At 43.6% G+C, this 144,179-nt stretch overlaps 1 protein-coding gene across 2 annotated transcripts; it reads left to right on the forward strand.

Annotated features, from left to right (window-relative positions):
- Positions 1-10,176: 10,176 nt before the first annotated feature.
- TECRL (trans-2,3-enoyl-CoA reductase like) lies at positions 10,177-77,461 on the forward strand. 2 transcript variants are annotated; one of them, XM_075929237.2, is made up of 12 exons: positions 10,177-10,661; positions 23,172-23,223; positions 41,835-41,879; positions 43,334-43,422; positions 56,232-56,347; positions 58,687-58,792; positions 62,105-62,177; positions 64,889-64,932; positions 69,938-69,995; positions 71,642-71,727; positions 73,138-73,183; positions 75,153-77,461. In XM_075929237.2, exons 1-12 carry the CDS (start codon positions 10,428-10,430, stop codon positions 75,278-75,280), a joined length of 1,077 nt encoding a protein of 358 aa, XP_075785352.1. In that variant the 5' UTR covers positions 10,177-10,427; the 3' UTR covers positions 75,281-77,461. The 2 variants fall into 2 exon arrangements, with proteins under 2 accessions (XP_075785352.1, XP_006128023.2); XM_006127961.5 differs by having other exon boundaries at positions 10,182-10,661; positions 43,334-43,437.
- The last annotated feature ends 66,718 nt before the right edge of the window (positions 77,462-144,179 follow it).

The raw sequence follows: 144,179 nt of genomic DNA on the forward strand, positions 1-144,179 counted from the left end.
CTGTATCATTCAGATGTAATTTAATGTCTAGCCATCTTCCAGCTGTCTCTCATGTATTAAATTATACATTTATCTGGGGGGAGAGAGGTGGAGGAGAAGCTGTGTAGAATGTCTGTCTGTCTATGGGTTCTCATTCCAAGACTTTTTTTTTGAAGTTGTTCACAACATTCACCCTCTGAAATTTGTCTTGCTCAGTCTCTGCCTGAAGATGACTAAATCTTGAAAAATGTTGTGTCATTTGAGGTACAACATATGTAAGATCCTGCAGTCTTGCAACAGGAGAGAAGGTTCCCAAGAGGCCCAAAATGAACAAAACCAAACTCTTACCACTCTTTCTGGTTGATATACATGATTCTGGTTGAACCATGAAGTGATATACCTACAAAATCCCTTGCTCCTCCCCTTCATGCAAATTAATACTCAGTGAACTCCCAGAAAAAAAATGCTCAATCAAATGGGTGTTTTACATCTAAATTCCATTAGGATAAGTGCTGGTTGATTGTCTCAGTTCACTATGGTGCTCCCAGTTTAACATCTGAAATCCCCTGCTACGTTTGCCCCTCAACATGCCCCGCATCAATTATGGAACGACAGGCCTCCTCTTAGGACCACCAGTGAAGGCAGCTGAGACAGTAGGGTGGCACCATCTCCAACAAGCTCCATATTATGAAATGCCTAGTCACTCTGCCCTACTGCTGATACATGTGGCGCCTGATCCTCGGCTTCTCCAGAGAAGCAAAGAGATGGCTGTACCCCAATTTTATATTGTCCTCATGCCCCCAAACTGTGGGGTGCTGGTTCAGCCCCCACTATAACTTGTACCAGCCTTGGGGTTGCTCTATGTTACGTGGCCAACATGTTCCAGTTGTGTGCCTTCCTCACTAGGCCAGATACCGATTTTTTGGCACCTTTATCCTTTAGTTTCGATGGAGCCAATTTAAGCCAGTAGAGAATGCTTTAGAACTATCTGTCCCAGAAGGGGTATGTTAGATAGATATGTACAATGTAGATATTTCATATAAAAAACTATAGTGTAAATTCCATGACTTAGCCCTTGAAAGTTAGAAGACCCCAAAGTCTTTGGTAACTATTATAATTCAGTCTTTATTTACTTAATCAAATATTCATTTTTTCATTTTGATATTACACTGGTTACTATTATATACCATTTTCTATAACTTTAAAATATATATCTAGCATCTTGTAATAGTGTATATGGTTCTGTGTAGAGAAGATTCTAGCAGTCTACTGTACATGTCCAAATTCCTACTGTGATTGTTCCATAAGTGGATTCTAGTTGTAAAGAATCAACCCACGTAGCAGAATCAACAGAGTTTTTAAAGTCATTAACCCACAAGGCATTCTCCAAGAGGCACGCTGTTAAACTCCTGGCCAGATCAGGTAAAAGGGCACACAAGCAATTTGTGGCCGGCATTTTCAAATATAACAAGGAGTCCGGTGGCACTTTAAAGAGCAACACATGTATTAGGGCATCAGGGTGCAAGCTTTTGTGAGCTACAACTCACTTCCTGAGATGCTTGAAGAGCAAAGAAAAAGATAAAAAAGGAGAGGCTACAGAGATGGGAGTGTGACATCAGTGCTAATTAAATCAGAGTGGATGTGACTTATCTCCAACAGTGATAAGAAGATGAAAGTACCTGAATGGGAAATTACTTATTATCGTGAGAACCACTGCATCTTTCTATTTAAGCCTTTTTTCAGGGTGTCAAATTTGCATATGACTTCTAGCTCAGCAGTTTCTTGTTGTGGTCTGTTTGTGAAGGCTTTTTTGGCCTGAGAATGACAACTTGAAAGTCAGAAACCGTGTGCCAAGGGAGGTGCTCCCCTGCTGGCTTTCATATGTTTTCCGTGCCACCAGACTCGCTGTTGGTTTTGCTGAAACAGACTAAATAAATGTCTATACTGCAAGGCTATTTCAGGATAACAGAGGTATTCTGAAATAGCTACCCTGCGTCTTTTGAATGCATCTGCCATTGCGAAATATAGCTGATGCACTATTTCGGCATCCCTGTAAATCTCATTCCATGAGGGATAAGGGGATGTCTCGAAATAGTGTGTTGCTTTGAAATTTGGCACTGTGTAGACGTGTCAAATTTTGGAATAGCCTATTTCGAAATAGAATTGAAATTAGATACGCAACTTGCATAGCGCAAACCTTGTATCTTATTTTGAGCTAAGGGTGCAGTGTAGACACCCTAACAGGGCTCCCCTACTGAAATCTGCTTTCAAATATGTGTGTGTAAAGTGAAGCATTGAAATTACATACAGAGGCCCCTAATAAAGCTTGAGCACCCACAATTTACTCCAAAGTTAATGGCACGGTCTCCCAAATTAGGCCCTTATTTAATTGCTGAGCTATCAGCTTGATCACCTGCCTAGCTTTAGGCTGGCGTGGGAACAATCATGACTCGGACAATGGAATCTCTGTTGTTGGAACACAGAGCACTCGCTCTCATCAAGGTTCCTGTGGGAAAGGAAGAATTCTTCTTCCACAAAGCCGACAGGAATGTAGGTGATAAAACGGTGATGGGTGAACTACTGTCGACAGGAGCTGGAAGTGACAGAGATGCTGCCTTAACAGCCGAAAATGCTGTAGACTGAAAGGAAATTTCCTTCCCTCCAGAAGGAGGGAAGGATGAGTACAAAATATTAGCACACGTTATTAAGGTGGCAGCAACAACCCAAGGCTATAGAAGGGGCTACAGATCATTGCGAGGCACTGTTTAAAGACACACTAGGGGTGTGTCTAGACTACAGGGTTTTGTCGACAAAAGTGGACTTTTGTCTACAAAACTAAACCTGCATCTACACTACCACTGAGTTCTGTCGACATAACGTCAACAGAACTCAGCAGTTTTGTCGATGCTGGTAAACCTCATTTTATGAGGAATAACACCTTCTGTTGACAATTCTGTCTACAGAAAGCATTATTGCATCTAAACTGTCCTTTGCGTCTACACTACCATGTCGACAAAGCAGCTTGCTTTGTCGACAGAACTGAATGTAGTCTAGACGCTCTTTGTCGATAGAAGCTTTGTCGACAGTATCTGTCGACAAAACTTCTGTCGACAAAAGCCTGAAGTCTAGACGTACCCTAAGAATCAGTCTTCCTCCTTCTGTAATGGACAACCTGTGGCCCATCAGGATCATCCACTGGTGGGCTGAGAGAGAGTTTGCTAATGTGACCACTAGAAGCTGTGGACACTTAACATAAACAAACCATCTCATGGCCCACTAGTGAATTGGCCTTATCCACCGGTGGCCCACCACCGATCTGCACCGACTAGACCTTGGATGGGAGAGGAAACAAGTGGGAAGTGAATTGCAGAAGGTCACCAGGCAAATCAGTGGCAAAGCCAGGACAGGGCAAGTCTCCAAAGTCCCATTGTATAGCCCTAGCCATGACTCAGTCCTGCTGCCTTTCTCCAAATGCTTCTTCCCAGCTACGGGTTCATTTATTGCTGCAAAAGGGCAGCGTGCCAGCATCCCTTCTGTGTGTAAAATCTCCCCTTGCTCAACCACCACAAACCTGTAGTCTGTCTGCCGCCTCTCCACCTGGGGAAGAGGGGAGCAGCCCCACCTGGAAAGCTGCATAAAAACTTGTGTTGCCTGCGTGTGGAAAGCAAGCTGGGCCCAGGTCCTTCCGAACACAGGACTCGGTGGCAGGAAGAGATGTGGAGACAGCTCCTAGAGTTCCACAATGTCAGGGAACCCACAACAACTGGCTCTGCCAACCGTCCTGCCAGACCATGGTAATATTGGCTAATGTTGGCCCAAGCTCGCCACGTGCCTAGTTGGGTTCCACGGAGACATTCCTGGTGAGGCTTTTGGTCTTTCTCCAGTCGACACCCCCCCAGTCTTCGGCTGGGGAACACAGGCATGCACTGTCCTTCTGACAGAGATGGAGAACTTGGCTGTTCCTTCCCCACCCACATGTGCATGTCTGGACAGAGGGAAGCATATTTGGGCCTAAGAATTTTACATTGAAGTATTAAAAAAAAAAAAAAGGCAACCTAATAGCTGCTTACTGTACATCACCTCCCTTTTAAATCTTGGGTTGTCATTCACGCGCCCTGTTTTTGATCATTTTTGGAAGAGTATCTCTCACCTACCTTGCATAAGTGGTTTATTTTCCACCTTTCACACCTCACTCTCTGCTGTCAAGGGTGCTATATTCCACGTCTTACACTCTTGAGTTAATATGAAAAGGAAGTAATTTGATCCTCAATTCCTCAATTTGTATAACTCCTAGTGTTACAAGGGAGGGAGAAAAATTGTTCTCCTTGGCCTCTGAGGACAGGGTAAGCAGCAATGTGCTTAAACTGCAGCAAGGGAGGTTTAGGTTGGACATTAGGAAAAACTTCCTACCTGTCAGGGTTGTGATACACTGGAATAAATTGCCTGGGGAGGGTGTTGAGTCTCCATCACTGGAGATATTTAAGAGCAGGTTGGATAGACATCTATCTGGGATGGTCTAGATGGTGCTTGGTCCTGCTAATAGTGAAGGGGACTGGACTCAATGACCTATCAAGGTCCCTTCCAGTTCTAGTTTTCTATGATAAATCATCACAATTGCCTTCAAAGAGGATTTGTACACCAGATCAACCCTGATTTAATTTACCACCAAAAAATTGATCTCCTATAGCTTTTACTTACCTTTTCACAGAGTGTTGAAGCAATATCAGTAAAAAACATCTGTAAATGTTTCATTGCGTGGAAATTGGTTCTGATCTATTACTGTCCATTTGCCAATATCAGATAATAAATTCATGCCATTCAAATGTATCCAGGAAGTGAAAGATTTTTTTTTTCAGTATCAACAGCAAAGTTTTTATGGTTATAGTTTTAAATCTTTGTATTTCATTTTTAAATGTAGATGCCTACGTCATTACAGAGCGTTTTCTATTCCTGTATTTGCATCTCATCTAATCATCATTGTAATTACTCTTTCATGGGTCTGTCATTTTCAGTGTAATCAATCAGCAGGGAGAAGTTTAAGATACATTTTGTATTTCATAGATCGGGGGTGTTTAAGGCCAGAAAGGATGAGTAACTCATTTAGTGTGACCTTTCTGAAAAATGCATAGAATTTCATCCAATTATCCCAACACTGCGCTTCATAACTTCTGTTTGACTAACACTTATCTTCCAGAAAGCCAACCAGTCTTGACTGTGTGTTCTTCTCTGATGTTTGCTCTCCTGCATTTTCATTTAGTCCACTACAGTTAACACCAATCTATCGGCTTCCCAGTGATCTAAAGAGTTAGACTAAATTGTATCAGATTTGTCTGTATTTGTTCTACTTGGCATATTGGCTCCTCTGTGGCTGTCGCTCATGTCAAAACTATTATCTAGTTTCTGAGTTGAAGGGTGGACCACTTCATCCGTCACAATGTAATTTTCCATTTGGCTAAGAACAGAGAAATATCATTTTTGTAGATTTTTTTTTTTTATTTGTGAAGCTACCCAGATGCTACTGTGCTGAGTGCTAATATAAGAACTATATTAAATATAAGGTAGACAGATCTAAGGAGAGATCCTTTTTCCAGATTAACTCTTTCTGCAAGCTTTAGGCTCTGTCTAGATTTGGAGCTAAGGGTACAAATCCCAGTTTACATGGACATATTTACTAAAAGTTGCACCTCTCTAAATGGGGACACTCTTGTCCGGCAACATTTGTGGTCCAGCAGATCAATGGATGTTCGTAGACCAGATGCCCCAGGGTTGGGAGCCCAGTGCCAAGAGGACTGGGACTGGAGCCGCAATAGTCGACTGCCATGGGGCTCATGTTGGGCCTGTGGCATCCCCTGGCAGTGGGGTCAGGGCCTGGGCATTACCACCTTTCTTCCGCTTTGATATGGGTTAATCTCCATAGTCATTTCTTCTAGGGTTGGCAGGCTAGAGGACCGGTGGCGGGGGACCTCCCCGGTCTGGTTTAGGTTGGACATCAGGAAAAACTTCCTGCTTGTCAGGGTGGTTAAACACTGGAATAAATTGCCCTGGGAGGTTGTGGAATCTCCATCCCTGGAGATATTTAAGAGCAGGTTAAATAGACATCTATCAGGGATGGTCTAGATGGTGCTTGATCCTGCCATGAGAGCAGGGGACTGGACTCAATGACCTATCAAGATCCCTTCCAGTTCTAGTGTTCTATGCTTCTATAGTTTTCCATTACAGTGTCCTCCTCCTCCTGTTTCCATTGGCGTCAAAATATTAATATCCATTGGATTAGGTGTAGGCCTTTTTATTCCCTGTTGTCATCCCATTTCTCTTTGGTCGTAACTGATAAGGTGAGATCAACATTATAACAGGAAAATAACATATACAGGCCTAATCCTGGGCCGATTTATGCTTGTGCTTAGCTTCATGTACTGTGGTTTGTTGTGGTGAAACCAGTTGGATTACTCACCCAGAGGAAGTTAAGTGTCTGAAAGGCCAGGGCCTTAGAATAGAAATTTTATTTTCAGTCTGAGACTGTCATATTAATTTCAATGCATTCTCCTTTCCATTCCGGTGATTTCCCAGATATTGCATAGTGCCTCTTTGTGTTCAGCAATATCATAGGTAGACTGCTTATTTATGTTTAAGGAATGGTTGCTTTAAAGCTAACAGTCCTTATTTTCAGTGCACTGGTTGTAAACTTTTATCTTGCTGATGTTCAACGGATACACAGGCTGGATTATCGTACGATGGCACCCTTTGTCCTTAAAACCGGGTGGGATGACTTTTTCTGTGCCTACCCTTCAGGACCCATAACTGCAAGGCTGATCTTGATATGGGGGATGGAGTCAGTCTTCATTTGGTGCTATGCCCAAAATGCCCCGGAGATTGAGCAGGAAAAGGAGTGTAGTTCCATGTATATGGGAGAGAGGTGTTCCTGCTAACTAAGTGCCATTTAATGGCAACGCTCTGTGTAGCTCATTAGTTCAGTGAGACATTTGAGATGGAAAACATCAATATGGTGCCACTGCTTGGCTCACCCTGAATGTCTTTTCATCTCATCTATGCCTAGACTGCATCTCTCTGTTGGCAGAGGGATGCAGATTAGGCAGGTCGACATTGCAAATGAAGCAGGGATTTAAATATCCCATGCTTAATTTGCATAAAAATGGCTGCCATTTTTGCCGCCTCAGCACTTTGTTGGCAAAAAGCAGCAGTCTAGAGGGGGATCTGTCGAGAAAGAAAGACTTTTTCAACAGATCCTGTAAACCTCCTTGCAGGAGGCATAAGGGATCTGTCGAAAAAGGCTTACTTTCTCAACAGATCCCCCTCTAGACTGCCACTTTTTGCTGACAAAGTGCTGAGTCGGCAAAAAAGGCAGCCATTTTAATGCAAATTAAGTGTGGGATATTTAAATCCCTGCTTCATATGCAATGTCGACCTGCCTAATCTGCATCCCTCTGCCAACAGAGAGATGCAGTCTAGACATACCCTCAGTGAGAAATGCAACCGTAGTAAGGGCATGATGAAAACGTGTTTTGTTTTAGCCAGACCTTTATTTAAAATTCTACCAGACTGACCCAGCACTGCTCAGGTCCTCAACTCATTTTTTTTAAATAAAAGGAAATTGTACGTGCTTTGTTGAAATGATGGCATTTTCCAGAAATACAGTGTTATTTTTATTAAGATAATTTTAGTCTACTTTTCAAATGGGAATTCCATCATCCCTATAAGCTCTTATAATTTACAATGTTTTAACTAAAAAGAGTTCGGGTCAGTTTGGTTTCCAGTAACATTGTCTCCTCATTTTCAGACCTTAATGCTTGATTTAGCTGGGCCAAAACAGATCATGGCTCCAAATTTCTCTGGCCATGTCTGCACAAGGAGATTATTTCAAAATGACTAAATTCGACTTAAGAACTCCCGATTTAATACATTCAAACTTGCATGTCCTCGTTATTGGGAAGCGTGGAATGTCCTCGCTATGGGGAACCATGGAATGTCGTTTGAGGCGGGCTCTGTTAATGTGGACATGCTACCTTGGACTCAGAGCACCAGGAAGCACTCTGGGAAGCTGCAGGAGGCCTCCTGGGGGCCATTTAGCACAATTTAGCAGCACCAGAGTGTCCACACTATCGTTATTTCGAACGTACAAGTTCAGAATTGGCATTATTCCTCATAAAAAGCAGGACTAAAGAGTTCAAATTCCACTGCCCGTTATTTTGGAATAAATGGCATGGTAGTGTGAATGGCACTGCTTACTAATTCAGACTTGAAGGGGGGTGTTACTTTGTACTAAGGTCCTAGTGTAGACCAGGACTCTGTGTTATCTCTTTTCTCTAAGGTTTATTGAGAAGCAATCCTGTTCCAGGGTCATCTCGGTTTTCTGGCTCATCTGGGTTCAGTCTCTTTCAACATTTACTCCGTTATGTCAATTTTGAGGATTATACTTGATTTGGTGATTCTGTCACTTTTCTGTTTGATTTTATGAGAAGCAATCCCATTCCAGACACATCCTGTTTTCCTGGCACAACCAAACCCTTACATTACTTTAAGTTATGATCAGAGGAAACTTTATACTAAATTTGGTGGTCCTAGCTCTTACCATTTGGAAGGAGTTCTTGATCAGACACACAGACAAACTTTTTAAAATTCCTAATCCAGGTTCATCCTATTTTTCTGCTTCATCTTGGTTCAATCTCTTTCAACATTTGCTCCGTTATGTCAATTTTGAGGCCTTTACTTGATTTGCTAATTCTGTCTCTTTTCTGTTTGCTTTTATGAGAAGCAATCCCATTTGCAGGCACGTCCCATTTTCCTGGCATATGTCTTCAGTTTATCTCATTTCTGGAAAGCATATTGGAGAAGCAATTCCATTCCAGGCACATCCCATTTTCCTTGTACAACCAAACCCTTATTTGGCTTTAAGTTATGGTAAGAGGAAGCTGCCTGCCAAATTTGGTGGTCCTAGCTCATACTGTTTAGGCAGAAATCTTCAGAGAGGTAGCTGAGTTAGGCTATGTCTAGACTGCAAGCTTCTTTTGGAAGAAGCTTTTCTGGAAGAGATCATCCGGAAAAACATTTCTGAAAGAGAGTGTCTACACAGCAAGAGCAGAACGAAAAAGCAATCTGCTTTTTTGAAAGATAGCGTTCACATTGATTGGACTCTATCTCACATTTCAGTTGAGATTACTGCAGACGGAGTGGCCATCAGGATACCTGTGCTTTTTCCTAAAGGCCTCTGCTTTCAAAAAAACACTCTCTTCCACATCCACACACACCTTTTTCCGAACAAGCTTTTTCGGAAAAGGCTTCTTCCTCGTAGAAAGAGGTTTACTGCTGTCAGAAAAACACCTCCGTTCTTTTGACTTTCCTTTGAAAGAACACAATAGCAGTGTGGCTGTAAGTGTATTTTTTCTGGAAAAACTCTGCAATGTAGACATACCCTTTGTCTATAATGGGAAAAACTTAAAAAACAACAAATAGTCTTGCAACATCTTAAAGACTAACAAAACATGTAGATGGTATCATGAACTTTCATGGACACAAACCATTTCTTCAGTACCCATTGTTTGGTTTGTTTAGGAGGAGTTCTTGGCCAAACAAACAGACAAACTCTCTAAAACATGTATTAGATTAAGGCCTCTTAGTTTAGTGTGGAACACCAGAAAAAGGGCTAACACCATCTTGAATTTTGGCTTGGAGTGGGGGAGAGGAGCGTTCAAATTACCCAGTAAGTTTCTTAAGCAGGTACATAACTTTAAGTACACGAAGAGTCCCACGGATTTCATTCTTTTTGAGCATGAACACTTTCCTGAAATGGAGACTTGCAATGGTATAATTTCTTTGGCTCCAGTGGTATTGGTGTAGCTGAGGAGAGAATTCTGCTTTGACTATGTAACATACCACGCATTGCATTCAGTGTAGCCAAATGCCAAACCTTTTCTGCCACCGGGGTATGTCAGCGACTCTCAAGTTCTGCTGATGAACTCTTGGCATTTTGTTGTTTTAACTTCCCCATGTGCATCAGCAGGCATCTCGGGGGGAGATGACATTTCACATATTTGTTTTCACATATGGACATGTTCAAACATCTAACCCAGATAGATAACTGTGGAATCCATTGCATTTCATTCCTAATCTCTTTCTGGCCCTGGAGTTTCAGGGACTGGCTTGTCATATTACAGAATCAAGATAAAGCGCGAAAGTAGGATGTGTCGTTTCAAATGCTGTTTAAAAAAAAAGCAGCAACGCAGCACATCACAATAGCAAGTTAAATATAGAAATGGATTAGAGAGTCATTGTTTTCAGTGCTGCTAAATAAGACTGGACTCTCAAAATGGAATGCCACTTGACCTTTCATGTCTCATCAGTCCATACTTGTATTTAACTGATGCAGGGAGGACACATTTCCCCCTTGGAAGTGTCCTGTGTCGACATGACAGTTGCTACTGCTGGGTCACACAATGTTTAGGAGGCATAAACCCAGCACGCCGGAACACAAGAAGGACTTTCCTGTGCATGGAGCCACACTGCCGAGCCTCCAGAATGACACAAGGTCTTTTTTCAACTTGTCTCAGCTTGTTCTCTCTGCTGGCCATCTCAGACCATCGCCTGTGTTGCGACATTCAAAGATCACGTACTTCGAAGTGGAAATCCTGGATGCCCAAAGTAAGAGGCAGATCTGCGTGGTGGATAAGGTGAGCCGTGTGGCACAGGGTGGGAGGCAAAAGATGCCGTTTGGGGGTTGCGTTTCCCTGCAGTGTCATATTATCCCAATGTGGATTTCATCTTATTCATCTTGCTGGGACAGGTGCAAAATGTCTCCTTATTCACAGGCCTTCAGTTGTTTTTCCCTCATATTCTAAACCCTTGGCAAATAAATCAGGCTATTTATACCTGCTGGCTGGTCAGCAGAATCAAGCAGACAGTTTGCCTTTGTCTTAAAGTTTGCAAAGATTGCAATGCTTATTTCAGGGCCTAATATATAAACAGTCACTTTAGGAAAGTGAATTCAGATTTATACGATATTTGCAAAGGTTTGTGTCACTGCGGTACCAGAGGGACTGTCTAGTGTCCAAATGCATTTGGCCGAAGCCCGTTTATCCAAACGGGACATGGACTGCAAAGTAGATTTTCACTTAGGGCAGTCTGGCTAGGAGAGATTTTTGTGTTACTGATGTGCAAACAGGGGATTATGTTGCACTTAGTGATGAGGGGTTTGGATAAGACTGGATTCTACCTCCTAAGTAAAGGAGGCTCGAGAAAATATCTCAAGTGGCTTTATCGGAAAAATAAACATTTTCGCCACAGATTTCTATTGCCGATTGCACGGAAGGCCCTTGACGTTGGGAGAAGAGAGGGTGCTTCATTTGGGCGTAGAGAATATGTGACTAGGTGGACTCAAAGTGGCCGACTCAATGGTTTGCCTGAGATGTGTTCTTTGCAAATATGGGACAGACGTACAGGAGCACAGGGGGTTGTAGCAGAGCTACATACACTGGTATAGGTTGGACCTCTCTGGTCCACCACCTGTGGGACTTGACTGATCCCAGATGAGGGATTTTGCTGGACCAGCGGAGGTCACATCTGACCCCTCTGCCACTGTTCCTCCCCCCTTCCGTATGGCCCATGCCGACCTACTGGGCTTCCAGTCAACCCCCCTCTGGCGGTGCAGCAGCTTCTCAGCTCCCGGGCCCCCCAGGCAGCCCATCTGGGCCACGCACCAGCTCTCACCTTCCTATCTGCAACCCAGATGGGCCATGCACCAGGCTAACGGCACCTCCTCCCCCCGCTGCATTGTGTCAGTCTCCCCTCTCCTCTGTGCAGCGCACCAGGCTCCCGACCCACCCTTCCTGTGCTTGGACTCTCTGACCCTGGAACATCCATGGTCCAGCAGGACCAGACCAGAGTCTGATCTGGACCAGAGTCCTGGTTTAAAGAGGTGTTGCCTGTATTTAGTCATGATGGATAACTGTAAATATAGGGTCTGATCATGAGCTGGCAAAACCCAGCATCGTGTCAATGGATCAGTGCCCCGTGCGTACCAGCACGTGATCTGACCTCTTGTACTTTGCTGTGCACATTTGTGCCAGGCACATTTCTTTAGCCTGAGTGTACAACAGTCGCATGGTGCAGCGGAATACAGAGACTTCTCCTTTGGCGAAGCAGTGACGGTTTATCATCTTCCCCACTGAGAATTCTTGTTCCTGCCACTGAAACAAATAGCTGAGATGTATAAAGATACTTATTTGAACATCTTTTATATGTGCTCACTGGGATACACCCAAGGATTTCCAGTGCACACGGTTTTTTCAAGTAGCATTCTGAAGTAGGGATATACAGTTAATATTAAATAAATACATTAGCCTGTTGATATTAATTATCGCAAAATATGTTATGATCAATGCAAATATAATACACGATGAATAAATAAATAAATGCCTATACTGTAGAACTCACCGAGGGCATGTCTACACTAGGAAATTATTTTGAAATAACTACATTTGAAAGAATAACTCCTAAAATAACGAAATTGAAATAGCACGTCCCCACAACAGGGGAGCCTTGAAATTAGTCGAAGGCAGGCTCTGTTATCGCAGACTTAGAGCCCCAGGAAGTACTGGGAATAGTTCTTTCGAAACAGCAGCACCAGAGCATCCATACTACCGCTATTTCGAAATAACTATTTCCTACTAAGCATTATTCCCTGAGGAAAGCAGGAGTACAGATTTCAAAATAACCGTCTTGTTATTTTGAAATAACGGGCTTGATAGCATGGACGATCCTCTTATTCTTTCACAATAAAGGGAGTGAATTTGAAATAACTCTCTAGTGTAGACCAGGGCTAAATTAAGACTAATACTAATATGTTTTGAAAACCTTACACTGAATAAAGGCTCCAGATAAAAAAGCATGTAAGCATTTACCTAGCTTCAGGTTCACCAGCTGTCCTGTTGACTTGATGGAATTCACGGTAAGAGGAGCAGAATTAGTTCAGTGCTGAGTCTCTATGAAAAATCCCACTCTACATGATTTGTTTAAATACACTTGCTGTCCTGCAATATCGACCAGCCGGGGAGACCAGAGGGCTTGGTTTAGTCCTGATGCAGTAGAACCCCATTCGTCTGATCTAATGGGAACCAGGGCCAGACTGGATCATCCAGAGAATGGGAAAGTCTGAGGCTGCGGCAAGGTCTACCCCTGCCGCCAGCCTCCAGTCATCGTACAGAGAGATCATGGGGAAAAATAACAGCGGATTCAGATTTCCAAAGCTGCCTCAGGAGTTTGGATTTTCTATATCTGTTCCTCCAAGACTTCAAACCCCATAGAATACTACAAAAACCCAATGTGACTCTCATGCTACAGATTAGCACGTTAAATAATACACACCACAGATGAATACATGGATTCTCAATGCCAACTAGCACTCACAGGTATCGGTACACCCCATTTCTGTGGCTTATCACAGCAACAAAGAGAACATTGTGCTGCATTTCACACAGCCTGCTGCTTAATTACATGTAGCATAGACACAGCCCTAACATGACACTCGTAATGTCTGCTTTCTGTTTCTAATGTAATTGCTGTTAGTTTCACTTCTCAGCACTGCGCATAATTATTTCTTGTCAAGATTAGTAACAGGCAGGCACATTTATGTATATGAATATATAGTTATTCATATATAGAGATAATTTTTATTTCATATAAATGTGCGCATATATATATAAATTCACACACACACATATATAATACACTTATGCAGTCCTTGCAAATTTTTAGCAATTCAGAGCAAGCTGCTGCTAAGCAAATGCACGCGTAATATTCCCAGTTTAATTAATGTGACTAGAAATCTAAATCAGTAACAGCAGAACAAGGGCCTCTTTGTCTCTCCCTCTTACGGACGTGCCAGTGGCCTAAAAGAAGTACCACGCACTGCTACCCCATGGGTTAGTTGTCATTTCACATGCACGGAAATCCTATTGGCGTTGATAGAAGATTTGTGTTTTCTAAAGGCAACTATCAACCTCCAGCTGTGGGCTGTGTAGCAAGGAAGATTGTCTTGTGGCTAAGGCAGTGAAGTCGGGTTTAGGAGATTTAGGTTCAACTGATCATAGACTTTTTGTGTGATCTAGGGTAAGTCACTTATTACTCTGGGCCTTAATTTGCCTCCTATAAAATGAGAGAAACAACATTTCCTTTCTCTTATCTCTGAAGACTGTAACTCTTTGGGGCTGCCTCTTAGTATGTCTATGTAGAGTGCCTAGCACTAAAAGGGCCTAATCTGGTTTAAGCCTGCTTTGTTTATTAACTAATCATGAAAGTGAGATACTTAAATAGAGAGAAATTGACTCATTATTTCTTTCTTTTATAATCTTTATGGGTAGGTCTACACTGCATTCCTCTTTCGAGAGAGGAATGCAAATGCACACAAACGAAATTGCAAATGACGTGCGGATTTGAATTTCCCATGCTTCATTTGCATAATCGCGGCCAGCTGCTTTTTCGAAATACCGTATTTTGAGGTAAAAAAATGCTGTTTAGCATATTTTGAGGTAAAAAAGTGGTTATTTTGAGAAAAAAACCTTCTTTTGAAATAACCCTTAAACCTCATTTTATAAGGAGTTAGGATTATTTCAAAAGAAGGATTTTTTCTCTGAATAACCGCATCTTAACAGCGTTTTTTACCTCAAAATAGGGCATTATGAAAAAAGCGGCTGGCCGCGACTATGCAAATGAACCGTGGGAAATTCAAATCCGCACTTCAGTTGCAATATCGTTTGTCTGCATTTGCATTCCTCTCTCGAAAGAGGAATGCAATGTAGACATACTCTATGGGGGAAAGATGTCACTAGTTGCAAACAGAGTAAAGTTTCTGCAGGGCGAGGTAGAGGAAAGAAGTAAGTGTAATTCTGCAGTGCCAAACCCCAAAATGGAAAAAAATAATCGTCAGGACACCTCCCCCACCTTCTCACCTTGTGAGATTATCTTAAAAATCATGGCACGTAAATACTAATCAATAGGAGTTTCTTTTTACTGTTTTATGTTTTCTAAGCTTGTAGGTTTTTTCTTCAAAATGTCAGGCTTTTCTCTGAAATCACAAAGGCTAGAAATATTTTTTTTAAAAAGCCAAAATTCTCACATAATCCTCTGCCTCCAAGAGCGGGGGCTTAAAAAAAAAACCTACAAGTGCAAGATTTATGCTAAAATCACAAGAGTTGGTGGCACTGATCCTACATTTGGCGTAGGTGCGTGTATGCCGTAGATGTGCTGTGTACAATTAATACTAAAAATACCTAGCTCTTGGGATTCTGCTAGGAATGTGGTTATACCAGTGAAGCAAGGAGCAGATGAAAATAGCAGCATTCAACTATCAGAGCCCCTCATATTATCCGCTCATATATGCATAGTATACATATATTGTGACTATAAAATCTGTGCCCCAAAGAGCTTTCAGCCTTCCAGGTGATGAGCGTTCTAGCTCAATCCAGCAAAACCCTCAAGCATATGTGCCATGGGAAGCATATAACTAACCCCATGGTCTTTAGTGAGACTGCTCGTGTGCTAAATTTTAAGCCCAGGTTCAATATTTTGTTGGCTGAGGCTATAGCATGGTGCACTAGCAAGACTAAATCCTTAAAACTCAATCCAGGAAAGTGTCTCTAGTCCCTTTGAACACTTACCACATGCTCCCCTAGAAGCAATTGGTCAACATGGGCCTAGCACAAGATGGTGAAAGAAGGTCGGTTTTATCAGCATGTAGATATAATGTGTGCGTTATTCATGTATAGTGAAGCATGAGTGTAGACTACCAATATGTGTCAGTAAAAATGTAGCCATGTATTTAAATGAAATATCAAAACAGTTCAAAAGAAGAGGGGTATGTTTGGGGGTGGGGGGATGAGCAGAGGGAATTAGTGTCAGTGACATCTAAGTGAGGTGGTGGTTGGTATTTTATTTAGTGTGTCGACTTTTCAATTGGGACAACCTCAGAAATTATATGTTACTGAAAAAAAATAGTCTGGAGATTTTCTGAGACATTCCAAAAGCTCATATATCTTTAATATTTTTTTGATTGAGTGGTTCTTCAAAATTTCCCCAAAGCTCTCTTCGAGCCATTTTAGACAAAAAAGATTTGTTTTGACAATGTTAGAAAGTTGAAGGAAGAATCAGAAAGTTGAAGGTATTTTAATTACATAGCTGGAGTTGACATACCTTGATTCATGTTTCCCCGCCATCCCAACAGCGAGAGGTCAATGGGAGCAAACGCTCCCGTCGGCTTCCCTTACTCTTAGCACAAACAGAAGTAGCAGCAGCTGTCTGGGGCACCCTCTGAGTTGGATTTAGCGAGTCTTAACTAGACCTGCTAAATCAAACTCCGGAAGATCAATTGAGGCAGCAACAATCTTCTGTTTCGTGAAGACATGGCTTTAGAATGGTAAGTGTTTTGCAGACTTAGCCCACATCCTTCAAACTCTTGGGTACTACTTAAATGTGCTTATCTGAGGACTGTTAGTGACTGCAGTGAAGCTACTCACACGAGTAAAGTTACTCGCTTGCAGTTTTGGAGTGGAAGGCCCTAATCCTTCAAGGAGAATTGTGTGGGTTGAACCCTGTGCCCACATGACACCCCAGTGGAATCAAAGTGGGCTCAGGCAAGCAGAAAGGGTGCAGCTGCCCAGATCCCTTTGCACTATAGTGTTATAGCTCCTCCCCTTCCCACCACGCCCGTAAGAAGTTACTTCAGCACGTGTCATGCAGTCGCTTTGCGTATGACACACAAAAAGGTAAAATCCAAGTGACGGTTGGGGACACCTCAGTGATACAGGCCGACCTGGGTTGTGTGGTAACACTAATTCGTTTACATGAAATCTATTTTAGAGCACACAAACATAAGCCTATGTCCCCACTCATAGAGAATGTGCCTCGCACTTATACAGGGGGGCCAACAGCTTTTGAGAGCCCCAAGGCAAAGTGAGGTGAGGCCCGACTCTGGGCCATGGGAAGGGGCGGAGCCTCAGGCAGAAGGGCTAGGGCTTGGGCAGCCAGCTCTCCTTGCCACCCAAATGGCGGTGCTGCCCCTCGCCCCCAGTCCTCAAGCTGCACAGAACTTGCAGACCAGTGCTTGGGCGGTGATTTAAAGGTCCAGGGGCGCTTGATGCTACTAGGCCCTGGGGCAACTGCCCTCTTTACTCGGCCTGTTGGTGGGCCTCCACTTATGAAGTGGCGCACTGTACCCTGGAAAGCAAAGACCATGAAAAGTACAAGAGAGGTCATGGTAGAAAACTAGATGAACATGAGATCCTGATCTGATGCTGGATCTAAGAAGCTGTCCGGGATCTTTTGATGTATAGATGGAGGAGTATCAAGGCGGCGTAGGGAGGAGGCATTACCTCTCTCTATGGCATTCGTGAGACTCTTACTGGAATCCTGTCTCCAGTCCAGGTGTCCAAAAAGGATATTGACAAATTGGAAAGGGCTCACAAAAGAGCTACACCAGTGGTGTGAGGTCTGGCAAGCTACAGCTGGCTGAAACATCGTGCATACAAAAAAATCAAAACAATTGAAATGTTTTAATGAACACTCCTTACGATGTTTCAGCCAGCTTTATTGGTACCTCATTCCAAAATCCTGACATCCTTTACTTGTAAGGTTCTATATGCTGTTAAATCAACTCCGCCATTTTTGTTTCTGGCTCTGTGTTTGCCCCGTGGCATTTTGTCTTCGGATCAGCTTGTGGGAACATGCATTCTCCAACGAAGCTTGCGCAGCATACATAATTCGGCATGGGTTGCTTGTAAGGCAGAATGTGTTGGACAATTTTGTTTTGCAAGACAGCTCACCTCTGGGAAAGCAACAGAGAAAGCTTTCCTCATCACCAGTGTTTCAGCTGGTCAGGGATGCAATTCGGCATTTTGTTGGCCGAGCCCAGGACTTGCGCCTCTTGTAGGGAAGGAATATCTTTCCTGTGAGCTTTCTGAGGTCTGCACAAGAGGACAGGAGATCCTCTTGTCCACGTTCTAACACACAGAGGAGAGGAGATCCTCTCCTGGCCCTCTGAAGACTTTGGGAACTCCACTTTCCCTCTGCTCTGCAAACTAGCCCCTGCCGAACCACGGCCCTTTCCCATTGCAATTCCACTCTCCCATGCCATTTTCTACATGCCCACAATAAGCACAGGAATGCTAGAGGCATCATTACCAACTCTTGGGACTGTGTTGAAAGTCTCATGATTTTAGGAGTGTTCTTAAAGCTCCAGCTCCTAGTCTACATCTACACTATGAGGTTTCTCATCAAAAAACATGCTAATGAGGGACTCACTTACATGAATTATGATCTCATTTGCATATTTTCTGCCTATCCGTTTTTGCACAAGACTGGTATACCTTCTTTTTGGGGACATAAGGATCTTGCAGAAAAAGGGGGGTTTGCACAAAAAGACAACATCCACATGGCTTGTTTTTGCACAAAGCTCCCCCAGTGCAAAAATGGAGCGACAGAAAATATGCAAATGAGATTTACTCATGCAAACAAGTCCCTTATTAGCATATTTTTCTGAGTAAATTCAAAGTGTAGATGTAGCCCTAGAGTCTTGTGATTGTGAGCCTTTTAATTTTTGGTGGTTTTTTTTAATTGTTCTTCAGTTTCTCGCAATCCCAGAGAAAATGTCTACCCGCAGTCCTCCGAAATCGGCAGGCAAATAAACCATCCAGCTTTATCTTGCTTGCTATTTTCTAGTTCATTATTTTTACATCCTCACAATTTGGGGGGGGGAGGGTCCTGCCTCCTGATTTCTGAACGCTTGAAAAGCACGACATCAGAGTGGCGCATTATTGTTCTGCACTTAGGTATATGTAAATTATGTAAACGATGGACTGACCACTGACATTTCTCACTGTGCTTTGATTGGATGTTCTTTTGATCTATGTTTGCACAGCACCTAACTCCATGGGATCTTGCTCCGTGACTGGGGGTTCTCCCATCTTACTAATTAGCATCATTATTAATCCGTGTAATTCTAGGCCCCCTGTTGCTCTATGATATTGTGTAATCAGCGAAAGCCACAGCGCAGCATTAAGCCTGATTTGGATTTCGCTCACACCAGTTTTACGCTGGTGCCACTCTGTTGGCGAACTGAGCCTTCAAACTGGGCAAGGGACCATCTGTTGGTTCTTCATTTGTGTAGCACCTCACACAAGGTGGTGTTGCTCCATGGCGGGGCCTTCTAGAGCTACCATCCACCGTAATTTCAGTGGATTTGCTCTTGTTTTATACTCGTATGGAAGCACAATCCTGGTTTTACAGAAACGAGTCCCCGGTAACATAGCTCACCCAGAAGGCCCTTCACTGAGCTGGGATAATAAAGTTGCTGTTTTCCTCCAAAGCTCACATGCTGCTAAATAAAGCAGGCATGAGTCACACATGTATAATCATCTCTAGCAAGTAAAAATAACTGCCCACACCCTGACCTGTGTGCTGTATTTATAAATGTCACATTCATTAGTAACTGAGCAAATTGCAGCGGGGGAGGTCTAGGTTGGATATTAGGAGAAACTATTTCCCTAGGAGGGGGGTGAAGCACTGGAATGGGTTCTCTAGGGAGGGGGTGGAATCTCCATCCCTAGAGGTTTTTAAGTCTCATCTTGACAAAGCCCTGGCTGGGTTGATTTAGTTGGGATTGGTCCTGTCTTGGGCAAGGGGCTGGACTTGATGACCCCCTGAGCTCTCTTCCAACCCTGGGATTCTATGATTCTATGAAATGTCACCTTTAAAATAGGGCATTGACTGTTCTTGGAGCTGTTCTCTGCAATAGCAGACTATTTCATTTTACATCAGTCTCTCCACTTTGGCTCTGCAATGCATCAGCGAGGGGCGAGGAGAAGTAGCCTGAACTGCTCCTTTCTGCTCGGAAATATACTCAGGTTGTCTCTGAAGATGAGGACAGGTTTTATAACCCTGTCCAGCTGCCAGTACTCACGATCCAGCAGTGATATCAATGGCAACAGCAGAAACCTACATTTTCAGCACCACTACAATCCATATACGATAGGGACACACCACTTCTGCAAGATTCCTTAGACATTCTGAGCACATTCAATTGTGGCTTTTCTCCGGCTGGTGCACATATGAATTGTACAGCTGTTTTCTGATATAATTCAGTTGCCTAACAGCTATAGCCTTGTATACACCTCACAGATGAAGAAATGCAAATCATCTGAATGTAACATGAACTCCAACAGGTCTTTTTAAAGGGTTACATGCTGTATTAAACAGTGGAATTATTAGGAACCGTTCCTCCTAGTAGTTAAACTACATTGAAGACCTTGATTACCCCTTCTTGAATTGTCCTGAATATTTTTCAGGTAGCTTTTCCATCTAGCCACTGATTATGTGCGAACTATTTTGTCTGTTACTAGAGCTAGACCAATAGGTTGAGATGAAATAAGAAACTGTCTGGATGTTCAAAACAAAATGCCCTTGGGTCTGATCCAAAGATCACTGGAGTTAGGAAATGGATCTGTTTGGACTGAGCTATGGTTTTAGTTTACTGCCAGTCACTGAAGAAATTTTCATGTAAGTAATCTCCCATAAGCATGGAATTCTTGTTAATAAAATAACATCTACCTTTGAATGTTGAACATAAAAATGGTCAGACTGGCTCAGACCAAAGTCCATTTAGCCCAGTGTCCTGTCTTCTGACAGTGGCCAGTACCAAGTGCCCCAGAAGGAACGAAGAGAACAGGTAGTTATCACGTGATCCCTCTCCTGTCACCCATTCCCATACTCTGACAGAGGCTAGGAAAACCATTCCTAGCATTATTGGATTATTGGACCTCTCCTCCATGAATTTATCTAGTTCTTTTTTGAACCCTGCTCAAGTCCTGGTCTTCACAACATCCTGTGGTGAGGAGTTCCACAGGTTGACTTTGTGGAATGTTTGGAATGTAATTGTCACAAGCCTTATTCCTGGCTCAAGCTCAAGCTGGAGAGCATGTAGGGAGGAAATACTCTGAAAATGCGTACAAAGAAGAACACATCAGTGAAAGCCCAGTCCGGAGCATAAAAAATGAAGACAGTTTAGAATGGCTCTTTGGTCACACTGAGTTTTCATCAGTTGCTGCCTATTATTGATAGTGCTGTATGCCCTAAGCAATGGCTGTATACAAGTAGTAATTGAGAGATACTTGTTGCATGCTTAATTTGAACAAATAAATAGCATTCCCACTAGTTTGTCTACTTTTTAGGCTGGATCTTCAAGTGGTATAAAATGACATAACTCTACTTGAGCAAATTAATGGCCACTGAAGAGCCGACTGTCTGATGTTAATAAACAGCATGGTGTATTGACAAGGGTGTACAAATTACAAGAGATCACTTTAAATGGGAAGGGGTTTCCTAGTCCTTCTTGTGGGGCGTGAGCAGAGTCAGTCTGCACACAGACAGCCTAAAGCAAGGCGGGATGAGGTGTGGGGCTCTGCTGCGTGAAGCAGCCTGTTTTGATGCTTTCTGTTTGTGGCTTTTGTGTGCACAGGTTCTGGATTCTACAAAATAAAGTTCTGTTACATTTCCACCTTTCATTAAGAGTAGTTTCCTTATTGTACCCAACTTCTCTGTTTGTGCACCATGAATATAATAAACAGTTTCAATGGCAGAGTTTCAGAATTTCAACAGTCCCTGAAAATACATACAGACGGGGAGTGCATAATTCAACAGTGTTGGCCTTCCACAAACTTCAAAAACGAATTAAAATTCACCTACATTGATGAATAGGAAGATCATTTATTTGTTCAAATTCTATAATTAAAAATCCTTATTGACATTCATTTAACCTCAGTCACTAAACAATCATCCTTCAGCATTAGACAGATGCAACACACTTAAGTATTGTTGATGGACTTTCTTAGACCTATTAATGTGAAAGAAGATATAAAAAAAGGATAGGTCACTGATGAGCTTTACTCATAGTCCCCAGGACACACTCTCCTTATATAGAGTTGTTGCATTTGTTGATCTCTTGTTTAAGGTACTCCTATATTAACACCTACCATTGTCCATAGACCTCAAAGCATGTGACAAAGAGGCTTGCTACAGATTGAAAGTCTCTAGTCTGGCACTCTCTGGTTCAGCAACATCCGTGGTCTGGCATGATTTTTGTCAGCCAGATGTCCACTTAGCATGGGTGTAGCCAAGTTTCCCACAGTCCCATAAAGTTTGTCTACAGCCACCACGCCTGGCTCTCAGTGTTCTGTGCTGTTATTTAGCTTTAATTTATCCCTAAATATCTTCTTAGAGACCAGAACATGACCTATGAAGGAAGGCTAAAAGAATTGGGCTTCCTTAGTTTAGAAAAGAGAAGATTGAGGGGGGACATGATAGCCGTTTTCAGGTAGCTAAAAGGGTGTCATAAGGAGGAGGGAGAAAACGTGTTCATCTTGGCCTCTGAGGATAGAACAAGAAGCAATGGGCTTAAACTGCAGCAAGGGAGGTTTAGGTTGGACATTAGGAAAAAGTTCCTAACTGTCAGAGTGGTTAAACACTGGAATAAATTGCCCAGGGAGGTAGTGGAATCCCCATCCCTGGAGATATTTAAGAGTAGGTTAGATAGACATTTATCAGGGATGGTCTAGACAGTATTTGGTCCTGCCATGAGGGCAGGGGACTAGACTTGATGACCTCTCGAGGTCCCTTCCAGTTCTTAGTGTTCTATGGTTCTGTGATTCTAGCATTTGATTTAGCAGGTCTAGTATAGACCCGCTAAATCAAATCCTGAATGCAGCTCCCACTGGTGGTACCCCTTTTGCTTAGAGGTTCAACCTGTAGCTTGACAGGTGTTTATGAGAATACACATGTGCAGTGATTACTCCTAAGTAGCCCCACTGGAAACCAGCCCAACTCCGACATGTTCCCATCTCTAAGGCCAGACTCAGATACCTTCACTGATAGTGTGTAGTTCCTTCTCCACACATAGTCCCATTGGTTTGATCTTTGGGGAAGGGACTTTCCCTTCAGATATCTCAGATTAAAGAGCATTTATGTACAAATCAGCACGGTGAGGTCACTGGGGTATACCTGGGCAGGAGCTGACACCGCTGGCGGCAAACTACAATGACCGCCTTGTGACATGAATGTGCTTTATTTCTCCCCTCCCCCACCTTCCTGAATGGGAAGAGGAGTAAAAACTAATCTGCTCCTGTCTGTTTCTTTTTCAGGTCCCTCCATCATCCACCCTCCTTGATGTGAAACACAAATTTCACAAAGCATGTAAGTACTCTGTATGGCTGGCTAGGGGCATGTTGGGGGCCTCAATGCTTGGAAAAGTTTGTCAAATGAACTGTTTCATGACACTTCACACAAGGGATCAGATTTGGAGTAACAGTGACACTTTGGGAGTGCTGTTGACTCCCAGAGCTGTTAGCTGGGTGGTATAAAGGACATATGACTCCCCTAAAAAAGGGGAAGATCTTTCTGGTCTTGATATTATAGTCACAGCTACAAAAGAGATGAGGCCATGCAATGTTTTGGGAGTTGTACAACAGATAGGGACTGACTGTGTTGCCAATCTAGACCATGATCTTCAAGGAGAAGGAGGTATTATTGAGAACTCCTTATAAAATGCCGACTTGTCACAATCGGAACTGTTTGCAGACAAATATCAGACTCCGTTTTGATGAACCCTTTGTCGGGAAGGCTTCGATTCCAATTTCCCATCCCATCCCATGCGTCCGCATGACTTCACCTGTCTGGGATCTGAGAGGTCATGTTGGGCAAAGGAGGCCATCCCGTTCTCCAAAGTGTGGCCACTTTAGGAATCACTGGTCAGGTGCACCCATTTTGTTAAACATTGATAGGAGGTGTGGCTAATGAAAACCAGGGTCTTGAAGAGCAGGCTAAGCTTTTGTGGCAGATGTCCTTGGCGGTCTCTCCTTAATTTGAGTTTTTTGCAATGTTTGTTAGATTTGGAAGAGATTCCTGAGGACTGTAGAGTGGGAAATGTAATAACTATTCAAGGACCCAGCTTCTGGAATAGGTAATCAAATGGAGAAGCCATCCAGCATACTGATTGAGGGAAGGTTTTCAAGGTTATGGGCAAAAATTGCTGAGGAAAAATGGTTGTGTCCACCAGAGAGTAGAATACAGGAGCCTGTTGGATCATAATGCAAATTTGCACCCCCAAGAGCCAGCTAGAAGAGGGCTCCATAAACTCTGACAATCAGGAAAGGGGAGAAAAATATGAAATCACAGAGGACATGCTCCCAGGCTGCAAGTGAGCTGCAGATCTGGCTAGAGGCAGCCCTCTGGGAGCTGCAGACGAGGGAGGGCTGGTCAGCAGGCAGCTGGAGAGCTGGATAAAGCTGGTCCATGTAGCTGGCAGGAGACCAGAGCTGCAGCAGGAGTCAAGGAGTCACTTCACATCCCTGGACTGGACTTCCCCGCCAGTCTGGGTTGCAGAGACTCCCGGGTTTATCCGTTAGCTGTAACGGTTAAAGCATTCAAGTTAGGGTGTCTGCACCGTCAATTCCTGGCAGCCTGGTAAAGAAATCTGCTCGATTGACGTGTTCTTGGATACCTACCCAGGCCTGGCGCCCATACAGCCCAATCTTGGTGCATGCACAGCACTTCCCTCTGAGCCCCTGGTGCACAGGTCCCCCTGCTAGGCAGGTAGAGGGAAGTGGAGTCAGCTACCATACAAAGCAGGGGGTAAAGAGAGACGCTGGCAGATGCATGTGTAACCCATGTCTCTCACCGGAGGGGACTGACCCTGCTAGAGAAGGGGGCCTGCTACAACCTGGGTTAAGAGAGATGCATCCTTTATGCATTAAGCCAATGGTGGGCAGCCTGAGGGCCTCATGGGGCCCATCAGGGTTCCATGGGAGGGCCACCAGACTTTTTGTTTGGCCGTGCCCACGTGCAAGGCTGCTGGTTTCCGACTGTTGTTTTTTCCCCCACTGGGATTACTCAAGTGACCCGTACATGGAGTCAGGGCAGACGAAGCGAGGCGCGTGCTCTTGGCACACAACAGCGACTGTGAGAGCCGCACGCTCCCAGTGCATCCAATTGAAGTGCTGCTCCGGGTCAATCGATGCATCCTGGGTACGCAAGCGCAGTGAGCAACACTGTCCTGTCCCGGGAGACTGCCTCTGTTGCAATAGTCTTGCATGCTGCTGAGATGAAGGAGGGCCCCTCGTGTGGCCCACTTGCTAGCCTAAGTCGCCCAACATGTCTGTATCCTTCTTGGTCTAATGAGTGTTACTAGCGTGAGTTCAGCAGAGTGAAAAACAAATGAGTGGAGTAAAATCCTCACCCTCTGGCTCCAAACCCTCCAGCCGCATCATTGGATGGTACAAGAGAGCTCTTCAAGTGAGGTGTCTGTGGAGGTAAACACTTAGTAGATGCCGCACCAGTAGATAGAATCAGCCGCAGGCTTTGCAGGACCAATAAAATGTGTTTCAATGTATTGCAAATGACTTCCTCCCTGCAGATGGTTGTGTGGGGTGCTTAACGAAGGAGATCTCCTGGCCTAAAGCCCTTGGGTGCCAGTAAAAAGATTCCTATTGACTTCACTTCCGGGGCTTTGGTAGTGTTAGATGCTCTATGCGCTCTGTGGTTTGGCAAGCAAAAGCTGGCAAGAAGACACATGCACAGACGATGGAGATCACACAGGCCTTTCCTAGCAGCCCCGTGGGCCCGTCCCCCGCTCCCTTCTTTCTGAACATCCAGGGCTGTCGGCCAGCTCTGCTCCCACTGGGGTGTCTCTCAGCAGTGCTCAGCTCCGCAAGAAGCCTGCTTGTTTAAACCCTGCTGCTTCCTGCTTGCAGGCAATCCTGGGCTGGATTTACAAAAGGGGAGGTTGTATGGACCACGCTGGGGAGGGGGGTGAATGAAGATCAAGCTTTCCCTTCCAGAAGCTGCAATTATGCCGGCCCCCACATGCTCAGGATCCAAGTCAGCCAAAAGGAGGAGGATCTTTTCATGGCCTGGCTGGGATTCAGCCCCTTTCTGTGCAACCCCCAAGGAGAGGAACTTTTTAAAATGAGATCTCACCTGTTGCCAGCAGCTTGATCTTTAAGGAAAGACACCAAAATATGACACAAATCACAATAAAATCATGGGAGCTGGAAAAACGGCAGCTATCCGAGAGGAGGGATATTCTTTGTACCTCACTAATTCCATGGGGAGAACGGGCATGGCGCTAGGCCGTGCGGATCAGAGGGGTAAGCTGGTGTGCTCTGGGCTTTAGCCATGAAGAGCATCATGAAGGAAGCTAGAGCGCACTCGGCAACGCCTGGCCTACCAGGTCTGGGGAAGTTGGGAAGTCTGACGACCATCTTGCTAAAGGCCTGCAGTTCCTCTAATTTCTCCACGCTGTCTCTTTAGGCTGGAGTCTAAGAGGGGAGAAAGTTCATGAACTCTGTCAGTTTGGAGGCCCGGAAAGGCAGTAGTGTCCTCTGACTCCACCTTGTGGGGATTCGGAAGTGAAATCGTATTATTTGTGGCTATCCAAAACCAGTTGTGTAGACGAGGCCTGTCACTCAGCCAGGGGGACCATCCAGTGCCACATGAGCTGATGAGACCCAAATAAGCTATGTCTAAGACAGGAAGGCTCACATGGATGTTGCCCACCCTCTCTACTGAGGAGAACGGGTTTTTAATTTACCAAAGATACTAGAAGATTGACCCGGCGTTGGTCAGATCCTTAACTCCATTGGTGTTTTTAGGAAAATAAAATGACAATGTCCATACTTCGTTTGAAGCATTGCTCTGGGGTGGGGCTGGGGATGCGGGTTCAGGATGCGGCTGCCCTGGGAAGAGAGGACAACCCCAGCCCTTTCTCACCACAGCAGCTTGGGGCCAGGTGAGAAGCACCTCTCCATGGCCTCTATAGCCGCAGGGGTCACAGACGGGGGAGAGGGGTATGTCTCCCGGTCAGGGCAAGTCCAAGTTTATCTGACCCCTGCTTTCCCCAGCCAGAGTGAAGAATGCAATGGCAAATGCTTAAAGGCTTTGTTGAACTGGAGGGATCTAGAGGAACGGAGAGTTCTGAAGTTCACATCCGACATTACTGATGAAATGTTTGTGAAAACACTGGGACATTTCCTGTTGAGATTTCAGCACTAAAACCCTTGATAGAAGAGCCACGATCCTCTTCAAAACATGAATGAAAATGAATTCCTTTTCTGGCAGCAGCTGCTTTGATTTTATTACGCTGCTTTAGCTGGACTACAGATATTTCTGATGAATAAGGTAGCAATAATAATCATCATAATAAAAAGGCAATGAATCTACTGGGGCACCTTTGGGAACATAACTGGTCCTTTTTTCTCCCTGGGATATTTTTTTTTCCTGTTGAGATTTAGAGAGCTCTGACAGTACCTTATAATGACATCCTATGTCAACTCTCGCTGAACAAATGTAAGATGTCATTTAAATGCCTCATTAGGATATGGACATTTTGTAGCCCAGATCATTTGATATTTTTCTGACTTTATTTTATTGATTTATGTTTGGATTTTCAGGGGATTTAATTGACCGATATGCAAGAGAAAGGACATAATCTTTCTCCGTTTTGATGCTTCACGCCTACTAAATGCTACTGATGTGCGTTTGATTTTTTTAAAAAGATAATACTAATTTAGCCTCAGACACCAAATTTTTTCCCAGAGACAGGTATTTTGAGCATTGAGGCTGTGATCCCAGTGGGTGTGTTGGGAAAAATGTTGAATGCAGGGTACAAACCATTCAAAGGAATCATGGAATATTAGAACTGGAAGGGACCTCGAGAAGTCATCAAGTCCAGTCCCCTGCCCTCCCAGCAGGACCAAGCACCATCTAGATCATCCCTGATAAATGTCTATCCAACCTGCTCTTAAATATCTCCAGTGATGGAGATTCTGCAACCCCCCTAAGCAATTTATTCCAGTGTTTAACCACTCAGGCAGTTGGGAAATTTTTCTTAATGTCCAACCTACACGAGAGGAATCTTTGCTTCACTGTCAATGGAAAAGCGCAGTGAGGTCAGATTTCTAACTGTGCTCAGCACCTACAAAGGGGACACATTTGCTCAAGATCTTCACTCCCATTGAGGTACCCGAATGAGATGAAGGAATTTTGCAGGAGAGCTCGACGCTCAGTCAGTTCCCTGTGGGAGCTACAAGATCTTGTACTAACATGGCCAAAAGTGGTGTGTCTAGTGAGCCATTGGAAAACATGGTCCTGAGCATGCTGGAGGGAGTCATAGAATCATAGAGCTGGAAGAGACCTCAGGAGGTCATCAAGTCCAGCCTCCTGCCCAAGGCAGGACCAATCCCAGCTAAATCAACCCAGCCAGGGCTTTGTCAAGCCGAGACTTAAAAACCTCTAGGTATGGAGATTCCACCCCCTCCCTAGGGAACCCATCTCAGTGCTTCACCCCCCTCCTAGTGAAATAGTTTCTCCTAATATCCAACCTAGACCTCCCCCACTGTAACTTGAGACCATTGCTCCTTGTTCTGCCATCTGTCACTACTGAGAACAGCCTCTCTCCATCCTCTTTGGAACCCCCTTCAGGAAGTTGAAGGCTGCTATGGAATCTTCTCCCCTCACCTGCCACTTTTCCCTTCTGCAGACTAAAGAAACCCAGGAGGAGAGGCAAGGATCTCCCTTAAGTTCAAACAAAGGAACGATCCTTCTCTTCTGAGTTCTCACCAGGGCGTAGGAGAGGAGGAAGAAATTCCTAATGGTCTATAAGGACCCTACTGCAACCTCTGATGTGAACCAGAGCCCAGTCACGGGCCTCTCTCGACTGGCAGGTAGGCCCAGATCCACAAAGGTTCACTGCATTGTTTAAATCAAGGGGCGTATGCCAGATCTGGGCCATTGTATCTAACCTCCTGATGTGCTGGCCAGTCCCAGCTCCATCCCGCCTCGCTCAATGCCAGTTCTAGTCCTCTGGAAGCCCCCTGCTTCCAACCGGCCAAGTGACATTGTGTCTGCTAGGTCCGGGGTGGGCTGCACAATGGAAAATGGCGTGAGGAAGGTGATGGCATGGAATCAGGGAGAGGGGGCTTGTTAGGGTGCTGGGAAGGGTCTCTCAGAAAGATGTGCTACAAAGGGTGACGCTTCTGGTGAACTCTGACATGAGTCCAATCCTGTATCTCACCAGAGAAGAAGGATGGATTAGAGGTTGAGAAATCAGCCTGGGACTTAGGAGACCTCAGCCCATTTCTCGGTCTGACTACTGACTTTCTCGGTGGTCGTGAGCAAGTCCCTCAGGGCCTGGGATGTAAAGGTATTTAGATGCTTTGCATTGCGGTGAGGTACCTAGTGGAGGTCTCAGTAACGTGTAGGCACCCAACTCCCATTGCTTTCAAAAGAACCTTCCATTTGACTGTGTTTCGGTGGCTTTCGTCAGCGTAGCTACTCTGAAATGGAGGGGGAATGAATCCGTACCAGGGTAGAGCTGGTACAGATGACTTGCCCCTGGAACAAAGGGGAGCCGGGTGCCTGATTATGATTCCACATCACAATCTGAACCCAGATGTGCTGCTTTTTACTTCAGGCTTGTCGCAAAATGACAATTTTGCCTTATGCTAGTAGCTGGAATTAATTTTTCAATGTAGTGAATTAAACAATGAATTAAAATAATTTAATTTACCGTATGCAAGAAATAAGGTCAATTAAAATGTACTCGGTTAACTGTAACAGATGTTGGCGGAGCTGTGTGATATTTGAACACTTTGCCATTATGAAAAGTGAATGAATGCATCCTAATTAGATTAGAGATTAGTTTTTATGCTGGAATCAGTCAAGCAAGCATGGAAATATAACTATAATGTTACCTCTATTAATAACTGCTAATTGCCTGAGAGGTGGTGTTTTAATGAAATGGGGCCAAGTCTTTGGCTTTACTTTTTCCGTGCAGGCCAGGGGATGGACTGTAAAGACATCTTTTGTATAGCGGGGCAGGAAATGGCATTTCCATTCCTCAGATATTTTTTAGTTCATTTTTTTCCCCATCTCAAATTGTGTTGAGCAGTTCAAATATGTTTTTGCAAAGCAAATATACAATGTGTCTAGTCTGAGGCCTTGTTTTCACTTACTGGGAGATCGATGCTGCAGAGATCAATCTCCCAGGGTTTGATTTAGTGGGTCTAGTAAGGACACACTAAATTGACCGCTGATCGTGCTCCCCTTGACTCCAGTACACCACCGGGTTGCGACGATTAAGGGAAGTTGATGTGAGAGTTACTGTCGTCAACCTCCTTCAGGATGGACTCTGCGTTAAGTCAAACTAAGATATGTCTTCTCCTGCTATGCTATTCCCGTAGCAGGGGTTGCGTACCTTAGTTGGACATTGGCCCCTCGTGGAGACCTGGCCTAAGAAATCCTTTCACCTTTTTAAATTTGCATCTGGAGATTCTTCAAAACAAACCTAGATTCCTGAATTTTCAGGTTTGATAAATCCACATTTTTTATTAGAGTGGGGGGCCAGCTTTAATCTTTCTGACCTTTATTCCACCCCCATGGATTTTCTAATCCTGGGGAGCAAGTGGCAACAGAGCAGACTTACGGCTTACATTCCAGCAGCTGAAAAAACTTTAAAACCAATGTCCTGCAGCACCTTAGAGACTAACAAAAATGTAGATAGTCTCATGAGCTTTTGTGGGCACAACCCAGTTCTTCAGATGAATGGAATTAAGGGGTCCAGGGTAAAAATAAATAGCAGAGAAAGAGAGGGGATGGGGAGGGAAAGAGAAGGACAAAGTGGGGAAAAATATTGTCATTTAGAGTGTCCATGCTAAATGAAGCTAAAAGAGTGGGTTCTAAGTACTCTTAAGTACCCGGTGCTTGGCTATTTGTCATTAGGGTATGGAATGTAGCAGACCATCTGTTCCAGCAGCTGGCAATTCATGAGTGCAGACAATAGCCACACCCCTTTTTGGTCAATCCCCCATCTTATACTAGTGGTCACTACTGTCTCTATCCCATCCAGGGATTTGCCCACACTTAGGGAATCCTCAAGCTACCGGCCTTGTGCCTGTTTTGAGTTGAGGGACCGGTCAAATGTCTGTGAGAGAAAGATTGCAAATACCACCATCCCAAAATATCCTGTGGTAGTCAGAAAAGACTCTACATTTTTTAGACAAGGCACCATTTCCGGTAAAAATTCTACTGCAATAAGTCAGTTGGAGCATGTTTCATTAGCTCTAACCTTCAGTGAGTACGAAGATCATTCAGCATCTCCTCCAAGGTGGTCAGCCCTGGGAACATGCCGCGTCTCAAAGAAGACAGAGAATTCAAAGCTGAATTCTGGTTCAGTTCCCTTGACCGTCCTGCGTGTAAACTTCCCCACAGACCTAGTCTTTCTGGGGAAGACAAGCAGAGGGGAAAGGATTCTGCCCAGGTCAATTAAACTCTCATCAGCTGTGTGCTCTCTGCCAATAGCTCTGTGCCACAGCACTTAGGCAAAATAATAATAATAATATTTTGCAGCCTTAAAAACAAACTGCAGTGTCCAAAACAAAGCTTTCTGGAGCTCTGCTAGAGGGACGAGGCCACATGTTATCGGTGTGCTGGGAGCTAAGCATCATCGGAACGACACTTCTTCATTGCAAGCCACGGCCTCTCTCTTCTGTCAGGAACTAGCACCGGTTGAAACTGATTTAAAAATACATTAAAAATGAGCCTTTATTTCACATTGGGTTTTTCGAGTCCAGGTGGGATGGTCCAACGATTGCTGTATTAGCCTAGGGTTTGAGAAACAGGCCTTCGATCCCCTAGTCTTCTGTCAAATGCCTGTGTATGGGCTAGAGCTAGACTTTCAAAACTATTAAGTCAGAGCCAATGGGAGTTAGGCACCTGCCCTGCTTAGGCACTTTTTAAATCCCGTAAATCCGTATCTGAATCTTTAGTGCCTAAAACAAGGCACTTATTCTCATTGTGCCTCAGGTCTCCATCTGTACGATGGGGGTAATAGACTCGTTCATCTTCTCACAAGTATTGGGAGGGTAAATGGATTAGAGTATGAAGTGGTCAGTCCAATAACCATAGTTTCTATATAAGTATTTTTGTTCCATAGTGTGAGATCCCTGGAATTTTTGTCACTGAGGTTCCATTTATAAGGGGTATAAAAGCAGGGCCGGCCCACAACATTTTGGCACCTGAGGCGGGGAGCTCAAACGACGCCCCCATGGCCCCTTGTTTGGGCCAAAACTTTGAAAAGTCTCAATTTTGCGTTCTTCCTGTTCTACTCCTCTCATGGCACTCCCATCTCTGTGCATCTAGAGCAGACAGAGTACATATGCACCAGCAGCAGACACAATTTTCTACGCTCTGGGCCCTAGTGGAAACCCCCCCCCCCCCCCCCCCACAGTCTGGCATCTGAGGCTGCCTCATGGTAAGGCCAGCCCTGGTTAATAACTGAGTAATGTCTATTATACACCTGTTACCAGCACAAACAATGTGTTTTGCCAATGGCTATAAATGCATCAGAAGAAAACAGTGTCAGATGGTCATGAACAACCTGCTGAACTCCAGGACAACTGAGTCAGCATTTGTTCAAATGTTGATTTGTCATGCCTTGATTGTCCCACTTAGCCATGGAAATTCATCTGTAGGTCCCTGCCGGAGGCTTGTGGAAAAGCCACAATGGAACCCATTGGGGGTTTTCTAGCCCATGTGATCTGGAATCAACCATAGAAGGAGGTCATCATCCTGATATCTCTGAACTGGCTAGCTTGCCCTTCACTTGCCCAACAAGTTCATGGTAAATCCACATTCAGTTCATTCCCTACGGGGGTATCTCAGCCCCGATGTGATAGTTTTCAAAGTCCTTCCTCAGATTGGTAATAGGGAATCCCAATACAACCATAATTACCATGGGACAGATAAATTTAAGTCTCCAGCATGAGCCAACGCTGCTGTTTTTATTGTTGCTGCCATTTCAGCGTGAGCAAAGGCAGGTCTCCAATGGACCAGTTAGATCCGTCACATATGCAAAAGACATGCAGCATTTGCACTGCTGAATAATGACGTGTAGCATTTTCATCAATTGTGAGCACTGGTGTTAGGTGTTGATTTCGCTCAAGTCACGACTCGAGAGGCAGCGGCAGCGTTAAATGGATTGATTTATAGCTCTCACCACACTTCAAATGCCAGTCCCGTCAGAATATCTATTTGCCTGTTTTGCCACATTCTACTTTGTTTGTTATTAATGCAGTAAAAATAATTTAAATGCAAATGTGTGCCTAAAATTCAAAATTAATTATAGCTTCTGCAGGCTACATGGAAAATTAATAATGCATGGACTTGGCTTTTTCTTTAGACTTTACAATCTAAAAGACTAAAATAATTTAATGACACTAAAATACACAGTTAAACGTTTGATTTTTTTTTGTAGTGTGCTGCTGAAAATGTGGCTATCAAAAACTTCTTTTAGGATACAGTTGCTTTAAGTCTAAAACAGAACACAAAACCCAGAAGAGACAAATATTAGGAGCTGCTATATGAAAACAAGAATGTTATTTTTGATACTTATAACAGTTGACCTTCATTAGGTCAATTATAGTAAATGTTTCCAATATATTCATTATTCTTTAGTGGTTAATGGGCAATTTTCAATTTAATTATAATTCTTGAATTCTAAGTATTATTTTCTTCCACCTGTCTAATGAAGAATCATTTGAACTTTTTTGCAACTAAATCAGTAGGGTTTAGAGCTAAACAAACTTCCTGATTTTTTTTCTAACTTTGTGGGTCCTGGGTGAATAACAGTTTGAAGATTCAGAGATTCCAAGGATAACAGGGATTAGTGTAATCATCTCATCTGACCTTGTGGGCAACATAGGCCAGGGATGCTCCCCAAAATAATTCCTACACCATAACATTTGGGGAGAAAAAAATCCAATCTTGACTGAAAAATTGTGAACCAGGAGATTCCACCATGACCCTGGTACAATTTTCCAATGGCTAAGTAGGGTCACTGTTAAAAATCTACACCTTGTTTCCAGTCTGACTTTGTCTAGATTTTACTGTCAGCCTTTGGATTGTGTTAGGCCTTTATTTGCCTATTGAAGAGCCCATTCTCAAGTATTTGTTCCTCTTCCAGCTCTGTGTACATACAGTTGTCACCCCGTCCTTCTCTTTGTTAAGCTACATAGTTAGACTCAAGAAGCTCCATCACTATGGATATGTCTACAGTTCTGGTACTCCAAAATAGCTATTCCACATCTTTTGAGCAAGCCCATTATTTCAAAATATAATGGGCTTGCTATTCTGATGTCCTTGTAAACCTCGTTCTGCTCGAAAATTACAGAAAGAAAAAAGAGATTTGGTTATAATCATGCAACTCTTGGAATTGGGACTTTAAGAAAAAAAAACCATTATGGGCATGTCTACAGTAGGAAACTATTTCAAAATTACTAACTTCGATTTAATAACTCCCGATTCTACAAAATCGAACTAACGTGTCCTCACTAAGGGGAAGCCTCAAAATTAGTCTGAGGCAGACTCCATTGATGTGGACGCGCTACCTTGACTTAGAGCCCCAGGAAGCACTCAATTGTTTTGAATTTCTCTGGGGAGTAGTTATTTTGAAATAGCGGTACTGGCGCATCCACTCTACCGCTATTTCAAAATAACTATTTTGAAATTAGCATTATTCCTCGAGGAAAGCAGGAGTACAGATTTCAAATTAAGCAGCCCACTATTTTGAAATAATGGACCTGATAGTGTGGATGCTCCGCTTATTAATTCAACCTAAGGGGGATTATTTCGAAACAAGACCCTAGTGTAGACCAGGGCTAAGTGCTGTAGGATGCCAAATGTCGACTGGACTGGACTGCTAAAGCTGTTTCCAAAGGTGTGTGGCCTTTGGTTGGAAGGCTGAAAATAACAAGGGGAAAAAGCAGAGGACCATTTCCCAGCCCTGTTGTGTCTCTGGCTATGTCTATACCACAGGCTTCTTGGGCAAGAAGCTTTTTGTGGAAGAGATTTTCTGCACAAACTTCTTGCGCAAGTGTGTGTCCACGTTGCAAAAGCGCATTGGAAAAGTGATGCGCTTTTGCAAAAGAGAGCGTCCAGACTGCATGGATGTTCTCTCGCAAAAAAGCTCTGATTACCATTCACAGAATGGCCACCAGTGTATCCATGCGTCTTTCAATAGTCTGTTTTTGCACAAAAAACCCTGTTTCCCGTCCCCACACACCTTTATGTGCATGAGCTCTTGCAAAAAGGAGTTGTTCCTCTTTTTGCGCGGAATACCTATACCGCAAAAAACCCTCTGTTTTGTCAATTTCACTGACAGTTCTGTGGTCACTGGGTTGGTACAGGCAGAAATAGTCCCATGGCTTTTTCTCAGAATGAAAGTTGGAAAGAAGAAACCTCCAGTCATTTCAACTGCTTTCTGTGAGCGTGCTCAGATGCAGGAAGTAGTGACCCGAGGGCTCCGCTATCAGGATGATAGTATCTTTATCTACTCCTGGTTACTCTGACGTGTTCTTGAGACTTCTCAGATGCTCCATTCCTACCAACAGAAATGGCATTCCTGACCCCGGCGGTTTAAGGGTTGAGGATGTAAATAAAGACAGTTGCTCTGCATGCACTTGTCATGGAAAGACTTTTGACAAGCTCAGTTGTCAGATAATCTGGGTGTCGCCACCATTTATGTACCACTACATTCCAGTCACGGGTGTCTCATAGCAGCATAATGGCAATGATTTATAGGCATTAGATCTATAAAAGGGGTGAGCAAATACTGGCCAATGGGCTAGATCCGGGAAGGCAGAGTTAGCCCCTGGTGGGCTGCCGCCACTATATTTATCTGCACCGCCACAGGTACAGGCTCCCATTGGCTGTAGATTGCCATTCCCGGCCAATGGGAGCTGTGGGAAGTGATGTGGACTGGGACATCACTTCCCACAGCTCCCATTGGCTGGAAACGGCAATCCATGACCAATAGGAGCTGCAATCACCTCTACCTGCAAAGGCACTGGTAAATATTTTGGTGGTGGCCTACCAAGGGATAACCCTGGTGAATGGCCACCATTGTATTGTCCACCCCAATCTACATCCTAGACAGGTTACACCATGTCTTAGTCAGGGATAAGCTATAGAATATTTTGTTGGAAATTCCTGTTCCGTTTCTCAACTGGCACATCGCAATCTGTGACCATGTGATGGGATGTTTATGAATTGCTTCTACAGCAGCCTACTCCAGAACATCCTATATTTCCAAGGTTTTTAAAAACACGCGGCAGTTGATTGATTATAGTAATTTTGCTGTTCATATTGTCCTATTCATATCCCAGCAGGTGTTGCACGTAATTATTAAGCCTCATTGTTATTAGAGATGCATGGGTAGTAAAATACAATCAGAAGCAAACAATTTAACTGATAATAAAATTAGCAGTTCATGGAAGGCAGTCTGCTAATTATCGCCAAACAATGTCCATCAAATCCATTATCTGGTTTTTAGATGGCTTATTGCATGATGGAGTAACTGTCAAAGGGCGCAATTTGAGGGAAAATGTTTAATTTTGCAGCGTGAGAGGCACAGATTTTATTTTGTCTGTGTCTTGCATTGTTTCTTCCTTAATACTTTCTAATGAGTGTCCAGTCTTATAATTTACGGCTTGAGGAAGTAAAGCACAGAAAGAACTTTTCTTACTTCTTAATGAAATGGTCCAAAATGATCATGTTCTTACAGGGAACCCCTCCATTACATAGCGACTGGAAAATTCACAACACCGACCTTTGGTCTTTCAATGGACTCTGTGGGGTTTTTGCCAGGAAGTGCCCATTAAAATCAATTTGAGTCATGCAGCTATAATACCACTGAGAGCCTTTACAATTTTATGTGAACCTTTAAAAAAATGTCACTAGTTCCTATGATGCTGACTCATTTCTTGGCATTTTTAATCCAAAAGCACACAAAAACAAGAGTCAATAACTTTGTACTGCCAGGAAGGTATGGTACCTTTTGATATAAGGCCTGGTCTACACTAGGACTTTAGTCCAAAATTAGCCCCACCCAGGTCAATTTTGTAAGCAATGCATCCACACTAGCATGCCTGTTGTTCTGGAATAAGGGGCCGTGGAGCCATTAATGTGGATGTGCTACCATGGATGACGTTTGATTCTTTCCCATAGTGAGGACAGGGGACTTCGAATTTATAAAATCTGGTGCCCAGAAGTCGAACTTCATGAATTTTAAATAATTGTCTTGTCTTGTGTAGACATGGCCTAACAGACTCCTTCTGGATACATCTTAGCCTTCTTGCTATTTTCTATCTGCTCGGAAATTAGATCTGTCCAGACTTTGATGAACGAGGTGTGTGTTTGCCTGTCATCACCACAGCCCCATTAAATGTTTGTTGCTGTTAGAGACTAGGTAGGTGAGGTAATATCGTTTATTGGAACAACTGGGGGTGCAATGGACAAACTCTCCAGCTCCACGGAGCAGGAAAAGGTATCTCCCGCATCTAAGCTAAGTACATTTTGGTGCATATTAGTAAGTGCAGAGTGTTGACACAACCGTAGTCGCAATTACAGGGTAGGCAGTCAGTTGTGTGACAAATCATTATAATAAACAGAGAATCTCTGTGTTTTTTTAGTGGCCATCGGAGCTCTGAATCTGAATTCCCAAGGTCATCCTTTGAAGGGATTCTGGAGGCTTGTTGTGAGCACGGGAGGTCAGATATGCAGCGATTATTTTGTGAAATTAGGGAGTGATATGGTGTGTTCACATTTCACCATTGATCGGTGAGCATCATGATTGTCTGATTTCACCTCCATAATTGTTGTGGATCATTGGAAGTGGCTGGATGAGGGGCACCCTGATTGCTGATAGGCATGTGCAGGACCCAGGGTTCTTGATGTTGTCAGTTGGGAGTGATTTTTCTTATGCATGGGTGTCTGCTCCGTTAGGCAGAGACTAGGTAGATGAGGTAATATCGTTTATTGGAACAACTGGTGGTGGAATGGACAAACTCTTCAGCTCCACAGAGCGGGGAAAAAGTATCTACCACATCGAAGCTAAGTACATTTTGCGGCATATTAATAAGTGCAGTGTTGACACAGCCGGAGACAGCCCCAGGCAGGCAAAGTAGAGAAGGACAAAGCAAGCAAACCTGCAAATGGGAATGTTTACGTGATGATTAGCAACATGTCGGTGGGTGGCAGGAGCTCAACACGCACAGCAGCAATGGCAGTCACTCTGAGATACCTCCAAAAGTCAGGGAGGTGGGAGTAAAAATCATTATCCCAAAAGCCATGTGGCTGAGAGTCAAAATAAAGCTACTTATTTGGCTGGAGTGTACTCATAAGTTTGGGAAAATCTCGCTGTGTTCGCTACCTCCTTGACAAAACATGCATTCCTCCATGTCTGTCATATCTGGGAACATTTCAGTAACCAAATAAGACCAATATTCCTACTATTCAGGAAATGTATTCCTCATCTTGCAATTAATGAATCTTTGTGAAGGCTTCTGCATTGTTATGTTTTGTGCTAGTCAGGATTTTTCAGCTCGACATTCTGTGTGCATGTGTGTGTGTGTGTGTGTGTGTGCATGTGCATCTGTGCGTGCACAGGAAGAAAGGCCAATAAGGTAAGTTGGGGGTGACTAGCCAGGCCCCAGGATAAGTTGGGGGCACCAGTTCCGTTCTCCTGGAAGGGGCAAGGCCTCAGGTAGAAGGGGAAGGGTCTCAGATGGAAAGGGCAGCGTTGGAGCAACCAGGTGTCAGCACCTCCCAGAGCATGATGTGCTATAATTCTTCCCCCTGCAGACCTCAGTGCTGTTGGAACATGCTACGTGAGGCTCTGGAGGTGATTTAAAGGGCTGGGAGCAGTGGTCCTCTTTGCTCCCCCTGTGAGTGGGTTTGTGGGTTTATTTGGGAAAAGACTTTTTGATAGAACAGAAATTGTGACTGAAATGTTTTGGAGGGTAAAAAATCCTTTTCCTCATGGAAACCTGAAGAATGTAAAAAACAAAATGTTGAAGGTTCATGCCAAATTTTCCTTGGCAAAGAACTAACTCATGAGCAGCTCGAATAACTTGGCTCCTTTTGTCATTCTGTTCGACCAGTGTGGTGTTTTGATTCATGTGCTGGTGCTTTCCAGAGCCCCGTGCAATGAGGTTTTGCTCCGTGACGGTGGCTCTGAGGCTTTGCTGCAGTACAAATAAATATGAGGCTGATTGGAGGCTTGCTGAGTATGCAGGGTAGTGATAGACTGACGGCGCTCAATCTATTTAGCTTAACAAAGAGAAGATTCAGGAGCGCCTTGATTCACTGAGAAGCACCTACGTCTGGAACACAAATGTGATAAATATAGAACACTTCAAACAAGCACAGAGATTTATAACAAGATTCAATGGCTGGAAAATGAAGTTAGACACATTTAGTCTGAGATTGGATTAAAGTTGTAAATGTTGAACGCTGGGAGAAATTTAAAAATCAAGCAATAGTCTAGGAGCACCTTAAAGATTAACAAAACATGTAGATGGGATCATAAGCTTTCGTGGGCACAACCCACTTCTTCACAAAGAGATCTGGACAAATTGGAGAAATGGTCTGAGGTAAACAGGTGAAGTTTAATAAGGACAAATGCAAAGTGCTTCACTTAGGAAGATACAATCAGTCTCACACATACAGAATGGGAAGCGACTGTCTAGGAAGGAGTTCTGCAGACACGGTTCTAGGGGTCATAGTAGACCACAAGCTAAATAGGAGTCAACAGTGTGACGCTGTTGCAAAAAAAACAAACATGATTTTGGGATGCATTAACAGGTATATTGTGAGCAAGACACGAGAAGTCACCCTTCTGCTCTACTCTGCGCTGATTAGGCCTGAGTTGGAGTATTGTGTCCAGTTCTGGGCACCACATTTCAAGAAAGATGTGGAGAAATTGGAGAGGGTCCAGAGAAGAGCAACAAGAATGATTAAAGGTCTAGAGAACATGAGCTATGAAGGAAGACCGAAAGAACTGGGCTTGTTTAGTTTGGAAAAGTGAAGACTGAGAGGGGACATGATAGCAGTTTTCAGGTATCTAAAAGGGTATCCCGAGGAGGGAGAAAATTTGTTGTTCTTGGCCTCTGAAGATAGAACAAGAAGTAATGGACTTAAACTGCAGCAAGGGAGGTTGGACATTAGGGAAACACTTCCTAATTGTCAGGGTGGTTAAACACTGGAATAAGTTGCTTGGAGGGGTAGTGGAATCTTCATCTTTGGAGATATTTAACAGTAGGTTAGATAAATGTCTATTAGGGATGGCCCAGACAGTACTGGGTCCTGCCATGAGGGCAAGAGACTGGACTTGATGACCTCTCAAGGTCCCTTCCAGTCCTAGTGTTCTATGCCTCAGATGACACCGTCAGTCTTACTGGATTTCTCCATCATTGGCATTTTCACAATAAAGATTGGCTGCTTCCAAGAAGATCTGTTTTAGTTCAATGCTGTTTGTCCTCCGCAACCAGTTCTTCTCAGAGGTCCTCACCGATCCCAATTTGAAATGGTATTGCCTTATGTTGGTTTGCTGACTAATGAGCAATATATATCTCTCTATATATCCAGCTCAGGAATCCCTGCAATATGACAGCACTTGCAAGCTAACTATGGAGCCTGGGCCCGAGATGGCGCACTGCCCCAAACACCCAGTGAAAACCTAAGCAATGACAAGTCTAGTTTGTCACATCTCAAGCCCAGCAATATTCTACAGCTTGTGAATTTTACACAGAGGCCACACACAGCTCTTCCTTGTGGAACCCGGGAGACACAGAGCAGCACCGTCAACAGAGATTGGCTTAACTTGGATATGAAGCCAACAATCTTTCTACATGGAGAAGACGGAGTTAAAACCATGTTGTGTTAAATAATAATGTGCTGCTTTTAGCACAGCCTTAACACCAGACGATCACATTTCAGGCCCCAAATCACAACCTCAATCCTTCTTGCAGCTGCTGTTTCTTCATGTACCTTTTTTATTTAACGTATATCTCTAGTAGCTGTGCTCTGTTCTGCTACCTTGAAAAAATGAGTTGGTACTTATTTAATAGGTTTTTTTTCTTGTGCTTCTAGCAACAGTTTGTGGATAATTCTTTGGTTTGCAGAGATCAAAGCTGACGTGGATCTGGGTCATCAGTATGCCTTGTCTAATCAATGTCCCTACTCTGTACTGAACGGTCTCCCAAAAGTTAGTCTCACCATAAAAAAAATATATAAAAGAATTCTGGGCTTTGTTCTTATATTTCAGAGACTGTGTGCTAATGCCTGCAGCTCTGCAGTCCAAAGCTTGGCAGGAGCAGGGTGAATAACACAGAGTTTGATTTCTTGGCTGTTTTGAAAGATTAAAAAAAATGTGGAGGGTGATATGGAAAATGACAAATTTTTAGAATGTTCAGTGAAGCAAACAGTTGAAGAACAATTCAGTTCAGGTCAGATGAAATGTTTCATTTGACCCAAGAGATGGCTCTGGTTGAAAGCTCAACTTTTTACTTGTAGGTTGGGCAAGATCGATATGGAAATCAAGCAAAAGGCTAAAAAAATCCCATGGTTTGGCCTTCTTCCACTCCATACAGATATGCATCTTGGTGCAATTGTGATCTTAGACTTGGGCATTCCCTCACACCTCGCTCTGCATCACTCATGTGTCGATTGCACACTTAGCATTCAAACCAAGTCAACCAGACCGTTTGGGGGTGAGCAGTTTCCTCATAACTATAAGTACTGTATGTTGATTGCATGTTTCTACTATATTTGACTTTTGGAGTTAAAACCCGTAGACGGTTTTATAGTATCATGGTTCTAGCTAGGATCTGAACAAGATACTGTTGCTACAAGTAGGAAATGATGCTTAAAAGCTACTCCATGAAATTAAATGTAGTTCTTTCTGAATTAAATAGATCCCCAGTGGTGCCCTTCCCGTATTGGCCTGCGACTAGAACGCAGTAAGTATTTATTTGGATGAGTAATGTAGTATGAGTCTGTTAGCTGGTGTTTCTTCATAACACTATCATACCATATGGGCTAAGCCATAAGCGCTGTTGCTAATTAATATGTATGACTAACTAATTAGCTTTCCCCTCAGTTAAGAAATCTGTCTGAGGATTTTTATATTACCCTAGCTCAGTTGGCACTATTATGGCTAATATTAATATTAGGAAAGGATGGCCGTTTTCGGTGGAAAATTGCCATGCAAAACCGCTGCCACTATCATTGTTGACACCAGTCATCCCCCTTCTTGGGAGCCTCAAGAGAAAAGACAAGGACTGAATAGGCCATAGAGACCACCCTATAGTTTATCTCCTTTAGATAAAACAAAAAACAGGGCTATGTAGCACTTTAAAGACTAACAAGATGGTTTATTACGTGATGAGCTTTCATGGGCCAGACCCACTTCCTCCGATCAAATAGTGGAAGAAAATTGTCACAACTATATATACCAAAGGATACAATTCATTTTTTTTTTTTAAATGAACACACATGAAAAAGATATACATTTTTTAATTGTATCCTTTGGTATATATGGTTGTGACAATTTTCTTCCACTATTTGATCTGAGGAAGTAGGTCTGGCCCAGGAAACCTCATCACCTAATAAACCATCTTGTTAGTCTTTAAAGTGCTACATAGTCCTGTTTTTTGTTTCAGCTACACCAGACTAACACGGCTACATTTCTATCACTATTCTCCTTGAGATAGTTTTTGAAGGACATGGGGAACATGCACTTCCATTGTCCTAGCTGCCCCTGTGTGGATAAATACGGGATTTGTACAGCAGGCATGCCAACCTATTTGAATGCACCCAAATTCACCCAAGACAGGTTGGATTTTCTGATCTTATCTAGGTACAAGACTAGACAAAGACCCAAGAGAAGTTGGGTTATGGAAAATTGTCCAAACAAAAACTCACTTCCCAGTCACCGCTGTTCCACCCCATCACCTATTATCACTGAGCATGAAAAAAGGAAACAGTTGACCCGAAAGAGTTCAGGTATTCACAGACTACGACATCATCTCACATGGTTCCTCTCTGTTAACTGTCCAAGATGTGGTCTTAACCGGCTTTGGAAACGGCTTTGTGCAACTTTGTCCCATAAGGCTCTTATAGATCAATGAGCATGAGTCATCAGCATCACAACCCTTGTGTGTTGCATCCCAATGCAGTGTCATTGTCACTCTTGAATCTAACTCAAAGCCTATGTGCTCTAAGGGCGAGAAAGGAAGCACCAAAGATGCCAAATCACTCAGAAAAACAAGTGCCATCTTTTCCACATCCTGGTCAATCCATGGGGTGGAACATGAATTGTAACTTCACTTTGCACCTGTATGGCTTGCATTTTATGCTGAGTCACTGCAAGGGGTGTATCCTTCAAACCTTTTCTTTTTGCTTGTCATTCTAGATGGGCCCTATTTGAAGGATTCTGTTAGCATTCAAAGCTTGGCAGTTTCTTCCATTATTACTCTGTATTTTACCGATCTAGGCCAGCAGGTCAGTTGGACCACAGTAAGTACGTCTTTGTAACAACTCGCACGGCAGATAGTCATGTAAGACGCATTTCAGTTTGATTCCTCCCACTTCCCTGATCTGTCCCTCTCTATGTCAAACTGCATAATTATTTGATTATCCCTCAAACTTGAATTAAATGATAGCCAGCCAAAGTATCAACCTCATAACTAGGACACCTGGTTAAAGATTGTCAGATAGACATAACAAAAGGGCCTCCGGGGGAAAAAAAATCCATTTTTAAAAACCATTTTATCTTATCTTTGGCTAATATACCAATGAAAGACCTTTTAAACAAGGATGTTAATTTGCTGCACAGGCTCTTTGGGTTTCAGAATGAAAGGCTAGAGATAGAAAACTTTACCGGAACAGAAAGATAATGTGGGTGTAGTGTCTCAGCATGTTACCCATCAGTTTGCCTGAATGGGGAATAAGAAGGAAAAGGTTACTGATTACATTGATGAAGCTGACTAATGAGGCTCAGGATTGTGAAGTGTTTTAACTTGTTTGAGATGGGGTGATGCAAAGGCAGAATTAATTTGCAATAGATACAGAAATGTACTTTATGACATAGCAACATAGTTGTATTACAGTAGCTCCTGGGTGTGTGTGTGTGTGCGTCCGTCCAATACATAGTACATGGCCGTCTATGCCTCAAAGATCTTACTGTCTAAATAGACAACTACAGGGTAGGAGAGGACTTGGTGATATAGATCACACATCAGGGTGGTGGGGGAAGTTTGATTGGAATCCAGGCCAAGTTCTGTCTGCTTGACCATGCTGCTGTAGCCAGTGACTTGTCTGTAAGATATGAAATGTGTTTTTTGGGGGAGGCCCAGACCCATCAGCACACTGAGCTTCTGGGAGATGGGAGAGAGAATTCCCGTTTTCTGCATGCAGAAAGATATGTGTCTTCGAGTCGCTTGGTTTCCGAAAGTGATAGGAGGAAGTATGTAGTCACTCCGAGCAATTAACGCTCACTGTAAATGACTTACACTGGCGTTAATGTGGCAATTAGTTTTTAATTGCCATCAGTGAGGAAGACCTAGCTTCTCACAGCCTTCCCCACACTAAGTCTTCCACTACTTAGCAGTAGGGAGCCGTCTCTGAATAAGGCTGTGCTCAATGGACTTGATGGAGCCAAACTGCACTGCGGGAGTGAATCCCCCCCCCCCCCCCCCCCGAAGGATGGAATTGTGACTCAGGGAGTGGCAGGACAGGAGACAGTGAATAGCTGCAAATCGGAGCAGTGTGCAGGAAAAGAGCCAGGCCTGTGTTCTGCAGTAGGTCCAAGTAGGCTGAGCAAAGGATTGGGAAGGTAGGTGAGCCTGCTTGGCCAGGCCCAGTCTAGCCTTCTGTGAGGAAGGCTGGTGGAATTTGGCTCTTCGTTGGTCAGAATCAATAGGGGAAGCTAATTTGTAGCACGTAGCCACAGCCCTGCAGAAGCGCAGGGAGCACTGGGCAGGTTCCCACCTTAAAGAAGCAAAAAGTGTCTCAAAACAGCTCCTTTGCCCTGTGGGAAATGAATCCGGGACGTCCCCTCCAGGGACGCCAGGCACTTCCCCTTTCCTCTCTCTGGCTCCACAAGCTAGATTACAGGACGATGGAGTCCATCCACTTCTACCCCCTTTGTAGGGATTTGCGCCCAATCAGCTACGAACCCTACGCTCCCTGAAATAGAGGGGAAGCAGTTCCAGCTTGGCCTTACAGGGTGAGTCTAATCTGCCCAGCCTGGGCTAGCTTAGGCCACGTGGCAACCCCGCTGCAAAGGGCTACCTGTGCCCGACCTTTGTATGTGCATCCATGCACTGGGGTGGATTTCCGGTGGTATATCCCATGGTTCTTTGCGGCGCATGGGCTACTCAGTGAATTTTTTCGCAGGGCACTCTCCCCTCGCATGGGGCTGCTAGCTGTGGCAGCGACAGGGAGCAATACTTTTTATTTGTTATGTAGGCAGGTAGTTCTGAAAGTGAAAGCAAACACCATTTGGCAGCAAGAGCATTGAATGAGCATGTCTTTAAGGGATTGCTTTTGCAAACCCTACAGAACACCGTAGCATGCTCAACCTAATTCCCTACCTCTCCACGTCATTCCTGTCTGCCAAAGTTAGAAGAGGGTCTTTACACCACCGGTGGGAGCTTCTGAACAGCAGATAACAGGCTGGCAGGAGGATTTCTTAGACGGTATCTCCATACGCTGCCTTTGAGCAGGCAGAGGTTGGGTTCGAATGCACTGCAGAAATGGGGAGGAGTCAGACACTAATATACAACCCTGGTGGAATTGTGGGATAGCTCTGGAGGGCTGAGACTCTTAAGTGCTCATCACGTGAAGGACTCAACAACTCCCCTTCCCATTGAGAACAGCTCTTCCCCAGAATGTAGTCTCAACATGTACTGAAAATCTGGCCTCTTGATGGGCCCTGAGCTCTTTCACAAATCAGCCCTGTGTCTTCAAAGCAACTGACTTCCTTCTGATCACTCTTAAGAGGTTTCTTTAGTTCGATTGGAGACAACCAAATCCAAAGAAATTCCCCCTTACAGGAAAAAGGGAAAATTATTAGACCAGTAGAATTTTGTATCCCTGAAAGAACTTTTAAAGCATAAAAGTGTACATAAACAACAACAACAACAATTAATAATAAACAATTAATAATTTATTGTCCCAGTTTATACAGTAGTTTTTTAAGGGAAATATTTTGAGGGGAAATTGTTCTCTTCTGTCTTGTCAGCACTAGACGAGACAAAGAGATGTGGTTCTATTTATCAGACCAACTTCTGCTGGTCAGAGAGGGTTTTAGAGCTCTCCTTTAAGTTAGCTTCTAGAGTGGGTCAGGAAAGGGATTATTGAACCTACAAAAGAATTTGAGATTTGCTCTCATTTATGTTGAGTTTGTACAAAAGTTTCTGGAAAAAAATTGGTGGTTCAGGTCAATTAGTGGATACATTTTTTCTCCCCTAAAAGATCTGCTGTAGGACAGTGAGGGGCAGACTAGGCTAGTGAGTCAGGAGCATGAGTGGCCCTCCTTCATCTGAGTGGGTCGCAAGATTGTTGTACCAAGATGGCCGCCCGGGAAAGGGTGGTTTGCCATCTGCTCTTGCGTACCTAGAATTTGCAGGTGTGCCGACAGAACTGTAGCAGCGCTTTCATTGGTTCAGAGAAAGCACATGGTTCTCAGAGTCCATGTTGTGTGCAATCAGCATGCACTGCACTTCATGTGCCCTGGCTTTAAGTGTGTGGCACGTTTGTAGGGGGGGAAAACAATGTGGATGAAAACCAGTGGAAGCTGCAGCCCTGTGCATGGGCAACCATGAACAAAATGTCGTGTGGGCCACACATAGCACCTCCACGGGCCACATGAGGCTCTTTGGATGCAGGTTGCCCACTACTATTCCAGGACCTCTTTGTGAGACGTTCTTTGCCTTGTGCTAAGTAGGACAGACGAGAGGGTCACAGTGGTCCTTTCTGGCCTTGGAATCCATGCATTAAACGTTTCATTTCTGGTTTCAGCCTTTTTTAATTTTTAATTTTGCATAAATACAATACAAGAAGTTTTGAAACCATCAAAACTTTTCCCGCTAAAAATGTCAAACCAGAATGATTTGAGTTTTTCCCCCAAAACTTATTTCAAAGCTTTTCTGAAATAAAATGTCTTCACAATCGATACCATTTTGTAAAACATTTCCATTTACTCACAATGGCTTTTTCTGACAGGGCATTCCATCTCTAGTTTCTCCCTCTCCCTGTTTCTCCTGGAACTAAAATTAGCACAAACTTGTAATTTACTTCTATACAAGCACTGCTGGTTGCTTTAGCCTCACACTGGTGGTAGGAAAGGTTTTAGACTGCTCCTTCAGAGATGCTAGGGGAGTTTGAGTTCACATATCATTTTGATATGGCCCTGCAAAAATGATATCTTGGTGGGTATGAATTCCCCCTAATTGGAGAGTTTACTCTGTGTTCAATTTTGGGCCTAAACTAGTAGTCAGAAACCCTTTTTAGATGTTTCCATGTTATCTGGCTGGCAGATAACAATACACATGGCTCTTATTGTAAGTCAGCTTCAAGCCGCTCCTCTGTCTACCTAATTCAGGCTTTTGTTAAAACTCTCCTAAAAGTGTCAGACGCCATCACTATCGTAGTCAGAGCTAAGGAAAATATGATTTAAAAAAATCAGCTCAATCAGATGAGAGAGAAGCTTTATTAATTTGAGGTTTAAGTCCGCCAATTAAATGGTGTTGCTAGGACCTGAATTTAGGCTTCCATTGTATTTAGGCAAATGCCAGTGATTTATGCATATGTTTCAAGTTAGGCAATTTCTTAATTACCTTAATTTGGGGGGGGGGGTTAAAATGTTTGATTTAACAAAAGAACTGGAATCCTAATTTCAGGTTTGTCTATACAGGCCACTCAGGAAAGTTAACTTGAAGTAACTAAAGGTGTGATTTACAGTGGCTTGGTTAAACTCCATTATACCTCTGTGTGTCCTCATTCTGAAATCAAGTGATTTTTAATTTGAGGTGCTTTAATTCATTTTTTAATAAAAATAAATTAGATTAAGTCCAATTTAATTCTGTATAATAGCATCCATGCTAAAGTCATGTGTTTTAATTAATTCACTTTACAGTTAGTTCAGATTCATCTTTTTGAGTGTCCCTGTGTAGATAAGCTCTGAGGACTTAGATTATAAACTCTTTGGAGCAAGGACTGTCTTTTTGTTCTGTGTTTTTACTCTGCTCAGCACATTTGAGTCCTGGACCAAGATTGAGGTCCTTAGATATTACTGAAATACAAGTAATTAGTAACAATCCATTATCCTGATTGAAGTGCAGGAAAACTTTGATTCTCTAACCTGATTTACTAATGCACAGCACAATGGAAGTGTTAATATAGATGCAGTTGGTTGATCCTATGAAGTCTGTGTAAAGAAATTGGGATATGCGAGAAGCGGACCAAGCTCTGACTCGTTATGTTTCAATGTATTGTGGGAGGGAGTTGCCAAATCACCTTGATTCTCCCCTTTTTCGTCAATAGGACCACATCCTCCTCTCCAGTCCAGATCTTGGTCTAATGTGGCAATAAGGGAAGATAGCTTGGTTCCTTTTGGGGGAACTCCTAGGACAGGGCTGTTATCTACAAGATGAGAAACTTTGCCTGAGAAAAATCAGATTATGTGGCTTGGACTCAGTGTGTGATTGCGAAGCTATACATCCACGGTTGATTTTGTTCTTCAGTGAATTTAGTCAAATAGTTTTCAACTTCCAGAGCTATCAATAAGGAACAGATTGCGTTTGCCTGACACCATGCCATGGTATAATTATGTTTAGGCCTTTCTTTGGCCCACTCATATTCTCAGTTCTTGGGTATTGCCCAGCGGCAGCAGTGAAATCTCCTGATAAGGGAATCAGGGATCTTCCTGCTGTTGAAATTGGCCAACTGGCTGCTCATAATTCATCAGATGCCACTGCTAATACGGCCAAGTAGAATGCTGTGATTGTTTCTCTCTCTTGTCTCAGGAGCAAAAGCCAGGAAGGCAGCTAAGAGCACAGTGAATTTTAGAAGAAGTGAATGTTATATGTGCTGTTGAGTGTGTGTGTAAGAATGGGTGCACAGGTACGGTAGGCCTCTCTTGTGGGTTGTTAATGTTGTAAAGACAAAGTACATAGAATTCCAGGACCCTTAATTCGCCAACTAATTTTCCTAATGGCTTAGAGCTGGTTTCTAGCCTGAAACTCTGTGTCGTGACTTACTCAACTGAAACCAATGATACTACTGGAAAAAGGAGGTGCACCTCACTGTGAGGATCATCTCTCCTGTCTATATTTTGTGGGAATTGTGGCTCTGCAGTAGTGGATTTCGCCAACACATTCAGCATTGGCCTACTGCTCTTCAGGTTGTTAGTCTTACCCTTCTTGTCACTGGGAGCCGAGCTCGGCCGGTACGAAGTGCTGTTGGAAGTCCCTCTCTAAAGGTCTCTTGTGAGCTCTTGCAAGCCAGGAGTACCTGGGCCCTGCACAACCAATTTCATACAACTTTACAACAGAGGAAGCTGGAGATGACAGACACGTGGAGTGTGGTGCTCAAGAATGTTTACAAGTTTAGCAGTAGGAGTCTCGGAGCTAATTGGAACTGCTGATGTGGGGAAGGACAAAAGGGGTAGTTTCCCTGGGGCCTGGCAATTTCACAGGCCTGCTGCCACCATTACTACAGCAGCAACAGTGGCTGAAGATCCACGTAGCATCACTGAGGACTGGCTGCATTTAGCCCCGCCCCTTCTGCCAAAGGCCCCACCCCTTCCAAGCTTGCCCCCGCCCCCATTTTCCAGGGTCTGGCAAAGTCTGTCACCAGTCCTGCTGCTAGTCTTAGCTGCCCACCACCTCCCAAAAGGCATGGGCATGCGTAATAATTATTTAAATTATATTTCTGGTTGGGAATCCCCCATTCTCTAAGGGACCCAGCTTCTACTGAATTTATCCTGGGAAAATCCCAGCCGCTCACGTGCAAATACGTTCTGAACTGTAACAAGCTGTGTGGTGTTTTCCAGTGTTGAACAATTGTGTGGTTTAGATTTGCGTGACTGGCCCTTGCGTGGACTGTGGTTTCTGCACAAAGTGTATGTGCAATGTTGAACATTCGCATAAGGACCACTGTGTGACTCGTGACTCAGACAGCACAACAGCAATGGAGTTTGCAGAACACGGAGAATTACACAGCCACCTTGACTGACCAGAAGATGGTGGAGTCACCTTGAATGCACGCGATTCCTTGCATTGTGGCAGAGGAATGTTGTGAGGCCGGAGGAGTGGTTGGGTGTGCAAGGGGGCATGTATTGTGCATTAACAGTGGCTTGTACTCACAAACGTATTAACAAGAGGCTGTGCATAAATTGTCAGTCTCTCCCCAACTGTACTCTCTGCATTCTGGTGGCAGAGTCCAAAAGCTATTTGGAGCAGCAAGCTCCAGGCTTCTAATCAGCTGTGTGTAACAGGAGTAGAGCCACACTGAGATCACAGCTCTGGCATGGGCTGAATTGGCTGTCGCCCTGGGAACCTTGCAAAAGGCGAGCAGTAGGGAGGTGGTGAATAGATTCTTTAAAGCTTCTAAAGTGGGCTCTTGTGTGGGTTGGAGTGGAGTACAGAAAGAGCTTAACTCTTGAAGGACAGGCTAGGTAGGAAGTGAGCCCCATACTGAAGAACTGGTAGTTATATGCCAGCAGAAGAACCCAAAACTCTCAAGCAACTTCCACTTAAGTAGCTAAATAAGAGAGGCAGTGTTCCCTAGTGGGTAACGTGACTGGGACGTAAGTGCTAAGTTCTTTTGGAAATCTGGCTCATTTGAGGCTGAGTATTTTAAAAAATTAGAATACCAAATAGCCAGATTTCTGAAAATAGCATCAAACGAGCCAGATTTCCAAAAGAACTTAGCACTTAAGCACCTAGGACATGTTTACTCTAGGGAAATTATTTCAAAATAACTTACTTTGAAATAACAACTCCCAAAATAACTATTTTGAAAAAGCATATCCATGCTGCAGGGAAACCTTGAAATTAGTCCAAGGCAGGCTCCCTTAATGTGGACGTGCTATCTTGATTTAGAGCCCCGGGAAACACTGGGGTATAATTACTTTGAATGACTCTGGGGACTAGTTATTTTGAAATAGCAACACCTGAGCATCTACAGTCACGCCACTTCAAAATAACTTTTTTGAAATAAGCGTTATTCCTCGTGGAAAGCAGGAGTTTTTCTTTCAAAATAACCAGCCCATTATTTTGAAATAACAGGTTTGGTAGTGTGGACACTCCCCTTATTATTTCAAATTAAGGGGAGTTATTCTGAAATAAGTCCCTAATGCAGACTGGTGCCTAGGTAGCTAAATAAGAGGCAGCGTTCCCTAGTGGATAATGTGACTGGGATGTAAGTGCTTAGTTCTTTTGGAAATCAGGCTCCTTTGAATTTTCAGACATTTGGCTATAGTTAAAGTACCATATATATATATCTGTGTGTGTATATATAGATACAGCTGAGTACTTATAGAAATCTAACTATAGATGGCCTAGACTCAGAATTATAAACTCGACCACCCTCTGTCTTGCATTTGTCCAATAAATAAATAAATAAAATAATTAATAAAATAAAATAAAATAAATTAAAAAAAGACCCAGCAACCCTAAACACAGTCCCTTAGATCAGGGGTTCTCAAAGTTTGTGATACCGCGACCCCCCCTCTAAGTTGCTCATGCCCCCCCGGGGATCTAGAACCCACAGTTTGAGAAACGCGGCTTTAGAGAATTTGTATACTGCTGTTGTGGTTTCCCCCACATTTTTGCCCCACACATGCTTACAATCTGTCCTCGCTACTGCTTTGCTGTTAGCCTCAGGCAATGGCCCAAACTCATTTCTCCTACCAAGGGTGTCCCCTCCCCATGCACTCTCTACCTGTTGGAAGTGTCACCTGTGAACAGGCAGACTCTCCATACAAGGCATGGAAAGATCTGGGGCATGAAGCTGAGGAAAAAAGCATCAGGGAAAGGTTAAATGGCCTCTCTGGAGTTCCCTCCTGCCACTCACCGTCCATGAAATAACCCTCGACTCTTCCAAAAAGCAACATGATCCCCCTGGGGTGTGTTCCAGCGCCGGAGAGAAAGGGCACGTTACAAGGGTTGGATGGGGAAGCAGCTAGTATAGTGTTGAGAAGACTGATTTGTGACTCTGTGGCTTCAAGTTTGGGAGTCTGGGATTTTCCTGCTGTTTCTTACTGCCTCAAAATAACATTTTGGTGTTGGCCTCCAAGCTCTTCCCCTCTCCCCAGTGGTCCCCCTCCACATTTTTTTCTCTTGGATTTCACCAGGGTTCTTAACTGGCATTAGGAACGCTCTACTCCCCTCTGCTGCCGCCGTTCAAATCCCGTTGCACCCATGAGCCCGAAAGCCGGTCTCATGCCTCTGCCACATTCCACACGTGTGACACGCCAGGGAGAGCTGTAAGGAGCTCCCCTCACCTCCTCTGAGGTCGTGTCTCCGAAATATGCCCACTGCCTCGTGCAGGTTGGGACTGTCATCCCTGATTTGAGGGTACCAAAGGGTTTTTTTTTAAAACTGTTTGAGCCTGAGGGCACTGAATAACAGTCAGACCCTGCAGCCCTGTCAGAAGAGGGAACAATCTGATCCATGCAGGATGAAGGCAGGAATGAGGCAACAGCCTCGCTTTGTCACTTGTCTCCTTTAATGCAGATGGAATTAACATGTTAGGGGCTCCCGTTGTTATTATAGACAGTCACGGTGGCTACGTCTACACTGGCATGATTTTCCGGAAATGCTTTTAACGGAAAAGTTTTGGAAAAGGGCGTCTAGATTGGCAGGACGCTTTTCCGCAAAAGCACTTTTTGCAGAAAAGCGTCCGTGCCAATCTAGACGCGCTTTTCTGCAAAAAAGCCCCGTCGCCATTTTAGCCATCGGAGCTTTTTTGCGGAAAACAGTACTGTGCTGTCTACACTGGCCCTCTTGCGCAAATGATTTGCGCAAGAGGGCTTTTGCCCGAATGGGAGCAGCACAGTATTTCCGCAAGAACACTGACAATCTTACATGAGATCATCAGTGTTCTTGCGGAAATTCAAGCGGCCAATGTAGACAGCTGGCAAGTTTTTCCAATGTTAAATCACAAGCCTAATTTAGGTTGGATGTTGTGAAGACTATGCACAGTCAACTTGTGGAACTCCTTGCCAGAGGATGTTGTGAAGGCTAAGAATACAACAGTATTCAAAAAAGAGCCAGATAGATTCATGGAGGTTAGGTCCATCAATGGCTATTAGCCAAGATTGGCAGGGATGGTGTCCCAAGCCTCTGGTTCTCAGAGGCTGGAAATGGATGACATGGGAGGGATCACATGATGGTTCCCTGGTCTGTTCACTCCATCTGGGGCAGCTGGCATTGGCCACTGTTGGCAGATAGGACGCTGGGCTAGATGGACCTTTGGTCTGACCCAGGCTGGCTGTTCTTATGTTAGGTAGCCCCTAATGCATAGGCCTAATTCAATGGCACAAAGTCATATGAAACATAGGCTTTGCGTTTATTGGTTGAGATTTTCAAAGCCTCTAGAGACTTGGGAGATTTTCAGAACTGCCAGAGAACTGGAGACTTGATTGAAATTCAGCCCATAGCTGCTAATGGAAGAAAAGAGAAGAATTGTTGTATGCCAAAGTAAAAGGGGTGCCAATTAAACGTTGCCACGCCAGAAAAACTCTGTTTTTTGTAGTCATTTATAAGTGCTGCTAAAGATAGATTTCAAAAACAAAATCCACGGGGGTCCATTGATGGATTGCCAAGCGCTATTTGGAGAAAGGGATTCACAATTAAATTTATTTCCACCCCAAGCATTTAACATTTAAGTCCTAAAGCACTGCGCACGGCACCGTTAAGCTAAATAGCCCATTTGTTATGAATATATATCCCATTAAACTCCTTTCTGCAGTGTTTATGCTCTTGAGCCACAGTTTGCTCATTACGATCTCTTGTAAATATGTAGTACTACAGAGTTTTAATCCTGGCTTTCATTCCAGAGAGGCTAGACAATCAGATTCATGCTTCGTGTTGTTCTGGTCATATTATAGTTTCACCAGCTGGGATTGTTTAAAGGCTAAGCATTGTGTCAGTCTCAGGGGAAGGCTGTTTTCCACGCGCTGGACTGTAACGTTACAATCGGCCCTGAGGAAAGGGCAGTGTGTAGCTATATCACCCAGTGGAGAGAATTGAGGGCAACTGAGGTCTGGTCTACACAAGGAAATTAGGCCCATATCACTGTGTTGCTCGGAGTGTGTGTGTGGGGGGGGGGAACCCACAAAAAATCAAACAATTCACACAGCCATGTGCTGCAGTTAATCTGACCTCACAACCCAAGTTGATGGTGTTCGGTTCACAGGAGACTCCATCCGCCTCTCAGGGAGGTGTATAACTCACAGGAGAACCTCTTCTGTTGGTGAAGGTAGTGTTTTCTCTGCAGCCCAGTAGTCTATGGGCCGGTTTACACCCAACGCTTGCCTCAGCATAGCTATGTTTCTCAGGGGTGTGAAAAAGCCACACCCTAGGAGGCCGAGCTATGTTGCCCTAACCCCTGAGGGAGACGGTACTATTCTTCAGCTCATTCTACCGTGGCTTTAAATTGCCCTCTAAATTGCCGCCAGAGCGCTGTAAGCTCTGAGTGGCTTGGAGGACTGGAGGGGCGGAGCAGCATGGTGAGCTGGCTGCAGTGGGGAGCAGGGAACAGCATGCTCCAAGTGCCCCAAGCCCCGCCTTTTCTACCTGAGGCTCCTCCCCTTCAGGGCACAGAGCCAGGACACCACCCATTCACTTTCCTTCTGGATCACAATGAGGATCGAATCGTGGACAAGCAATTCCCACTCCTCCACCTGTGGCAGAAGTACCCATTTGAGTGGGGCTGGGAAAGACCAGGGCACACTTCATCTTACTGCCCTCAAAGGCGGAATAGGAGCATGACAATTTATCCAAAGGGATCTACTTTTCTGAATGTCCTTTCCCCTTAATAATGTGGCGTTGTGTCTGCACAGCTCCCCAGTGTAGACACGGCATACTTGGAGAGGAGGAAGAGTTATTTTTTCTTTGGAAAAAAAGATGCTGTTCTTTATAGGCCCCTCTTGACTGTGCATTCCTCTCCAAAGCTTGCAAGAGCAACCCCTTTTCAGTAATTTCAATGGAGACTTTCACTGACAAGTGACTGAAGGCTTCATATGGCAAGAATGTTGTAACAACTAATGCGGAGCGAGAAAGAGTCTTCCCATCCCTGTGAACATTTTCAGACTTTTGCCATTCCAAATGGGAATGAAAAGTCAAAACCTTTTAAAAATATCGTGAAGGAAGAATCACATATTGGGTCAGTTGAATCACATTCTTTCCATTTCAGCCAGTTTTGAAGGGTATTTTCCCCCCCTATTTGTGCTTTTGTCTGATAATGAGTTCAAGTTTTGAAATGAAAAGTGATTTTGGAACCAAACGCGAACATTTTGACTATTTAAAAAATTATTCAAAAATTTTCCAGTTAAAAACAATTGTCAGAACTGGCCCCAGGACTGGAGAGATGTCTAGGGTCAGCACTGGCATAAGAACATAACAGCTATACTGGGTCAGAACAAAAGTCCAGCTAGCCTAGTCTCCTGTCTTTAACAATGCCAGGTGCCCTCACGTGATCCCTCTCCTGTCCTCCATTTCCAGACCCTGACAAACAGAGGCTAGAGACACCATTTCTATCCATCCTGGCTAATAGCCATTGATGGACCTAACCTCTTTTTTGAATACTGTTATACTCTTAGCGTTCACAACATCCTCTGGCAAGGAGTTCCACAGGCTAACATGAAGAAATAGTTCCTTTTGTTTGTTTTAAATCTGCTGCCTATTAACTTTATTTGGTGATTGCTAGTTCTTGTGTTATGAGAGAGAGTAAACAACACTTCTTTATTTACTTTCTCCACACCAGTCATGATTTTATTGACTTCAATCATATCCCTCCTTAGTAGTCTCTTTTCCAAGCTGAAATGTCCCAGTCTGATCTCTCCTCATATAGAAGCTGTTCCACACACCTCAGAATTTTGGGGGGGGGGGGTTTCTGTGCCTTTTCCAACTCTGATATCTGTTGGTGTGACCAGATCTGCATGCAGTATTCCCGATATGGGCGTACCAAGGCCCCCTCTGCCAACGCAGATCAGATACATGGCTCTGCAAATAACTAAGCTTTTCTTGTTTCTTTCTTGCTATAATTCCATGTTCTGGTAAGTCTTTTTTCATTTCTAGGTTTTTCTGACAGAATACAGTGGGCCCCTAATAATCTACTTGCTCTTTTACATTCGCCTCTCCAATATTTATGAGGAGGAGGAAAGCAGAGAGAGCTTCCGCCACCCAGTAGTTCAGTAAGTATATGACCCGAAGTCCCCCAGGTTTGTAACCCAATATACACTTCCGACAAATTGCATGATGAGACTGTTGGGTTTTACTGCCCTCTGTTGCTTCTAGAGTGGTAGAGTCCAGTGTACATACCCCTCCATTCCTTCCACATCCAAACCCCTCCTCTTTGAAGTCAATGAGAGATTTCAGGGTTTTGTTTCTTTTGTTTGTTATTATTTGTTATATTACAAATGATCCCACCCAGTAATGAAGTCCTGGGGTGGGTGTGTGTGTGTGTGTGTGTGTGTGTGTGTGTGTGTTTGTGTGTGATGGAAGACAGTTCTTGCCCTCTCTAGTTTCTATTGAAATAGACGAGCCAGACAAAAGATGTGATGGGAAATGGGTGGAGGTGACTCACCCAAGGTCACATAGTATATCAGTGGCAGAACAAGGAATAGACTCCAGATCTCCTGAACTTCAGTCCAGTGTTTATTAGGCCAGAGATTTCCATGCAAGGCTCTGACAGAATAAGCATCAGGCTCCTAAATCCAGTGGTGTTTTTGAAAATCACACAGTGAAAGTTCCATCAGGACCAGATGGGATCCTTGCAAGAGTTCTGAAGGAGCTTCAGAGCAGTCACTGAGTTTCTATTAAACATGATTCCCTAGTGGTCAGCAGAGTATCCTGTGGGCATAACAGTCCTTTACGTGCTCACGGCTGTAGCATCAAGGGAACCTAAATAGACGAGAGAGCTGTGTGTAGAATCCAGAATAACTCCTGAGTTATTCACTCACTACATCCCTCTTTTGACAGAGGGATGTAAATTAAGCACTTTGAAATTGCAAATGAAGCTGGGATTTGAATTTCCCGTGCTTAATTTGCATAATCACGAAAAAGCGCTAGTTCAAAAGTAAAACCGCGGTCTAGATGTGGTTCTTTTAAAAAGGGAAGGCTGGCTTATAGGATCTTTCAAAAAAGCCTTCCCTTTTCGAAAGAACCGCGTCTAGACCACGGTTTTACTTTCGAAATAGCACTTTTTCGAAAGAGCACCATAACGTGATTATGCAAATGAAGTGCGGGAAATGCAAATCCCGGCAATTTCGAAGTGCCTAATTTACATCCCTCTGTCGAAAGAGGGATGTAATCTAGACACAGCCTCAAGTGCCAGAGATACACCCTTCCTCTTTGGGGTTTTACATTTCAAAGGAAAGAAAGTCTTTTTAATAGGTGAGAGGCTAAAATAGCTGCATTATTTATTGTGGGGCTGGGATGCAGAGAGCCCTTCTGCTGATTTCAAGGCAAGCTCTTTAAATGCAGTCCCTGAAGTAAGCCCAAATATTTCCAAAATTCCTAACGAGAAAGAGTGATTCAGCCTTCTGCGCTGTCATTCATTATCTGAGTTTCCTAAGCTCAAACCTGGCTGATTGAATTACTTCAGAATTGTTTAATCTTTGACTTTTATTGAGCATTTTGTACGGTGGCCAAAGTATCTGAAACTTTACCCACCGAAAATCACTTTTCATTTATGTCTCATAATTGGCTTTCAATGAGACAGGCAGAGCGGGTCCGGTAAATACAACCAAGATAAAATGCCGCCATGAATCACTCTTGACATTTGTTTTTTAAACCCAATCTTTATGAGCTTGCGGCTCGTTCGGTGGAGCAGATCAGAAGTGCTGGTGGTTGTTTCATAATCCTCCTCCAAAGGGAACCTGCGTAATAAATTCAATAACAATTACCTCATTCCATTGTAACTTGGAACAAAAAAAAGCCATCACAAAAGATTCACTCTGCAACAAAATCTCGTTTTGTCTCCACAAGGAAATGAAATAGAAACTATCTCTGTGTAGCTACTGTACTTACTAAAGGACAAGTAAACCATTCAGAATGTTTTCAAATGTCAGAGAGATCCTATGAGAGCATTAAGATATCCCTACAATGTGGGAGACGTCGGTTCAAAACAGAGTGGGCGTCTGCTTGTACACACAGCTGTACTATTTTAATCAGCCGTCGTAGCTGTACCTTGCATTCTGAGCATGCTGTGTCCTTTTTAATTCAAGGTTGGTAAAAAATGTTGCTGCTGCTGCTGCCGTAAAATGTTATATAATGCTGTAAAAATGATTCCGCTCATCTCTGTGTTTAGTTTTCACGAGGGCAGAGTCTTTTGCCCAGGGATTTCAAGCGTGACTCTTCAGTTCTAGAATATTAGTCTTTTAGTTATGATGTGAAAATAAAGTGTGACATACCAGCAAGTGCATGTGAGATTTTTCGTGTTCTTTCCCTTAAAGAAGACAAAACCAAATACCTCCCCCTCCCGATCCAATCTTTCATGTACGTTCAATCCCCTTTTTCATTGTCTTTCTAGCTTGGCCTGCTTCTGTCATTGTTTACACTATATCCGATACCTTCTGGAGACATTATTTGTTCACAAGATTTCCGGGGGGCACACTCCCCTGAAAAATATGCTAAAGGTAACCCTTATATTTTTCACTGTATGCAATATAAAGACATGTCTCATGCTAACAGGGACCAGAACAATGGTAGGGAAAAGAAAATTCATTTGTATTCCACGCCCACTAATTATGTTCCCTTTACAGGACTTAAAGTCTTAAGGCCAGAATCTAAGCTGGGATAAATCAACGAGAAGATCGGTGCTCCGGAGGTTGATCTTCCAGTGTTTGATTTAGTGAGTCTGGTAAGGACCCACTAAATCAAATACTGAAGGTACTCCCATCAACCCCAGAACTCCTTGAAGTTGGGAGGAGTAAGGAAAGTCGACAGGAGAGTTTCTCCTGTTGACCTCCTTTTGCAGGGCTGTTCCAGAAAAATCGATGCAAAGTACGTTTACTCCAGCTACACAATTCACATAGCTGAAGTAGCTGTTGACTTCTTCAGAGCTGTGTTGATTTTTTATTTGCACCCTCCTGAGAATCCAGCCATCAGTGGTTATAACACTCCTCTGACTGAACGGTATTTATTTGTTGTTGTTATCTGAATCACATTAACAACTATAGTTCATAACTGAAATTGGACTTTGCTCTGCTATTGGTTCTGCAAACATACAGTCAGAGACCATATCTGCCTTGAAGAGGTTACCAGTTAAATAGACAATGCAAAGGAAGGATTCTTATTCTTGTATTACAGATGAGGGATCAAGGCAAAGAGAATGTCATATCAGTTTCCCACAATCATGTGGGACTTCGGTGGCAGACATATGATTAGAACTAACATCTCCAAAGCATTTGTCTTGCACCTCAACCAAAAGTCCAGTCTTCCTCTTTTTCCAGTTGCTGTTTTAATTATGTTATAGCAATGCACAAGAAGAAAGAGGGAACATTAAATTAAACGTCTTTCAGATAAGTATAGGCTGTGGAGGTGAGAACAAAAGGATTGGCAATTCAGATACAAACAAAGAAGAAGTGAAGGTTTATTGGGCATGTGCTATGGAGGATGCCAAGTTTCCAATGAGATGTAAAACTGAGGTCTTTTGATCCAAAAAAACACCTCAAAATAAGAGGTAAAATTCCCAAAAGCACCTGTAACTTTCCAATGGGACTAAGGCACTTGGAAGGAACACTGAGGCCAGGTCTACTCTGGTGGAGAAAATCAATGCAAGACGCATGAATTGCCTAGCTGAAGTTGACATACCTTCCATCAATTTTTCTTGGGGCAGCCCCACAACTGGAGATCGATGGGAGAAACTCCCATTGACTTCCCTCATGATTGCAAGAAGTTCTAGGCACCTCAGTGTTCAATTTAGTGGATCCTTACTAGACGGGTTAAATCAAATGCTGGAAGATCGACCTTCAGAGTGCCAGTCTTCCCGGAAGTGAAGACAAGCCCTGATTTTCATATTTTTAGTCACTTAGAAGAATTGGATCCCGTGGTAGTTTTGGTAAGAATGGAGGTATTCACCATTGCATGCAGGCAAGATGACCGTCGGGTTATTGGACTCTGCCTGCTTTCACCCCCATCATTTCAGTTGGTTTTCTTCAGTCACCAACAAGCGACAGCTATGATCCCTCTTCAGAGATGGCCATGTCTCAAGGGTGGATAATGTGATGCTGAATACATAGGTTCAGCTGAGTGAATTTTAGTGGAACTGCACCTCTCCCCATCAGATCCATGAGACCCAGGCCTACAACCAACTCTATGTGGTCTTCTCCTCATTCCCATAAGAAGACCCTTTTCCTTCAGACTGCAGGGAACCTCCAGGATGCCTAGTCCAGTCGATTACTTTGGGATCCTTCCTGGTAAAAGAAGCAATACATGTCTTAAGAAAGATCTTCTGGGTGTGGCTCTCTGTCCTATGTAGAGGCACTTAGACCACTTACAGAGAAAGAATGAGTTTGCTCTACAGCCTTAGCTGAGAGGCAGCTGGTTTTTAGCTAAACCTTTAGACACTCATGCACTAATCTCCACAGGTCCCAGGTTCAGTTCCACTTGCCGGTGATACAGTAGCATCAAGAAAACATTACCTATAGATAAAAGGTCTTTGAGACATGGACTGTCTTTTTGTTTTCCATCTGTACGACACCTAGCTCGAGGAGATTAAGTCACACTACTATAGTAAGGCAAATAAATCATAATAATCCATAAATTTTAACTCTGTTCCTCAAGAACGTGTGTAGGAGATGGAAAACGCTAACAGGTTTTACCAAAAGATAACATACATTTGTTGAATTACTTATTCTACAGAAATTACTGCTGTTCAACAACTAGCACGCACACAGTTTTGTCACAACTGGTACTAGTTGCTGAAAATTGATCCAGGAATAGTATTCAGCCAAGTGTAATCCTCCAAAGGAAACTTATTTCTGAATTCTTTTTTTTATTGCCTTTTAACTTTTACCTCTACATGACCGTTGCTAACTCAGTTGGGAACATAGGCTGTGAAAACGATTTATAGATCAACACGTTGAACCAACCTGTGTTCTCTTACAAATAGATGTCAGATCTGTATGAGTCTGAAGGAATATGCCTATTCTGTAGCGAAGTCCAGTTATATTGCACTCTGAGAAAGTGATATTCCTTTTATAGGGCTAGAAAATTGATTTGTCATGATCCCTTGGTAAGGGGAAGAACAAAAGTAGTGCTGCCTTAGAAGCAGCCTGAGACTCATTTAACTCCGTGTTAAAATTCTCAGAGAGGGAACCAGCCATGTTAGTCTGTAACTGAATACACTTAAAAAATAAATGGTCCTGTAGTACCTTAGAGACTAACAAAAAATATAGATGGAATCATAAGCTTTTTTGGACACAACCCACTTATTCAGACCAATGGAGAAAGGGGTCCAAAGGTACAAATAAACAGCAGAAAAAGCAAAGTACAACCTGTTCGATTAGCCTCATTTAGCACAGATACTTTAATTTACAAGATTTTTTATTTTCTTTCTTTCCCCTTCTCCCCTCTTTTTCTGCTATTTATTTGTACCTCTGGACCCCTTGCTCCATTTGTCTGAAGATGTGGGTTGTGCCCATGAAAGCTCATGCTACTATCTAATTTTTTTTTGTTAGTCTCTAAGGTGTTGTAGGACAATTCATTGGTTTTTTTTTTTAAAGTGTTTTCAATGTTAAAATGTGCATTTAATTACAATTTGGGCTTATGTAATGAAATCTTTTAAGAGGAAAGAGTATTATCTCTTTTCAGTAATGAATCATGTTTTTAAAAAATCACAGTCATCTGGACTCAGAGGACTGCTACCAGAAAATCTATATGAAATTATAGATTTGTATTTACCTGCAATTTCCCCCCCTGAAATGTAACTTTTTTTTCTATTCCAGGGCTGTGCCTTTTACTGGGGATTCACTTCTTGGATTGCTTACTATATCAATCACCCCCAATATACTCCACCATGTATGTACAAGTAGACCATGAAAATGGCATTGATTTCAACAAGTGCAAGGTTGGGCCCCAAAAGTTTTAAAATCTGTGGAAGTTTTGGGTATGACTTCAATGGAAGTAGGATTCGACCATTTGCCAACCAAAAGTGTAGGCTTGCATTGCTTGTCAGTAGAAAGATTAATGTAAGCGTCTCTCTCATACTATGTGAACATATGTTACTGTTTAACACAGTTTAATCATCAGAGTTTTGTGAACATGAAATATTAGCCAAACGAAAGAAACAGCATGATAAGTATTATCCTCGCTTTGCATATCCTTTGCAATATGTTTACATTAAAAATATATAAGGGGATTAGAGCTGAATGATTATATTCAAATGAGAACATTTTTAGCAAAACGAAATGGGTTGTGAACCCAAGAAGGCTTTGTCAAATACGTAGAGCAAAACTGTAAAAAAGCCTTCATTTTAACATTTTTTTCATGTAGTTTTCATTCTTCATTTTGTAATTTTTATTTTTCTTGTTTTCCATTGTTGCACAATGAGATTACATCTACTCTACAGCTGGGAACGATGCTCTGAGATCAAACCACCCATGGTCAATTTAGCAGGTCTAGTGAAGACTTGCCAAATCCATTGCCGATCGCTTTCCATGTTACTCTATCCCGGACAAGAAAAGTAAGGGAAGTTGATGGGAGAGTTTCTCCCATCAACTCTTCCATGTAGAGAGCCTGTGGTAACTTGACTGAGGCTATATCTACACTACAGCAGAGAGTTAACTTAAGCTAAGCAACTCCTGCTACATAAAGAATGTAGCTGGAGTCAATGTACCTTAAGTCTTTCCTGGGTTTTATTGTCCAATCATTGAACTTTCCTTTTTTATTTTCCATGTTCGATCACAATCATCATAATTTTCTTCCTTTCCTGTGCTTGGTTGTTTCACCTTCCTTTGGCTACTTCATTTTGCTGGCATTGCATCTTTGTGCTTATCTCCCATTTTGTTTTATTCTGTGGGTTTGGGGAGAATGTAGGATTTGCCCTGCCAATTTCAAGTACTTCTTTTAGTGTCACAGTGGGTATTTTTAATTAAAAGTGTAAAAAAAAAATCCTGGCATCCTTCCATTTTCAAAAAATCATCACATTTCATGTTGAAAAATGGCATTTCATGCTATGTTTGTGTGCAAATGGCAGTAGTGCTTAGAATTGCTGTGCAAAAGTGAACTCTTAGATTCTGGTTCATTGAATCAGAAGGCATTGAAGACACTATTTCTTTGAAACCAGTTGTTTTCCCCCTTAGAAAAGGAGGAGTACATATTGATCCTCTCCAGTTGGCACTCTCTAGTCCGGTAACACCCGTGATCCGGCGTGGTTTGAGTTAGCTGGATGTCCACTTAGCATGGGTGTGGCCAAGTTTTCCATGGTCCCATAAAGTTTGTTGATAGCCACCAGTTCTGGCTCTCTGTGTTCTGTGCTGTTGTTTAGCTCTAATTCACCCCTCAATGTCTCTTAAGAGCCTAGTGAACAGTGACAGTGCTGGCAATGCTGCTAGATAATATTGACCTCCCCTAGTCCGGCAAATTCTCTGGTTCAGCACCCTTCAGGTCCTGAAGGTGCTAGACTAGAGAGGCTCAACTTCTATCAAAATCCAAGGGCAGCCATTTTTGGGGGGGGTCTATTCTTTCTACATTTTTCAGTGGAGATCATCTCCACATTGAGTGCACTTACTCCTGAAACTGATGCTTCTGGACTAAACCTCATTGAGGGGGATGGCCGCATTCTTGGATGGTTCAGGGAAGAATGACATGAACGTTAGCCCCTTCCCTTTCGGAAATGTCGATGGGCAGATCCCCTCGCAGATGCAGAGATTGTTACTTTGGTGACACACAGTGATGGATAACTTGGAGGAATAGGTTATAAAAGGAACCATGAAGAATATCTGATTAGAATCCTAGGACATTAGGACTGGAAGGGACCTCAGAGGTCATCAGGTCCAGTCTTCATGGCAGGAACAAGCAACATCTAGATCATCCCTGATAGCAGCCACCTGGGCTGGCCATCTTGTCAAGGTGCTGTCATGGCATGTCAACATTGCACACGTGAGGAGCTGTGTGCCAGCCCGAGTTGAGATGTGGTGGTGGGTTTGGGAAGGAAGAGAGGCAGGAGCAGGGAAGGAGCTGCAGAATCAAGGAAGTGAGCATGCTCTGTGTGCCAAGAAACATGACTGAAACTGTGGAGGAGGCCTGCAACCCTTTGAGATGTTTATGGTGCAATACTGTTGTGATGTGTGGCTACCAAAGGGGTAAGGAAATGCAGGGTTGAGTAGCTGAATACTGTTGGAGCTCAGTGTTTTTACTGGGGAATGTGTGGCTGAATTGGAGACCGTTGATAATCAAAGATGACACTCTGCTCCAGAAACGAAAGTGCGGGATACATCTCAGCTCCATCAATGCAGTGTGGAGTAGTAATTAAAGCACCTGCCTTGGAAACAGAAGATCTGGCTTCTAGTCCCACTACTGCCTTTAGCCTCTGGCTGAGCTTACGCACATCACTGTGATTCACTTTCCCATCTGTAAAATGGGTAGAAGGATGCTTTCCTCCTTTCTGCCCTCATGTGAAGTCCCTGTGGGACAAACGCATTCCTAATCCTCTGTTCCAGGGTGTAGTCCATCCACAGCGAACGTGCACATAGACTAACAGGTAACCCATTATTTCCTTCTCTTTCCAGCATTTGGCAACAGGCAAGTTATTTTTGCTGCCCTCGCTTTTCTGGTATGTACAGACAAAATATTAAGTGTGCTTACGGGATAAAACAGGCTCGTTATTTGTCAAGAGTGAAAATTTGTGTCAGTGAAAATCAATGCCTAGTCCTGCAGACGTTCAGCATGTCCGTTGTCGTATTAACGTGAATGGCTCTAGTGAGTTTTCTGGGGCAGGAACAGTCCTTGTGTTGTTTGTATTTACACTGCTGGCTATAATGGTGCCCAGTCTGAGATTCTTAAAGGTTACATCGTGATGATGATGGTGCAAAATTTGGTCCAAAGTTAAAGACCGAAGCAGTTGCCATTATTTCTTGAATGGGATGATAAAACCATATGGAACTATATCCCCAACTGGCTTTCCAATAACATGCTCCTCTCTAAATAATGTGCCTGCTATCACCTGGCAAGAGAATAAAAAAAAAATAGGGGCATTGATGGATGAAGAATGACTAAGATTTGTTTCCTCACCAAGGTTTTCCCTTGTTTTTCCATTCCTGGAGATGCCACCTTCCCAAGCGCTGTCTGCCCAGTAACACCACTGGAAATATCTCCATGGCCCTGAAAGAAAGGCCTGTGCTCTGTAACCCCAACAGGAAGGCGATCATGCCCCCGGAGCTCAGTATTAGATCTGTGCCCCGCAAGGGGCTAAACGTTCTGAGGTAGAGTTTTTGCAAGCTGGTGATTTTTCTTATCGGCTCACAGATACGGTGATTTAGGAGCACTGTATAGGCCCAAATAAATCCTAAGGACATCCCTGCATTAGTGCTTACGACAGGGGCGGGCAATAACTTGGTGGCGATTCGCCAGGGTTAGTCTCTGGTGGGCCCGCACTGCCATATTTACCTGCGTGGCAATCACAGCTCCCATTGGTCACAGATCACTGTTCCCAGCCAATGGGAGTGCTCAGAAGTGGCACAGACCACGACACTGCTTCCTGCAGTTTCTGTTGGTTGGCAACAGTGATCCATGGACAATGGGAGCTGCGATTGCTAGTACCTGCAGCACAGCAGGTAAATATAGTGGTGGGGGCCTACCAGGACCCACCTCCCGTGGACCAGGTCTGGTGTGTGGGCTGGTGTTTGCCCTCCCCTGGTCTACTATGGAAGATGGACAAGTCCAGGGATGTATAGGAATGTGCTAGCGTGAGCACGTAGAACTCTGAGGAAGTCGAGTACGACGCTCTGATTACCACACCAGAATGGGCATCTAGTTACACAGAAGACCAGTGAGGAACTCTCACGGAAACTTAGTTTCTGTCCCACCCAATGCTCAGCCCCGTTGAAAATCCAGCCACCTCAATGAGAAGAGGGGAGTGACCGATCTAAGCGGATCCAGGAAAGCCACCCTAATCCAGGAGGCGTTGAAGCATGTACTTAGCATTTAGCAGCTGTGTAAAGCTTTCCTGAAATTAGCACCAATAAGATCACAATTTTGGCAGTGGTCCAATCCTGGAGGCTCAAACGTGCCCCACGTTTTCCTGACCAAATCCAGTCTATTGAAACAAAGCTGGAGAAGAAATCATTTTCCTATCCCATGAAAATATTTGAGGGCAGAATATTGTGTGTTCCTCAGTGAGGTAAAACCAAGACCTTTCCACTTTTTTTTTCACAGAAAAATCCATAAATAAACACAGAGAAACAGGCTGGTTGTTAAGGCACCAAGGGCACGTCTAAACTTGCTTTCACTTTCAAAAGAAGATATGCAAATTTGGTGCAAATGTGCATATCTTCTTCCGATCACTTTTTTGAAAGACGTTCTTTCAAAAAAGAAACTAGTCAAGTAGTCTAGACATGGTTCTTTCGAGAAAAACGACTTTTCCAAAAGAACCGTGTAAACCTCATTTTTTTAGGAAGAATGGTTCTTTCGAAAAAGGGTTTTTTTCTTGGAAGAGCCACATCTAGACTACTTTCTTTTTCGAAAGAATCTTTTTCGAAAAAGCAATTGGAAGAAGATATGCAAATTCATGCCGAATTTGCATATCTCCTTTCAAAAGTGAAAGCAAGTCGAGACGTGCCCTAACTGGGCACGTAGGAGTCCTAGATTCAAATTGCTGCTCTTCCTAATGGGAGTAGGAATTTGAAACTGGGCCTACCTTAGCCCAGGTCAATTCACTGTCCACCAGGCTATTTCTCTCCCTCACTAGGGTTGACCACATGTTCCATCCTAGACCTGAGAACCTTCCGGATGAAAAGTTGTGGGAATTTTTCTGTCAGAAAGCTTCAGTTTCAATGAATCCGCATTTTTCCCCACAAGAAAATTGCATTGAAAAATTCCCAACTAATTTCCTAGCAAGGAGATGCTGCATTCTTATGTGAAGAAAGAACTTCATGTCGTCACGGCAACCCTGCTGCTGAAAGCAATAAGTGCTTAAGTTAGCGTGTTGGGTCTGTAGGGTGTCGTGTGTTAACCCAGTGATGCACAGGTTAACTGACTGCCACCACGACTATACCGGTCTGTCGCTCAAAATCAGTAGAAACCGATTACATGTGTAATTTTTGTTAACGATAAAAAATGGTACCTACCCAAAGTAATAGCTTAATAAAAGCAGTGCATTTCTTCCTCAATGTAAGTGGAATATTCCTTTTATTTCCTTCATGATTGATGCAATTACTGCAAGAAGAAATGAGTTTTATTTATTTTTTCTGTGCAAACAATTGCAGACAATAGTCCAGCATCAGGACAAAGTCTTAGGTGGGAGCTCAGGATACATATACCATTGAAAAAGGAGCTTTTCCCCCAGATACACATACTTACTTTTAGTCTTGGCCGGTTCCAAGATTCTGAAGCCTACAATTGCAATATGCATGAAAAATATTTGTGAGTTCATTTGTGCAGGGACCTAACATATATGACAAATAATGTTATTCCTCCTTCAAGATTTGTCTTTATTAGATTCCTCTGATCAAACTTAAGTATGTGCTTCTACATTCATGGTATGCCCCTCGGAGAGTTTTATTCATGGTAAATGACAGCACTGGGTAATTTAAGAATCTTAATAGGCATCTTTCTGAACGATATTTCCATTTGGAGAAACAGAAGCAAGTCAGCCTCAGGATAAATTTTCACATAGGGTGCATTTGAAATTTAAGACAAAAAATATGTGCTAGTATGTATAAATATACAGTCATTAAGGAGATATAAAATAGTCACAAATTGCAAATCAGACGTTTAACAAATTCTGAGATTTAATATTTTTAAGACATTGGCTAAAGGTTGGTTTATATTTAGCTATACTTCTCCATTGGGTGGATTACTGGCCAATTTTTAAAGAGGGGGATAAAAGCTCATTGCAGCTGGCTGCAGCATCAAAGTTAAGCTAATTAAAATCCCCCCAAATGCTCCTAACTTGCTTTGATTTATAATTGAGTATAAAATTAGTAGGAGTTAAATATAACTTGTGAATTTATGGTGCTGCACAGTCATATGTGTGTCATATATTTGCATTTGAATAATAATTCATGCAAGAAATTTTCACTTTGAAAATGTGTGCTTCTAGCCACTAGTATTTTGTAAAAGAAAAAAAAAGTTGTGCGCTAATATTATTTTTGTCTGGAATATAGCAACTGCTTCTAAAGTGATATTGATGCATGTTGAATTGTGCCACTTCTATAGTATTTTGGGATAATATTTCCTCTTCTGTCAGCATTTATTTTTGAGGTGCAGAGATTTTCCTTTTTTTTTTTCCATCGTTGATGAAATGTGCAGGAAAAAAAGAACTGGGTCTAGTTCTGAAGTTTTTATGCACAATGTTACAACTTTTAAATAGATCTGATCAAAATGTCCCAATGAAAATCTTTTCAGCTGAAAAAATGGGGTTTCTTCCAAAGTAATATTTTTCACAGTACAATGTTGGTTCATGATTTTCAATTTTTGATGGAACATTTCGAAAGGAAATGAAACAAAAAATTGCTTGTTTAATTTAAAATTCATTGTCAATCCATTTCATTTTGGTTTTTGAACATTGAATAAAAAGAGATGTTAGATTTTTTTTGCCCCCCCCTCCCCCTTTTTTGCCATTGACTATCATGGAATTAACAATGTCTAGTTTGTTTTCCTTCACTTCTTCCTTTTTCTTCCATTTTCCACTGTAACTTTTCAAAACTTCTCCATCGGAAAAGTTAGTGGTAAATGATATTTGAAATGGAGTAAAATGTGTAACATTTTGAAAGTTAAGAAATTTTTAGTGTGTGGCATTCAGAGGCATCTGTGTTCTCACCATGAGTATAATGTATTTCTGCTCGAATGGGTTTCTCAACATATTTTTTATGCTCCGCTTTTATTTTGAACTAGCCAATTAGCCTGTCATAAGACGGGATTTTCGGGTCTCTCCTCCACGTCTGTCTCTCTCTCTCTCTCCTCCTCCTCCTCCTACTGCCTCCCCGTCTCGCTCTCTCAGCTCTCCTCCGCCTCCTGCCTCTCTCTCTGTCTCTCTCTTTCTCTTCTCCTCCCACTCCTGCCTCTCACTCGGGGGACCGCGGAGCCCAAATGGGAGCAACTAGCGCAAAGAGCCGTTTGGGCAGCCATGGAGGCCAAACAGACGCTTGCGCCACTTGCTTCCGCATGGCGGCCTGGCTGAGTGGTGCAGAAGTCAGCCGAGTGCCACAATGGGAGGCGAAGGGGGGGCGGGGTGGGGACGTTCACAGCCAGAGGGCGGGGCCTAGAGCCGCTGTCGCAACGCACATCACTGCCCCGCCCCCTTCACCTCCTGCCGTAGTGCTCTGCTGACTTTTGCGCCACTCAGCTGGGCCGCCGCGGGGGAGCAAGCGGCCGTTTGCTCCCCTGTGGTGGCCCAGCTGAGCGGCGCAAAAGTCAGCCGAGTGCCACAGCAGGAGGCGGATGTGACTGAGCCAACAGCGCCGCCCAGAGGCAACAGCCAGCATTTCAGTGTTACAGCGTCACAGATGTTGGGCTACTATATATATGATGCAGAATTTAAAGTTAGAATCAGGTAGTCACGCAGTTATCTATAACACCCTAAATGCAGAACAGTGACCATTCTTTACAATGTTTTACAGATGTGTGAAGCTGGGAATCACTTTATCAATGTTGCTTTAGTTCATCTGAATCACTCAGGTTTGTCTCTCCTCTCTTGCTCTCCACCCCCTATCTACATACTACTGAATTGCACTTGGTCTCTTGATTTTTCCTGATGTCCAAAAGTAAACACAAAATAAAGAAAGATGAGTTCAATATCAGGGCTAGCGTCTTCTAAATGGAGAACGTAATAAAGGAGACATTTATAATATTGCTGTTTCTCTAAATCTTGCCGCAAATTTGTCTTCATTATAAATATCCATAATTTAATTGTAGATTGGAGTGTTTAAATGTTGTAAAGTATGCTGTCAAGTGACAGTGAAGGATTTAATTTTAATGAAGATTCAACCAACATTAAAATAACTAATTTGAATATTTTTCCCCTCTAAAATCTTCGTGCGCGCATAAGCGTGCTGATAAAATGTCCTCCACACTTCTTATTTTTGGTGGGGGGAGGGGGAACATTAGAGACAGCACATTCCTTAGAAAGAAAATGTATTGCATAATAATATTTTTGGGGTTTGGGGCATAGACCCTATTTCAAGAAAGTGCTTCTTCATGTGCTTCTTTCAATCTCTATGCAGAAAAGCAGTTAAAGTTAGCTTAAATTTAACCTGGGGTTTACGTGTGTTCTTGAGAAGGGTCCACATACTTACAGAAAATCTACGCTGTGCACATTACAGCTAACACCGCATTGTGATGTGGGCGCTGTAGTCGTTTTTTATTCTGGCGATTAAAAAAAAAAAGTGAATAATAGGTAGGAGCTTTATCCCTGGGAGTGTGGCTTCCAGCGATAAAGCACTGTCTGTACCGGTTCTTTTCACTGCTACATTTTTAAATCACCCATGGGGGTGTTTTTTTCACACCCCGGCACATTTACAGCTTTAGCACTGAAAGTGACAATCTGGACCCTGCCTCACACATGTGACAGCATTTCTCACAGCATTCCACCGTGGGTAACACCATGCTGCCGTGCGAGGTGACGGGTGTTTGCGTTATTCTCGTGTGGCATCTTAGAAGAGCAACATTTGCACTGCGGGGGAAAAGAAAGTCAAGTTCTGGAATATGCCATCCTGTTATATGACGAGCAGTCAGCAAGCGATGATTTTTCTTACTGCAATGCACTTCCTTTCTAAAGACTGCCTGTTACTGTGACCCGACTGTAGCTTTTTAAAAAAGGCTGAATTTCCACAGTTGTACGGTTACACCCAATGGCAACTTCCACTCCTTGGCATGACCCATGTTTCTTCTCCATTTTTCCCATCTGTGTGTGGAATAAATTTTGTTCTGTGCACTGAGGTATGTGTGAATGTGCACCACCCATAGAAACACACACTGCCAGTTGTGGGCGCTCTACTAATCAATTTGGTGGTACCTGAATCTCTACTGGGTGGCTGCCCAGGATCTCAGCTTACAGGGAGCCCTGGGCATGACCCTGTTGGCTCTTTTGTGAGGTAGTGAAGGACCCCAACCTGAGAACAGTGTCTCAGTGCAGGTCGGTAAGGAGCATGCCAGACACACTGGTCCAACTGGTCTCGCAGTGGGGGGAGCTGTGCTTTCGCTCTAGACGTTCCATCCACCCCCGGGGTGTCAGAGAAAACGGTGGCCTTCCGATTTGAGGTCCCTTTCCCTAGTGACTCCCACTGTGGTGACGTGATGGGTTTGTTTTTTCTTCTTTCCCACAGGGAATAAAGCCTCTTTCCCAAGTCCAACGTACAACCCCTTCACGTGGCTGTTCACACTGGTTTCCTGCCCCAACTACACCTACGAGGTAGGTGGGTTTCGTCTCTGTGGGTGGGAGGGGTCAGCCACAGCCGACCTGTGGCCTGGTCCACGGTGAGCTTCCCCCCTCCTTAGAGCAGCCCCCTCCACGCCAGACAAATCTCAGACCAGAAAACCCCATTCACCCCGCTCCTGCCTTAGGCCCCTAGGCTCTGGTTGAGTGACTGATGTCCTCAAATCAGACCAAGTTACAGAGACAGGACATCACTTACATGAGTTTAAACCTGCCGCAAAAAAAGGGGGGGCAAAAAACCACTGGGGTCTCTGCCCCTCCGACTTGGGGGGGGGATTCCTTCCAGACCCCAGATCTGGTGATCAGTCAGACCCTGGGTGTGCGGACACCAGACCTACCAGGCAGTCACCGAGGGAAGGAATTCTGTGTAGTGTAGTAACTCAGAGCCCTCCCCATCTAGGGTCCCATCACCGGCTGTGAGGTGGGGGGGGGGTTGTGCCTGGCCGTCACCGATGAGCCGCCTGCCGCTGTAGGTAGCCTCATCAGACCACGTTAACAAGCTCAGTCGTGAAGCCAGCTAGGTCATCCGTCCGACTGCTCCCCTTGGAAGGTTGGTCTAGAACTTCACTCCTCTGAGGGTCAGAAACTGGAGCCTGGTTTCCCGCCTAAACTTGCTGATGGCCGGCTTATAGCCATTAGTGTCCCCACTGGCGCTTACTTTGAAGAACTCCTTTGCCACCTTCATACTTATCCCTCTGATGTAGTTACAGAGAGCAATCATAATACTGCTCAGCCGTCGTTGGGTGAGGCCACACAAACCACATTCTTTGAGCCCCGCCTTGTAAGGTGGATTTCCTATTCCTCTGATCATCCTAGCAGCCCTTCTCTGCATCCTTCTCCCTCATATAAATATTTGTTCTGTCCCTCAGGGTACGTCTAGACTACCGCGTTTTGTCGACAGAAGTTTTGTCGACAGATACTGTCGACAAAACTTCCGTCGACAAAGATCGTCCAGACACATTGAGTTCTGTCGACAAAGCAAGCCGCTTTGTCGACAGAACTCCGTAGTCTGGACGCAATGTTACAGGCAATAACACCTTCTGTCGACAGAGTTCTGTCGACAGAAGGTGTTATGCCTCGTAAAATGAGGTTTACCAGCATCGACAAAACTGCTGAGTTCTGTTGACGTTATGTCGACAGAACTCAGCAGTAGTGTAGACGCTGGTATAGTTTTGTCGACAAAAGTCCACTTTTGTCGACAAAACTAGGTAGTCTAGACACACCCTCAGAGTCACCACCAGCCTCCTTCCCCATCTCTGCATTGAACACTCACCTTTCATCCAGCCACACCGCTCACCTCCTACAGTAACTGTAGTATACAGTCGAAACCTTGCCCTATAATTCCTACATGGGGACAGGATTAACAGTTCTTCTCTCTTCATCTAGATTGGGTCTTGGATTAGTTTTACGGTGATGACACAAACATTACCAGGTAAGATTAAACCTCAACTGAAAGAACGAGATATAAACGCATTACTTGCAAAAGTAAACATACCCTCACCCCCAAAGAATAACTGATGGATTCTGGCCACCAAATAGTCCTCTTTGATCCCATCATGTTACTCTTTAAAGGGTCATCTCTAGGAAGCTGGATACAGGGTGGCGCTCATCAACAATTTCCAGAAATCATTTATTATTGTGATTAAAAACTTGCTTTTTTAGCACGTCAGTGACTTTTGCAAAAAAAAAAAAAAGATTTTAAAAATATTTTGCAAATAAAAACTAAAATTGTATAAAAAATGCTATAGGATTTTTTAATGTAACCCTCCATCATTTTTTATGTAAGAAATTTTCTGGGTTTTTTTCTTGGGATTTTTTTAAAACAGACATTTCACTAGGGTCCACCTTCCCAAAGGTATTTAGGCACCTAAAGATGCATCTAGGTACCTCTTGGTATTTACAGAAGTGCTTAAGTGAGTTAGGCACCTAACTCCTAATGAAAGCCCATAAAGAAGTGTTTGTAAATACTACTAGGGGTCGATCTTGAGATGTCTAAACTCCTTTGTAAATCTAGCCCCATGGGACTAAGGTGACCAAAACATTCATTTTAAAAATGTCTTATTTTTGTTACCAGGAAATAAGAAATGCTACATTGTAACATTTTGCAGTTTAAAAAAAATAGTTTGAAAAATTAACTATAAATGATCTTAAGGCGGGATGAAAAAATTAATAACAAACTAACTGAAAATTATTTCTCTTTCAGTGATTGCAATTTAAACACAAATATTGCCTAGACATCGTTAGAGAGAGTTATGACGGGGCTGCGGATGTAGTGAGGGACACGGCAGTAGTGAGTGGAGAGGCAAGGAACAAAGTGGGCTGCAAGATATTTATGCTTCCAGTAGGCACCCTGAGGTTTCCCTGACATCTCTCAGCAATGCCCGTCAAGTGTAATGTGTCAGAGCACCTTCCGGAAGTGAGATTAACGAACCAGTGAAAGTCTCTTCAAAGTGGTTACCAATTTATGCAGATTAAACCTGATCGGTGCTGTTTGTGGCAATATTAGAGTAGTATAACAGTGGAGTCTCTCCACCCCCACCCCCACAGTGGAGTAAAGTTTCTCTACGTTCTGCATCACCTGACCTATGCGTAGGGTGTGTCTCCACCCCAATCTGAAGTGTGTTTGTGGCATGGGTAGACACACCTGCACTAGCATAGCAAAAAGCAGCTCTGTAGACTTCATGCTTGGGCCTTATCGGAAGCTATACAAGCATGCTGGGAACCCTAGATGCATATGTTAATAGCTCATGGTGATGTGCTAGCCTCCATAGGAACATAAGCACGGCCATACTGGGTCAGACCAAACGTCCATCTTCCAACAGTGGCCAATGCCAGATTCCCCAAAGGGAGTGAACAGAGCAGGGAATCATCCAGCGATCCCTCTCCCGTCATCCATTTCTAGCTTCTGACAAACATGCTAGCTAATAAGTATTGATGGATCTAACCTCCATGAATTTATCAAGCTCTTTTTTGAACTCTTTTAAAATCTTGGTCTTGACAACATCCTCTGGCAAGAAGAAAAATCTTCCTTTTGTTTGTTTTAAACCTGCTACCTATTAATTTCATTTGTTGACCCTGTAGTTCTTCTGTTTAGCGTAGGTAAAGCTGTGTTGTTACCCACGTTGTTATCACACCACTGAATTTTTTCCACTTTTTTGTAAATGTTCAAACTTTCATACTAATTTGAACCAGAGAGTAAATACTGTTGAACTCTCAAAAATTCTCCCAGGACTGGAAAACTCTTTCCCACTCAGCTCCCAACAGTCAGGAGTATGTAAGATACCCTGACACGCTTAGGAAATGTAATTCCAAGTACTGTGTGGAGAGTAACTCATGCTGAAAGGATCTATTTTATTCATGGTCAATATGAATGTTGTTGATACTCATTTTCTTGTTTGCAGTTGGAATTTTTGCTTGCCTGATGGCCATCCAGATGTCATTTTGGGCCCAAAAGAAACACAGGATCTACCTGAAGAAATATAATTCCTACGTGAGTAGGAAAACAGCCCTGATTCCGTTCATCTTCTAAGCACTGCAAACCTATAGTCACTGTTTGATAACTGACTGGAAGCAAATCCGCCATTTTATTTAATAACCAAAGAGGGCTTATGCGAGAATTGCTGGGCATCTTTTTCAGACAAATTAACCTCAGGGTGGGATGTTTGGAATGACGTGACCAGAATCTGGCTTTGAATTATGTTAGAAGATGTGATTAAACTACATTTTGTGCAATGGAGCTAATCAGCAAGACATAGGAAAATCCGCCTTGTGAATGTTGGACTGGATCTTCAGCAGATGGAAATAAACGTTTTCCATTTCAAGCCAGTGGGATGATGCTAAAGTTTTCCACCTGGGGATCTGGCCCTTTAACGTTCAGTACCAAATGTTGATCAGATTCTGAGCATGAGGGGCAATGCCAAAGCTTTAACTGGATTCCAAGCAGCGCACATTGTGTAAATCGCTGTGCCACTAGACTGAAAAAATAACAAAAAAAGCTTTGCAGTTTTGTTTTATTGAACCAGTCCCTTACTGCTAGCAAGTTGCTTGGTGATGCAAAGTGACTTAAAATCAGCACTGTGGAGAAATCCGATGTTTTAATGGATTGAGTAGGAAAGTGGATATCAGGAGAATGGAATTCGAATTCCAATCATAGGAATGTAAGAACTACCACCATGGGTCACACCAATGGTCCATGTAGTCCAGCATTCTCTTTCCAAACTGTGTCCAGTGCCCGAGCTTCAAAGACAGTGCTCAAAAACGGTGATTATGGCGCAAAGCGTCATTGTTTTCCCCTCACGGCTTTTGATAGCTAGAAGTTCAAGGTCACCCCAAGAATGTTCCGGGTTGCCACCTATGTGCTCTGCCGCCTTGGGAAACTCACTCAAATCCAGAATAATTCATCACGACAAAGGGTTTTGTAATCACACCTGAACTGATGGAACTTTGTACAGTGAATTTCTACTCAGTAGGTTCACACGAGGATCTGGAACATCTCCGTGCCTCCAGCTTTCCATCTCAGGAGAACACAGAGCCTCTGTTTATAAAGCACTGTGAGATCCTTAGATGTCACCGGTACATACAAACCAATTGTTACGGAAGCGGAGAGGATCGCCATCTGCATTCAGTGCCTGTCTTGGTTCAAGCATGCCGGGACAGGTACAAATGGGCAGCACTTCATGAATCTCACTTGGCAAGTGCATCTTGAGGTTGCTTTTGGAAGCCAAGCCTTGGGTTGAGTTGCTTAGTCTGTTCTTTCTTTGCTTTTTCTTTTCTTTTTTTTTTCCTAGTCTCATTCTTCTTTTCCAAGGGAAGGTCTTTTATTCAAATCCCTGGAAACGCTATGTAAATTCATTTGCAAATCACTGATTCCTTCAGTGCTGAGCAACACAATTTTTAGAGGCAAGGTAGGAGGTCTGGCGAGAAGAGTTGCCTCATTAGGCATTAATGTGCTAAACCCTACAACTTCAATTATTCATTCAATTTCTTTAGCACCTTAATAGATGCTTCTCACATCCTCTTGGCAGGTTAAATAATAGGTCTCAAAACTGAGTCATTAGTGCAGTACCAAGCTACAATAGCAAAGCAGGACAAGTTTTGGTTACGAGAGGAACTGTTATCTTACCTAGCAGCACTGTGCTCTAGTGCTCTACCAAAGTTAATTTGTCCAATAAATTGGGTTCATATCCCTCTTGAATGTCTAATCTACAGGCTCGCAGGGTTTATCCTGTTAGTAAGACAGACAATGAGCTGTGTGTGTTGACTGTATCTTTTATAAGTATTGAAGTGAAATAGTGGCCAAGTCACACTAGCCAGGTCTACACTAAAGGGGAAGGTCAACTTAAAATACAGAACTCCAGCTATGTTAATTGCGTAGCTGGAGTCGACATATCTTGACTCTCCATATACACATTGGGGGGTCAATGGGAGCAAATGCTCCCGTCAGCTTCCCTTACTCTTCATGAGGAGCAGAAGTACCAGCGCTGGCAGAGGCATCCTCTGAATTTGATTTAATGGATCTTCACTAGACCCGCTAAATCGAACCCTGGAAGATCAACTGCAGCAGCGTTGATCTTCCACATAGTGTAGACATGGCCATTGTGAGTTTCAGCAACTCTTCTAGACTGGCAAGTAGAGTAAACTATGCTGTTTGAAAAGAAAACAATTGAGTATGGTTATTTGGCAAAGGTCTGAAAGAAAGAAAGAAAGAAAGGTTGACTTGAAAATGGTTTGTGCTGATGAAGAAATGGAAGGGCACATACTTATTCTTGACTATGATAATATTGGTGGTCCTGTAAGTCCCAGGAGATGCATATATTTAGAAGGCAAGGCATAGATAAATCTTAGCCCTTTCAGTAAAACACATCAGATTACATGACAATTGCTACAGGTAGATTTCCAAGTTACCTAAACATATTAGAATTGTAAACACGAGTAGTCCTGTGGCACCTTAGATATTAACAAATATATATATTTGTATAGATAAATCTTAGCCCTTTCAGTAAAACACATCAGATTACATGACAATTGCTACAGGTAGATTTCCAAGTTACCTAAACATATTAGAATTGTAAACACGAGTAGTCCTGTGGCACCTTAGATATTAGCAAATATATATATTTGTTAGTATCTACTATACATGATGGCTACGTCTAGACCGTAATGATTTTCCACAAATGCTTTTAACGGAAAAGTTTTCTGTTAAAAGCATTTGCAGAAAAGAGTGTCTAGATTGGCACGGACACTTTTCCGCAAAAACACTTTTTGCCGAAAAGAGTCCGTGCCAATCTAGACATGCTTTTGCGCAAAAATCCCCGATCGCCATTTTCATGATCGGGGCTTTTTTGCAAAAACAAATCTGAGCTGTCTACACTGGCCCTTTTGTGCAAAAACTTTTGCATAAAAGGACTTTTGCCCGAACGGGAGCAGCGTAGTATTTCCACAAGAAGCACTGATTTCTTACATGAGATCGTCAGTGTTCTTGCGGAAATTCAAGTGGCCAGTGTAGACAGCTGGCAAGTTTTTCCGCAAAAGCACCTGCTTTTGCAGAAAAACTTGCCAGTCTAGACACAGCCGATATGTCTAGTTTCATGAGCATTCGTGCAAACCCCACTTCCTCAGATGAGAGGAATAGTGACATGGGACATATCAAATAAATCCTGTGTAAGGATCATGTAGGTAAAAAAAATTCCATTTAATGTTGCTAATGTAAATACATAATTTCCCATCTATTTTTTTAAACGGGTGGCCTGTTAACAGCGGGATGTTTTTTCACTGCTCTCTGTAGATATACCACAATCTCTGAGCAACCAATTAGCTAACATTATGTCCCATAATAAAGATCTATTTTGAAAGAAGGCATTTGTGGTACACTTTTGTGCTTAACTTCTATTTACATTCTTCATACGGATTTGTTTAATCGATTCTTACAAATATAAGGTTGAAAGGGAATTTTAAAAAGTTGTCGAGCCCACCCCCTCTGAGGCAGCAGAAAATAGACCTAGTCCGGCCTGGACAGGTTGGCTAATCTGTTTTTAAAACCTCCAATGACCAGGATTCCCCTGGTCTGGAAACTATTCCAGTATTTCACTCTCCCCTTACAGCTATAGAGCAACTTTTTCAGGAAAAAAAAAAATCCAGTCTTGAATTTAAAATATGTCCTAGGGATTATTTTGGGTAAGTTTTATGGTTGGGGTGGGGGAGTGTCAGACTTCATTTAATTTCAGAGACCATGTTTCTCTGCAGTGTGTTAGTGTTAATACAGCTACTGCCTGTATGGTCTGGACTTCCATAGTCCGGCACCATCTGTGGTCCGGCATCTCCATGGGTTCTCCTGGAATGGAGCACTCAGCAATTCCTCCCAGAGTGCCACAGGCTCATAGAGGGAGGCACGGGGAGAAGCGGAGATGGGAGACTTTTGGGGGAAGATGGTTGTGGAGCCGCGCTGTTAGTGGCAGGGGCTGGTGGCACAGCCTGGCAGTGGTAGGACTCAGTGTGCTCCCATGGGGCTGCGATCCTGGCCCCCTGGATGAAGGGCTTCTCTCTCCACCGGTCACAGCTTGGTCAGCTTGGACCCTCGCTGCCACCAGAATGGAGGCCGGCAGACAGTGGTGGCAGCAGGGCTGACATTGACTGCGCCTGGTCTGGCAGAGTCCCTGGTTCAGGTCCCAAGGGTGCCGGCCCAGGGGGGTGGAGTCTGCATAAGTACCTAACAGTTCCTTGGTGACTCGGCAGAGATGGCGAAGAATCGTATTTTGGGTTTTAACTAAGCAACGCTATATGCATAGTTCCTCTTTGGTAATCCTAGAGAGTCGCCTAAGAGAACTTCCAACCACTGCTTCATGCAATTTCTTTTGGTGTTTTATACCAGACATCAGCAACTACAGGATTCACAGTTGTGAGATTCCTTTGAGAGATGCGCATCCCAGTGCACTGGAGAACTACTGAAAGGGGAGTGAAAAAATGTCTTCTAATGGGATTTATTTAGAGTAACCAGTTAGTATCTCGCAAACTTAGTGATCAGCCTGGGAGCTGGAGGAAGCCAGTCCATGGGGGGCCAATCAAGTGTCTGGTAGCATTGTGGGCTCCTGCAACTTCTTCTGTGCGTCCCACAAACTGCTGTAATCCTGTGACCCTGGAAGAGGAGCGAGACAAGCCAAACGGAGTTAGCAAACTTTGAGCTCTCACAATGTGTCCTTATTATATATATCCAGATCGAGGACTGGCCACAGGGGCAGTGTCCATCCCATTCCTGTTGAACACTTGCCAGATGGCTCTGGCTTTTAGCTGTTTCTCTGAGGCTTCCCTCAATATTCAGAAGATGGCAATGGTGCCTAGAGGTTGAACCTCTCTAATCCAGAACTCTCTCGTCCAGAAACATCCATCATCCGGTATGATTGTAGTTAGTTAGATGTCCACTTTTCATGGGTGTGGCACAGTTTCCCATGATCCCATAAAGTTTGTTTACATCCACCAGTCCTGGCTCTGTGTTCTGTGCAGATATTTAACTCTAATTTACCCCGAAATGTCTTCTAACAGCCCAGTAAGCAGTGGAAGTGTCGGTAATGCTACTAGACAATATCGACCTCCCATGGTCCAGAAAATTCTCTGATTCAGAATCGGTGAGGTGCTGAGGTTGCCAGACTAAACAGGTTCAACCTTTAATACATTTCTCCTGGGTTTTATTTAGCCGGAAGCTTTTTATGTTTAATTCATTCGAAGGATTGTATTTCTACATTTGCCTTTAGGACTCAGACTCTGAATTGGAATGTTCCCCTTTTCCTGACATTTCTTTTACTGTTTCAAAGTCAGAACCTGGTGAGTTGCTTCTCTCTTTTAATATTCTCTTTCCTGGGCTCTCCTTTCTGCTGTTGGACAGTTATTAGCAAGGAAACGACCAAACCCCTTTATGGTTCCCCTGAAAGTAGTGAGCCCGATCTGTGTATGCTTTGATTACCTAAAAGGAAGAATTTCAGTCCCTTGAGAGCGTACAAGAGAACAAAACAGCTTAACCACAGCCTGAGACACAGTACCTTTGTTGTAAGGTAGGCGAATGTATGCATCACAGCTGGGCGAAAACTAGTTGGTTCAAGTGGCGGGAAGTTTGTTTGGTTTCTGAGTCACCCAGCAAATTATTCATGAAACAGTTTATTGGACTTGCATTGCTCCTCCCCATGGTTCTGTCTTTAATTCCCTGTAGCCAAGTGTCAAGAAGGGATTTCTATCCAAATGACAGGAAATTCCTGTGACTCTAGAGGGGGTGGTGAAAACTTGGAAGAACACAAGTGGGAAAGGGGCCAAGACAGGGGTGGTGGGAAAAGCCTGCAGACAGGAAGGAAGGAAGAAACCCAGGTAGGAAGCATCTATTAGATAGACTTGCCTGCTTGATGCTAGATGGGACCACCAACCAGCAAGTCAACTCGTCTCAAATTGCTTGAAGACTTTGTTGAACGCGTTGCGGAATGTGGACTTCAATATCAGTGTATCTGAGCATGCTTTCAGATATACATGCTTATCTCCCATTGCCTTTAGATCGCTTAAGAGGGATTAGTCTCCGGAACAGGTGAGTGTTCCCTTAGCAATCTGTCTCCCTAGCAATCTGGATTTCATCAGAGTGATTGGATCCTGATTACATAGAAAAAATTGATATAGCCCTATCTTTGCCTATTATATATTTAAGGCAGGTTTGACATTGACTTTTCTAGTAGAAGCTGGGGTAAAAAGTATCATTCAGAGAGTAGAAGCAACAGTCATCTATTGACAGGAGAACGGCTTAGCTTTGGAAGGCAACCCCCAAAGACAAAGCAATCAGATCCTGTTAGAAGCTACTAGTAAATAAATTCTTTAGACTTCAAAGCAGCTCAGCATTATTCCTTAGTAGCTCGTTTGTTTTCTTTTTTCTAGCCCAAGAGGCAGTGATTTTGTGAACAGAGTGATAATTGAAAGAGCAACCCCCTGACTCATAGACCAGGTTGATGCAGTTAACATTCACTTAAACATCTCAGGAAATTCTTCACCCAGCTTCTAGGTTTGGGAGATATTGTCAGTAAGGGTGTGTCTAGACTACAGGCTTTTGTCAACAAAACTATACCTGCATCTACACTGCCACTGAGTTCTGTCATCATAATGTCGACAGAACACAACAGTTTTATCAACGGCTGTAAACCTCATTCTACGAGGAATAAAGCCTTTTGTCGACAGAGTTCTGTCGACAGAAGGCGTTACTGCATCTACACGGTCCTTTGTGTCTACACTGTCCTGTTGACAAAGTGGCTTGCTTTGTCGACAGACCTGGCTGTCATCTAGACACTCTTTGTTGATAGAAGCTTTGTCAACAGTATCTGTCGACAAAACTTCTGTCAACAAAAGCCTGTAGTCTAGATGTACCCTAAGTGACAAAATCTCTGGGGAGGGGGTGGAATTGGGGGTGAGATGCAAACCCCCCCCAAAATACAAAAAAATCCCTCCCCCGCACACATACTTTCCCACATGCCTGGCAGAAATGATATTCTACCTGATGAAAACCCTGTTCCCCAAGATGGAGAAGAAGACATAAGAAGCATCTCCTCCACCGCTGTCCCTCAACTAGCTCTGCCAGCGCATTTCTGAGGATTGAACAGCCCATTTCTTTTTGTGCACGGGATTTTTTTGGGAGAGGCATAAGGATCTTGCACAAAACTGGGTTTTTGCACAAAATGGAAGCAGCTACACTGCAAAAAGAAACAGCAGAAAATATGCTAATGACATTGCAGCTTATGCTAATGAGTCCCTCATTAGCATATTTCCTGCAGCAAATACCTTGTAGTGTAGACATAGCCACTGTGTTGTGTGAAGTGCAAAGAGGATTAATCTCCTCTCATGAAGACGATTTGGGTGTGTGCATGTCCATTTTCCTTTGCAGAAGGAGTGGACTGGGTAGTAAGTTCATACTGGTCAAGTCCTGCCTTTCCGGCTGGAGATTTCAGTGTATGTTGGCTGTCGCCTCTCTGATATGAGTTTATAAGTGTCTGGCCAAAGCATTCATGAGTGCAGTTGAGTGTGGTATGAATGCCCCGCTCCAAGGGCTTTGCTGTTTCTCACAGCGCAAAAGAGAGCCAAGACTGGTGAGGATACAGGCTCTACTGGCCATCCAGGGAGTGGCCCATCCCAGTAGGGACTCCTCTTTCGCAGCTCTAGTACGCAGCAATAAGAGTTAAAAGTTGCTCTTCTGGTAAGAAATTATTTTTTTTTAAATGCCAAACCTCACCTCTTTCTGTGACCTATCTCCTCATTTTCTGGTTTCCTTCAGAAACGCATAACGACAGAGAGAGTGTTTGCCGGCAAGTCCTATTTTTGTTCCAAATATCCTAGCATTCTGCTTAGGAAGAGAACGTCTGTTTCAAAATTACAGCTTATGCCTAGTCTCTTTCCTCTGCACTGTCCCCAGACAGGCTGAAGTAGAAATCTCTCTCAGGGAAATGCTGTTTCCTCACGACACCGATCACCTTGAAATGCTTTAGCTCTTGCTATTTGCCTGAGTATTATAGCCGTGAGTATAGTCATGAGGAGGGAGAACAACTGTTCTCCTTGACCTCTCATGATAAGACAAGAAGCAATGGGCTTAAGTTGCAGCAAGGGAGGTTTAGGTTGAATATTAGGAAAAGCTTTCTACCTGTCAAGGTGATTAAACATGGGAATAAATTGCCCAGGGAGGTTGTGCACTCTACAATATTGGAGATATTTGACAGCAGGTTGGACAGACATCTCTCAGGGATGATCTAGATGGTGTTTGGTCCTGCCATGAGGGCAGGGGACTGGACTTGATGACCTCTTAAGCTCCCTTCCAGGTCTAGTATCCTATGAGTCTAAGTGATACACAATAACAATTTAACTAACCATTATTTTTTTTAAATGGTACTTTGGAAATGAAAGAAATGAAAAAGAATCTCTTTGCAATTTAAGCTACTTTCTAAGTTGTAGGAAGCATTGATTGGAGGGGGCGAGGGATCCAGAATGGTCACGGTGCACTGTCAGGGATTAGTGGCTATGTCTCTTTGCAAAGAAATGTCACCTTTTCTGACCCTGCGCCTGACAGCAATGGATTAAATATGACACATCTCCAATACTCGCTCTAATGAAAAGTCCCCATTCTTAACCCCCAGGGAATATTTGTCACAGAAAAGAACTTTGTAATCCTCCACTCTTTGGCTTAAACCACAGACTTTCTGAAGGCCCTTTGCGTGTGGCCTCCTGATGTCAGAACCCCCCTCACTTCCTCTCCGAAACCGCTGTGCAGCCTTCATGGCCTGAGCCAAAACCTAGGGTCCAGAGAAGGGGTATCTGAGGCTCTGTGCCTGGAGGTCTCCCTGAGGGCTCCCTTGTGGTCTTCCTGAGGGCTCTGCCGGCAATGGAGCTGGCTCCCCCAGCCCTGTGGCTCTTACTGGCTGTGTGAGATAAAGGGGCTGCGAGCTGAGGGACAGCTTCAACCCCCTGCACCAGCAGCAGCAGCAAATAAGGAGGGACCAGCCCAGTTGTGCCAGGAATAGGGGAAGTGCCTTGACTTCTAAGCTACGTCTACATCGGCATGATTTTGCTCAAGAACTCTTTTGTGGAAGCGTTCTTGTGCAGTAACTCTTCCAGAAGAGAGCATCTACTCTGGCATGTGCCTTTGCGCAAGAGATGTGCTTTTGCACAAGAGCATCCATGCCCGTGTAGACGTTCTCTTGTGCGAGAAAGCTCCGCTGGCCATTTTAACCATAGGGCTTTCTTGCGCAAGAAATTCATGTTGCCTGTCTACACTGTCCTCTTGCGCAAGAACCATTGCACAAGAGGGCTTGTTCCTGAGTGGGAGCATCATAGTTCTTGCACAAGAAGCCCTGATTTCATACATTAGAACGTCAGTGTTCTTGCGCAAGAACTCACCGCCAGTGTAGATAGGCAGCAAGTTTTGGTGCAAAAGCGGCTGCTTTTGTACACGATCGCACCAGTGTAGACACAGCCCTATTGTTTTCCATAGCATGAAAGGGAGGAGGCTGATAGAAGAGCACTAGCCAGAAGAGCAGCTGCCCCACCCTGCTCTGTCCTGCCCGGCTTCCTGCCTCCAAACTGGCAGGTGGGGAGAGTGGAGGGGTGGGACTGTTTCCAGGACGGCCCTGCATCTCCATTGGGGGGAAGGGAGCAGCATCCCCAGAGCCCCCAGCTCTGCCCATGGGCTCCGGGGGATCCTGCTGCATGGAGAGTGCCAGGGATCCAGGCCTGATCCCTGCCACTCCTGGTTTCAGTTTTTGAGAGGGTGAGGGTCAGAACTTCAGCTCCTGCAGGGGTTGCCAAGCCTGTGGCTTCAGCCCTGGGGGGAAGGGAGTGCTGGGGGGTTGGGGCTTCCCCTGGGTAGTCCTGGGGATTCAGGGGGTGCCCCATGGATCAGGGCTTTAGCCTTGGGGTGCTGGGAATTCAGTGTGGGACAACCCACTGGGGAAAATATATTTCAGCCCCCCCCCTCCCCCCGAGCAGGTACCGGGACTCGTGGCTTCAGTCCCACACCCTGGAAGGGTGGGCAGCCCCACCCCCTTTGGGAAACCCTGCTCTAGGGTGTCCATGGGGAAAGGGGGGGTACAAACCTCTGATTCACCCTTACCCTTCTATCACACACAGGCTGCCCCTCCTCCCACGGACTGCCTGCCTGAAAGCGCCCCCTGCTGGCCACTGCCTGCCACAATCACCCACCAGCCACACACAGGAGGCTGCTGTGGCTGCGCTGATGCTGTCTGACCAGCAGGGGGAGAACTAGAGCTGAAAAATACAGGACAATTTGCCCATTTACAAAAAAAAAAAAAAAAATCCAGACAACTACAGGAGGGTTTAAAGATGGGACTGTCCCATTAAAAACGGAATGGCTGGTCACCCTAGTTGTAGACCCCACACCTTAATGGCAGTTAACCAGTTATTAAACTTGTCATATGCATAAATGATAGCAATTAGATAGTTCAGAGCTACCTACGGGATTTTTGCTTAATACATGAAATTGCAAGGATGATATTTTCACTCAGCAATAAGTGGAGGGGCAGAAATGAAATAATTAGGGTTGATAAGTTAGTTCTTTGTTACCCAGGGGGAAAAAAAACCTCCAAGAACTTAACTAAAAGATGGGCTGTAAATACAAGGCCAAGATTTTTCAAGTATGAGGACAGCACGTTAGAGTCATGAAACTTTAGACAAGCATCTAAGTGTGTGCCCTGGTTTTTCAGCATGTTAAGTACAGTTTGAACCTCTCTAATCTGGCACCCTATGGACCCACCCAGTGCTGAACCAGAGGGTTTGCCGCACCACGGGAGGTCAATATTGTCGCGCCGCAACACCAACACTGCCACTGCTTACTGGGCTGTTTGCAGCCACCCATCCTGTGCTGTTATTTAGCTCTGAGTTACCCCAAATAGCTGCTAACAAACTTTATGGGACTATGAGAGACTTGGCCACACCCATGCTACGTGGCCATCCTGCTAACTACAGTCATGCCGGACCATGGATAGTGCCGGATTAGAGAGTGCTGGACTAGAGAGGTTCAACCGGTACTAATAAGCTGCCATACAAGACACTGAAAGGATTTTACACCTTCTTCCGAGGGTGGTGTTACGAGTCATTGTTAGAGACAGGAGACCAGACTAATTAAGGGCTCAAGCCAGTATGTCAGTGTTATGCACCTTTTTTTTCATTTGTGCCCCCTCCCCCCCAAAAAGTTCAGATGGAGTTGTAGACCCCCCCAGGAGGTCACAGACCACAGGTTGAAAGCAACTGGTCTAATGTACCAACAACCTTTCTAGCCAGATACCAAGGCCGCCCAGCTGATGAGCAGAGCACCCACAGAGAGGTTTTAGTAGTGCACATTGGCAAATGGCTTGGCGCACACAACAAAATGTAGTCCACACATGGCGAGAAAAAATCCGCACATGAACGGAAAAGATTAGAGGAAACATTACTGCTCAGCCGCAACCTCTCCCACGCAACGGGTCACAGTCTTTTGGTCAGTGTTCTGGGTTCTGTGACTTGCTGGTCCCCCATTCTATTGGCCAGTGCCTCTTCTCAGCTGTCGCATGCAGGGAATTGTCCCATGCAGAAAGAACAGCATCAGCAATGGCCGTTAGCCACTGCTCAGAAAAACATTTCCTGTTCTCTCTGTACACGTCGTTTCTACAGGGGCACTAAAGCTGGACAAATGCATCACACTCTACTCCGACCTAGCGTAGCTTTAGTATATTCCCAGGAGGGCCAGTACATACATGAGCTGTGTGCATCTCCCCTCCTGGCATTATCCCAGTGCGGGGCTGCAGGTACATGCGACTCACACAGTATAAAACATGTGCCTGCTCCAAGCAGCCTCACGAGGGGTCTTTTTCAGATATTGTTGCGCAAATGGAACGAAAAGCAAATCCTTCAGTGGCCCGCAAATGTAAAGGTGACATCGGCAATCAATAGGCTCCCACAGAGACAGTCAAAATGCCGCAGGGGAGATAAGCGGAAAAGAAAAACACAAGGGAAAGACAGAGCGTGTTTTTTGGGTGACAAAAATAAAATTGATGCATTCGCTACAACAGAAGGCGATGAACTTGCTTGGCAGAGATTAAGGACATGCACAAGGTCACGCGACGTAAACATTTCCAACGGCAGAGACCAGGGCTGGCTCAATCGACTTCCATTTTCCTGGCACTTGTCGATAAAAATGTTCCCGTGAGTGGACAGGTGGGAGGATGAGCCAATGGGGAAAGGAGGAAGGAGAAAGCAGAATCGTATTGCACGTCCAGTGTCTCAGCACCATTGGTGGCAGGTGGGAGGATGAGCCCAACCCAGGCAACTAGTTGACCGTGCGATCATTCATGTCCTTGCAGCGCCGGTGTAGGCCTCAGAAGATGGTCCTGCTCCAGCATGAACGTCCGTGGGGTGGGGATCATTAGACTCCTAGAGCTGGAAGAGACCTCAGGAGGGCATCAAGTCCAGCCCCCTGTAAAAAGCTGGACCAATCCCAACTGTAGGGGTGAAGCCTAACCATCCCCCGAAGTGAATGAAAAACCATTCACTGCTGGAAACGGGGCCCAGCGTTCACCCTGCTGGTGCATGGTGGCGGGCAGCTCGTTCTGTGGTAAGAGGGCAACATGGGACAGTATCTGCAGAGCACAGTCTTCCGTTGTCTCAGTTGCCAGTAGGGGGTGTGCTGTTCAGTTTAGTGAACAATCAAGGCCCCTACCCATTGACTCTTCCAGGGCCTGCACTGCGGGACTGCTCCCTCATTCCCACGTGTGCCAGGTGTAAAAGCGGAGCAAGGGGCGTGACCAGAGTGAGGGCATGTTGACACACGCTAGGCTGAAGTGAAATCTTCCAAATGCTAACGACACACTGAGACCATGTGGGGGAAGGAGGGTTGCCTCAGGACTAACCCGCCAAGGGAAGTGTCCCAAGATTTGCAGAGACGGCTGGCCATCTCAGAAGCACCTGCCCCACCCCTGTCACACACTGGACAAGGGAGCCCTTGTGGCTTTACTGCTCTCTGCACCCACCGGGATCCACCCCACCCCGTCCTCAATTTTTTGCACCACTGAAATCACCCTCCCAGGGACACTTGGTGGGGGCTGCCTCAGCATTGCTGTTGGCAGGCCTGCTGAATGGGAGGGAGTGTGCGTAAGGGGGGCAAGTGCCCCATGGCCTGAGAGTCAAAGGGGCATGGGGCCCCAGCTGCCATTGCTGCTGCGGTTGCTTTTCAAATCCCCATCCCGGCCCTTTCAATTGCCCCTGGATTGCCACGTGCTCTGAGCAGCACTTAGGGCTGGGGGAGAGGGCACATGGTGCTCTGGGCAGCGCTGAGGGCTGGTTATCTTCTGCCCCGCCCCTTCTGCCCTTGGCCCCGCCGCTTCAGGGAGCACCCCCCCGTTGTTGCCCCAGGCACCCGCTGAGACTGTCAGCTGCACTGTCTGTTGGGGATGCGGGGCTCTGTCTCAAAATACAGACGTGTCCCACCTAGCCCAAGACCTTGGCCTGCTTCATTACCCCATGCCCAAGCCTGTCCATTGCCACGCCCCATCCCCTCTGCCTCACCAGACACAGGAGGATGGGGAGAGGGCAGTCTCCTCTCCAGGCATCAGCCCACACCCCTGTCACACCTGGGACACATCAGTCCTCCACGCGGGATTCCAGGGAGCTGAGAGAAACCGGCAGGGGCGAGTAGAACAAAAGTACACTCTCCAAAACTAGCTGAGTCATATGCGGGGGAACCATTCCCTGGAGAAAATGAACCAACGGGCCGGCCCGTCAGAGCCACAGGGAGGCCTAAAGCTCAGCATTGCTGGCAGGCGTTGAATGGCTCCTGTTTTCCAGCCTGCCACAATCAATGGTCTTTCAACTTCACTTGCCCACTAGGCTGTTTACCATTCTTTCTTCGCACTAGCTTTTGTGGGGTATACTTGCTTTTATTTGGCTGCACCCCCGTCAGCGTCCCTCGGCCCTTACTGTTCTGTTTCTCCACATTGCTGTGACTAGGCACCTGCATTTCATGCCATAGGAAGGCAAGAAGCAGCCACACGAAGCAGGCTGAGCCACGAAGTCTACACTTCAGGCTTCTTGCACAAGAACTGGTTTGCACCAGAGTTCTTGCACAAAAGGTCCTGCACAAGAGCGCGTCCACACTGCCATGTGCTTTTGTGCAAGAGCGTCTATAATGGTGTGGACACTTTCTTGCACAAGAAAGCGCTGATGGCAATTTTAGCTGTAGGGGGTTTCTGGCACTAGAAACCCCTGTTGCCCATCCACACTGCCTTCTTGGGCAAGAGTGCGTATTCCTCGTGGGGAGAGGAATAACTCTTGCACAAGAAGCCATCTGTTCCGAGGCTGTACTGTAAATTTACTTGCACACGATCGCGTGTGCAATGTAGCCGCGCGACAAGTTTTTGCGCAATGCACAAGATACCTGCAGTGTAGATGTAGCCTCAGTGTTTCCTGCAAGCTGAGCACTTCCGCATAAGACTAGAGCATATGGTACAATTGTGACCTGGGCAGCCTTTCCCCCCCGACTGTCTGGTTTCTGGCTTCTGAGTCTGGGTGCCATTTGGTTCAGGTGCCATTAACTGGACACCTGACAAACCTAAAAGTCCAGTGATTGTGGGGCAGGAAGTGGTGCCGGGTCATTAACCTTCCTCAGCCCCTCTTCAGCCAGGGTTGCCTCCTACCTGAAGGAAGGCTGCTTGAGAGGATCCAGAGAGCAACTGGGAAAAGAGGTGGAGAGGAGCCAGCCACAGGGGTTGAGTCTGGGGAAGGAAGAGGGGCAAAATGGGTAGGTCCTGAGGGAAGAGATGGAAAAAGGAGGCGGGGCAAGAGGCAGGACCTCATAGAAGAGGTGGAGAAAGGGGTGGGGCCTTGGGGGAGGAGTCGTGGCAGGGGGCAGGGCCTCAGGGAAGAAGGTCCCTTTTCCACCATTTAGAAAGGTGGCCCTCTAGTGAGAAGTGATGGAATATTAGAATTGACCTGGAACAGCACGACTTATGGCTAGATTATGGACAGATGGAGGTAGATAGGGGTGCTAGTCAGCTTACCCTAGTCGTGGAGCAGGGCTGGGGTGGGAGAAAGGATGAGAAGGGGATTGGGTAACAGGTGAGGCCTTAACTCCATCACTCCATACTCACTGGCGGAGGTAACTGAGCTCAGACATATGGCGGTCATCCTTTGCTCTGGGGTAGGCCAGCAACAAATTACTGCCTCCCGGGAAGAATACGAGGTCGGCCCCCGAACAGCCGGTTTGCCTTAAGATTAGGAATGAGTTAATACACCTAAAACACCAGCCTCCTTCGTCCCTTGGTAGTGGTGCCTTGCATTTCTTAAAAAAACCCAGTGTGGCTGCCTTTGCAGATGGCTACTGTAATTGCACGGATGGGCATAAATAAAGTGGAGGGATGCAAGCAGATAAATGTGCCACTCTACGAGGCTTGGTTGTGGTCCATTGAAAAGAACAGCTGGCTGTCAACAACATATTTATCAGGAATGTAAAAGACAACAACAGTCACATAATCCAGTGCATTTAATGACATGGTGGAATAATCGCTGCGTAAATTGCTCCTTTTCATATACTCACAAACATTTTAGTGCTGAAACTGTGATTTCCTGCCCATATGGAGAAATAAACAGGGACGATGGCCTCGTGGAGACCAGTACTAGAAAATGCCACTGCTGAGAGAGTTCAGCTCTCAGGCCAGCCCGCTGTTTAGTTTTTCCTCGTTCGGTAATAGAACGGGTGGGGAAATGGGGTTTCTTCCCATGGGAAATGCTGCTGCTTCAAAATTTGATCCCATCTTGAAGCAAGGAGGCAAGGCTGAAATCATGAAATACTTGGCAAAGAGGAAATTCGGAACAATTTTGATTTGGAAATGAGCTTACTGAAACAAGGCAGCTCAAGGATGTAGCAACATTATCATATGAAAAATGGACACGTTTGGAAAGCAGGCTGAAATCCTTGAAATGAAAAGGTAAAGAGCACACAACACAATGAAGTCAAAACAAATTACCTCATTTTCCATTCAAATTGGGCTCGCGATATTTCATTGCGAGAGCTGCATTTCTCTTCTGACAAAGCAGCATTGTCTGATTGGGAAAAATTCGCCAGAAGATTTTTTTCCCATCAGTTCTACTTGATGTGGTTAGCAAGGTTAACAAAATATTCATCCTGTATTCATGCTCCTGAATCCTGTCCAATCTCTGTCAGTCACAGTACAAGTCTTAGGGTGTGTCTACACTGAGCTGTTATTTCAAACTAACTAGTGTTACTTCAAAATAACTATGTGAGTGTCGACACAGCCATTCCATTATTTCGAAATAATTTCAAAATAACGGGCGGCTTATTCTGACTTCTGTAAACCTCATTCCATGAGGAATAACGCCTCTTCCGAAATAGATATTTCGAAATAGGGCGTGTGTGCAGTCGTGGACAGTCTACAAATCAGGGAGTACAGTAATAAAGAGCGCAGAAGCTTGGGATCGAATCTTGGGCGACATGGATACATTTAGTCACTTCCAAACTCTTCATTGAAGCGATAGCAAATAGATAGATATCTTTTTAACTCTAGGCCCTGCCATGGGGTTCCTACCCAGCACAGTGGCACCTCCTTGCCAAAGAACATTGTGTGGGCCCGGACTTTGCTCTAGGATCATATTTTCCATGAACTGATTACTTATTTGGTGTGTGGGGAGAGTGTCTAGAGGCCTCGCTCCAGGATCAGAACTTGGTTGGGTGCCGTGCAGGCATTAAAAGAAGAGAGCTGGTCCGGCCCTAAATAGCTCGCAATGTAAGTATATGATGAGCGAGCATGGAGGGACGTGAGACGGTAACTAGGAGATAACTAGTGTAATAAACAGTGGGCTTAGTGGGCCGGATGCTTAACCAGCATCAACATTTTGTAATCTTTATGGCATACGTGAGTTTTAAGGGGCCCTGGAAGGAGAAGGGGGGTGTAAGCCGCATGACATTGTTCCTGGAGCTCCTCCCATGCCAAAGAACAGGCTTGGAAACGAAGTTCACAATGACAATTGAGGGAATAGTCCATCTTCATTTTACTGAGGGGGGAGGGCGGAATGACATCTTTTTATAATTGATCAAGACAAATTTCTTCTATTTGTAACACCATGTAGAGTGGGAGGAGGGGGGCCTTTTGGGGTCAGGGGCTGCTGACCCACAGAAGTATCAGCTGGGGGCTATGCACAAGTGAGAAGGAAAAAAGAAAAGAACCCCCCCAACTCTTATTCATGTGTTCCCTGACTGAGAAGCAGAAGCCAGCACATTCCCCTCACATACCAGAGCCTAGAGGGGCCCACCCCTGATGTAGACAAGTAGGTATTGAAGACGGATAGCATCGCAAGCTATCTCTTTAAAAGTAGGGCTCCCAGCTCCGGCTTAAAGGCTAGTGGGCTCTGAAGCAAAATGAGGGAGAAGAGTCAGTCTGGGGACGAACCAGTTTCGAACCAGGTAGGAAGAGCTGTGTCTTGCTGCCTTCGTGAGCAGCTTGCTTGGTCACTCTCTCCCTTGACTAGTCTTCTTGTGTGTTATCGGTCTGTATTCTAAGAAATGTTGCATTGCAATCTTGCAGCAAAAGAATTATGTTTGCACCTAACTTCTCCGAGTGCACCGTAAACATTAGAAGCAGCACCGATGAAGGCCGAGACAAGGAGAAGGGAGAAGGGAGAAGCTGGGAATGACAGGCGGATAGCTGACAGGATAACAGCAGACGGGAAGTTGTATGAACATGGCCTCACAGGGACCAGCACGTCCCATAAATCTCCCTTTTGCACATAAAAGACCAAGCCACCCAGGGAATATTTGCATGATTTCCTGGTCTCTTTTTCACTGATCTTATCAGAGAGAAACTGCTATGTTTTGCAATGCAATGTCTTACTGGTGTTTATAAAGCAATGCGAAAGACGTCATGTGGCCCTCTATTATGTTTCCAAATACACAACGTAGTAGTATACAAATCTTACAGATCTTGGTTCTAGATGCATGTTACCATCAAAGCATTTGAATTAACATGTCTAGGAAGTTTATGGCAAGCTAACAACTCTGTTCAACTGAACAATGAAGAGAAGTAAGTTTTCCCTCAGTAAAAATTGTAAGCCTGAAAATGCTAACACAAGAAATCTCATATTATGAAAAGATATAAGCAACAGAAGAGATAGAACTATATTCTTTATTTAATTCACTTATACATTTCCTCACTGTACGGTACATCAAGTCTGATCATAAAAGTGGAGAGATTATAGCTTGCCTAAAGACGAAAGTGATTCAGGGAGATGGAAGAATCATTTCTGGCAAATATATATGCCTTTGATCATTTTAACGGATTCCAAACAGATATTTTATGGTCATCTATACAAATACCTAAATAAGTTCTTTTCTTTGACTCAGAGTGACACTGTCAGCACCAGCTTGGTTGTGATGACACTTTAAACAACCTACGTATGGTCCATGTTTGCAAAGGGCACGAATTACTGACGCATACGGAAACATGCGATTGCAGTAGCTCATGTTCCATTATTTCTTCAACATGTTGCTAGGTTATAAAATGGGCGGATGGGCACAAGAAGAATGTATGCCATTTAAGGAAAATCGAATCCAATTTCTCCACTAAATCTTCGACCCTGCAATCTTGAAAGAGAAGATGAATGCAATGTAAATGTAACCAGCGACAGAAAAAGAAATTGGAATATGGTTTTAAATGGTGTAACCTCCAAAGAGAACCTGCAACAAAAGTCTAATGCCTTCTTGCACCAGATAATGAAACATTAAGGTGAAAATACCAAGATTTCTTTCCAAATGACAGTCTTCAGCATAGTTAAACCCATGTATGGACTGATCAGATGGGTGGTTTTATCAGCAAAGGTAATGTGTCAAGGATTTGAAAGAGTGGTGAAGATTCTCCACCCATTTTGTGTGAATTGAGCAGAGCAAAATATTCTTTTGTTATTATTTCTATGGTGATTAAATTGCGGGTACAAAAATTGGGAATGTTATGGATGCTTTCCCTTCACTCTGCCATGAGGGTAGCATAAGGAATAAAGCCAGATTCTCTTACCCTGACACTTCATGTGCTCATTCACATCTGAACATACTTGGTCTAAAATATTACTGTATCCACATGGTAACGTTTGACACCACAAAGTACATGATGTGGGAGACTCAACTTTCTTGTTTTCAGTACCCCTGCACTGGTTTACTGCTATCATCAAAGAGTACTGGTGTTAAAAACGTTACAACACCCGTAGATATTTTTTCCCTTCTCTTGCTAGAAAATGCACACGGGTGAAATGAACAGAAGCAGCTGCATAAGCTTGGAGATGAATATATTTTCCTGACGCCACGAGCAAAGTTGATCAGAGACAACGGAAGAAAAATAAGTAAATAAAAAAACTAGGAAAGATTATGCCACAGTCGTTCTGGAGATTTTCATGAGGGCATAATGGATTGATGGGATCCATTGAAAAATTAATCTTCCATTGACCACTGAATATGCCGACATAAAGGCTGCCTTGGATTCTCCAGCCAAAGCTGTCCCGGAAGGATCTATGAAGCACTGACTTTCCTGAGGGCCAGCATCAGGCATGGGTATTCGTGTTTCCCACACAAAGCCCTGTGCTTTATTATTAGCCCTTCATCAGGCTCTATTCTCATGTACTGGAGATTTAGACGATTTATTTTACGACATATTAAAACAATCATGATTAAAAGTGCAAATTATATTTAAAAATACCTATGGCCATACTTTTGTTTCTTAGAAGTAAAATGTTCCTTATAACACACAAATAAGGTTGAAATATGTATGTCCATTTTAAAGCAAGCACCATAACAAAGTCCGTAATGCGTGCGCGGCAGTGTAAAATATAGAGATAGGCTCCTATGTCATGCACAGTGGGCTAACAGCTGTTTTGACAATTTGGAGTGTGTTAATCATGTTAATGTGGTGGAACGTGCTTTTTGTTAAAGTTCTGTAGTAGATTTGTTTTCTTTGTCGGTCGGTTGGTTGGTAGGTAGGCCCCACCCTGATTTTTTCTGACATTCTCCTGAGATTAATTCAAGATCTCCACAATGACTTAAGGACCCAGATATGATTGGTTCTAGCCCTGTTCTCTTGTGCAGAGGACTGGCTCCTTGACCATATCTCCATCCATGCTAGTCCTACTACTGTTTTTACTTCCTTTCCCCACCTGGATGATGTGACTGAAGTTCTCTTCAGTCAGGACACAATAATGTCCTTAAAGATGCATTAGAGAGCTTCTTAGCTCTTGGCAGCTGCTTTTGGTCTAAGGAATCCTTGGTTAAAACCAAAAATCCAGAATGCTGTTGCCAGGCAAGTTGTGGAAACAATGGGTGATTTTATCTCTTTCGGCAGTAAATCATCATCAAATCGGTGTATGGTCAGCAAGACAGCTGAAAGAGAATCCATTCAACAGTCACGTCCAGGAAGAACCTTCATGAGGTCTAGAGTAAGGCTCTCTCAAACCTATGTACTTCCAGTCCTCTGAAATAGATTGGAAACATGGACATTCCTCATGTTCGGTTTAAGCAGATGGGAGGCATTTCATATGCGTTGTCAGTGGTGACTGCTGGGCACCAGATGGTTTGATCTGATCAGCCCTAGGGATGTAGTATTGAGAACTGTCCTCATGGGGATTGGTTGTAGCCAGCTGGCACTGGTTGGTCCTATCGCCACCTCAGAGATAAAGTTCTATGCAATGAGCCATGAAAATCAGACCTGAGGTCAGGAGGGGACATTGCTTGTGTGATGAGTTGGATCACAGAGCTCCCCTTAAGACTTCCACACAGATGTTGATCTGATCATAACATTCAGCCCACCTCCCTGCCCTCTGGGGTGCCCCACCACTTAATCCTACTGGGTGAGAAGCTCCAGTCTCCCCCAGCAAAGATCCAGTGTTTTTATCAAGTATAAACAAGGATTTAAGTAATTTGCAAGTGAAAACAGATCAAAGTAAGATACTAATAAAAAATAAACAAAACCTGCCAGCAAAGACTAATACACTTACGCCGTGTCTGCACTACGCGGACCGTGGTTGATCTTCCGGGGTTCAATTTAGCAGGTCTAGTATAGACCTGCTAAATCAAACTCAGAGGGTGCCCCTATAAGTGCTGGTACTCCTGGCTCCTCACAACGAGCAAGGGAAGCCAATGGGAGCATTTGCTCCTATCAGCTTTCTGCTGTGTGGATGGAGAGGAAACACAATTTAAGATATGTTGCATATCTTAGGCCCGGTCTACATTACAGTGGAAGGTTGACTTAAGAAAGAGTGTTACAGATCATATTTCTTACCCAGGTCCTTATTTCAGCTTAAATCCTTCAAGTTAGAGCTGGTTTTCTTATCTCTGGCCAGAGTCTAACAGCTTCTTATGTATACTCTTAGGATAGGAAGGCAGCTTCAAAAGCCAGCTGGGGACAATCACTAGTTTGGACAAGGGTTAGTATTTTCTTAAGGAGCAGCTTTTGAATAGTTTTCTTTTCTCCTCCAGCATATCTCTTAATGCCTCTACTCTCTTGTAAGGGCCATATATAGTTACTGCACATCCCATGCTGTGAAAACCTGTCAAGAAATCTCAGTCACTGCATTTGCTGGATGACATCAGTTGCCTGGGAAATGGGGGAAGAGTGCAGAGGTGGAGATAAATCCAACTTAGTCACAGACAGGGGGGACTTTGGATTTAGTAAAAAGAAGGATGGAAAGCATCAGAATTGCATGGGATGTAAAGGATGAAGCCTGTTTAGTGAAGAAATGTAAGAAGTCAATGTGATATAATATCACTGGGCAAGTGGCTTAAATGAAGGCACAGGACTGATATCACATGTACAGCATATCAACACAAGAGTGTTACTCCTGGACATTCTGTGCTTGTAAACTGTAAGTGACAATTAAGCTCCTAACATTTTTTAAAGCATTTTTATAAGCGATATTACGTAACACATTTGCAAACAAAAGGGGCTCATATAACCGCGCATCCTCTGATGTGATATATACTATCACGTGCCACAATGCCCCTCTACCGTGTATATTGGGTAAACTGGACAGTTTCTGCGCCAAAGGATAAATGGACACACACCAAACATCGGAAAAGGTAACACACACAAACCTATAGGGGAACATTTTAACCTGCCTGGTCACTCAGTCATGATTTTAGAAGTAGCCATTCATCCACAAAGGAATTTCACTCATTACAGAGAGTCTGCAGAGCTGGAATTTATCTTCAGATCTGATCCCATTTCCCTGAGCCTAAACAAAGACATTCGCTGGTTAGCACAGAACAAGGCCAATTTCTCCTGCCATTAACATCTTCATTGCCATATCAAAAGCTTTGTATGGGACACATCCAGCCCACTTAATTAGTCTCATTAACATGGGTTCTACAATTCTGTCGGATCCTACAATTCTTCTTCTTCTTCTTCTTCTTCTCTCTCTCTCTCAAATATAGATCTTGGCTTTCATTAGTTCCACTCCAATTCATCTGATGAAGTGGGTTATGCCCATGAAAGCTCATGATTCTATATATTTTGGTTAATCTCTACCGTTCCACAGGACCACTTGTTTTTAAAGTTTACAGAATAATATGGCTCCCCCTCCGACATTTGCAAATTGGTTGTAGAAAAAGTCCATGAGGAATATGGACCCAAACCTATAACAGAAGCATTCGCTCTAACAAAGGCTCTGCTTGTTTCTCTTAAGAATGTATTTGGTCTTTGGTAAAACAGCAACTACATTAAACAACAAGGAATGTACACAAGAAATGTAGCAGATGGTTGTATCTTAATCTGCACATGAAATCTCTCTCAATTACAGAATTAGTTGCTTAGCATTTCAAAGTATATTTTAATTTCCCATTCTAACAGAGGGGTGTTTCTGGAAAACTACAGGATCTGGTTGTGAGGCTGAATAATTTTCAATGCCACGTTTTATTGCTGTTTCTCACAAAACCAGTTAAAATCTGACAAAGAAATGTTGCCAGATGGTAGCTGATAATGTGATGTGTTGTGTAGCCTTTTTTCCTCTGCAATCTTCCAGGAGGAAAGGGTAGCACAAAAATCTCCTAGTAACTTGACTTGTGGAGGTGAATCTAACACCTTTCCCCAAAGGGCAAAACTCATCCTGATGCAGAGAGGACAGCAAAAGCTTTCAAAAATAAGTAGGATTCAAATTGTACATAGGCTTTCTGCAGTGTAGCGACATTCACTCAACAGTAAAAGATATTTCAGACACATTAAAGACCTAGTTTTATTGTGCGCACACACACATACTCTGTAAAACTGCAAAACCGGGGTCAGAGGAAACAGGCATTTTATTATTAAGAAAAGATTAAAACTGCCACAGCAACTTTTTGTGCTAGTTAATCACGTTTATTAAATTTTATTAGGTGCCTTTGAAGTAAAATGGCAGGAAATAAGCTATAAAAAGTAATGTGCTTTTTAATACAAGGGCCATGCATCTGAGCATAAAAAAAGCAACTGAATCTCTAATTTAGTGGAACCCGGATGATTAAAAATAATTACATATGTATAGTGAACATTTGGAGGAAAAAAATGATTAACGGACTTAGTACTATCAATCTAATTGGTATAACGAGCATTTTCATTTAAAGTCATGTTTTCATTCAAAATGTGAAGAGATTATCAAAGAATAACTCAGCATTATTAAAAAAAGCAGTTCCACATATTTATATGGATTGTTGATATTACATAGCTTTCTGGCTCTGTTTTGTCACTTCGTCTACCCCCAAAAAACCTCCAAACAGATGACAACTTTTAATTATTTTTTTAAATTATTAGTGTACTTCCATGCTGTGAAATATTAATTGAGGCAAATGAAAATAAAATATTAGATATTTAGTTATTGATTGCATGCCATGTCAGCAAAACCACTGATTTTAGTAGTGTATCTGTGACAAATTAGTATTCATTAGCGCTCTATTAACTTTGATTGGTAACAACCTTGGAAAATATTAGTTCCCCTTTCCACTAATAGTTATAACTTTAGGTTGTGGATTTATTTTCTCTGTTATATTGCCACTATTAATTTTTTTCTAGGAAAGACTTTATTATTGTTTCCCTTGTAAATAGAGGGGGAAGTTGGGTTCATATCCAAAAAACATGGCCTGTAAATCCTTCATATTAAAGCTGGTTTATACTATTTCAGATATATTAAAAATGTGAAGCGCCAATATATTTCAGGGAATTTTCAACCGTTAAATAACCCACATGAACAGCAAAACAGCACACAATATAACACGGATGCAGCAGTATGACATCACTGGATTTTTGAAATATGTACCAAAGAATGTAATTTTGTGATGCATTAATTTAAGCTACTTTTCGGTGCTTGCAATATTGCAATGAAAAGCGAGAATTTTTAGAGATGTGTAAAGATATTAATGATTTAGACGCTGGCCCTCTGGGCCCGAAATTTGCATTCAAGTTAATGGCCATATGCTAGCTGAGGTTTTAGGCCAATCCTACGTTTGGGTGTAGCTGGAATGCAGGACTGGGCTCATACGGCGCAGTTTTAATTATACCAATTTATTTGTACGGACTGATTTTCGCAGGGCGCACAAGTGGAGACAGATATTCAAAAGTGTGCAGTGACTACCCAAGAACAAAAAGGCTGGTACCTAAATAGCCACTGTGCTCTTTTGTCCAGCTACAGGCGCACAGAACTTCTAAAAAATGTAGCTTTCAGTGCAGAGGGTCACATTTGCAAAGTTAGGTAGAGATGGTTGCACACTTATTTCTAATACGTGCCTAGCGCATGCAAGAACCTACATGTGTGTATATGGGCAGTGAGGTCAGAATGGAATAGTGGCTGAATTGTTAAAAAAAATGAGGAAGGAAGACTTGAAAGTCCTGTCAGAGGAAATAAAGAATATGGACATGGGTGGTGGGGGAAGGCAGGGCTGGGAGAGGCGAGCCCCCAACCCTGCCCCTTCTTCCCAGGCCCTGCCCCCCAAGGGAGCCAAGCTGTGCTGGTCTCCCTTCCCCACACAGCACCACGAGGAGGTGGGGGCACAGGCTCCAGGCTCTCCAGCACAGGAGAGGGAGGAGGGTGTGAGGGTCCATCCTCCCTGGACTGTACGTGGCCCTAGCCTGCTCAGCCCCAGAGCAACACTCCGCCCCCAGTACCCCTACAGCAGGCATTCAATGGGCGGGGCCAGGCTGGTCGTTTGGGAAGACAACGCTTTCCCTTGCCTGTGATACACACCGCCCATGAATATACGGGGTCAACGGCAGTTGATTTATCACCTCTGAGTGCTCTCCCATTGACTCTAGCACTCCACCTGAATGAGAAGCATAGGAAGAGTTGACAGGGGAGCATCAGTTGTAGACACACTGCAGTGGAGACTCTACAGTAAGTGGAACTTAGTCTACACTACCGTGGCCCATCAGTCCAAATTACGCAAGTTCAGCTATGTGAAGGGCATAGCTGAAGTCGATGAACTAAGTCGATGTCTGAGTCAGGAGATTTGCCAGAAGACATTACAAGCCCACTGTGCAACCCCCCGCCTCCAAACCAAACAACACCTAGGTCATGTTAAAACAACAGATAATCCAGACTAGTATCTCGTACCTCTAAGAGGAGTTTGCTTATTTCCTTATCAGTTGTTCAATGCTGAATGCAAGGAAAAAATTGCAAACAACTGTGATGTTGACAGAATAGGACAGATACCATTATTCACACATTTCAAGGGCACAAGGAATCTCTGTGATTATCAAGTCTGACCTTCTGCCTAACAAAGGCCAAAGAACTTCCAATCGCAATTCAAAAATGGTCAGCAATGGAGAATCCCCACCACTTTTGATTGGTAAGTTGTTCTAATGGTTAAGTACTCGCCGTTGAAAAAAAACGAGGCTGCATTTCCAGTCAATGTGTCTAGCTTCAGCCTCTGGCCATTGACCATGTTAGACCTTTCTCTTCCAGATGGAAGAGCCCCTTGCAGAATATTTGTTCTCCATGTAGGTACATTTAAACCGTAAGAAATCACCCCTTAGCCTTCTCTTTGTTGAGTGAAATAGATAGCAATTTAGCTTCTGGAGTCTAAGGTATGTTTTCTAATGCATTAATCCTTCTTATGGCTTGTCTGAGCTTTCTGAAATTTGTCAACGTAGTTCTTGAATTATTGACACCAGAATGGGACACAGTCTTCCCAGCCACACATCACACAGAAGTAAGATTGCCTATTAATCCTACTCACAATTCTTCTGTTTATCCAGCCCCTGCAAGCTCATATTCATCTGATTATCTACCACACCACATAAATTAGTGCTTCCCAGAATAGAGTCCCCCCTTGTATAGGAAGGGTTTACATTCTTTTTTTCCTAGATGTATACATGACCATTTAGCCATATTAAAATGCACATTGTTTGCCTGCAACCAGCTCACCAAATAGTACTAATAACGCTGTATCCCTGGCTTGTATTCTTCCTTTTTTACCACTGCCCCAATTTGGGCCTCATCTGCAAATTTTATTGGGGGTGATTTCACGTTTTATGCCAGGACATGAATAATAATTTAATAGTAGGGATATAAACCAATTTCCATAGGACCCCATTTGAATGCACCTGTTTGATTATGTTGATTCCCTCTTTACAATTACATTTTTAGACTCATCAATAAGTCACATTGTAATCCATTTAACGAGTGCCATTTTAATGCTCTTTCTATTTTAAAAAAAATTGCCTTGTGGTACCAAGTGAAATACCTTGAAGAAGTCTAAGTAAATTATGTGAGCACTACAGGTTGGACATCCCTGTCTGGCACACTCAGCACCTGACGGGTCCCGGATAAGGGATTTTTCCGAACCAGGGAAGGTCATTTCAGCCACGCCCCCTGCTAGCTTCCTGGCTCCCCCCGCAGCCCAGCTGAGCCTCATGTTAGTTCATGGGCCCTCCCCAGCCCAGCAGAGCCATTTGCTGGCTCCTGGAACTCTCCCCCAACACAGCTGAGCTGCACACTGGCTCTCTGCCCTGCCCCTCACAGCCCACATGGGCCACGTGGCTCCACCCTCCCCTCACAGCCCAACTGAGCCACGTGTTGGCTCCTGGCTCCATCCTTGCAGCCCAAGTGAACCACGCACGGGCTCCTGGCCCCACCCATCACCCTGCAGCTCACAGGGACTCTGATCCTGGAACATCCGTGGTCATGCCAAACCATGGGTGTTACTAGACCACAGAATCCCAGATTATAGAGGTGCAACCTGTATTACCTTTATCAGCCAAACTTGTAATCTTGATGATAGACAGATAGATAAATAAAGATCTGTTTTCCATAAGTGAACTTAAAGCTACTATTGTGTTGAAATGGGAGAGAGGAGGAGAGGCGGGGTATATTTGATGTTTCATTGGCTTCCAAAAGACATTTGATAGAATTTTCTGTTCAAAATTGCTCAACATAATAAGATCTGTGGGGACCAATGGTTATGAATTCAGAGTAATAAAAGAATTATACCTGAATCAGAAGGTAATTATACTAGGAGAGAAAATGTAAACAGAGATCAGGCGAGGAATGAGACAGGTTTGCATAGTCACTGACTTTATTCAGTCTGCACAGTGAGTGTTTAATGAAATTAATCAAAGAAACAAGGCAGTATTAACATTAGTGGGAAATGGGTGAATAACATTCATTACACAAATGACACGGTGCCATTGGTTGATTCAGAAGACGCTTAAATGAGTGAAGATTATTTCTGAATATGGCAGAGAATGTGATCTAGAATTCAATGTGGCAAGACCAAAACTATGGTGATATGCAAGAATCCTGGGAAAATACGCAAGAATCCAATGAATGGCAGCCGTGCAGCAAGTGAAAACCCATTGCATCATTAGAGAAGGTGGAAGATTAGATGTAAGCACTCAAATAAGAGGAAGAAGAGAATTCTGGAAGAATAGACATCTGATTAGAAGGGACACACACCTGAAGGCAAGATTTCATCTCTCAAAAAGCTATATTTGATCTGTGTGGATGTTCATATTTCACAAGGGATATAAACTATAATCCTATATATAATGATAATCCTTCGAATTATGGTGCTAGAGAAGAAATCTAGAGATAGCCCAGACAAACCACATGACCAAGAATAAACGTATGGAAAAAGACTGACACTTAGCAAATGCTAATCAGAGCATTATGAAAAGAAAGATTTGATTTGCAGGGCACCTTTTAAGGAGCTCAGTGGGTGACGCCTGTATATGGTCACTAAAAATAAAACGTTCTTGGCAGATGAACACTGGGCAGTAAAAGATTTTGGGTGGAAGAGGTGGTATGTCGGGTGAGTCAGAAGGACAATTCATCTATATAAAGATTAGCTGAGGATCATAGATAATGGCCTACCATGCTTGCAAACATCAGATAATGGTGTTGCCCCTGAGAAGGTCAGCTAGGTGACATGCCCAGTTTTTATGATGTTGCAGTAGCCCTAAAGCTTTGGAGGATAATTTTATGGATTGGTTGGGTATTTGTGCACTCATAGAATCCCAGGGCTGGCAGAGACCTCAGGAGTCATCAAGTCCAGCCCCCTCCCAAAGTAGGATCAACCCCAACTCAATCATCCCAGCCAGGGCTTTGTCAAGCCGAGACTTGAAAACCTCTAGGGATGGAGATTCCACCCCCACCGTAAGGAACCCATCCCAGTGCTACTTTGCTAGGGTAGAATTACAATAGTGCCATGGCTAGTCTCCCAGTAGATGTCCCATCATTGGGACTCTGCACTTGTGCACAGTCAACTTGTGGAACTCCTTGCCAGAGGATGTTGTAAATACTAGGATTTGAACAGGTTTTTTTTTTAAAAAGACCTAAATTTATGGAGGTTAGGTCCATCAATGGCTATTAGCCAGGATGCGTAGGAATGATCTCTTGCCTCTGTTTGACGGCACAGCGTGGTAATTTGGATGCTTCGCGGTCGGCAAGGGAAGCCCTTGTCGACCGCCCCGGTAAACCTCATTCCACGAGGCATAACCGACTTCCCTTGTCCACCACGGAGCGTCCAGACTACCATGCTGTGCTGCCAAACAGCTGATCGGCACAGCGCGATGGCCATTTTGATGAAAATGAAGCGGCGATTATTTAAATCGCCGCTTCATTTCCCTATGTCTAGAAACCTCATCTACATGGCTCCGTCGACGTACCCTCATATTCTTAGATTTTTTTAAAAAGTATCATTAAATCTAACTTCCATTAAGTAGATACCAGTTTCCCATGTGGACAAACTCTTTTCCTCAAAGAGCTGTTCTTGTCTGAGTAAGCAGGCACATGAACCAGTTTAAGTATAAGAGTCTGTCACTATTTAACTAGATCTAGTCTGAATGAGTTCAGTTAGCCTTGGTCTACACTAGGGCTTTATTTCTAAATGACTCCCCGTTAGGTAGAATTAATAAGTGGAGTGTCCATGCTCCCAAGCATTTCAAAATAACAGGCTGGTTATTTCAAAATCTGTACTCCTGCTTTCCTTGAGGAATAACGTTAATTTTTAACGTTATTTCGAAACAGTGGTAGTGTGGATGCTCCAGTGCTGCTATTTCGAAATAATTCCCCAGAGTAATCCAAACTAATTATTCCCCACCGCTTCCTGGGGCCCTAAGTTGAGGTAGAGCATTAGGGAGCCTGCCTCGGGCTTATGTTGAGGCTTTCCCGTAGCAAGGACACACCATTGTTATTTTGGGAGTTATTAAATCGATTTTAGTTATTTTGAAATAGTTTCCTAGACGTGCCCTTAAATAGATGCAGCTTCTTCTCGTGTAGACAAGGCTACTTTTTCTTTCTTTCTTCCTTTGGAAGGAGGGGAAAAACACAGATTTGGGCTTCTGCTCTACACATATTGTTCTTTATGCAGGGATCAGGGAGGGATGTGTGTGTGGGTGGGTGTGTATGTGGGGGGGAGGGGAGAGGAGAGGGAGTGAGATAGAACAGAAAACTAGCCTGTCATGTCTAAGGTAAAGCAATGAAAAAACTGTCATGACCATTATTCAACTACTCATGGCTAACATCAGCGGCCCCATTCTGTCAGAATATACGTACAACAATGACCTCTTATTTTATCAGGAACAATGTGATACGACAGCGCAGCTATTATTTTTGTGTAGATAAGAACACTTTCCTCCCCCCCCACACACACACATACACACACATACCCTGAACAGTGATGAATGCTTGTAGCTTTCACTAGCATCTCACATTTCTCCTGTCTGACACATTCGGAGGCCAGCACTAATAAAGAATTTGTTTGAAAGCCCTTGTAAAGATTCATGGGCGCATTCCACTAATGGGAAGTAATTGACAGTGGTTGGCTGGAGTGTTCGTTTGAGGCATTGGTTGTCCAGCTTTGTTAATAAAGGGTAGACAGACCGTGATTGCGATTTTAGGTCAGCTCAGCTGCGAAACTCTCACGCAGGGTAATCCAGTTGTTACCTGCTCAGATATTTGAACTCACTTAATGCAGAAATTCACTTGGGTATTGTTCTTTGGCTTGAGTTGTGCAAGAAGTTAGCTTAGATGATCTTAGTGGTCCCTTTTTGGCCTTAAAATGTATTAAAGCTGCATTATAATGGTTCACAATTCCTGACCTACATTTCCTGCAGGATTAAGCCCATAATTTGTGCTTTAGCACAAGTATGTCCTTTATCACAGCACACAGAGCATGTTTACACTAGGAATTATTTTGAAATAACTCCTGAAATAACTACTTTGAAATAGCATGTCCCCACTACAGGGAGGCCTCAAAATTAGTCCGAGGCAGGCTCCATTAATGTGCTACCTCAACTTAGACCCCAGGAAGAACTAGGGAGTAATGACTTTTGAAATAACTGCTCCCCAGAGTCATTCAAATAGCAGTAGTGGAGCATTTTGAAATACCTATTTTGAAATAAAATGCAGGACAATGTAGCACTTTAAAGACTAACAAGATGGTTTATTAGATGATGAGCTTTCGTGGACCAGACCCACTTCCTCAGATCAAAATGTTTTTGATCTGAGGAAGTGGGTCTGGCCCACGAAAGCTCATCATCTAATAAACCATCTTGTTAGTCTTTAAAGTGCTACATTGTCCTGCATTTTGCTTCAGCTACCCCAGACTAACACGGCTACATTTCTATCACTATTCTATATTGAAATAAGCATTGTTCCTCATGGAAAGCAGGAGTTATTTCAAAATAACCAGCCCCTTATGTCGAAATAACGGGTTCGGTAGTGTGAATGCCCTGCTTGTTATTTCAAAATAAGGGGAGTTATTTTGAAATAACTCCCGAGTACAGACCCGGGCTAAGTCTTTACATCTCAGCTTGACAAAGCCACTGCTGGATTGATTTAGTTGGGATTTGTCCTGCTTTGGACAAGGGGCTAGACCTGATGACCTCCTGAGGTCTCTTCCAGCCCTAGGATTCTATGATTATTATCTACCACTCCACCGATAGTTGTCATCTGCAAATTTTACCAGCAACAATTTTATATTCCTCAATCGCAGACAAAGGTGAACTGAATGGTATTAGGTCAAGAACCCTGTGGGATGCTAGTCAAAAATGCCTTCATTCAATGTTGATTCGTTACTTGCAATTACTTTTTTCAGCTCTGTCCATTAACCAGTTTGTAAATCCATTCAATATGTGGTGCATAGAAATTATATAGCGATTTAAAAAAAATCAGATAATCCTATAGGACAAAGTCAAATGCCCTATACAAGTCTAAGTATATTGCGTCAACCAAACTTGAGAGATCATAAAAAAATGAGAAGATTTACAAGTGATTTGGAAGATTAGCTAATTTCCATAAAGCTAAGTTGATAGATATTAATTATGTGACAATATTTTAATTCTTTTTCCTGAATTCATTCTATATTAGCCTCTCCGTGGTTTTGCCCAGGACTGATTTCCCAATATTCCCCTTTGAGATCCTGGTCTCTCGTTTACCATTTTTAAATATTGGCACAGTATCTGGTACATTTGCAGGGCTCCATGATCAGAAATCAGCAGGAAGAGTTCAAAAAGGATGACACAGAACGTTGAGCCCCCAGAATAGGATCTGAGAGAATCAGGCACATGATCCCATAGCCTAATGAATACAATGTTCCCCTTGGCAGTATGAAAGCCAAGCTCAAGTCACCTTTCTCCAATTACTTTTTTTTTAAATTCATTCTCCACAATGGAACAGGATAGACTAAGGGTACCTACCACCCAACTCATCCATCGTGTCTCTCATAGCCCAGTGGTTAGGGTATGTACCTAGGAGGTGGTAAACCACAGCTTACGTTCCTCCCCCCTCCCCATCATGGGGAATGGGCACTCCTGCATCTAAAAGCCATGAGGGAGGCCTTTCTTACCCCCTCCACCTTGATATGAAGTGAAACCTCTATAGGGGTCCAACCTGGTAGATGAGCTCTGACCATGCTCACTGGATCAGCCTCCGCAAGTGAGCTAGCCAGAGCACCGCCTATCTTCCCCTGGTTTCTGCTTAGTCGGGGAGCTTAGACAGCTAGATGCTTGGCATGGGGCTGTACTGCGTGTGGCCAGCAGCAGAACCACGGGCACATACAGAACTCTTACAGCAAAGCTATCGGTGCGGAAAAAGTTTGCGTGGCCACAGAATTTGGGGCCAGTGTGAGCACAGGCTTTGTGAACTCCAGTAGGACTTGGAGCTAGGCACCTAAGCATAGAATACTAGGACTGGAAGGGATCTCGAGAAGTCATCGAGTCCAGTCCCCTGCCCTCATGGCAGGACCCAGTACTGATAGATGTCTATCCAACCTGCTCTTAAATATCTCCAGAGATGGGGATTCCGCAACCTCCCCAGGCAACTTATTCCAGTGTTTCACCACCCTGACAGGTAGGAAGTTTTTCCCAATGTCCAACCTAAACCTCCCTTGCTGCAGTTTAAGCCCATTGCTTCTTGTCCTATCCTTAGAGGCCAAGGAGAACAATTTTCCTCCCTCCTTCCTTTTAGATACCTGAAAACGGCTATCATGTCCCCTCTCAGTCTTCTCTTTTCCAAACTGAACTAGCCCAATTCCTTCAGCCTTGCCTCAGAGCTCAATGTGTCACTTAGGGCTAGAGTCACAAAAGAATGGATGGACCTGAGAGGGAATGGAGTTAATTTTGAATATCACTGAATTACCACCAAAATCCTGTTCTAAAATGCAATTATGTTCCCCCACCGTTGAGAGACAGATTATACCTTGCACCCTGATTCCCAAGGAGACTTGTTTGATTAAACTAATGAAACATTGATGCCTGCAAAAGGATTCTAGGAGCGGTGTCTTAAGCAAGTATTTGTCTTTGATAAAAGTTTTGATTGCTTGAAAACCCTGAAACCTTCGCGTTGTGTTACAATATTTATAAATGGAAGAGACATTTACAGCCTCATAAAAGCAAGTGTTTATTGGGCTCAAATTGCAATTGTGTGTGGAAACTTTAATGTGTGGCTTAACCTTTCTGGTGACTTTGTGGCAGGAAAGACTACCGTCTATGAGGATGAATGGAGAATGTCAAAAAGGCTGGCAAAAGCCAACGGAGATGAATGAAAGTGTCAGAGAAAAAAGGCACATTCAGGGAATGCTGCCAATGCTCCTGCTTCATCTTGGCTCTTGCGTGCAAAGGGAGAGGTTGAAATGGCAGAGGGAAGTGTCTGAGGTGTAGAGAACATGCTGGGCAGGGGCGGCCGGTGACTGTAGGCAGACTCGGCCATCGCCTAGAGCGCCACCTTCAATGGGGTGCCCGGAGCGCCCGATGATGATGTCAATCCATTGACGTCCATGCAGGCGGGGGCACCGATCGCGCGTTCCGCCTGGGGCGCCAGCTGCTGCAGCCCGCCTCAGGCCACTCCTGACACTGGGTAGATTGCATGAGCTTCTGAGGAGACCCAAGTAGTCTTCTCTATCACGATTCTGGATAGAACAGTAGGAATGCCTGCCCACATCCTCGTGTATATCAGGAACTTCCATACTGTGCTCTATCGACTCCATCTACACACAGCTCCTCCCCAACTCTGAACACATGGCTTGTTCCACCTCCTTTCCTCAAACTTTTATCATTTAGCACACCCCCAGCTTGTTCTTACTGGCTTTACTGGATCTCTTGCTTTTAATATCCCTTGCTAAGTGAAACTCATTTTGCTCATTAGTCATTCAGGTTTTGTCCCTCCATGCGTGTGCTATCCTTTTGCAGTTAACCTTCATGTATTATCCGTATTGTCACTTTTGCAGAATTCCTTTTTGATTTTCAAGGTTGCTTTTGGGGCTCAAAGAGATCCTGCTGGAGCCATATTGGCCTCATACTGTTGTTTCTATCTTTCCTACTTCTCTGGGTAGCTTACTGACATGCCTTTAATATTGTCTCTGATAAACTGCCAGCTCTCTTGAGCTCCTTTTCCCTTACTTACACATTCTTTGAGTTTGTTAATGTCTGCTTTTCTTGAAGTCCATTGTCTTTATTCTGCTTTTCTCCATCATCCCTTTCCTTAGACTACTGAAATAATCAAATCCTAGGGTTGGAAGAGACCTCAGGAGGTCATCAAGTCCAACCCCCTGCCCAAAGCAGAACCAACCCCAGAATCATAAAACTGGAAGGAATCTTGAGAGGTCATCAAGTCCAGTCTCCCAGAAATCTCATGATCACATTTACTCAAACTGCCAAACTCCTTTATTTTCACTACTAATTTCCTCCTTGTTGGCCAGAATCAAGTCTAAAATGGCTGCCCCTGTATACTTCCTTCATTATCCAAAACAAGAAATTGTCCCAGTATAGTCCATGTTAACTTTATAATTTGATTACTGATTGTGCTCATGCAAAATATTTACTCCGTTGGTGATCTCAGATGGTTTTCTTTTTAATTACCCAATTTTAATTTGCATTATTGTCAACTCCTTGATTTCATGAACTTGATTTACATTGTAACTTCAATCTAATCTTCATATTGTTTAATACTTTAGGGAACTATAATAAATTAGTTAACCTTATAGTCATTTATGATTTTGAATAAAAGCCATAAAACGCATCAAATTAATTTTCTGTGATGGAATGCTGATGAGGTTAAAAACAACTTTAATGATAGGGACTTTTAATTAAACTTTAATAAATATTTGACTCAGACTTTGATATTATTACTAAAATGTTCCAGATGATTAAAAAGCACATTTGATAACGGACAAATGGTGCTCTATTGATACATCGATGTATCTACAGTGCTGTGACAATTTATGTTTCTCTTTGATAGGAATAGACCCATGGCAGCCTCTGAGATTATTTATTTAAAATTAATATACGCCCAGATTTGATAAAGCATTGATATTTGTATTACAAAATCAGCTCAGAAATTATTCCCAATGAAATACTAATGAAACTCAATATAGGTGTATAAGTGGCCCTTTTCCCTCCAGCAAATTCTCATGCAAAAGGAATTTCCCAGGTCGCCTGAAAGTCAATGAATGTATGTCTGATTCAGAGAGAGAGAAATCCAGAAATGAGAGCTCCTTCATGGAGAATTCAGAGTGGGATATTTAGAGCCCCTAAGGCAGCGTTTCTCAAACAGTGGGTTGTGACCTCAAGAGGGGTTGTGAGCAACTTAGAGGGAGGGTCACAGCTGGATTCAGTTTTTCACTTGCGATCCTCTCCCGGGCCGCGAAAAGTGGCAGGGTGGTGAAAGGCAGCCGCTGGCAAGCCGCGGAACATGGCCAGGGTCACGCGACTCCAGGAGCTCAGCTGCAGCAGGAGGCAAGGCGGCAGGAGAATGAGGCCGGCGCAGGAGCGGACGCGTGAGGGGCTGGCCGGGGCACGGTTGCCGGGTGACTGAACGCTTCCCCAGCTGGAAGAGGATGGGGTTGCTCAGGCAGCGGGCTGGGGGATTGGGTTGGGGCAGAGGATCTGGAAGTAAATAAGGGCACATGGGGGTCAGAGAAGACATGGGAGAGGAGTGGAGGATGGAGGAGAAAGAAGGAACCAAAGGGATGCGGAGTGGAAAAGAGGCACAGAGGAGAAAGAGACAGGGGGAAGGAGCCTGCAAGGGGGAGGGCGTTAAGGACCACAAACACCTTGAAGGAACCCCAGGAGGGCAAGGAGTCTGGTGAGAAGGGGGGAGGAAGTGACTCAGGGCAGTGAGGGTGGGTGGAGGGGGGTGTCACACAAATTCAGTTAGCATTTTAGGGGGTCGTGGTATCACAAAGTTTGAGAACCCCTGCTCTACAGAATTCAGGAATACAAGACCCCTGAAAGCCAATGGAACTAGTGTTCCTAAAGCCTTAGGAGTTTTTGGAAGTCTCCAGTTCTGCAACTCTAACTGCCAAGAGTTCAGCTCTAAGGATCTGTATCAAGATCATCCTTGTTGATGTCAACTGTTGAAAGCAAGCCTCGGGAAAGTGGTCTCTATTGAAGAAAGAACCCCAAACCATGTAGGACCTTATACATATATGGCACACCGGAGAATCAAAGGACATGATACTCTGCTTCATGTATATTGTGGCTACTACTTACTTCCATTTGCAATTCATTTGCTATAAAGATGAAAAATCGGGAAAAGTGATGCCAGAAAAATCCAGAATAAAAATCTCTTCAAAGAGGAACCACACAAAAGTGGAGTAGTCGCAAAATTGTCTAACTATTTGAAAGACTGTATAATTAATTGAAATTATGCAGTTTTCTTTATAAGAGATTTACAAGAGTGCCTTATATATGTAATTACAGAAATATTTTCAATAGATAAATTTTCAGTTGATGGTATTCAAGAACGTGCACCATAGTTTCTGGGTTTTGTAGAACCAATTCACCACCTTCTTGTTCTTTGCAAATATGTTCCTTGATACAGCTCTTAGATAATTTCTTAACATCTCTTGAAAAGCAAAAAGTAGCTGCGTTTTGTACCAGCTGAGCTTCTGAAAAAGTGTTAGCATATAGCTCTATATGGGGCACAGTGCAGTAATGCAGCTCTGAGGAGAAGAAAGAAATGGATATCTGGGAAGTCGGCAATTGAGAGAAAGGGTTTAGGTGCTAAAAGGTTGAGCTCTGAACCTTTTGGGAAACCTGGCCCTGACCTGACAAACTTAAGCATTCTTGCCAGATGAGTTTATGCACATTCCATACATTAGGGGGAAATTGCTGTGGACATGGACCATGGGAAGTCCCACCTGAAAACTCCTGATTGGCTCCCTGTCCTATATAAAGCGTAGAGGGGGCATTTCTGGATGTGTCTAGGCAACTCTTGGAGTAAGTCAACACTAGCTATTTGGATGCATAAATGGGAGATTCTCCTTGAAAATCTGACCCATATTTGGACAGAACATGCAAGCTATCTCCCACCTTCTCTCTCTCCTTTGCATACTCTCTCTTGTAATTAATAGAATCATATTTCTCTAATGAGCAATGTGTTTTATTCCCTTGGAATGTCTCTTCTACTGCAGGTGGAAACTAGCATTGTGTAGAAAATAATATTTTATCTTCTTTTGTCTCCACTATAGCATATTTTGATAGGGAAGACAGGAAATTGAGTGTGTTTCATAAGTAACAGACATCTAGCAGTGTAATAGGTAACTATAATTATTAAGACTTTTCATTTAACTGCATTTTGATAGAGGTGAGAAAAGTTAATCAAAAGATGGCCTTTTGCCCTCTCTTAGAAATTATTGGTTGATTTCTTAAATGGCCATGAGCATTAAGCATTCAACTGATATGTTTCTAAGAAAGCAATAGAAAAGGAAGTGTGCATTTCTGGTATACAATCAGTGCCCCGTGCTAAAATTTCAGAATGTGAGCTTTATTCATATTTTTTCCTTCACTTCTGGGAGCCGTGCTCAAATTAATCATGACATAATGCATTGAAGGCTTTTCTTCCCCATTGGTAATGAAAAATAAGTTCAAATAACCCCAGTGTCTCCGCATAAATGTCACAAAGTTGGAAAATGCAAGTTTACTGTCTCAAAACTCAAAGGTCTTCAAATTAGGAACCCATTTTAAATTTGCAGCTCTCACGCTGGTTTCAGCAGGGGGCATATTTGAGAAGACGCAGTACACGAATGGAAAAAGCTGTTAAGATTTATGTGGTGGTAGGATCATCACAGAAATAATCTTGCAGGGTTTTATGTTTAAAAATGACTAATATTAAATCCTGTGGCTCCTTAGAAAGTAAATTAAAGAAGGTTTTAAGTCTGAACTACAGGGACAAGGACACTGATGAAAGAAGCCCATAAGACCTAGCAGCTCTAGATGTACAAAAGACATTTTCATGCCAGCTATAGACCAATTTGCCCTTCACTTCCCACCCATGGAACCACAAAATCATTTGAGAGTTTGGATAGACTGTCTTCTTTCCGCGTCTCCTCCTCATTGTCTCTCTGTTGCGACTGGAGTAGGCATCTCCTTCCTGAATGAAACGTGGATTTTGAAACTCCGGATCCTGCCTCCACACAAGTAATTTCTCTGGACCATATGCTCTAGTTCTGAACTATTAATGCCGGTTGCCTTTCACCAATTATCATTGCCTTCTTCCAGGTTTACCATACCCCTTCATGAACCTAGACTCCAGCTTCGGTTGCAAGAAACAGATAGCTACATATAATAAAGTTATCTGCTGTTAAGGAGGGGCCTAGATTTATAGCTATATATCTAGGTCTGGGTCTAGATATTATACAGTAAAACTCCAATAGTCCGGCATCCAATAGTCCGGCACTCCTGATAGTCCGGCATCAAAATGGCAAGAGCCTAGTGAGTGAGCTTCAGCAAAAAATGAGTCACAAGGTAACAGCGGCAGCAGCTGAACTGAGCAAAAAGGGTAAAAAAGGCTTAAAAAAACTAAAACATTACAGTATACTGTCTACAGTATGTACAATAAAAAGAGTTAAGAACACTTTATATACAGTATATAATATATACAGTATTTATATAACCATCTTATAGTACCTCCTGATAGTCCGGCATATCTGATAATCCGGCACCACCTAGGTCCCATAGGTTCTGGATTATCGGAAGTCTACTGTAGATAGATATAGATATAGGAGGGTGCTAAGTTTTATATCCTAATTCAGATCTGTGTCTAGAGCTAGATCCAGAGCTGGATATTATTCATAAATAGATATAGATATAGTAATATTCCTAAAGATGACAGAGAGAGCGTGTGTTGCCCCTTTGTTGAGTGGAAGAAGGTTTTCACGACGTTGTATATCAATTTCCTATCAAAGCAGACTTATGCTGCCGAGCGAAGGGATTTTCCTAGTGAAGTCTAATTATCTAGTTACAAGATGTACATGAACCCTGTCTCCTTAAATATGTCGTCAGAGGTGACACCTTCCTGCAGAAACTTCCACTAAGGTACCGTTATCCAATCACTAGGAGATAGCTCTTCCCTGCTTCTTGGCCCCCTCAGACTCTGGCTTCTTAGGCGCCCATAGAATCTAAGGTCTGGTCTGGTCTATCCTAGATCAGGCAGGTCGGCTTAAGGAACACAACTTCAGTTATGCATGCGCAGAACACCAGACATCGTGGCTGATGAGCAGAGCTCGCCGCGGCTCAGCGAGCCTTGTATATGATAGTGTTTTAAGAATGACGGCTTGATAGACAAGAAGGCTGGTGTCTGTTGGAATGTCATGATCGTCAAAAACCCAGTGCTGTACATGAGCAAAGGCCACACTGGCATAGCTCAGATGATGTTGGATTTCTGCATCAATATCTGCCTTGGATGAAAGACAACTTCCAAGGTAGAGAAAAGGACCGACATCTCCAGTCTTCATTTCAAACAGCAATTGTACCACTATCCCCATGGTCCAGTGGCAGCATCAGGAGTGTATTAATCTGTGTGAGCCCTTTGCAGTTGATTCTATGAGAGTTTGATAGGCGCAAAAGAGCTTTGCCTTTGAAGAACAGAATAAAGATGGAAACGTGAAGGAATTTTGAAAGGCTCCACCCCAAAACGAATTGCTCTAGCAAAAGCCTCCATGGAGTTCCTGCGATTTATAGCTGCCAGCCTGAAATATAACAAATGTGGAATCACAGCCAGAAGATGATCTTCAGGGAGGCCGTCATCTGTTTAGTTCACTTATCCATCATAAAAGGATTTTATTTTTAGGGATCACGGAGAACTGCCGACAGTTTCCAGGGGGCCATCAGTGGTAGAGCAGATGTAGAAGCAGATGGCAGGACAACAATGCATTTGTGGATGACTGACTAACACCTTTTGCCAAATGTCAGTAGTAATAAAGATATTTTGCCCATCTTACGCCAAGTAACAAAGAATTTTAATCTCCACAGGTGGCAGCATTTGTGTTTTATTTTATTTCCCTGTGAGCGAACACCATTAAATAACTCCAAACTAGGTTCTAAAGCTTTCACTTTCTCCTCCTCTGCCTAAGAAATCTTCCCTCTTTCTAGCTGGAGAGGGCAGTACAAATATTGGGTCAATGTTGTCATGCCTTGGTTCTGTCGGAAACAGAATGACATCGATGCAAAGAGCAGGAGTAAAATCTGTCCAGCTCGAGAGGCAATTTATAGCTGCAGTTTTACAGAAGAGTCCCTATGCAGCTGCAAACGGCAAGAACCAAGCAATGAAGAGTCTATTAAAGCCATAAGAATAGCGCATATCTCTTCTCTTTCCCCCAGCACAGGTAGAAATACAAACAAACAAACCCCTTAACAAACAAAAGAGAATAGACTATAGAGAATGTTACACGTGAAATCCAAATCAATTTTCAATGCATAAACTCATCACAATCAGTGCAGTGGAAAAAGCTGACACAACTGTCAACTCATCACACAGATACAACTGTAGGGTTAGCACAGATTGCTCTTGCAAGTCTATAGCTGTTGCAAAAAAACAGTGACACCTATAAATGCACCATGTGGCACCACAACTACAACAGGTGTTCTGGAACTCTTAGCAAAAGCATTTTCAGTGTCAGCAAATGACTGTCACACCGTGGCTTGTATTTTCCAGTTTTGTAGATTTTGAAATTGGTGCGGATGAGGTGTGTGTGAGAGTTTTACTTTTGTGCCCATAGTTCCTACGTTTGCCATTACCAGTTGGAACTGGAGTTGGCGTCACAAAAAAAATCTAGAGAGGTAATGCTAAGGTTGGATATTAGGAAAAACTTCCTGTCAGGGTGGTTAAACACTGGAATAAATTGCTTAGGGAGGTTGTGGAATCTCCATCACTGGAGATATTTAAGAGCAAGTTAGACAGACACCTGTCAGGGATGGTCTAGATGGTGCTTGATCCTGCCATGAGGGCAGGAGACTGGACTTGATGACCTCTCGAGGTCCCTTCCAGTTCTAGTGTTCTAGGATTATGTGACATGGAACACAAATCTAATAAAAAATACCAATCTGGAAACATTAATATAATTGGCTTATTTTGCAAAGACAGAAACGTTGTCCACTAGTATTGAAACACTAACATAAAATATTAATATATAACATTATATACAATATATAACTAAAATCTAAATTCTTATTGTATAAACAGCTATATAAATATATAAATATCTATAAAATATAAACGTCTCTACAGGAAATTCAGTGAAATGAGAAATTTGACACAGACCATTTTTATCTAACCAGAACAAAACCTTTCAACATAATCAAAACAAACCATTAACGTGATCAAAATGAAACGAGAAAAGTCAACATGATTCCTTTCAACACTTTTCCGTTGCAAACGTTATCAGAATCACCATGGCCCCGCAAAACACTATGGCTATGTCTACACTGGCAGCCTCTTGAGCAAGAACTGTTTTGCGGAAGAGTTCTTGCGCAAAAAGTCTTCCACAGAGTGCGTCTACACTGGCATGTGCTTTCGTGTAAGAACATCCATGGCAGTGTGGATGCTCTCTTGCGCAAGAAAGCTCTGGTGGCCATTTTAACCATAGGGGCTTCTTGCGCAAGAAATTCATGTTGCCTGTCTACACTGCCCTCTTATGGAAGAGCTCTTGTGCAAGAGGGCTTATTCCTCATGGGGAGAGGAATAACTCTTCCAGAAGAAGCCTTGTTTTACAACGCTATACTGTAAATTTACTTGTGCAAGAACACGTGTGCAGTGTCGACAGCAGGCAAGTTTTTGCGCAAGAATGGCTGTTCTTGCGCCAGAACCTGCCAGTGTAGACATAGCCTGTGACTTTGATAAAACTGCATTTTGCCATCCACAATTATTCAATTGAAAACAATGCTGGCCATCTCTAGTACATCTATTATAAATCTAGGGCCAGATGTTAAGTGCTGGGTTCCCACGCAAGTGCCTAAATGAAGAGGCCCTGTTATTGAAAAGAACAATGGAACCTGTTACATGCAAGCTTGTTTGAAAATCTGGTCCCATTTTGACCATTCATATTCATCTGTGTTCCGACCAATAACACCGGGGGTCAGATTTTAAACAGTACGTTTCTCTAGTCAGTGAACGTTTGAAATGCTTGGTGAAAAGGGGGCAGGTAAGATATTGGGAATGCTGCACTGAGAGCCGTGTCGCTAGATGCGTGTGCCAAACTGAGTTCCATGCTAAGGTTCAGTGTGTTGTTTTGACAAATCAAATGTAATTAACTATTTCGCACAATAAAAGGCAAGGGAACATTGTGGATCTTTCCACTTCCATTTTTCACCTTGCCAGTTCACTCGGAGCTTCCCACGTGTCCAGTTGTGATTGAATTTCCACTGGTGACCATAGGGAGCCAACAGGATAACTGGGCCCCGGGCAAAGCGGGATGGGGAGGGGCAGCAGAAGGGGCAGGGTTGGGGCAGTCAGCCCCCAGTGCCACCCAGATAGTGAAGTGTTTAAGTCTCGGCTTGACAAAGCCCTGGCCGGGTTGATTTAGTTGGGATTGGTCCTTTCTTGGGCAGGGGGCTGAACTTGATGACCTTCTGAGGTCTCTTCCAGCTCTATGATTCTATATGTCCTTGCCTCTCCCCCCAGTATTTTTCATTGCCCTCTGCTGAACTCTCTCTAATTTGTCCACATCCTTTCTCTAGTGGGGAGCCTCTGAGGAGAGGCTGAGGGATTTGGGCTTGTTTAGTCTGCAGGAGAGAGGACTGAGGAGGGTTTTGAGAGCAGCCTTCAACTCCCTGAAGGGGGGTTCCAGAGAGGATGGAGAGAGATGGCAAAATGAGGAGCAATGGTCTCCCATTGCAGCGGGGAGGTGTAGGTTGGATATTAGCACTGGAATGGGTTCCCTACGGAGGTACCAGATTCTCCAACCTTTAAAGCACGGTTTGACAGAGCCCTGAGGTTTCCTTCCAGCCCTCATCTCCTATGGGTTTATGATTTCATTGATGAGGCAGTAATGAATGAAGGGGTATTTTGGTGGGGAGCAGGGTGGGGAATTGTTTGGGTTGGGACTTGTATGTTTGTAGTAGAAAGGCAATCAGGGTTGCAGTGAGAAATGGTGACAGAGTATCATTTATTGCTCCCAGACTTTTTTTGTGGAAAGAAAAACAATAAACGTCTGTTGAAAGAGGATGAAACGCCTCACTCTGATTATGAGACCTGTAAAGAGTTTCTGATCTGTTAGGAGCCGTTGAGCTTCTGTCAGAAGTCATGAAAGTGACTCTGAATTAAAGAGTTCAGCTTTAGATTGCATTTTTCATGTCTTACGGGTAACATTCATATTCTGTTTGAGCTATTCTGCCATTGAGTTTAGTGGTATTAGGCCTTTCATGTTTGAAATGTGATTAATGATTAGAGAGAGAGGGGGATTTTTGTGTGTGGTTTACTTTTTTTCCCTTTTAATGTGAGATTTTTGCTTTCCCAAGATGTTTGGTGGCCATAGTTATTTTTGACAGCACTCATTATACATATGTCAGGAGATAATTTAGTTGTACTGCTTTATGCACTTTGTTTTGGTATTGCTATTCATTACAATTATTTCTGACATCATAAATCTCATGGAAACTTTTGGTTTGTTTTCTTTTGCTGTACACTTCAGTCCTTCACACTGAATTTTTCTTATCAGTCAGTGTCTGGAGAAACAAAATGCTCTTAAATATAGATTTCTTATTTTGCTTCCTGACCAAGTATCTATCATTTTACAAAATGTCTGTAATTTATTTCGTTTCCCTTCTCAACATTGTGTGGCAATTATCTGCAATAATGAGTAACATATTTGAGCCGACAGTAATTCTAGCCTCTATTTCTTGTAATAAGATTATAAAATGTTTATCTCAGGATCTAATGCAAATGCAATATATCACTGTTTTAATCACCCTTCTCTCTACTGAACATATCTCAAAAAAGATATATCAGCATTGGAAAAGGTTCAGAAAAGTGCAACAAAAATTATAAGGGATTTGGAACAGGTCCCATATAAAGAGAAATTAAAAAGACATGGACTTTTCATCTTAGAAAAGAGGAAACTAAGGGGGGATATGATAGGGGTCTATAAAATCATGACTGGTGTGGAAAAAATGAACAAAGAAAAGTTATTTACCTATTCCCACAATAGAAGAACTAGGAGTCACCAAATGAAATGAATAGGCAGCACATTTAAAACAAACAAAAGGAATTTTTTCTTCACGCAGCACATAGTGAACCTGTGGAACTCCTTGCCAGAGGATGCGGTGAAGGCCAGGACTTTAACAGGGTTCAAAAAAGAGCTAGATAGATTCATGGAGGTTAGGTCCATCAATGGCTATTAGCGAGGTTAGGTAGGAATGGTGTCCCTAGCCTCTGTTTCTCTGGAGGTGGATAACAGGGGAAGGATCACTTGAGTATCACCTGTTATGATCCCTCCCTCTGGGGCATCTGGCATTGGCCACTGTCGGCAGACAGGATACTGGGCTGGATAGACCATTGGTCTGACTCAGTGTGGCCTTTCTTATGACAACATTTTACAGCTGTTGCTCTCTGTACTACTCAAGAAGGATTAGATTGGCATGTAGGAATCTGCTTCAAGTAAGGATCAGTATAAACTGTCAGTGCCCCAGGCTGAACAGGAATCAAACAGTTTAAAAGTCACAAAATCAGGGCTTGCTTCCCTCTTCCTCCAGCCCTTTTCTTGGTGCAGCTCACTTTGATCTTTGCATGGTCTTAGCGGGGCTGGCCAATGCATTGGCAGTGTATCTGGGGGGAGTGGGGAGGAGAATCAAAGCTATAGCTCCACCCACTCCCCTGACTGCTGCTCACTCACGTGCCTGGGAGGGGAAACTGAGCCCCGCAGAATGAAGCTGCCCTCCCTATGTTGCCATACAGTGCGGGTGACCCTCACAGAGTCATAAAAGGTCACCTTGGTCCACCGCATTCCCCTGCACAAAAGTTCAGACCAGCACATGACTGATCCCTACGTATATTGCTTACCAGAGGGCTGTCCTTAGGACTTACGGGTGCCGACACGGTACTACTGAACAGGTGCCCGTATGCCTGAAGAATGATGATGATTTTGTAGAGCTGTGATTTTATAATGGTCAGCAACACACTAATGAAAGAGTTGTAAAGCGAATTTTAAACTAAGGTCCTGTTGCCTAACACGGTCAGTTCAGAAACAGACAGTCTAGACCGGGGTTGGCCAGTGCCTGTCAAATGGCTTCGTTACCCCTTGAATGGCTCTTTCCCGGCATCCATGTCCTGCTAATAGCTCTGGCTTCATCACTTTTAAGTTAACTAGATCCTCTTGGGAGGAAGGGAAGCCACAGAGCAGGGATAGGAAGACATGGGTGGACATTACGACCCAGGAGTGCTCCAATTTTTCAGGCACGCTACGCAGCTGCATATTCTGCATATGGATAAGGACAGCCCTGGCTTATCATATGCACGCTCCAGGAAGCACAATTTTCAGAAAACGAAAAGGGCTACAGTCATTTGCTTTCTTGGATACTTTGGCAATTTCTGACAATATCTTCTAGGATCTGCTCAAATGTAAAACACTGACGTAGGGGAAAAAATAATGATTAGATTCACAGTCCCTAAAAGGGTTTTGTCAGTCATAAAGGGATTGCCTCCATGGGAAGGCTACTGTGGTTAGAAGAGTTACCAACACCAACAATGCCACCTGCCTTTGGTCTGTGGTTGGGCGTTTCTGCAGATAGCCCAACAGGGGACACAGAAAACTGTTCTCTCCAGTGTGCCCTGCTCCTTTTGATAATTGGCACAGTTGCGGTGTTGATTGTGGAATGTTTCAAATGCCATGTTGGGTTTCTTGTTGGCACACAAAGACCACCGGACCGCCATCGCTATCCAGCAACAGCAAGTGATTTCCTCTCTTCAGTTCCTTTCTCTGCCCATGATCTAGAGTGAAGTGAACCCCATTCTGTAGTTTTTGCCTATTAAAGGCTTGATCCTACATGCACTGAAGGCAACAGGACTTCATTGACCTTGATAGTGCTCCTGATTGCTACGCTAAGACCTTGCTTTGCACATTGGCTATATTTAAGATCAAATAAAAGCCAACCTGGGTCCAAGATCCAGAGCCATCAAAATATCAGGGCTTCTGGAGTGCAGCATCCAGAAGCAGAAATTTATTTATAGCCAGAAGGTGGAGTGACATGTGCCTCTATATTTTAGGGAAGCATATTCTTTCCTCCCGCTGTATTTGTCTTCGTGCTCTCATACTCAGAAATCTAGGTACATTTACATTGCAAAGAAAACGCGTGACATTGAGTCTCAGAGCCCAAGTCTATTGAGTCAGACTCAGGCGGCTTTGTTTGTGCTGCTATTTTTAGCCCTACTGACTTTCAGGCTTGGCTTGGAGACCAGGCCCAAATGTGTATAGTGCAGCCTACCTCACAATCTGGGTCCTTTATTGCAGTGTAGGTATAGCTTATGAACCTAAACTGGAAAAACATATCTGAAATGAAAGTACCCCAGTAAGAATCCATTTATCTGCCATCAGCACGTTATCTTCTCAAAGGGAGAAGAAAAGGTATTATCTTGAGGGTACCTTATAAAAATACATGGAGCAGCAGTTGGATATGCTCTCTGGGGACCCGTGCCATCAAATTGCAATGCCTCAGTGAATATACAAAAAAGGGCATGCCTGAAAAGACAGCTAGACCAAATGAACCCAGCTTACCTCCACAATTGTAGGTCACAGCAAATATACCTTAAAGAAATTAAAGAACACTTGGATGGATGGCTAACGTGACAAATAATAATGTAATAATTTCCACTGAGCTTTTTTCTACCTTTGCTTCACTAAGCACTGGTTGGTAATTCAGTGTTATTTCAAACATTGCTGTGTTAAAATCATCACCCTTTTTAACTATGGCTTTAATGGTCAAAAGGATCGTCTTGTGGTGAAGATACCAGAGTAGGACTCAAAACATCTTTGCTCTGCCATGCTGGGAGATTAAAACATTTTCCTACCTTAGAAGTAGAGCCCTATGCAGATACAAGATTTGTGTCTGCTTCCGCATCCATATCCACAAAAATGAGCCACGGATATCCGCACCCACATCTGTGTCTATACAGCATGTGTCTGCAACTTTGTAGGGTTCTAGATATAAACATTTGTATCCTCATCTGGATCTGTAAAATATGTTCCATGGCGAGCCGCATACATATCTACGAATACAGATATCCATGGCTATAAAGTAGATAGCGGCAGATTCAAAGGGCTCTATTTATAGGGCTGTTGTAAGGATAAATTAAGTAATTAATGTCATGAGGAACTCAAATACTGTGTTAATTGGAGCCATGCGAGAAGACAGACTTTTACAGTTTGTACACACATAAATAATGGAAGAGCCAACTATATAAGTGACCATGGGAATTGCTGTTAGGTCAATGAAAGGCAGAAGAGGGAATTTATTATTAAAATAACTTTAAAAAATACCCACATCTCCACTGAAGACACAATGCAGTTCCAACAATTTGAAGCTGATGTGTCTGTCACAACTGACAGCGGCCATATTTGTCAATAAGTTAGCTTTCTGTTCACATTAAAAAAAGACAAACCTGGCAACTAAATGCCACCTTTGAGCAATGCAACATATAGTAGAGTGGACAAAACTTACAATCTTACCCCTTTGCAACCTGAACAGCTCATCAGCGTATGGGACCTTGAAGATTATTCCAGCCGAGCGTAGAAGCTGATGATGGAATTTGGTATTTCCCTTGGTGTCCTGTTGTTAAGTTATAAGGAATGCACAAAGTCCTGCTTCTCTGGATGCAGTACTCTCCCACGCTCTTTTGCCTTCCCTAAGCCTTGGTCTACAGTAGGGCTTTATTTTGAAATAACCTCCCTTAGGTCAAATTGAAAAGCAGGGCATCCACACTACCCAGGCCACTTATTTTGAAATCTGTACTGCTTTCCTCGGGAAATACCACCAATTTCGAAATCGTTATTTCAAAATAGCGGCCAAATGGACCCTCTGGTGCCACTATTTCAAAGTAACTGCTCCCCACAGTCATTCAAAGTAACTACTCCCCAGTGCTTCCTGGGGCTCTAAGTCGAGGTAGCGCGTCCATGTTAACGGAGCCTGCCTCGGACTAATTTCGAAGAGACACGCTATTTTGATTTTGTTATCGGGAGTGATTAAATCAATTTTAATTATTTTGAAATAGTTTCCTATTGTAGACCTGTCTTGGGAGGGAGGGTGGTCTCTCAGTTTGTCTATCCCCAGCTTGTCTTTTAGGGTGTGTCTTCACTTGCACCCTAGTTCAAACTAGGGATGCAAATGCAGGCATTCAAAATAGTCAATGAAGCAGGGATTTAAATATCCCGCACTTCATTAGCATGATCTCGTTGGCGCGTAACTCCGAATGCCAGCTGTTTCGAAAGTGAAAGTGTAAACTAGGGTGCAAGTGTAGACATACCATTATACACACTGAGACTCCTATCCACCTCCCACAGCCATGCTATCCATGGAACCCTCTACCCCACAATACTAATATCTGGATAAGCTTGGTTATGCCTTGTTTTAGGTACGGTCCCTTAACGGCCTCTTAAATGAAGGGTGCATTAACACCCAACTGTTTCAAGAAGGCTTACGTTAACCCACGACAAGGTTTTACCTAGATCATGATGTCAACATCACATCACTGGGTTACCGAACCTCGTGTCACTGTGATGATGAAACTAAACTTAGAACAATGCCCATTGAATGGCGTGCTTAACAACAAAACTCAACCCCAGTAAGTAAAGGTGGGTTTATATTCGGGCCATTCACTTTTCCAGACCAAGGACATTTCTGTAGTCAGCACTCTCATCCTAGAGCTTTGTTACATTTCAGAATAAATCAAGTTTGTTTAATATGTCGTTAACATTTGCTCTTCATTCATCTTTTTTTTCCCTCCTAAACAAAGATAAAATGCCATGTACAACAAACTAATGGCATGGAAATTGCTACCACATTCATCACTCAAGTACCTAAAAGATGCCCAGCAATTTATCTTGACTATGTTGCTTTCAAAAAGAGAGGGAGAGAGAAATACACTGTCTCAAAATATGGAGGTGCTTAGTTCCGGTAGAATAATTTCCAGTGTTGGTGAAAAGGAAAATATGAAAGAGCCCATTAAGCACATGCTCATGCTAATTTATTTACATTTAAAGAATTAGAGAACCATTTGCTGTGACTAAATGCAAGCTAATTAACACTGGGAATGACTAACTAGAATCCGTACAGTAACAATAATTACCCTTAAAAATATTGGAATGTGGAATGCGCCATGACGAACAATACAGTTTAGTTTACAAGCCAACCTATTTCTAAAATCTCCATCAAGGACCTGCAGATTCCTCTATGGTTCATAGAGGCATGAAAGGAAAGGATGAGGCATGTGGTGTTTTCCCTTGAATGAAACGGCCAGAAACAAGGAGCACGTGTTAAAGCGCTTCCTTTGGCAAAGATTGCTTTCCAGGCATTGTGTAGCCTTCCACTGTTAACGCAGAAGGTGTTTGCTGAATGAATCTCTGGGGTGCAGAGACAAGCAGCGTGGTCTAGTGGGGAAGGCAACAGACTCAGGAGGACTATGATCGATTGATCTGTGTGACCTTCAGAAAGTTGTGCTTTCTTTCCTGCAATGGAGCAGCGAGGGCCAGATGGGGGGGGGCAACATGACAGTTCTCATGAAGCTCCAATTTAAACAGGGACCTCTTTAATCCAAGCTCTGTCTCAGAAAACCTACTGAAGGCAAACTCTTCCCTAGAGAGCTTGGTCTCTAACTAAACAAGGGACATACACTTATCTCCATTTCACAGGTGGGGTACTGAGGTAGAATCACAGAATCTTAGGGCTGGCAGAGACCTCAAGAGATCAAGTCCAGCCCCCTGCCCAGAGCAGACCAACGCCAACTCAATCATCCCAGCCAGGGCTTTGTCAAGCCAGGACTTAAACACCTCTAGGGGAGGAGATTCCACCACCTCCCTGTGGAACCCATCCCAGTGCTTCAACGGCTTCCTAGGGAAATCGTTTTTCCTGATATCCAACCTAGACCTCCCCCACCGCAAATCAAGACCATTGCTCCTTGTTCTGCCACCTGCCACCACTGAGAACAGCCTCTCTCCAGCCTCTTTGGAACCCTCCCTTAGGTAGTTGCAGGCTGCTCTCAAATCCCCCCTCACTCTTCTCTTCTGCAGACTAAACAAACCCACAGAGAGCAGGGAGATTAACTGACCAGCTCAAGGTTCCACAGCAAATGTCTAGCAGGGTCAGGAATTGATTCCAGACCTTGGAAGTGACCGTTCTTTCCCTCCCTTCACCAAGACGTGTCACTGGATTAAACAGATGAAGTCTCCTGCTGCTCCGTAGTCAGAACAGAGATAAAAGAACCTCAGATGTTGCCTGCCTTTTGCATTAATGTAGCCATGTGTTACTTCCATTAGCACAACAGGACCTTACACGCATGCACTGAGGGAAAGCATTCCACTTGGACACACAACAAAAGGAGAACAAAGGCAGAGAACAGGCTGTAGTCTAAACACAGTACTTAATAGAGTATCGTGGGTAACTGACAGGTCAGATAATTCGCCTGCCGTCACGGAAACACATTTCTATTATCTGGGAGTGAAAGCAAGTAGATGTTTCATCTCTTACAAATTTCTATTTGCAGGTTTTATAGCACCTTAATTCCCTCAAGCCCTCAGCAAGAAAACCTTCCAGATTCATTTCTCTTAGCAGTCCAGTGTGCCATTATTTCCAGCAGGATTTAGTCCTACAAAGAATTAAGCTTCAGCATGTGGAAGGGTCCCTCTCGCCGGGTACACGCGCCGTGCGTCAGTAAACATCTCCAGTAGAATAGTAGCTGCACAGCGTTGGATGCAGATGAACAAGCTGACACATGTCGAGGCAAGGCACTGTGCGAAGAATATTAACACAAAGGAAGCTGGGTGCACCGAAGGAGAGAAAGGACAGCGAGAAAAGAAAATATACCCATGGTTCTGCTGGAGTTAGATTTCAAACCTGCTTAGGCACTTTTCAAAATCCCGCTAGGTACCTATGTGCTTTCAAAATCTGGCCCCTAGTGTTTCTAAATCCATTCGGCGCTTGTGCACATCTCTCCCTTAGCACTTTGCTGAATTGGGATGACCAAACTTACATGGGCGGAGGTGAAGGATCAGCTGGAGAAGACAAGCCCCAGCCGTGCCACATCTGCCTGAGATCCCGCCCCTTGATCCAAGCCCCACCCATCCCCAACCCAATCCTTCCTAGTCACCTGGAGGGCCCGGGCTGTCGTGCTGTGGCCGTAGCCCGGTGCCAGTCTTCCCTGGCAGCCAGGGCATGTAGACTATTTTGCCTCCATTACCAGCTGCTTATGCATACTTACGTGTGTTGCTGAACAGGGACAGTAGCAATTGGTTAACACGGAAGGAGATTTTTATTGGAAGCACAACCAGAAAAAGAAGTTACTATGAAAAATGGTGCAGCGGTTGTACCACAAAAGGAAACTAAATAATGGACTCAGAATCTTATGATTTTCATAACTATTAGCTTTGTTAATGAGTCATTAAAAATTTACTTCCTGTACAGATTCAGTAAAAGAAAGCAAGCAATCCTCTATTAACAGCTTCTCTGAGAGCTTTTACTTCATCTGCTTTCCAAAATATACAGACATCTGGATCATTTAAAAAAAAACCAGCTCAGAATTGCAGTGCAATGAAGAGAAAAATCTTTTAATAAAGAAAATGCAAGGGGCCTCTAGGGATATTAACCAGGGCTTCAACTTGAAATGTGTACAGCCTTTTAATAATGAACAACCAAATAAACAACTAATGAGAAGAACCAATGGATATGAATCAAAACCAATAGCACACAAATAGAAATATATTCGATATGTAGCTGTTATTACTAAGCACTTCTATAATGAGCACTCGCATATATAATAGAAGATAATTAAATGTAAGTCTGCAAAGTGGAGGAATGTTATAAAATTATACTTTTCTCATTACAAATATTTTGTTTGTTTTTAAAAGGTGCAAAGAATGGACAGCAGGCCAGCAGTTAATTCAGTCTTTCCAATGCATGATTTTATTGTGAGTCTCTGGTGATTTGGTATTTTATTAAAAGCCACAGTCCTTGGGATTAGGTAATTATTTGAGAGAGAAATCTCAGCATTGGGGTTTATTTATCAGTGCATTTCTAGACTGCCTGGTTGCACAGAAAAGCTTGAAAATTTGAACCCTAGAGGCTGAAAATGCAAAGGGCAAATACACGCTGTGATTTTTAAACCACTTACAATGAGGAAAAAAACCCTGTAAATGTAAGAAAAAACCCACTGTCAATGATGTTGCTCCTTAGGATAATTCTATCCATTTTATATTAGGAAATCAAACAAACTATATTAGGTTTTGAAACAACCCAGGGGATAACACATATGAAAGAACATGAAAACGGATGCAATGATAGCTAGTGCTTTTCAAGGAAACTGCAGTCACCAGCAGCTTCTGTGGGCCACCGGAAAAGGTGTGGAAGATCCTGGCTTCATGCCCTCAGAAGGGGCGGGGCCTCAGGTAGAAGGGGTGGGGCCAGGAGTAGCCAGCCCTCGGCACTGCTCAGACGGTGCCACACACCAAACCCGCTTTCAAAGCACATGTAAGTTCCCCATGCAAGCATAAAAACGGCCAGACTGGGTCAGACCAAATATCCATCTAGCCCAGTGTGCTGTCTTCCAACAATGGCCAATAAAATAATCCCTGATCTCAGGTGGTAACTTTTAGATAATATAAATGATAATAAATAATGAACATGTCTAGATAGTGCTAGAAAATCTAGGCTGTTAGCAGCAGGATTTTTTCAGAAAAGCAACTGCCTCAGAAGAATTCATCAGCTCTGTACAATATTTTCTTTTCAGTCTGAATTCTTTTCATAACCTTCATCATGAACTGGGGTGAAATCTTGCCCTCAAGCCCTGCAGTCTCTCTCAGAGCTGATAGTGTCCTGTGATTCTAGAGGTACTGGAGACAGGCATATGAACACAGTCAGATATAACAATCGCACCAATGCTACAATCAGGGACAGAACTGATCAAGTTTTGTGACACTAAGAAAGTGTCTGATTTTGAATATGTTCAATTAGCTGCTGGGGAAAAAAAGTCATAGCATTACCAGTCGTCATACATCTTGTAAGCCTACATCCGCCAAGTATGCATGAGTCTGATGAGTATTTGTGTTTCTTCATGGAGATGGAGAAGATTTATCTAGGATTGGATCATCCCGCTTTTGAAACCCCAGCAGATGGAAATGGCTTGCCCAAGGTCATATTGGAAAGGTCTGGTCTGTGCTAGAAAACTAGGTTGACCAATCTACACTGGTATATCATCTTTTCACGCCCAAGTGATACATGAAGCAACCTTAACTCCACTGTAGGTAATACAATCTAGCTACCATCTCTCATGTAAGTGGATTTACGACAGAATGGAAGAACACCTTCCATCACTGTAGAGTCTACACTATGGTTGTACCTTTTCACTGTAGACTACTTCAGAAGTTGAGGCTGAACACCAAAAATCCATACTTTTCCCCCTCTAACATTGTTCTCTTACTGTAGATTTTTTTTTCCTTTTGGGGAAATACTATGTCAAAGAGAGAGGTGCTCCAGTGATTCTGACTATTTTAATTGCTCATTTAGATTTTTGGAAGGTCGAGTTTCTTTATTGATTTTTTTAGCAAATGAAGCTGTGAAGCCGTGTTATTAGTTTGGCTCATGATTGAACTCATTGATGATTCTTTGAAATAAAGAATCTAAGGAGCACAATGGTATATGAAGGAAAATCAATGCAAATCAGAGAAAAATCTGCCTTTAGAAACGTGGAAAATGTGATCTTTCTAGCTACAAGCTAAACACTTCTACCAAAACGCCATAGTCGCTGTTCGAGTAACGAGTGCTACTGGAAATGTAATGGCTGCATGCTGAGTAATTAACATATTACATGAATTACTAATACTTTAAGGACATGTTTATTTTAGCTCGCTGGGCATCATCAAGTCAAATAAAGTGTTCTGTAATTTGCTCAGTATGGAGCTTGTATTTCCTGCAGCTTGGTTATAACTTAAGATGTAAGGATGCAGCATCATGACTACACTTCGCATTTAGAGAATCACAGAATCATCAAACACTAGAACTGGAAGGGACATCAAAAGGCCATCAAGTCCAGTCCTCTGCCTTCACGGCAGGACCTAGCACCATCTAGACCATCCCTGAGAGATGTCTGTCTAACCTGCTCTTGAATAACCCCCATGATGGGGAGTCCACAACCTCCCTAGGCAATTTATTCCAGTGAGTTTAACTCACTATTTGTGTTACCTTGGTTTGGGATGTATTTGTAGGCTGCTCATGGAGAACAATTAAAATCGATTGACCCAGTTCATCTTCCAAATGGCCAGTAATTTGCTGAACACAGAAGCTGTAAAAATCATTATATTCCTGTGGTTACACTGCTCCTAAGTCAGATACACAAGTGTATAAGCTCACGTTTCAATTTTTAGACAAGGCCCTTTTTGATCCAACACAAGTAGACAGGGTGGGTCTTCCCACCCCAACTAGCAGCTCGTTATTAGTGAATCGACTACTAGTAGCAGTTGCAAGCGTTAATCTTTTAGGTCAGGCGGCAGAAGATCATACATTTACTATGGAAGACACCGGAAATGGCAGGAAAAATGGGGAAACACTGGTCAAAAAATGAAGGGTTTTTCCCCCTCTGGAAAACAGATGAAAAAGAAAAGTACATCAGTTTTTACCAAATTTTCTACACAAAATGTGTACTTTTTGGTGGAATATCAAAAACTGGAAATGTTGGGGGGAGCAGAAAACAATGTTATTTGACACCATCACACCTGAAATTGACTGACTAGACCTGTTCAGAGTTGGACAACATTCAATTGTTCTATAAGATGAGGTAGGATTCAAAGGTACACATTTGAAAGCAAAAAGCAGGAGGAAGTTGGTAAATCATTTGACAGAATATGGATCCGACTTTAATTTAGGGTGCACCTAAGCCTAGAGAACACTGCAGCAAAGGCAGCTGAGTTAAATAAGACAGAAATCTCTTGTCATGAACTTCCAGACTACCTGACTGGAATATACCCCTCATGACTTGCTGAGCCACTTTGTGCACCATGGGGACATGCCCATACTAGGAAACTATTTCAAACTAATCAAAATTGAGTTGTTAACTCCCAAAATAACTATTTCAAAATAGCATGTCCTCACTATGGGCAAACCTCAAAATGAGTCCAAGGCAGGGTCTGTTAATGTGGAAGAGCTACCTCAACTTAGAGCCCCAGGAAGCAGTATGTGGTTTTCCAGCTCTCTGGCAGTGCTGCTCATCCTGGTGGGGCCAGATGTGACCATGTCCCAGAGAGTTTGCACCGCCAAAGAGCTCTTAGAGGATCTGCAGTGGCATCGCATCTTGCACTGCAGGAGCGGGCTTCCTCCCTGACTAGGAACAGGCCTCATGCAGCGTATCCTGTCCAAGAAGAGGACGTTGATTAATCGGCGATGGATCAGCTTGGTTTCAGCTGTTCCTCAAGCACCCTTAGCACTACTGGGGTCTCATGGAAGGCCTGGTAGAGCGACAGGCGCACAACATAGTTTTTAATCTCCTCAGCAGCCTGCGCTGGTGACGGCTGCTAAGCTTGGGCTCCTAAGTCCTTGGCTGCCTGTCAAGCAACCTCCCAAGGAGAGGGGTGCCTGGAAGCCTGGTCCAAGAGCTCTGTGTCTCTTTGGCAAGGTGTCTGGATGGCTCCTAACTCCCTGAGGTTCTTAGCAGCTCACTAGGCAGGCTGCCCAGACACTCTGCATTCCCTCGCTCCCTCCATTTTCCAGCCAGCTCTGTCTGCTTCAAGAGGATGTGCATGCAAGCCTCACACAATGCAGAATTCAAAGTGAAAAGTACAGCTGAGCTCACTTTGGCTCTCTTGGCCCAGTGGGCCTCCAAAGCGGGCGAGCACACCTGGCAGAGTTGGAACCAGGACTGTCTTAGCAAGGTGGAATAGGGTTGAAATGTTAAGTATTACAGCTTGAGCCTCTTTAGTCTGGCAGCCTCAGGACCTGACCGGTGCCAAATCAGAGAATTTGTCAGACCACAGGAGGTCAATATTGTGTAGCAGCATTGCCAACACGTCCACTGCTTGCTGGGCTTGTAGAAAACATTTAGGAGTAGATTAGAGCTAAATAACAGCACAGACCATTGGGAACCAGGACTGCTGGCTGGAAACAAATTTTATGGGACTACGGCAAACTTAGCCAGATGTCCACTTATCATGGGTCTGGCCAACTAAAATCATGCCGGACCACGGATGTTGCTGGACCAGAGTGCCAGACTAGAGAGGTTCAACTTGTATTACCGTGAACTATATTAAAAAAAAATTAAACCTCTTAAAAATTCAGCACTGGTATTAAAAAGTTCAGGGTTTTTTTGGGGGGAGGTGGGGGGCACCATTTCATTTTCTATGCAGAATTTCTCCAGACAAAGTTCTTGAAAGGGAAAGGGAAAAGCGAATGGGGCATAGTGATAGAATCTAGCTATTGCAGAAGAGAGGCACTATAATTACACACTTTAAGCATTAAAGTTTTGCCACCCAAAAAAAAAAAGCTGAAATTGGCTAACCACACCTGATTGTGAATTCAGAGTGACACACACAGAGTCGTTCTATAAGAGGAAAGTCAAATCCGAAGGTGTACATTTTAGAGCAAAAAAGCAGGAGGACATTGGCAATCCATTTGACAGACTATGGATCTGAGTCTAGTTTGCAATGTGAAAATATATTATTGAACCCTGTGGGGCAGATGCCGACGGGGGCAGAATCAAAGCCAGAGGAATTACAGTGGTACAAGCAAGAGTATCTGGCTCAGTATCTGTTGAGAAGAAAAGAATGAGTCATAATTATACGGAAGAACTTGAAACTTATACTGTAATTGTTATCCCCCCACCAAAAAAATTACAGTAGTTATTGTAAATCTCCTTGAAAGAGCATCAATATGTATTTGTATTGCACACTCCAGCAGTTGTTGTTAGTGGTATTTGTATCCTTATTCTCCATTAGATTAATATTCTAACTTCTCAAGAACTTCACATATTGAGTGCAAGTTCCCTAGCAGAGGCAGCTCCGGTAAAGGTTGTCTGTTTGTCACTGTTCATTGCAAGACAGGCCTTCATAATTCCAAACCTCAGCAATTACATTAATTCAAAACTAAAGGTTGGAACCATAAATTTCCTCTGATATACCCTGCAGCCAAAGTAACTTGGTAATCAACAAAAAGAAAACACGAATGATATTTCAGGATTCCTTTATTTTATTTTGGCACACCTGCTGAAGTCGCATACAGATCCAAATGTAGTGGGAGCTTTCAAATCTTGTTCAGAACACAAAAATCACTGCCATGGCACCCAATTAAACTTGCTTTTTGACTTATGTCCCAAAATCAATATTTCATCCTCTGCTGAGCGTTGGGTGCAAGATGCTCTCCTTAACCTTTTGTCTGCCGTTTCTCTCTCTCCATTCTGTGTTGCTTGATTTTAAGTCAATGGTGACTGATGATCAGGGCTTGTCACCTACAGATCTAATAGTCTGGTTTAAATAACAGCTGTCACAGTTCAGGGCAATTGCTCATGGATTTTCCCTCAACGATCCACAAAGGATATCCGCTTTTAGGCCATGTCTTCATTATCCAGAAGATCGACGCTGCTGTGATTGATCTTCTGGAGTTTGATTTAGCGGGTCTAATAAAGACCCGCTAAATCAAACTCAGAGGGTGTTAACTATGTAATTAATGTAGCCAGAGTTGCATAACTTATTTCGACCTTACCCCATAGTGTAGACTGGACCTTAGACTCCCAGTTTCCCACCTGCTTCCTTTGTCTGTTGGGGAGAGGAATCATAGAATCATAGAATCATAGGACTGGAAGGGACCTCAAGAGGTCATCGAGTCCAGCCCCCCGCCCTCAAGGCAGGACCAAGGTCCACCTACACCATCCCTGACAGATGTCTATCTAACCTGTTCTTAAATATCTCCAGAGAGGGAGATTCCACCACCTCCCTTGGCAATTTATTCCAATATTTGACCACCCTGACAGTTAGGAATTTTTTCCTAATGTCCAATCTAAACCTCCCCTGCTGCACTTTAAGCCCATTACTCCTTGTCCTGTCCTCAGAAACCAAGAGGAACAAATTTTCTCCTTCCTCCTTGTGACACCCTTTTAGATATTTGAAAACCGCTATCATGTCCCCCCTTAATCTTCTTTTTTCCAAACTAAGAATTGGTATGTCTGTCCCTTTTGATAAGGGGTATTTCCATACTGTGCAGTTTCTTGCCTTCACTGCATATCACCCCAAAACAAGCAGGTGGCCCAACTCGCATTCTTTCCAGATAGCCAAGTAATTGCTACACATAAGTCACTACACAGCTCTTTCTAAGCAAGCATACTTCATTCTTAAGGTCAAAAAACCATGTAGAGAAAGCACACTGACTCCACACACATGCTAACTAACTCACCAGTTGTCACCTCATCCCAGGGTTCTTTATGGTTACAAGCCCATTAGAACGTTGGCTCAGACCAAGCAGACAATCTTATGAGGGCTCAATAGATCACATCCAATCTAATCCAATCCTTCCAGGAATCCTGGCCATGTGTCAGATGAGGAAGAATGCTGAGAGTCAGCACAGACCTGTGTTCTTTATCCAAAAGCCTTCCCTTTGCTGCTTGGGCTCTGGAGAACCCAGCTTGACCTCATGTAGACATGGTTCTCCAGTGGGCAGCTTCCAAGAAATGGAGAAAGTTCATCAGCATCCCCCCTTCCTACTAGAGAAGGTACATAAAATGCACAGCTTTACATTCTTCATCACGGTCTAACACAATGCACCCTGAAGGGTTCAACCCTCATCCAGGAAACTCGCACTTAATTTGGTAAAGTTTGACTTAAGTCCAGATGGTTTGTGTAGGATATTTCACTCTGTCACCACACCTTGCCATAGGAATCATCTGTTGGCTTTCAATGGGGTTAAATGACAGCTAAGGATGCTACTCAGTGTCTGGGTGCCTAACTCCCCTAGGACTCTTTGAAAACCCCAACCTAACCGAAAATGCAGATCTAATCTCAGAAGCAGTTATGACCAGGAAAGGGTCAAAATACATTCCTCCCTTTTTTCTTAAGCAATTACCTCCTGATGCATCCCTGCTCTGGATATTAGACCATGTCTACACTACAGAGAAAATCAAAGCTGCCACAATCAATCTTCCAGGGTTCAAATTAGCGGGTGTAGTGAAGACGTGCTTGTTTGAACTGAGAGGGCATTCCCATCAACACTGGTAGCCCTGGTCCTCCTTCCCGTCAACTTCCTGCAGCGTGAACAGTGCCAAAATTCAACTGAAGATACTTAGACTCAAGCTATGTAATTAACCTAGCTGAAGTTGCATATCTTAATTCGAACTCATCCACTAGTGTAGATCTAGCCTTAGAGAATTATCCTCATCATTAAAATATATCCAGAAATGCTCTGCTCAACTTATTTCATCCATTTGTGTCTTTCTTTTCTAGACTGTAACTTCCCTGTTGCCTTATGGATCACAGGAAAAAACGTTCAACGGCAAAGGCCAAGTTGTAAACTCAGTAATCCCCATATTTTAATTAACTAAATGCTAGGCAAAACCCCATCAGGATACACAGAACTGTGGACATGTTTTACCTTCTGTCAGTTCCAAAAGTTAATATTTCTCTAATCCTTATACATTGGTTTTGTGTGGACTGTGAAGCACCCCGGCGAATCTCCCTGTGAAACAGAGGAATTCTGTAGCTGTAACGTAACCGTTTATTATCATGTGGTCCTTGGGCATTTCCTTCTGATTGACCCACTGAAAATGTGAAAACCAGATTCAAAGGTTACCCACATCCCTAATGGGAGCGGAAGATATTTTCTTTTCCTCCAGTTGCATTCCCCTCATTCCAATTTGCTGCAATCTGTGAATTCTTAATACTTTTGCAAATGTGAAGCAAAGTGTTTATAAAAAGCACCAGTTACTCAAGTTCTTTTACCATTACCCATTAATCACAGACACATCCAGGGCATAGTTCTCGTGAAGTATTCGTGATGCTAGATCTGAGATTCAAGCGAGAGCCCTGGAAAGATTCCTTTAACATACATATTAAACCATCTAAAATTCCCACATAAGAGAAAGGCAACCCACCATCATGGCACCAGAAGGCGTTTACTGTAGGAATAAGCATCTCCTATCATTTTACATTTCTAGATTTGAACCTAAGAGCAGGGAAATAATTCTGGTAACTAGAAAGCAAATATTTTTAATTTGTCCTTTATAAGTGACAGATGGATAGAGCTAGACAGATTTCCAGGCCAGAAGGAACCTCTATGATCCTCTGATTTGACCTCTGTATATAGCACAGGAGATAGAGAGAAAAACTGGACACTCTCAATCTATCTGTATTTCTATTACTCTGAAAACAATTCCACATAGGAAATTAGTATAAAAGAGCAGAGGGGTTCTCCTTTGTGATGAAAAAAAAGTTTCTCTTTCTTTTTTTGATTTAGGAGGAAAATAAAGAGTTTCTTAGTCAATTGCTGTAGCAGAAAAGACTGATTATAGTCTCTTTTTATTTTCCTCGGCCAAGCAATTCCCTCACCAGTTCACTGGGGAAACAGATACTAGGCTAGATTCAGTTACAATGCGCTATCGTTGGAGATAGAGGCATGGATTCTGGGATGAGGCTCTGGGGAGGGGTTTTAAGCTTAGGTCTTGGCCTGGCTTCTGAATACCATTTCTCTTCCGGTTTTTCATCTGTGTTCTCACTCCAGCTGTCTTTCAAGAGCATCTAAGCTTAGCCCTTCCTGCAGCTTTAGAGATACTCATCCTCCCCATCCCCCCCCAAATCCAAACCAAACTCAAGGCAATAAGAGTCTTTCCTTTGCATTCACGGAGGTTTGGATCAGCCCTAGAAGGTGTTATATTCTCTAGCTGTGAGCACCTGTCTTGGTTTGAATGTGAGACCAGGTGAAGGGCAGCTGTCACTCCCAGCTACCTGCATGGGACCAGCCATGCCTCTCCGCCAGCGGTGGGAAGAAACCAAACGCTGGCTTCTAACGGCTGCTGCTCTCCACAAGGACAAGGGAGTGGGCAGCGGGTGAGGGCAGCACAGCGCGGTGGAGAGAGGCAGAGGGGCTAGGCACTTGCAGCTGAGAGAGGAGTGTTCCCGTCGGGGTGGCACAAAGACGGGAAGCACAGAGGAATTGGTGGCTTCTTTTCAGTCGTCCGTCTGCCAGCTCTTCCGGTTCTCTTTAACCAGCCCCACCAGCATGTCCTGCCTTGGCACCTCCAAAATCCCAAGGTCCAATTGGCATAACAGTCGATGCTCATTTGCAAATATTTGCAGAGGAATTCAACAGTACTGAGCAGATGACAGGGCAGGCAGATGCGGTGGATTGTCCAGGGGCTAGTCCTTTCTCCAGGCATTGGGCTGAGCTATGCTTCTCTTAGAGGGAAAAACAGGCCAAGCCAATAAAGAGGAGAAAAGGGGTCCGAAAGGGCAGGGCCATCATTTTTCCAATCAGCCAGCTCTCCAGAGATTCCGGTGCATCCTGCAGCGCTTTGTGTGCCTCACCATGCAGGGTGAGGCAAGTCACGTCAGTGCTCCCTGCCTCAGTTTCCCCCAGCCACACAATCCAAACATGGGGAAAATCAGGCTCGCCCACCTGTGCAAAGCATTTAAGGCTCTGTGGATGAAAAAATGCTAGGGAAGTGCCAAGTATTGCTCTGTCTTGCGTTTTAAGGGCTGGTAAGGCAGCCACTTCATGGCGACGCTCTCCATTGTGTTGTCCCTTGTGCATTTATTTTCAGAAGTGCAGAGTGGAAGTAAAGCAACATCAGGCTAGGAAAATGTTAACATTTTCCTGCATTTTGCTTCAGCTACCCCAGACTAACACGGCTACATTTCTATCACTATTAACCATGTTTATGTGAGGGTAACTAACCGGATAAGGTAGGTGCATGTAACAGAGAATTAGGCCCAGCACAGGTGGGATTAAAATGCTACCTAGGCCATAGTTTCATAGAGTTCAAGTTCAATAACTCATCGGCTGTATCTACACTGGCATGATTTTGCGGAAATACTTTTAACGGAAAAGTTTTTCCGTTAAAAGTATTTCTGCAAAAGCGTATCTAGATTGGCAAGGATGCTTTTGTGCACAAAGTGCTTTTGCAGAAAAGCATCCGTGCCAATCTAGACGCGCTTTTGTGCAAGAAAGCTCCGATGTCCATTTTAGCCATCGGGCTTTCTTGTGCAAAAAATTAAGGTGCCTGTCTACACTGGCCCTCTTGCACAAGTATTCTTGCGCAAGAGGGCTTATCCCTGAGCGGGAGTGTGAAAGTATTTGCGCAAGCAGCACTGATTTTGTACATTACAAAGTCAGTGCTCTTGCGCAAATTCAAGTGGCCAGTGTAGACAGCTGGCAAGTTTTTGCGCAAAAGTGGCTGCTTTCGCGCAAAATCTTGCCAGTCAAGATGCACCCATCTAGTCTGGCCTGCTGTAGATCCCTGACTATTACATTTCACCCAGATACCACTATACCCAACCAAAAGACTTGTTAGAGTAAAAGATTTCAGTTTTCAGCAGGGTAAACTGTGACTCATAGGCAGAGCTCAGAAGAAACCAAGCTCAAGGCTGTGACCAGGAATTGTTCGAGTGAGGTATCTACCGGATCCCAAAGCCCCTGCCAATTAGATCAGAGGGAAAATTCCATTCCCACCCTCACTCTAGCAATCTCCTACCATGAACAATCAGGAAGGACAGAGCTTGCCTGTTGGAGCAAGGCACGTGCACAGGTCTTCCAACAAGGAAATGCTGGAGGGTTTACTCAGCAGACAGATCCCTGATCCATATCCAGCCCCACACTCCAGACTCCAGATTGACTGCCTGGCGTGGGCAGTCTGCACCATCATGGGAAAGACAAGTAAGGTTGCTCATGGTCAAAGGGGAACCTAGAGCCAGCAGCTTCCTGGCTAGGAAGTTTCTTCCATGTCCTACTCCCCTCACATCATGGGGAGTTTTTCCACTTGTCGATTAAATCCAATGCGATTGCAGTTTCCTATTGTGTCTTCATTTCCCCAAAATACCAAGATACAGACAATTTTCAGACCAAGTTCATCACACACCCACCCTCGCTCCCTCCCTCTCCAGAGCAAAACAAACATTACAGTAGTGTGCAATTAAAGTTCAAAAGTTACAAAGAAAGGGTGTGTCTCTGGCTCTCTCTTTTGGGATTTTATCCGGTCGCCCATGACCGCAATATCTGAACGGCTTCCATGTAACCTCAGCAGCTGTATTGAAGTCCTTGAAAGGCTTAATGAAACCCCTAATGTTTCTTGCTTGGCAGAATCCAAAACTCTGGATTTATAATGATCACTTAAGGCTGATTTATTTTAGAGGTTTTTTTTTTCTTTGTTTAAGCTGTTTTGGTTTGGGTTGGGGGTTATTTTTTCCTAATTCTATGGCTCTAGACAGCAGGAGGTTTGCATTCAATTTCCTCCCCTGCCACAGACTTCCTCAGTGACCTTGGTGAGTCACTTAATTTTGGTGCCATCGTTCTATAATAGGGCTAATCATAGCTTCCTTTCTCTCCCTTGTCTAGTTAGATAGTTTCTGTCCTAAAGAGCTTCTAGTCTCTCACTATGTGTCCCTACAGCACTTTTGCACAATAGGAATTTGATGACAATTAGGGCTTTTGGGTTCTGTATCATAATAATTATTATATACAAGTGAGAAAGTTACATTTTCTTTGGGCACAAAGAATGGGTTAACAGATTTCAGCGAAGTATCATGGGGTTTGATATCCTCTTGCATTAGAAAGTTTTGATATGGGCAGAGAGCTGTTTCTGTTTGCAGTTCTTTGCTAACAAGAGCTGGAAGTGATGTAGCATTAACATATGCAAATATACAGCCTCCTATTGGGTCATTAGGAAACTGGGAGGAACAGGAAAGCACATACATCCCCATTTCTTTGTACTGCTGGTGCTACAAGATCTTCAAGGTCTGCATAATATAAACTCCCCAGCTCCCGCAGCCCCCCCAGAACCCCCAGCCCCCCAGGACCCCCGGCTCCCGCAGCCCCCCCCAGGACCCCCAGCCCCCCCGGACCCCCAGCTCCCGCAGCCCCCCAGGACCTCCAGCCCCCCCCCAGGACCGCGCCCCACCTGCTCGTGGCGCTTCTGCAGCTAAACTATTGTCAGACCGTAGGCCATGCCTAAACCTTTGCAATACCTGCTCCAAAACATAGTTCACTCCTTCTCCTCTTTATGAGGGGTTTCTTTCTGAATCTTTGCACCAACGTGCCCAATTTGTTTTTAGTAGCAATTTTTAATATTTATGTGTTATATGCTTTTAAGACGCTTAAAGGATCTTAAAGGGAGAGAAGAACGGGAGCACCAATGTTAGTTCCCTTTTGGCCGGCCCCTCATGGTTGTGGTTGCAATGCAGTGGACCCCATTTTATCTTTTAAATTTGCCAGGGTCACCTTTTTCTATTTCTGCCCTCACTTGCTAGTCATTGGAAAAGTGTTTGCAGTTTCTTGTTCCGCAACAGGAGACATTGCTTTATTGTTTTCCCAGGTTTTTAACAACCTTTTCCAATTTCTCATTTTCCTGCTTTACTTGTATGAGCAAATCATGTGTCTGGAAAGCCTGTGCTGCTTTTTCTGTTTTTCTAATTATTATTATTAATGCCTTATTCTTGAGCTTTAAGGTGGTATTTTTCTGCTCCTTTAATTTGAGGATGTCCAGCATCACTATTACTGCTTTGTCCATTTTATTGCCTTCCTGATTATTTTACCATTTGACCAACTCTTCCTCTGTTCCGGCTGCGGTGCATTGTGTTTTTAAAATTGCTGCCTGCCAGGGGTCTGTGAACTTGTACTCAAAATATTCCTGTGGATCGGCTCTCACCTTCCCCTTGGGCATCAGGGTGAAATCACCCTGACTGCTGACCGTATGGTCTCAAGTTCCACGTAGGTCAGCCTTACGGGGATGTGTGCTTCCCCCTTTACCACTGTCCTAATTCACACACACTTGCCAGCCTTTTTGGGGATGTGCGTCTCCCCCTTCTTTGAACTCCCGTGGTCTCAATCTCCAAGGCTGCTGGCCTTCCTGGGGATGTACGTCTCCCCCTACTGTGTACAGCTTGTACCACAGTCTTAGTGCACACAATGCCGGCCTTAGTTAGAGGCTTGTACTATTCGGTACGTCATATGCCTGTTGGGGTGCTTCCGCCAGGACTTGTAATGTTACGTGCGATGAGGAAGTGGGACCACCAGTTCACACTGCCTGCTGCCTTGCGTACCCAGCCAATCCTGGGCTTAACGTATGGCTCAATTGCTTCCTGGTGGTTTGTCCAGTCCCTCCGTAACACACCCCTTAGCTTAAACAGTACACAACCCTCTTGTACGTGTCCCCCTTTTTATGGGTACCCTCAGGCCTGACTTATATGCTTTTGTCAATGAAATTTACGTTGGTCGGGGTGAGAAAACACACATCCCTGACTGATAAAAATGCTGGTGCAAGAATAATCCGAGACACAGAAAACTCTTGTTGGGATATGATCTTTCTTCACTATCATGAAAAGAGTAATGTGCAAAACACAAAGGGAAGGGAGTTATGTTTATGACCTACATACCGAGAAGTGAGACAAAAATAGAACGCATTCTTGCTAGACGGTAGCAATTTCACACTGCTTCATACCTTACAATTTAGAAAGATTAGCACACAAAACAGAGAGAGACAAAGCAGATTGCTCCCTAGCACAGCTAGGCACAGCTCATCCCGGCTGATTCTAACAGCATGTGTCAGTTTCTAGGCGCAGAACATGTACTTCCCTATAGAGCTCCCTGGCCTGTAAGCAGAACCAGGAAATCCCCAGAGAATATGTCATGATAGATTTGCAACTTTGCTCATTTTTCACTACGCAAGAGGAACAGAGAATTGTTTCAGCTCCCGGATACGTAACAACTTTGGTACATAACCACAGGGTGGTTTATGATGATGCATGGAAGTGCAGAGACGTCGGCAGCAAATTCTGCTGAGTTAAATACAACATAAATCTCTTGTAATTAACTTCTTCCCCCACAGAATCTTTTCATCTAAGCTGAGGTTTATGACACCTGAAGTTTTAATTTGCACATCACAATGCTCTGAACTCATTTCTTAAGCCCTTTTCGTTGTTGTTTCGCTGCATCAAATTTCCTTGCAAGGGGGAATTTGTTGTATTCACTATTAATTACATTGTGATTGCTACTGAATGGGGAGAAAATGGGCTTCTTGGTTGGAGAACTAGACAGGACTTGGGAGACCAGCATTCTGTTCTTGGATCTACCCCGGACGTGCTCCGTGAGGCTATACAATTTGTTTCACCCTTCTGTGCCCCTTCTTCACTTCTGCCATCTATCTATCTGACCCATTTAGAACATAATCTTTCTGCAATGGGTCTCAGACCAGGTCTACACTAGACCTAGCAGTTTGACTTAAGGTACGCAACTCCAGTTATGTAGACTTAAACTGAGCTTGGCAGCATCCCCACAACAGAAGGATGATGGGAGCAAACACTCCCATTGGCTTCCCTTACTCCTCACAAAAGGAGTACCAGAATGCCGGCGGGGGTACAGTCTGAGTTCGATTTAGCGAGTCTTAACTAGACTTGCTAAATTGAACACCAGAAAATTGATCGTGGCAGTAGCGATTTTCCTTTTAGTGTAGACAAGGTCTCATTGTGGGCGATTACAACATTGTGTCTGACTACTCAGTGTCTTTCAAAATGCTATCCTGAACCCATTTTAAGTCTCTAGAGGGTTGTTACAAAACAACTAATGATAACTACAAGGAGACTACAGACCTGTCATGCATTTTATACCCTCACTTATGTCCAAGAGAGGCTACAATGTGGGCCTGGGTATGGCAGAGCCAGGAAAGAGGGCAGACATTCACTGCAGAGCAGAGCTCACCTTGCGGATGAGTAGGATTCTTAGGGAAGAACACGAAAGCACAAATAGTAGCAGGTGCTCTGCATTGGCAGGACCCAAAGCCCACTCGAGTCCATGGAAAGTCTCCCAAAAACTATACTGGGCATATTATTGAGTGAGCCCCAACAAGTTGCAAAAAGTTGCTCCTCAGACAGCTGGAGATGGATAAAATCATCAGGTGAAGCGTTATGTACAGCTGCCATCCACGATGGAGGGCAAACCAAAAGCCACTGGGTATGGCTGTTCACAGTATTCGGTATGGGCTGGATTCAGAAAGATCATTGTACAAGAACACGCTTGCCTCCCTCTGTGTTTTATGCAAGCGGCTATCACAGCTCTGGCAGTAGAACAGCATCGTAAATGTTCTCCTTGTACTCCTCCAGAGACACACAACCTTCTACAGTGGGTATGGCCACACCCTACGCCAAACTGGCTAGCAGAACCAGCTGGAGTAGAAAGTTACATTATCAGTCTTGGTAAACCTGTGCGGGTCCCTCTTTCTATCAAGTGTTGGCAGGAACTGTGAGTCCCTGATGAATGGCCCTTACCAAGTCCTCACCCATCTTCCCCAGCCAGCCAGCGGCCCAGTGTGGTCCTTACCTGAAATTTCACCTGGAATTACATTAATGTTCAAGCTGGTTGAACAATTGCCAAAGGACCATTCTTTTTCCATTGGAAAATGCGGTACAGTCAAAATCAAAACTTTCTATCGGAACATGGCACCATCAACCACATTTTGTGTCATAAAATCTAAACCAAGCATTTGGGGGACATTTAAACACTGGTGTTTGGCAAGTTAACATTTTGGAATTTTGTGTGTGTGATGACATTATGTTTCATTATAATATAATAGCAAATAAAAACAGCCAGTGTTCATTTTATCCAAATGAAACATTTTGCTTTACCCGAAACAATTTTTTTCCTCTAAAATTTAGTGTTTGGGGAATTTTTAACATTATCTGGATCCGGTCTAATTGGGAATGAAAGCAAATTTCAAAATCATAGAATTGCCAAAGAAGAGAAAATTCTGATACTCTCCACCCCACTCTCTTGAATATATTTAAGTGAATTAATTAGGCCAAAATATACTTACTTTTACTATTTTGTGCAAAATAATTTGAAAGGAATTAGCTACAAGGGTCAAATTGTCAGCATGTAGTTAAATTTCTGAGAGCAGGTTTTCAGGAGGTCAAATAAGGAGCTAGAACATGTATATACTACTACAGTGTATTCGAGTCTGAAAATATTTGGCATTTTTCATAAAGCTCCAGTTCTTGGAATCATGTGATCATGTCAGAATCTCAGCTTTCCGAAAAAACAAACAAAAAAATCCCCCACCTGTTTCTAGCTCTCCTGACTGCAGAGAAAAACACTCTCTCTCTCTCTCTCTCTCAAAAAGATGCCAATTTCTTAAAATTTCATTAAAGCATTATAGTTCAGCCACTCTCATGATTTTTGGAGACTTGACTCATTATCGGTACATGCCTGAAGTTAGCAATATTTCCATTTGTCGAAAAAATGGTACATTTCAACAGCTTGCCTTTTTTTGCATCCAGTTAGCCACCA

This window comes from Pelodiscus sinensis, chromosome 4 (genome assembly GCF_052426305.1).
Source record: "Pelodiscus sinensis isolate ZL-2025 chromosome 4, ASM5242630v1, whole genome shotgun sequence".
In the NCBI taxonomy this organism is placed as follows: Eukaryota; Metazoa; Chordata; order Testudines; family Trionychidae; genus Pelodiscus; species Pelodiscus sinensis.

Coding starts and splice junctions, on each gene's coding strand:
- TECRL (XM_006127961.5), top strand. CDS start 10,428: ATGTTTAGGAGGCATAAACCCAGCACGCCGGAACACAAGAAGGACTTT. Junction 56,348..58,686: donor TTCCGCCACCCAGTAGTTCA/GTAAGTATATGA, acceptor TTGTCTTTCTAG/CTTGGCCTGCTTCTGTCATT. Junction 62,178..64,888: donor CCCCCAATATACTCCACCAT/GTATGTACAAGT, acceptor TTCTCTTTCCAG/CATTTGGCAACAGGCAAGTT.